At 61.0% G+C, this 137,971-nt stretch overlaps 4 protein-coding genes across 5 annotated transcripts; 2 read left to right on the top strand and 2 right to left on the bottom strand.

Annotated features, from left to right (window-relative positions):
• The first annotated feature begins 10,110 nt into the window (after positions 1-10,110).
• Positions 10,111-19,118, top strand: RHPN1 (rhophilin Rho GTPase binding protein 1). Its single transcript, XM_040261649.1, has 15 exons — positions 10,111-10,205; positions 13,035-13,150; positions 14,137-14,265; positions 14,570-14,645; positions 15,197-15,274; positions 15,561-15,685; positions 15,777-15,943; positions 16,135-16,328; positions 16,686-16,842; positions 16,923-17,027; positions 17,255-17,449; positions 17,755-17,831; positions 18,039-18,185; positions 18,270-18,431; positions 18,743-19,118. The coding sequence occupies exons 1-15, from the start codon at positions 10,128-10,130 to the stop codon at positions 18,911-18,913; spliced, it is 1,977 nt and encodes a 658-aa protein (XP_040117583.1). The 5' UTR covers positions 10,111-10,127; the 3' UTR covers positions 18,914-19,118.
• A 33,330-nt stretch (positions 19,119-52,448) lies between these two features.
• MAFA (MAF bZIP transcription factor A) lies at positions 52,449-55,105 on the bottom strand. The gene has a single exon (XM_040261639.1). It carries the CDS (start codon positions 54,750-54,752, stop codon positions 53,697-53,699), a length of 1,056 nt encoding a protein of 351 aa, XP_040117573.1. The 5' UTR covers positions 54,753-55,105; the 3' UTR covers positions 52,449-53,696.
• A 7,564-nt stretch (positions 55,106-62,669) lies between these two features.
• On the bottom strand, positions 62,670-124,061 carry ZC3H3 (zinc finger CCCH-type containing 3). Its single transcript, XM_040261626.1, has 12 exons — positions 123,984-124,061; positions 120,884-122,219; positions 119,652-119,848; positions 98,604-98,757; positions 78,696-78,880; positions 74,527-74,569; positions 74,292-74,453; positions 74,136-74,205; positions 72,307-72,438; positions 65,315-65,499; positions 64,423-64,790; positions 62,670-63,061 (listed from the first exon to the last, which is right to left on the bottom strand). Exons 1-12 carry the CDS (start codon positions 124,027-124,029, stop codon positions 63,030-63,032), a joined length of 2,910 nt encoding a protein of 969 aa, XP_040117560.1. The 5' UTR covers positions 124,030-124,061; the 3' UTR covers positions 62,670-63,029.
• Positions 124,062-130,986: 6,925 nt separating this feature from the next.
• GSDMD (gasdermin D) lies at positions 130,987-135,992 on the top strand. 2 transcript variants are annotated; one of them, XM_040261632.1, is made up of 11 exons: positions 130,987-131,169; positions 132,149-132,366; positions 132,537-132,729; positions 133,303-133,471; positions 133,612-133,714; positions 133,973-134,026; positions 134,460-134,558; positions 134,682-134,857; positions 135,195-135,336; positions 135,429-135,502; positions 135,623-135,992. In XM_040261632.1, the coding sequence occupies exons 2-11, from the start codon at positions 132,153-132,155 to the stop codon at positions 135,860-135,862; spliced, it is 1,464 nt and encodes a 487-aa protein (XP_040117566.1). In that variant the 5' UTR covers positions 130,987-131,169; positions 132,149-132,152; the 3' UTR covers positions 135,863-135,992. The 2 variants fall into 2 exon arrangements, with proteins under 2 accessions (XP_040117566.1, XP_040117565.1); XM_040261631.1 differs by having other exon boundaries at positions 130,988-131,169; positions 132,111-132,366.
• The last annotated feature ends 1,979 nt before the right edge of the window (positions 135,993-137,971 follow it).

The raw sequence follows: 137,971 nt of genomic DNA, 5'->3' as shown, positions 1-137,971 counted from the left end.
TGAGTGGGAGGTGGCAAACATATTTCATAAATTGTATCCCAAACAGCCTGACAACAGGAGGTTCAGTTGTGACGTCAGAGTTACCTCTACCCAGAAACTGAGTCTTTCTGGATTAGGTCGCAAAGGAATGAGTCTTTGGAATGAAGGGTGTTTTCCTTCTCCTAGGTGCCACAGTCTATCAGAGGCACAGTCCATCTGCAAAGCACACTCGGCTGCCCCCTCACCCATTTAAACCCTGGCTAAACCCAGTCATCTGTCTTCTGGGCAGCCACATGCCAGCGGGGACCCCCCTGCCAGGAATCCCTACTCCCTGTCCTTGGCTGTCCCCCTCCTCCCCTGCTGTGACCTCCAGCACCCCTCCCCGGCCCACTCTCATCGAAGACCTTGCTTCCTGTCACCAACACACAGCAGCAGCCCGCAGGGAGCATCTGCGTCCCCCACCCACGTGTGCCCTGCCTGTGACCCGGGCTCTGCCTCCTCCTGTACCTGCTGCTGTACCTCCTGTACCTCTTCCCGTACCTGCAGCTCCCTCTGTTAAAGGCCAGCCAGCCCCTCAGCTCTCCCCTGACCCCATAGCCACGTGTCCCACCAGTTCTCTGAGCCCCCAGAGTAGAACTCCCCACACGTGCTCACTTCCTGTCCTCTGGCTCACTTTTGATTCTCTCAGTGCAGCCTTTTGCCCCCACACCCTGCTGACAGGCCCCAGCAAGGTCTCCAACGCCCTCCACCGCCTTCCCTGGCCGTGTCCCATTGGCCGTCGGCAGCGTGGGACAAGGCCACACTCACGGGCACTCCGTGGAGCCTGCCCCTCCCGCCCCGTCCCTCTGGGTGGCTCGTGGCCCAGCCCTGCTGGCCCAGCCGATCCTCCTCTTCCTGGCGCCGCCGTGAATGGCCGAGCCACCTGTCCACGACTATCCCAGCACAGGTGGCCCTGCCTGCAGCCCGCCCCCCACCTGGCCTCCACTCCTCCAGAGCACGAGGTGGTCCTTCGGCCACAGGATCCACCGAGAGGACTGTGGGGAGACCTCAGCGGGGAAAGACCTGCAAGCACCTCCAGCCGTCTGCCCAGGATCAGACCAGTAACCGCCATGCTCTGGGCGTCCTCACCTTGTGCTGTTGTAAGGATGAAACCAGCTCCCCAGAGGGGCCAGAAAAATGTCTGTGGAGCCAGGCCACAATTCCAGACTACAAGGACCTTCCTTAGACCTCATCCCCCTAAAGAACCATTCCCCCAGAAGCACCTTCCTTGCTCAAAGAGACCTCTCCTTCCTGCCCCCCATGCACCATGTGTCCAGGAGGGAGAGAGAGCACAGGCATGGCCAAGGAGAGGTAGAGAGCGTGCTGGGCACTCGGGCCCTGGGCCAGGTGCCCCAAAGAAGAAAACTTGTCAGGAGCTCTCTCTGCTCCCAGCAGGTTTTTATAGGTGCCCTCTGCTCACTTTTCCCCCAAAAAAATGACTCTCAATCTGCCTTCAAACAAGAATAAATATGTGTGTCTGTTCCCTGCGCCTCTGACAGCCCTGAGCTGGCCCCGGGACTTGGGCAGGATTGATGGCCCTGCCTCACTGGGAGGCCCGGTGCATCTTTTACTAAAGGTGGTTTCCCAATGATGAATGGCTTTCTCAGGAACACAAAATTGTTGATTGTATTTACAAACAATTCCTTTTTCACGTCCCGTTGATTTTTCTCCAGCATCAGTCCCTCGGTGATGCCCGCACAGTGATGCATCGGTGGCTATTACCACCATTGATTAAGGCTTCCTGTGGTCCTGCGGTGCCTGGTATGCCATTTGTCACAGACAAGTGGCTCACACACAGCAGTATATCATGCTCTCTTCAGGCTTCACGGTTATTTATTCTTCAGTTTATGTTGCGTACCCTCTAAGTAGAGGCACACACCAAAACTCCAAAATCTTAGCATGCCATAACAGTGAGCAAGTATGTGAGTAATGGAATTCTTTGCCAATCCTGGGCCTCCAGAGCCTGACTCCTCTGCCCCTCATTCTGAAAAAAATGCAAATGTAAATAAACAGTGTCAGCACCGGTCCTAATTGAGACTTGGGACCAGAGAGAAAGTCAGTGAAAGTGCCACAACTTTTCATCAAGTCATCTGACATTTAGCATCAAACTGAAAGCTCCCAGACCCAAATTCTGCAGTGCCTCATGAATCAAAGTAACCGGATCCAGATTGGATGGGAATTTTCTAGAATCAGCTGCTCTCTCTGGGTTTCTCTGCCCCACCTCCTCCTCCTAGTACATTTTTGGCTCCCTTGGGCATTTCCCATGGAGCAGGATGTGTGTGGAGAAGGTGCTGGATGCCGTGAGGGTCCTGGCTCCTCCAGCTGCACGGCCCCTGGGTCTTGGGCCAGCTGGTGACTCTCCAGATGGCCAAAGGCTCAGAACAGAGCCCAGCTTTCTTCCAATTCAAAGATGGTTCACATTGAGAGCCCATCTGGTTTGCATGTGCAAAGTACCGATCAGTGTAAAATTTTGAGCCAGAGCCCATCAGGACTTGTACTGCCATGGAGAAAAATTAATTTTCTCACAGTTCTGGAGGCAAAGTCCAAGATCAAGGAGCCAGCCAATTCAGCTCCTGTAAAGACTCTCTTCCTGGTTTGCAGACGGCCACCTTCTGTGTCCTCATGTGGCTGAGAAAGCAAACTCTGGTCTCTCTCTCTTTTTATTTTCTTTGGTCCCACCATACAGCTTGTGGAATCTTAGTTCCCAACCAGGGACCAAACCTGGGCCCTTGGCAGTGAAAAGTGGAGAGTCCTAATTATGGGCCCACCAGGGAACCCCCTGGTATCTCTCTTTTTATAAACACACTAATCCCATTGTGGGGTCCCCACCCTCAGGTCAGTTCAGTTCAGACACTCAGTCACGTCTGACTTTTTGAAACACCGTAGACTGTAGCACATCAGGCTTCCCTGTCCATCACCAACTCCAGGAGCTTGCTCAAACTCAGGGTCATCAAGTCAGTGATGCCATCCAAACATCTCATCCACGGTCGCCCCCCTTGTCCTCCTGCCTTCAATCTTTCCCAGCATCAAGGTCTTTTCCAATGTCAGTTCTTTGCATCAGGTGGCCAAAGTATTGGAGTTTCAGCTTCAACATTAGTCCTTCCAATGAACACCCAGGACTGATCTCTTTTAGGATGGACTGGCTGGATCTCTTTGCAGTCCAAGGAACTCTCAAGAGTCTTCTCCAACACCACAGTTCAAAAGCATCAATTCTTTGGCACTCAGCTTTCTTTGTGGTCCAACTCTCACATCCATACATGACTCCTGGAAAAACCATAGCTTTGACTAGACGACCTTTGTTGGCAAAGTAATGTCTCTGCTTTTTAATATGCTATCTAGGTTGGTCATAGCTTTTCTTCCAAGGAGCAAGTGTCTTAAAAATTTCATGGCTGCAGTCACCATCTGCAGTGATTTTGGAGCCCCCCAAAAATAAAGTCTGTCACTGTTTCCATTGTTTACCCATCTATTTGCCATGAAGTGATGGGACCAGATGCCATGATCTTAGTTTTCTGAATGTTGAGCTTTAAGCCAACTTTTTCACTCTCCTCTTTCACTTTCATCAGGAGGCTCTTCAGTTCTTTTTCACTTTCTGCGAAAAGGATGGTGTCATCTGCATATCTGAGGTTACTGATATTTCTCCTGGCAATCTTGATCCCAGCTTGTGCTTCATCCAGCCCAGCATTTCTCATGATGTACTCTGCATATAAGTTAAATAAGCAGGGTGACGACATCCAGCTTTGATGTACATCTAACTAATCACCTCCCATAGGCCCCACCTCCAAATCCTATCACTCTAGGATTACAGCTTCAACACAGGACTTTGGAAGGGGGATAAAATCCAGCCCATAACATAGTTAGCTTAACATTAGCTACCTTACCAAATTATCTAATTAGTCCTAATAGAGGTGGTTTTTTTGGTTAAATTTCTTGCACGGACGTTTCCACCTTCTGGGGCTGACTGGCTGCCCCTCCCAGGAAGATTCTGTAACAACAGGGGCGAGGCAGGCAGACAACAGCAGGTTCTGACACTCATCTGTGTGGGCAGAGCCATGAACGGCTTCCTGCCCTCTGCTCAGTAGCCGTGGGCCTCTGACCTTTGTCCGTTCCATGGCCCTCCGTTTTCCACAGGCCAGGATCCTCTGAGGAGCGGAGGTGCGGGGGTGGGGTCCGCTCTCAGATGAGTCTAGTGCCCCTTCCAGCAGTTTGTTCTAGACAGAATGTGGTCCACTGGAGAAGGGAATGGCAAACCACTTCACTATTCTTGCCTCAAGAACCCCATGAACAGTATGAAAAGGCAAAAATATAGGACATGAAAGATGAACTCCCCAGGTCAGTAGGTGCTCAATATGCTACTGGAGATCAGCAGAGAAATAACTCCAGAAAGAATGAAGGGATGGAGCCAAAGCAAAAACAACACTCAGTTGTGGATGGGACTGGTGATAGAAGCAAGGTTCGATGCTGTAAAGAGCAATATTGCATAAGAACATGGAATGTTAGGTCCATGAATCAAGGCAAATTGGAAGTGGTCAAACAGGAGATGACATTCTAGGAATCAGCGAACTAAAATGGACTGGAATGGTTGAATTTAACTCAGATGACCATTATATCTACTACTGTGGGCAGCAATCCCTTACAAGAAATGGAGTAGCCATCATGGTCAACAAAAGAGTCTGAAATGCAGTACTTGGGTGCAATCTCAAAAACGACAGAATGATCTCTGTTCGTTTCCAAGGCAAACCATTGACTATCACGGTAATCCAAGCCTAGGCCCCAACCAGTAATGCTGAAGAAGCTAAAGTTGAACAGTTCTATGAAGACCTACAAGACCTTCTAGAACTAACACCCCCAAAAGATGTCCTTTTCATTATAGGGGACTGGAATGCAAAAGTAGGAAGTCAAGAAACACCTGGAGTAACAGGCAAATTTGGCCTTGGAATACGGAATGAAGCAGGGCAAAGGCTAATAGAATTTTGCCAAGAGAACGCACTGCTCATAGCAAACACCCTCTTCCAACAACACAAGAGAAGACTCTACACATGGACATCACCAGATGGTCAACACCAAAATCAGATTGATTATATTCTTTGCAGCCAAAGAAGGAGAAGCTCTATACAGTCAGCAAAGACGAGACTGGGAGCTGACTATGGATAAGATCATGAACTCCTTATTGCCAAATTCAGGCTGAAATTGAAGAAAGTGGAGAAAACCACTAGACCATTCAGGTATGACCTAAATCAAATCCCTTATGACTATACAGTGAAAGTTAGAAATAGATTTAAGGGCCTAGATCTGATAGAGTGCCTGATGAACTATTGAATGAGGTTCGTGACATTGTACAGGAGACAAAGATCAAGACCATCTCCAAGAAAAAGAAATGCAAAAAACCAAAACGGCTGTCTGGGGAGGCCTTACAAATAGCTGTGAAAAGAAGAGAAGTGAAAAGCAAAGGAGAAAAGGAAAGGTATACCCATTTGAATGCAGAGTTCCAAAGAATAGCAAGGAGAGATAAGAAAACCTTCCTCAATGATCAATGCAAAGAAATAGAGGAAAACAATAGAATGGGAAAGACTAGAGATCTCTTCAAGAAAATTAGAGAAAATTAGATACCAAGGGAACATTTCATGCAAAGATGGGCTCGATAAAAGACAGAAATTGTATGGACCTAACAGAAGCAGAAGATATTAAGAAAAGGTGGCAAGAATACACAGAACAGTACAAAAAAGATCTTCATGACCCAGATAATCACAATGGTGTGATCACTCACCTAGTGCCAGACATCCTGGAATGTGAAGTCAAATGGGCCTTAGGAAACATCACTACGAACAAAGCTAGTGGAGGTGATGGAATTCCAGTGGAGCTATTTCAAATCCTGAAAGATGATGCTGTGAAAGGGCTGCACTCAATATGCCAGCAAATTTGGAAAACTCAGCAGTGGCCACAGGACTGGAAAAGGTCAGTTTTCATTCCAATCCCAAAGAAAGGCAATGCCAAAGAATGCTCAAACTACTGCACAATTGCACTCATCTCACATGCTAGTAAGTGAAGTTGCTCAGTCGTGTCTGACTCTTTGCGACCCCATGGACTGCAGCCTCCCAGGCTCCTCCAGCCATGGGATTTTCCAAGCAAGAGTACTGGAGTGGATTGCCATTTCCTTCTCCAGGGGATCTTCCCGACTCAGGGATTGAACCCAAGTCTCCTGCATTGCAGGTGGACGCTTTACCCTCTAAAAGCCACCAGGGAAACCCCAAAGTGATGCTTAAAGTTCTCCAAGCAGGCTTCAGCAATACGTGAACTGTGAACTTCCAGATGTTCAAGCTGGGTTTAGAAAACGCAGAGGAACCAGAGATCAAATTGCCAACATCTGCTGGATCATCAAAAAGCAAGAGAGTTCCAGAAAAACATTTATTTCTGCTTTATTGACTATGCCAAAGCCTTTGACTGTGTGGATCACAATAAACTGTGGAAAATTCTGAAAGAGATGGGAATACCAGACCACCTGACCTGCCTCTTGAGAAACCTATATGCAGGTCAGGAAGCAACAGTTAGAACTGGACAAGGAACAACAGACTAGTTCCAAATAAGAAAAGAAGTACATCAAGTCTGTATATTGTCACCCTGCTTATTTAACTTATACGCAGAGTACATCATGAGAAACACTGGGCTGGAGGAAGCACAAGCTGGAATCAAGATTGCTGGGAGAAATATCAATAACCTCAGATATTCAGATGAAGCAGAAAGTGAAGAAGAACTAAAGACCCTCTTGATGAAAGTGAAAGAGAGTGAAAAGTTGGCTTAAAGCTCAGCACTCAGAAAACGAAGATCATGGCATCTGGTCCCATCACTTCATGGGAAATAGATGGGGAAACAGTGGCTGACTTTATTTTGGGGGGCTCCAAAATCACTGCAGATGGTGACTGCAGCCATGAAATTAAAAGACGTTTAATCCTTGGAAGGAAAGTTATGACCAACCTAGATAGCATATTAAATAGCAGAGACATTACTTTGTCAACAGAGGTCGATCTAGTCAAAGCTATGTTTTTTCCAGTGGTCATGTATGGACGTGAGAGTTGGACCATAAAGAAAGCTGAGTATCGAAGAATTGATGCTTTTGAATGTGGTGTTGGAGAAGACTCTTGAGAGTCCCTTGGACTGCAAGGAGGTCCAACTAGTCCATCCTAAAGGAGATCAGTCCTGGGTGTTCATTGGAAGGACTAATGTTGAAGCTGAAACTCCAATACTTTGGCCACCTGATGTGAAGAGCTGACTCATTTGAAAAGACCCTGATGCTGGGAAAGATTGAAGGCAGGAGGAGAAGGGGACGACAGAGGATGAGATGGTTGGATGGCATCACCGACTCAACGGACATGGGTTTGGGTAGACTCCGGGGGTTGGTGATGGACAGGGAGGCCTGGTGCACTTTGGTTCATGGGATTGCAAAGAGTCGGACACAACTGAGCGACTGAACTGAACTGAACTGAACATTGGTCTATCCTTGTTTTCCCCCTTTTCTGGGGTCAGCTTTGATCATTCACATTTGGGAACAGAATCATCCATCTTCTGCAGACCAGTTTACCGTCGTAATGCTTTCTCACAGTTTGTAATATCTCCCTGTGCCTTGGTAATTGGTCTCTTTTCCTTTCTTGATATGGTGTATTTGTGCTTTTGTGGGGATCCAAACCCATCCTGGTTGTACTGACAGACAGAACCCCAATTATTTTGGGACAGCACACAAGGACAGTGCTTCTTCCTCCCTGGAAACCAGAAATGAACCCAAGGGAAGTAACCTCGCCTCCACTTCAAGGCTCACGGTCTGTGGTGGACACCCCTGTTGATACACCCACTGCCACCACCCACCTGTGAATGGTGACCTGGGGAAAAATAATAAACATCTCACTCCCCAGGGCTAAGCAATGCACCCAATCTTATGCAGTCAGAGGCGGAGCCTAGCCAATAAAAATCTATCCCCCCCCCCCACCATTGGGCCTCTTGGGGATTAATCAACTTTTTTCCCTCAAACACTCAGTTTCTTTGCTATGCAACTGATGTCAGCTTTAAATGTTTTGTTATTTCCTCCTCCTTTTTTTAATTTGGTTAATTTGTTTCACATATACATGATATCTATATAGTAATAAAGTCATGTAAAGTTACAGAATTTCCTTTTGTTCTATAAATTTTATATAATGTTATTTACTTTCTAGTTTATTATTTTTAAGTAACATGCAGTTTGTGTTCTTTCTTCTAATTCACACCTTATTTAGAAGTATCTCCTCATTTCCAATGGTTTCCTCTTATTTTGGATGCTTTTTGTTGTCAATTACTAGACATCCATTCTTCAAAACACAAGTTTTGGGGTGACTTTGTTATAGGAGGTTTGGAGCTTTACCAGCTTCAGGTCTCTAAGACTTGCTGAACCAAGAAGGAACCTCCTCCAGCGCCCCACCGCCTCCCCAGGGGTGACCGCTTATAACTCTGAGCTGCAGATTTCGTGTTGAATCCCACAGTTCCGAAGAACAAGCATCTGCAACTGGAGGTTTTTATTTCTTTATTTATCTATTCATTTATTTTTGGCTGTGCTGGGTCTCTGTTGCTTTGTGCATGCTTTCTCTGGTTGTGCTAGTGGGGGTTATTCTTCCTTGCCAGACACGTGTTTCTCCTTGAAGTGACTTTTCTTGTAATGGAACACAGGCTCTGGATCTCGCAGGCTTCAGTAGTTGTGGTGCTTAGTTGCTTCATGGTATGGGGAATCTTCCTGGACCAGGGATCAAACCTGTGTCCTCCGCATAGGCAGACGGGTTCCTAGCCACTGCGCCACCAGGGAAGTCCCGGACCTCATGCTTCTGCATCTGGAATTCTGCTTTCTAACTGAGGCCTTATCTACTGACTTCCCCCTCAGCAGGATGAAGCTTCAGCTTCTCTCAACCACTTCTTCACCCTTCCCCTCTCCCTTCCTCCTAACAGAAACTCCTTATGGTGATCCTCTAAGGTCAAGCTGCCAGGACAACCTGAAATACACAGCTAAGTCAGGTCATATTCTGTGTTACATTTTATTTTCCTCAGAGTTAACAATTACCTTATTTTGTTGTTACTATTGTTTCAGATGGCCAGGGTTGGCCAAGGAGCTTAGCTTACAGGATTTAGCTCTGGGGAAAGACAGGATCTGGCGCAGCCATCTGGGGAGGGGCCCAGGCCTCTGCACGGAGGCATGGCAGGGACCGTGGGGAGCTGGTTGCTATGGACAAGGCTGGAACTTTATCAGAACCTGATGAAGATTTGCTACGGCTAGTGCATATGCTCTGGTGTTCCTGCCCCTGCTCTTCGGTGAGGTGAGCCCCACATGAAATGAGTGCGTTCCAGAGTTGCCATAGCTAGAGAAATTATGAAGGGCCTGGGGTAACCCTGCAGGGAGAGCAGGTTAGGGAGAGTTCGGTTCTGGAGGCAGGCTAGTCCCGGGAGGTAAGTCAGTTCTAGATGTAGGTAGTGAAAGTAAGATGATTCTGGAAGCAGGTTGCCGAGAGGGGTTCTGGAGTGTGGGCTCCAGAGGCGGGTTCCCGAGGAAGGTTCTGGAAGCGGTTTCTGGAAATGTGACAATGGACGGCACCGCACTGGGGCCACCAGGCCAGAGCCTGGGTTCCCGAGCGGAGACAGGAAAGCGGACCTTAAGGGCTGTAAGGGAGCTCGTGCCAGGAAATCTGTTAACAAGCCGTCGCGGGTGTTTTCTTCGGACTAGCCCTGCGGAGGCCCTGCCGCCCGGCGGGTGGAACCCCCGCTGCCCCTGGGCCCTGCGCGGCGCCTTGTTTCTCCCTTTTCCGCCGGCCGGCGGTTGCCAGGGGCGACCGCATTCCCCTGGGGCTCCACGGACACGAGTGGGCAGGGCCTGGCTTCGAGAACCACCTCCCTCACGCTCCGGTTGGCCAGCGCTGCTGTCCGTCGGAGTCGCCGCGGCCGCCGATTGGGCAGCGGGAAGTTTCGCACGCTCGGCGGCCTGCGCCCCGCCCCTCCTGCCGGCGGGGCCGCCACCCCCAGCAGAGGGCAGTGAGAAGTCCCTCGCTCCCGGGGTCCCTGCGCCGGCCACGGCCTCCAGGCGGACGCGGCCCGAGCAGCGGGCGGCGATGGTCCCCGAGGACAGATCGGACGGCCCGGGAGCCGGCAAGGAGAGCGCCCGGCTGCAAGCGGGCACCATCCGCAAGGTGGGAGTGCCCGGAGGCGGGGGGGCGCAGGGAGGTGGGTTCCCAAACCCGGCTGCTCCTGTTGCCCGCTGCCGCGGGCGAGCGCTGGGCTGCGGGATAGGCACTGGTTTCTCGCGCCGCTGGACTCCGGGGCGAAACGTCGCGTAAGGTGGGCTTAACGGTGGGGAACTGGGGCCCCGTGCGGAGCCAGAGCCCGGCCCCTGGGCTCCTGTCTAGTGCGTTTGGGGGACCCCTCCTGCGTCGACCGGAGCAGGTCGGAGCACAAGTCCAGCTCGTGGTTTTCTCCAACACTCCAGGACCCCCTTCTCTGGCAGGTGCTGGCCTCTGGTCAGTGACAGCCCGTGGCCTTCGTGTTTGTTCCTGGCATGTCATTCCTCCGTTCCTAGCTGTCCCCTCTCTCCTAGGGCTGTTCAGCTGTGCCCTGGCCACCCAGCTCTGTGTTTGATGGAACTTTTAGCAACAGGTGGCTGATGCACCCGGATACAGGAAATGACTGGAGGATTTCCCAGCAGGGTGGTTTCTCCCTCCTCACTTCCCCGCACCTCTGCCCCTTCCTGAAACCCCTGATCCCGCGGGGGCTGTGGACTGTGGACTATTTCCAGGAGGACTGAAAAGCTGTACAAGGGAGGAGGGTGGAGACATTTGAGTCTGTGTCTGGGGAGGAGGCGTGCTCTGGCTGCCTCACCTTGCTGCCTGGGAGCCTGGTTGTTCCCTGGGAATCACTGAAAGGCTTCCCAGTGTTTATGCCAGGCCTTGGGCATCCACATACACAAGAGTTTTCAGTCCGGTACCACCAAGCGTAGCTGCACCTGCACCAGGGTGGGTGTGAGGCCTGGCCCCACCAACCATCTTGCAGTCTGCTACCAGACCTGCGCTGGCCTAGTTCCTGGCACACTTAGCCAGTTCTGGTCACTGCCTCTGCCATTTCCTCCTGGGCTTCTGGGGGATCCATTAGACCAGTGCTGCCAGAGCTGCAGCAGGGAGGGCGTGGGAGAAGCTCGCTGCTCTTCTCCATCAGGTGGGGGTTCTTCCACACATTCACAAGCTGGCAGACCCCTTCACCACCCGGTGTGGAAATGGGGGTGAGCACCACCCAGCACTGCAAATTGGGCTGCAGTCGCACTTCCCACCAAGTCATGCAGCCAGCCTGAGTCCTGGAGGGAGCGCTGGGGTCACGAGGCCATGAGGGGTGCTGGCTGCAGGCCTCAGATGGGACTATGGTCTCCCGCCTTCAAGCACATCTCCCCGGGGGCACTTGACATCGGACACCTAATGAGCTGTGTTGACGGGACAGTCCCTCGGGGCTGGCAGCCTCTCCCCAGGACATGGAGCGCCCCTCCCCAGCCAGACAGCCTTGCTGCTCACTCAGAACCTTAGGCTGGAGCTGTGCAGTTGGACCTTCAGAGGGAGAGGAGTAGAGCTTCAGCTGTGGCCTGCCCCCTGCTCCGGATTCTCAGGCCTCCTGGAAGGGCGACTGCCCATGTCCTCTTCTCATTCCCTTCTGCACCAAGTGGGTATGGGAGGTACCATGGGGAAGAGGTGAAGGCCAGTGCGAAGACAGACACTCAACCAGCAGAGCGGAGAGAGGAGAGCCGTGTTTTGTCTTCTTCCTGCCTGATGCCACCTTGACACCAGCCCCCTTTCTGTCTACAGACGAGGACCTGTCCAGAGTCCCCCAGCAGGCAGTCATCCAAGGTGGTTACTCTCTCTCTCCCATTGTTTAATGGAGACAAGTCCCCTCTCCCCAGTTACCTCAGGACCACTTGGAAGTCCCAGAAGAATGCTTCCTCCTGCAGGAAGTCTTCCCTGATTGATCTCTCCTGAGAACACTGGGATGTGGAGGAAATGTTGGGCTGCAATCCAAGGTGGCCATGTGCCATGAGTCTTGTCTGTGCAAGAGAGTAAGGCCTTCTTTAGGGTGCCTCCTGCTTGGGGCTGGGATAATCTATAGGCCCCAGAAGGCGGGGACTGCTCTGTGTGTGGCAGTGGGGACATATTTCCTCAGATTGTGCAAGACAGCGGCCACTGCAGAGAGGCTGCATTAGCCCTGCACACCTGTGCTTTCAGGGTAGGGTCCTGGGAGGCACTATGTCCTCTTCCCTGTTCTGTTCCAGGGCCAGGAGACCACTTCAGCCTGAGGACGTGGTCCAAGGAAGAACATTCTAAGAAGTCCTTCCCAACTCTCGGGCTGGTGACTGACCAGGCCGGGAGGTCCCTAAATGGCCTCAGCGGTACCAGTCCCACTGGGGCCCTGAAAGCCCCTCCCCTCACAGAGGAAACCTCTCACCCTCTGAACCTGCCGCAGGGCTCTCTGCCTGGGGCCCGGGACACGGGCAGGCTGGCGGGATTGCCCGTGTGCAGGGCAGAAGCCACACTGAGGCACCTCAGATGGGGCTGTCAAAAGGCCTGGCCCTCTGCCTGTGAGTGGAATGACCCTTGGGGCCTGTGGTTTGGGCATTTGCCGCAATAAGCGGCCAACTGGGATGGAGCCCAGCCACAGTAAGTGTGGCCCAGAGGAGACCCAGCACCCTGCAGGCAGGCTGCTCTCCATCAGTGCCCTGGCAGGAGCTGGCTGGGCATCCCCTCCACCTAAACATGCGCAGTCTGGTATTTGTGTGGGCAGGACGGGTCGTGGAGGTTACAGAAGGAATTCAGAAGTGCAGGAGGATGTGGGGAGCAATTGACCATCTCCCGGCGGGTCTCCAGCTGGGCTGCTGAGTCCCAGAGTAGCACCCGACGGGCCCAGCGTCTTCCCAGGGCAGTCCAGCCCTGTCGCTGCCCGTGATGTCCTTGCTGGCCTGGCCCCAGTGACCTGTGACCTCTTCGTAGGGCTGTGACCTCTCGGCAGATTCACCGCACGGCCTCCTGCAGAGCCGCAGGGCCCGGATCCACCAGCAGATTGACAGGGAGCTGAGGATGCGGACAGGCGCCGAGAATCTGTACAGGTGGGCACTGGCTGCCCGGGACACCCGCCCACGGCTGGACCCCCAGGAAAGCAGAGGCATGTTCCCAGAGGCCCCCATGAGGCAGGCTCACCCAAGGCAGGGCAGTGACATGATGGGTGCCTGGTCTTTTGGTCCACGTGTGAGTCCATGACCAGGCGTCCTGTTCAGGCTCCCGAGAGGCAGGGCTGGACTTCACACCAGGGTCTGGGGCAGCCATGGTGCCCAGCTGGGACACTCACAGATGACTCAGGCCCCCACCTTGGTGGCCCTCACTGGCAGGGTCAGCTCAGGGCCAGCCAGGTTCCGTGCTAGGCTGGAGAGGATGTCCCCACCAGGATGGGCATAGCAGCTGCACTTTTTAGGCTGAGCTGTGGCAAGTGACAGATGTCCCGAGGTTGAGAACCTGAGAATGAGTCCTTGAGACAGGAATGCATCTCTACCTTGGAGCCTGTGTGTTCATGACTTCACACCCACCTGTTCTCTGGGTGCTGATCTGAGGCCCGCGAAGGGGCCCCAGCCACCACCAGTGAGCACAAAGCCAGGTGCTGGCCGGGGCTCCGCCAGGCCCTCCTTTTCCTTAACCCTGCCTCCCTGTCCACCCCGTGCCTTTCTGGGCACCCACTGGTCCCTCTGGCAGGCACAGAGGGAGTCCAACTCCATCTCTCCAGGGAAGCTGCCTTCCAGTCTCCAGAGCACAGGCGTGAGCTGTGTCCTGGGGGAGTGAGAGGTGGTGGGGGGACTTACGAGCACATGTACTCGGGCCAGAGTCATGACACGTGTACGGACAGGAAACTGCATGGCCCACAGGGAGCTTCAGAGAGGAGGGGGTCATCTGGTGGGCCCTGGACACCACCACTGCCCCCCGGGGCGGCTGGACCCCTTGGCACATCGCTGTGGAATGGGCTCCAGAGCTTGGGCTGCAAGGAAGGCCTGGGGCGTGGGTCCCCTGGCAACGCTGGGGCTTCACCTCAGCCTCCCTCCTCTAGAGCCACCAGCAATGCCCGCGTCAGGGAGACTGTGGCCCTGGAACTGAGCGACGTCAACTCCAGCCTGCAGCTGCTGAAGGAGGAGCTGGCGGGGCTCGACAGCAGCGGGGACACGGGCCAGCCCGAGAGGTGCGTGTGTGAGTGTGTGCAAGGACGTGGACTGGCCCCAGGGGCATGTGTGTGTGCGAGTGTGTGTGGGGACAGGGACTGGCCCCAGAGGCGCGTGTGCATGTGAGCGTGAGGGAGACCACCACCACCACGCCTGTGTGTGCAGCGCCGGCATCAGGCAGGGCCTGAGGGACGTGGCGTGGCATTCCAGAGCCGGGGTGGGGCTGTGTGTCCGATGTAGCAGGTGTGGTAGTGGGTGACTCCAGGGCCACCGAGGACAGCGGAGTCCAGCCCTAGAGTCTGGACTCACTGCTTCTGGTTCTAGCGAAGGCGTTACTGCCCCCATGATCCCCCTGGGGCTGAAGGAGACCAAGCCTCTGGACTGGGCCCCCTCCTTGAAGGTGAGTGCCGGCCTGGGCTCGGCTCTCAGGGCCTTCCTGGTCAGCAGTCTCACTGAGGTGAGGACTCAGAGGGAAGAAGGGTCTGACCCGGAGCCATCTGGCCTCCACAGCCAGAGGGGATTTTGATGGGGTGGGCTTTGCAGAAGAACACACCCTGGGACGGATGTCGGCAAAACTGGAGGTCCCAGGACAGCTGCCGGCTCCCCGACTCCTGCTCTGAGGGTTCCGCTGGCTGGGGGCTGCCCCTTCTAGTCAGAGCCTGTCCTGAGAAAACCCGCAGGTTCCGAGGGACCCTGGGGGGGGCTCCTAAGCCCCTGCGGCCAGGCCAGCAGGAAGGTGCCTCAGCCTCGGCCTCAGGCATCCGCTGGTAGGTGGCAGGTAGCACTTGGCTCGTGGGAGTTAATAAGGGTAAGGGATTCCAGTAGAGACATCCCTGAGTCCTTGGGCCCCGCATCTGTGGTGGGGGTCCCCTCGCTATGGGGCTTCAGCCATGTCAGGCTGGGAGGCTCCAGGGAAGTCCCGCGCCTGCCCTTCCCCCGCCCCAACCTCAGGAGCTGATCTGCAGGCACTTTGGGGAGGATGGAGCTTCCTACGAGGCTGAGATCAGGGAGCTGGAGGACCTGCGGCAGGTGGGTGTCAGCCCTCTCAGCCCCCAGGGGAGAAGACTGCTGGCCTTTGGGAATGGCTGCTCTGTGCCCGTGCCCGCCTCAGGGACCCTGCCCAGCCTCCCGCTCCAGCACCCTGCAGTCCCCTGGAGTGGCACGTGTGGTCCCCAGCAACCCCCAGGAGGGCACGTGTGACTATGTTCACCCCTAGACCCTGGAGCGCCCCCTGGAGCTGTGACATCCCAGGGGCTGCCATGTGTGCCCTGGGGTGGGCAGAGGCGATAGGACCCAGCTGACTTCCATCATGCAGGCCACGTGGACCCCCAGCCGGAGCAAGGCCGGCCTGGAGCTGCTCACGGCCTACTACAACCAGCTCTGCTTCCTGGAGGCACGCTTTGTCACCCCTGCCCGGAGCCTCGGGCTGCTCTTCCACTGGTAGGGGCTGGGGTGGGCAGGAGCCCCGGGGCCATTCCTGAGACCCCCAGCTTCTTGTGGGAACTCTTCCCAGCCTGACCCAACCCTGCAGGTACGACTCACTGACAGGGCTTCCAGCCCAGCAGCGGGCCCTGGCCTTCGAGAAGGGCAGCGTGCTGTTCAACATCGGCGCCCTGCACACCCAGATCGGGGCTTGCCAGAACCGCTCCTGCCCTGAGGGCATCAGCCGTGCCGTGGAAGCCTTTCAGATGGCTGCTGGTGAGGCCGCCAGACCCTGGCCCCACAGCTGTGCCTGCACGGTCCTTACTTCCAGGCTCGAGGGCCAGAGTCGGGGTAGGGGTTACAGGCATGGTGGCCCCCTAGCCCGAGGGGCTCGGCACACACAGGCCCTCTGTGATGGGCTTAGGGCGAGAGCTGGGCAACCCCACTGAGACCCCTCTCCCCCGCAGGGGCCTTCAGCCTCCTGAGGGAGAACTTCTCCCACGCGCCCAGCCCGGACATGAGCCCCGCCTCGCTCTCCATGCTGGAGCAGCTCATGAGTGCCCAGGCCCAGGAGTGTGTCTTCGAGGGCCTCTTGCTGCAGGCCCCCGGGGCCGCCCACGACTGCCTGGCCCAGCTGCGCCTCGCCCAGGAGGCAGCCCAGGTGAGGGCGGGGTGAGGGGCAGCAGCGGGGGGCAGCTGTCCCAGGGGATGGGCCAGGCTGTGGCTCTCGGCTCTCAGGTGCCCGCTGAGCTGGGGGCCGGGGCAGGGCGGGGAGGGGCTGGGAGGGGCGGCTGCGGAGTCTCTGGAAGCCAGCTGCCCTCATAGGCTCTGGGGGGCTGTCCAGGGTTCCGGGGCCCTGAGTCCCCACGTCTGGGGCGATGCCAATCAGGGCAGGGACTGGGGCCCCCTGACCCCTGAGCTCGTCTCAACGTGGGGCAGGGTCGCTGGACTTTGGTGGAGGCGGGGCCCAGGCCGCCGGGCTCCTGGCAGCCCCCTCCGTCCCCCTGTGTGCCAGCAGGTGGCAGCCGAGTACCGGCTGGTGCATCGGACCATGGCCCAGCCGCCTGTCCGGGACTACGTGCCCTTCCCCTGGACCACCCTGGTGCACGTGAAGGCCGAGCACTTCCACGCCCTGGCCCACTACCACGCGGCCCTGGGCCTGTGTGATGGCGCCCGTGAGTGCCCCGCCCCACGTGCCTGCTTGCCGTGCCGCCAGGGGCCCGTGCAGCGGCTCACTGCCCTCTCTGACCTCCAGCGGTGGCCGAGTCGGAGCTCCCCATCCTTGAGAAAGTGTTCCTGGCCTCGGCTGAGGCCCGGGGCCCGGTGCTGCCCCAGGAGCGCGAGGAACGCAGTAAGCTGGGTGAGGCCCTGGGCCCCTGCCGGCGTGAGCGCCCCACTCCAGCCGTCACTCCCCATGGGGCCCCAGCAGTGTGGGCGGCTTCCTGGGCAGGACAGGCACCCGTGGGAGGCAGCTCTTCCCTGGCAGACCCAGGATGAACCCGGAAGCCTTGACCTGCCCTCCTCCAGCTGCATGTAGGGTGGGGGCCTGGAGGGGCCCCAGCAGTGTGAGACAGCTTGGTCCCGCAGGCAAGGCCCACCTGAGGCGGGCCCTCCTGGGGCAGGAGGCGGCGCTGCAGCTGCATGCCGTGTGCCGGGCCCTGCGCTGGGAGGACCTGCTGCAGGCCGTGCTGGCCCGGGCACTGCAGCGTTCTCTGGCCAAGTACTCGGAGCTCGACCTGGAGGACGACTTCCACGAGGCCACCGAGGCCCCTGATGTCCAGCGTGAGCACCAGGCCCCGGGGTGGGTGTGTCTTGGCCCTAGCAGGGGAGGCAGGCAGAAGCTCCATGTGCGATAAAGCTCCGTGTGCCACACAGAGAGCCCTTGGAGGAGGAGCTGAGCCATGATGGCAGCTCCCCACTGCTCCGTGCCTGCCCCGTCCCCCCAGGGACGTCAGACGCCAGAACCACCATGCTTCTCCTGCTGGTGGTGCCCAGAGGGCCGGAGTGCACGGCTGCACCTCAGGCCACCACCCTGGGACCCTGAGCCTTGGACTCAGCCCTGCCTCCCTTCACCTTCATCCTTTCAGCTAAGACGCAGCAGAGGGCAGAGGGAAGGACACCCAGCTTCTCCCGGGTGAAGGTAGCTGATATCTTCCACCGGCTGGTGAGCACCCTCCCAGGCCTCCCCTTCCTCAGCTCTCTCCTGGCATTCAGGCAGGTCCTCGAGGGGGGCCCCACCCTGCCCAGCCCCCCTGCTGACGCCACCGGTCTCTGTCACCGAATGGAGAGATGAGGGCAAGGGTGCTCCAGGCCGGGGGGCTCCTCCAAGTGCAGCAGCCCAGCCCGGCCTCTGACCTCTGACCTCCCCCAGGGGCCCCTGTCCGTGTTCTCAGCCAAGAATCACTGGCGGCTGGTGGGGCCCATTCACCTGTCTCGAGGAGAGGGAGGCTTCGGCTTCACGCTGCGGGGAGACTCTCCTGTTCTCATTGCTGCCGTTGTTCCAGGGGGCCGGGCTGCGGTAAGCCCCTTCACCGGGGGAGCAGGGAAGGTGGGACCACCCAGAGGTGGAGGGCTGCTGTGGGATTCTCTCCGTCTGCTGCAGGAAGCCGGCCTGAAGGAGGGTGACTACATCGTGTCCGTGAATGGGCAGCCGTGCAGGTGGTGGAAGCACACGGAGGTGGTGGCCCAGCTGAAGGGCGTGGGTGACGAAGGTGTGAGCCTGCAGGTGGTCACGCTGCTGCCTGCTGCCGAGCTGCCCATCTCGGTGAGCCCCAGGACCTTGGGAAGGTGTCCCTAACTCCTTTGGCCAGGCCCCAAATACCCACGGATGCTACGAGGGTGCTGGGACGGTCCTCCGTGAGGCCCAGCCCGCCCCTCAGCTGCTCCGGGCAGAGGCTGCCTCTGGAGCGCTGCCCCCCAGCAGGGCAAACCCATGGGGGCCCCACTCCATAGCCATCCTCACATGGACCCCCCACCCCCTGAATCCCCACCGTTTCGTCCCTGGCACTCACCAGCTGGCCACAAGCAGGCCAGGCCAGGGGAGCTGACCCACATCCGTTTCCATGCTGAACACAGGGGGACCGCCGGCCAGCCCTTGGGGGGCTTCTGCGAAGCCAGAAGGAGTGTGGCCAGGAGACACCAGTGCCCTCACGAGCTAGCCCGAGGCCCAGGCCCCTCCTTGGCTGGAACCGCAAGGCCAACAGGGGCAAGACTGGAAGAAGGCTGTCCCCAGCCCCACAGCCCTGAGCTGCTTGCTGCCCTTACCCTCTGGGTTGCCCAGGGTGGCGGTGAGGGGCCGGCTCCTCCCACACAAGGGCCCCAACGAAGGCTCCAGCTGGCTGGGAGCGAAGACCCTCTGCAGACCTTCCTGATCCAGGACCCAGGAGCTTCAGCCAGTCTGCTGCCCCACCCAGTGCCCACAGCTGCCCATTAAAGACGATGTCTGATGAGATGTGTCAGAGCCCAGTGCCGGGGGGCAGGTGCAGCACCCGCACAAGAAGTGTCACAGTTACTCTGGGCACTGAGTCCCGCGTGCCAGGAGCCTGTCTCTGAGCTGCCCTGTCCTCCTGTGTCCCGACTGCCCACTAGAGGGCAGCTCCCCGGGTGGAGGTGTCCATGGACTCCTCTCGGACCGGAAGGAGCTGTCACGGGAAAAGGGGGCAGGCTAGGGGGATGTGTAGCAGCGGCCCCTGCAGCTCAGATTCCCGCTGCCCCTGTGCTGGGCTCCTGAGGTCCCTGGCTGAGCTCTCCCGTTCCCTTCCTCCCAGGATGCCACCCTCTGTCCACACCCTCCCTCAGGACCGTGGGCCCAAGCCCAGCTTCTCTTTGGCCAGCAGTGACCCCTGCCGGCCCCCCCACCCCTGCACTGGTCCACCTGGTACCCCACAGGCTGGAGAAGGACCAGCTTCCCTCCTGCCCTGCCCCTCCCTCCACAAGCAGCCCAGGTGGCCACAGCACGGCCTCCCACCCGAGTGGTGTCCTAGCAGAGGTCAACTACTGCATGCCTTCTGCTGTCCCTCCGTGCAAAGAGCAGGACTCCCTCCCTGCTTCCTTACCTCCTGTCCCGTCTCCCAACCCCGTGTGCATCGAGGGCCTCTGACCCCAGCCCAGCTCCTGCAGTCCAGTCCTTTCTGGAGCTGCCTGCCTCTTTGCAGGCCAGTCCCGACCCACAGGTCCTCTCCGGCCAAGCTCCGCCCCCGCCCTGCCTTGTGTCCGCCCCCATCCCCGTCCCTCCAGGCTCCGCTCCCCCTGCCCCCGCCCTGCAGTCGAGCCTGGGCGTCCGAGGCCGCTGTTTCGGCTCAAGGGGTGTCTATGGGGCCGTCTCAGCCTCTTTGTTCCCAGGCCCAGCACAGAGGGGTACCCCCAGCCCACCCTAACTCCCTTGGACTTCTCCCTAGCCCCTTCGGCACCAAACTGGGCTTCTCGGACCGTGAGCCTTCAGGGACCACCCCCCGACCCCACGCCACGCATACTGGGAACAGCCCCAGAGACCACGACGGCCACACTGCCCCAGGCCCCACGGTGGTGTGGCTCAGGGCCTGGCCCCAAAGGAAGGGGTGGAAAATGGGAAAGGCTGCCGTCTGCAGTTCTCGCCGGGATAGGGTGGGGGGTCCTGTGGCCACCAGGGGGCAGCCACGGCCCGCTCACAAGGCTGCAGGAGGCGGGGTCTCTGGGCCATGCAGGGTCAAGGAGGGGCGGGCAGCAGACCCCGGAGAGAAGGAAGCTCCCCTGCAGACCAAGGTCCAGCCCCTCTCAGCACGTCAGGCCTGTCTCCTCCATGGGGTCCCCAAGCAGAAGCAGCCCTTAGGGACCTGGCCCCTGCTCTCTCCCACCTTCATCAGCGTTACTGGGGCTGGGGGGTGAGTGGAGGGCATTGGCGGGGGTGAGTGTGTGAGGGTGGGTGAGTGGGTGTGATGAGCGTGCACAGTGTTCGGAGTGGGAGGGCAGGGTTCCCCCCAACTGCTGGAGCCGGCCGACAGGACATCCAGGTGCGTCCCTCCTTGACCACCTGCCCCTCCCAGGAGAATGTCCCTCTCAGCAGAACCTGCCAAGGTCACCTCAGCTCGTATTAATTTGATTAATAAAACTGTGCATCAAAGAAGCCATTACACGCTAATCAGGGACGACAGGACTGGCAGGTCCTGTCCAGAACTCAGCAGCGTCCCCGCTTCCAGCAGCCGACCTGGACCCAGGAGGGGCTGGGGCCGGGAGAGAGCCACCACCTGCTTCTCCCCCAGGCTGGTGGGGAGGGCCCGTCCCAAAGCCCACACCCTCCTAGGCTTCCCAGGTGGCCTGGCTCCGGGCCCTCGGGCAAGCCAGGGCCTTTGCTCCCCTGGGTCAGGGGTGGCCGGGTGTCGACCTCTCCAGGAAGCAAGGAAGTCTCTTTCCAGACGGGAAAGTAGGTGTTGAGCAAGGGGAACAAACCAGACGATGCCCCCAAGGAAGGTGGGGGCTCTGCCCGTGCCCTTGCAGCATCCTGTGTCCACCTTCACCCAGCACCCCGGGGTGGCCCAGCCCATCTGGTCTCCCTGGCACCTCCCTGGTGTTCCCAGACGGCTGAACCAGCAGCTGGTGGAGTCCTGGGCTGGCTCCAGGAGGCCTCAGGGATGAGGTCATGGACACAACTCTGGGCCTGGCAAAGCCCCCAGTGGTCAGCTGTGGGCCGACCCCCACCCAGAGGGCAATACTGCACCCTCCTGGGACCAGGACTCAGAACAAAAGGCTAGCCTGGCACCCAAGGGTGAGCATCACTACACTCCTGCCTCTCGGACAGCAGCCTGGGGTCACGGCAATGCCTGGCCTGGCCCAGGAGAGAAGCCCGTGGCCAAGGGGCTTCTCCGAGTGTGCTGGGAGCTGTCCAGACTGTGCCCCGAGAGCCCCCGGGTCCTCTACACTGATGGACTGGCTTGTGGGGTCCACACACGAGCAGGTGTGCCTGTGAGGAGGTATGTGCCTGCCTGATTGTCCACTCTGCTCTGATGTGTCCAGGGGTGCTGTCTCTTTCTATCTACCTGCCCCCACCAGCCTCACTCTGCACTTGGCCTGTTCTCTCTGCCTCCTCCTTGGGTTCTGGGCTGGGACTCACTCAGCCTTCCTCAGACACGGCCACATCTCAGGGCCCAGTGTTAGCTCCCCACTCTCTGGTCCAACCACATCACGGTTGTCGCTCTGCCCCAGATGGGCCATGGGCCATGGATGGGCACCATGCCTGCTCCTCCATGCTAGCGGCAGCAGGATACTGCCCTGTCTCCGTGCCCAGCACAGAGAGGGCCCACGGAGGACAGGGAGAGCTGGGGGCTGGGGGAGGGGCTGGGCAGTGAGCGAACGGATGTCCCCGCAGGGGCTGTGCCCGCGACCGGGCCCCCTCCTCGGCCCGGCCCGGCAGGGACGTCTCACCTTCCAGGGCGGTCCTCCCCCCTGCATGGGGAGGTCGAGGTGAGCGTGCACTGCGATCATTTTGCTTTGCCAACAGAAAACTGCCGAGAGGGGAAAAGGCAAACTCCGTTTCGCTTGGGTCAGCAGTGAGCCAGCACAGATTAATGTGCGGAGAGGCAGGCGGACGGACAGGAGCCCCAAGGCGGAGGCAGCAGCGAGGGAGGGGGAGGGGACAGGGATCAGAGGTGGGGCCAGGCGGCAGACCACTGCAGGGCCGCAGGCTTGGGGCCCTTCCTGGCTTCCCTCTCCCCACCAGGTCCACTCTCCCTGGGCTCCTGCCTCAGTTTCCACCTGCCCCTGATACCCCTAGAGGCAGGGTTAACCCAGGAGCCTCCAAAACAGAGCCCAGATCAGTGCTACACACCAGCCGGAACCCCGCTAACCGTGGCCACCTGGGGGTTTGCGCCCTTCACCCTGCTGGACACCGGCCCCTGGGCTGAGCCACAGGAGGCAGCACTCAGGGATCCAGGGCCAGTCTGAGAGGTGCTCACAGACAGTCACCGGCGGGGGCGGGCAGGTCGGGCCAGGGCCCCAGGGATCCGGAAGTGGGGTGTGGGAGGTGCGAAGCGAAAGAAGCAGCACTTCTGACCCTGAGCTCCTGGTGGGGCTCAGCCCCCAGGGCCCTGTGGAGGAGGCTGGGGGTTACAGGTCTGTTGGTCGTGGAGGCCGGGAGGTAGGGCTGGAGCGCTGGGGCACCTCGAGCCCAGGACACCTGGGGCACATTGTGTTGCCAGCACCCCAAGCCGGAGCCTTTGCTGGAGAGGCTGAACTTGCTGCTTGGCTGCAGGGGGCTCAGTGGTAGCCCCAGACATGCAGCCACCCAGAACTGTGAACGGGCCCCGGTTTAGGAAAAGGACCTTTACTGGTGTGACCACTTAACAGTCTTGGGATAAGACCATCCTGACTGCTGGGATGGGCCCTAAATCCACCAACGCGTTTTGCAGTAAGAGACAGAAGGGGTGAGGTCGTGTGAGGACAGGCCAGAGACTGGACTGGTGAGGCCTCTAGCCAAGGACACCTGGAGACACCAGAAGGTGGAAGGGACCACGAATGGTCCTCTCTGACCTCCAAGCAAGCACGGCCCTACTGCTCTGACAACCCTTCAGTCTCAGACTTTTGGCCTCCAGACCTGGGAGAGAACAAGTTTCTAGCACTTTAAGCCTCCAAGTTCATGGAAATACAATAAGCCAACCTTCCTCAAGTCCCTGAGTTTCTGGACCTCAGTTTATCCTTTCGTAGCGGACATGACCCGACAGGGCTCAGGCTCTGGTTTAGAGTGGTGTGCTCAGCTCCGTCGTTCATGAGAAACAACCCCCGACCCTGTTCAGGAAAGCCCATCTCACACTCAGATTCTGAAGTGTGTGGCTGGGGCGCTCAGCCACAACGGCCTGAGCACGTGCATTTCCAGACTTCCAGCCGGAGACTGACCAACTCGATGAGGCAGCCGCAGACACCCCGACCCTGCCCCTCTCCCCCAGCCTTGGCGTCCTGGGGGTGCGGAGCCTTCTGTGCTGGGCCCCAGGGGCTGTGTGCCTTCGGGGTGTCTCACAATCTCTCAGATGGGCTGTGGGCTCAACCCCAGGCAGAGAAGAGGCCGTTCTAGCTGTGGCCAGCGAGCCCCAGGACCGTGGGGTGGCTCAGAGCCTGCATGGAGCAGTGGCCAAGCCCCTGGCTGTGTGTGTTGGGGGGCTGAGGCCTGGGGGGCTCCCAGGCTTGGCCAGCAGCCCCACCCAACACACACACCCTGGCCAGGTAGCCTAGCAAGCTCTGCTCTGCAGCGGGGTCTGTGCATTCAGGCGTCCTGTGGGCAGGTTCACCTCACCGAACTCCTGTGGGAACGGTGCACTCAGATGCGGTCACCGCAGGTGAACTTGGGAGTCCTCACTGGGGATGTCTGAGGAGTCGAAGTGCAGACCTGGGCCAGGGTCTGTGTGGCTCTAGCGGGGACATTTCCCCACTCACCCCCACGAGCCTCCGTCTCCCAGCCCCAGGGGGTGAGGACTTCCCCAGGCAATGCACCCCCACCTGCAGAGTGTCGCTGGGCCTCTGCTTCCCTACCGGTGAGCTCAGAGCCCTGCTCCACGGGGCTGGGGGTCCAGCCTTGGTCCTGGAGGGGACACACCCACCGCAACCCCTTTGCTCAGGACGTTTATTGTGTCAGCCGTGCCAGCACGTGCTCACACACACAGCCACCCCCTGCCAGGCCCTGTGGACCCCAGGCTGGGTCCAGGCCCACAGGGAGCGCAGGAGGACACACCGGGCCTGGAGGGCACAGTCACCCCGGAAATGCAGGAGGGCCCTCCTCACTCCGGGGACCCCCTCCAGGCTCCTGGGCTCTCAGAAGCCTCTGCCACCTGCTGCAGCTCCCCTCCCCTCCTGCCAGGACCCGCCTTCGCCACCACCACCTGCCCCACTTGCCCTGTGGCTGCAGCCAGCGCTCAGACCAGCAGCAGCTCCACCTCTGTCTCACCAGCACCGAGGGCTCCACTGGCCAGCGCAGCGCCACCTCCCCACTCGTCCCCATGGCCACCAGCACTGTCACCAGCAGACATGTCAGCACCCCCCACATGGCCTCCGTCAGCACCCCCAAGCAGCACCATCACCTCCATGGCCTCGTGAGTGTCACCACCGACTCGATCTCAATCCCCTCAACGGCCAGGACCCTCCAGCTCTAGAAGCCCCTGTCCAGGCCCCCCTTCACCACCGTCCCTTCCTCTGGACAGAGGACCCCGGGCTGGGGCCGGCTGATGTTGGGGTGATGGCAAGGGGGACCAGAGGCAGCCACCAGGGCCCCACTCGGCTGGCCTTGCTGAGCTGGGCTCTGGGCACTAAGAGGTCAAGCTGGGCCTCCGCCTGGTACTCTGACCAACTGGGAGGCTGAGACAGGCGTCTCAGGGCAGTAGCAGGAAGAACCCAGGGAGCTCCGGGAGGCCAAGGGGCCTTGACTCCCCGCCTAGTTTCAAGGTGGTCCCTCCAGGGATGCAGGTTGAAGAGAACCTAGAGGGGGTGGGAGGCAGCAAAGAAAGGCAGCATGGAGCCAGGAGGGGCTGGGGGCCTGGGGTGGGGGGCAGTGGGGGACCGGGACTCATTCCACGAGCCAGGCCCCCCTGGGGGAGGGCACGACCTCGGGGCTGCACCCTGCTCCCGGAAGGCCCCTGGAGACCCGGACCCTGAGGACTAGGATTCGCAATTCCGGGAGGACATTTGTGAGGCCGTCCTAGCTGGGTGGGGTGGGGTGGGACTCCAGGAGGCAAGCAGGTCGGGGCAGGTCACCTCAAGGAGACCCACTGGGCTTAGGCTGTTGGGGAACGAGGGCCATGTCCCGGGAGGCTGGGCATGGTCTGGGGCTGGAGGGGAGGGCTATGGGCAGGCCCAGGAGGGCTACCTGAAGCCTGGCAGAGGGTGGTTGGGTGGGAGGGGTACAGGACAGCTTGGAAACCCCACAAGAAGATGCAAGGGGGAGAATCTCAAGGAGGAGGAGGGAGGGGAGCCCGGAGCACTGTCAGGGAGCAGAGAGAGGAGCGGCTTGGAAACCCCTCAAGAAGATGCAAGGGGGAGAATCTCAAGGAGGAGGAGGGAGGGGAGCCCGGAGCACTGTCAGGGAGCAGAGAGAGGAGCGGCCAGCCAGGGAGGAAGAGAGGGGTCAGCTCCTCCCTGCCCCCAGGCCAGCCCTGCTCAGGCTGGATGGCTGCAGCTGCAGGCCCTGCAGACCGTGAGGTCTCTGGAGGATGGAACTGGGATGAGTCCAGGAGGGGCAGGGGCCCCTGCTGATCAGCAGCACAGACCAGGCTGGGAGGCGGCCCTTCCCAGGCCGGGGTAGGAAGAGAATGGACAGAAGCCTGGGCAGGCCGTACTCGAGGTCAGCCCCTGGGGGTCAGAGGTCTAGCCTTGCCTTGACCAGGAGGAAGGCCTCCGCGGGCCTCGCTTCTGGGAGCGGGCCTCCTGCCTTGCTGCCCGCTGTCTCTCACACACCGCCTCTGCTCTCTCCTCTGCAGCCTGGGGCCTGTGGGTTGGGGGGGCGGTGCCTGAGGCCGACGCCCACCCGGGTGGGGAGCCCCGCAGGGTGCCTCCCTGGGCCCAGGCCTAATGCAGTATTTACCACCCCCAGGCTCCACGCTCCCCTCCCCCTCGGCCCCTGGACGGGTGAGCCAGACGTGCATTAAGACAAGAGTGACTTATCGAGCTGTCAGTGGGAGCGTTTTAAGACAGAATTATAGGGGAGAGGAAAAAGATTTTTACCAAATTAATGAAAAATCAATCTGGCCTCAAAAATCCATTAGCCTTCATAATGCGCCGGTTACAGGCGGAGCCGCACAATCCGATAGCAGCCGTTAAATACTGCAGCCCCTCCCCCACTCATCACCCCTCGGTGCTTACTTCTGAGAATGACACCTGCCGCCCCGCCCCCCAGGCATCCAGCCTCGGCCAGTCCACGGCTCCCACCCAGAGCCCCTCGGAGGCCTGCACCTTGGACCACTGTACAACTGGGCAGGCCCAGGGGTCCCCCAACAAGACCCAGGGCTCCCTGGGGACTGAGTGAGGTGGCAGTATGGTGAAGAGGGGGCAGACGGGATGGGGGAGGCTGGCTGGGAGTGTGGGTGATGTCAGTGTCCACACAACTGGCCGCACGGGCAGAAGGCAGGCTGTGGTGGGCCAAGGCTCAGTGTGTGTGGCCGTACGGGTCTGTGTCACCCGCGAGGGTGTTGCCAGCTGCTGAGACGGGCTGGTGCTGTGCCGGTGAGGAGGCCCCGCCAGCCCAGGTGCTGCGCTAATTGCTGAGCCCTGGGTGGGCGTGCTGGGCCCAGGAGGATGGGGTGGGCCCGCTCCTGGGAGCTGGCGCCTATGGAGGCAGGTGGCTTGCCTGGATCTCCTCCCCCAGTGGGCTCTGTCCCTGCATGGAGGCCACAGGGCCCCGGGCTTGGGGGCAGCAGGAGGCTTCTGGCTGACACCAGACCCAGGTGTGACCGAGGGGCCTCCTTCCCCAGCAAGAGAAGGTGGCCAGTGGCGGGAGGTCTGCCGTGCCCACCAGGGGCCTGCACTGGGCCAGGAGGCCAGATTGATTGACTTTCCATTAAATTGGCAAATCTCTCTCGATTTCTCCCCTCTCCTGGAACCCTGCCTTGAAACGCCGCTGGTCTAACAGCCGCATCCGTCAGCAGCCTGGCTCCCTCTGACCCTCCCAGGAGGAGCAGTCAGCACCCTCCTTTCACCGTGTCCCTAGAGGGGTGCCCTCAGGTCTGACCTCAGTCGGGCAGGACCCCCGGGAAAGCCCAGGGCCCAGAGGACAACCCCCTCCCCTGGTCCTTTTCCTCAGGACCCGCACCCAAGCTGCTCTAGTGATGGCCACATCCCCCTGCCCTGTGCTCCCCGACTCTGCTCCTGCCCAACCCAGATTGTGTCTTACAGTCTTTGCTGGAGCCTCGACTCTGAGCTATCAACCTCCTGCGTCCTCCTGGGGGTCTGCTCACCTCACTTGTTCACCATCCATTCATTTGCATGCTCTTGATCATCCTGGGGGCTTGCCCTGCCAGTCCCCGCTGCCCAGATGGGGCTCAGGCCTGGTCCCTGCCCTGGAGAGGTGAGTGGGGAGGCCAGGCAGGTGAGCAGAGGGCCCACAGGGTGGGGTAGGAGGCTGAGCTAGGGGGGACAGAGGGGACCAGGAGGGTCTGGGGGCAGACGTGGTGCTGGCTGGGGCCTCACAGCAGGTGTGGAGGACAATGGTGCATGGTCAGCTGGGCAGGGGGAGCCTGGGGTAGGGGCAGCTGGAGAAACCCCTTGGGCCCTGCACCCACCCCCCTGCCCCTGGGGCTCACTGCCGAAATGGGTCACACTCAGGGGTCTTCCCACCATGGGGAGCCCCAGGGGGTGACCTCCCCAGGACCTGAGCAGAAGGGCGGCGGGCAGCACCAGTCCCCTAGCCCCGCAGCGCCCCAGCCCCTCACCCACCGGCTGGAGCCAGACAGACGGGCAGTGGCAGGCTGTGGTCTTGTGGATCAAATCCCAATTCATTAGCGGTGCAGGTCCGGGCGGGAGGGCTGGTGTGGGCAGGGGGCCGAGACCACGTCTGCGGTTTTCCAGGTGGCCTGGCCGCCTGGCTCCAGAGGCTCCCAGACCCCATCAAGGGAGCCTGCTCCCAATAATCAATTGGGGGTGGCGCTTGCCAACATGAATCCCTCAGACCGCGGGCGGCCCAAGGTGACTTGAGCCTGGCCTGGCCTCTGGGGCGCGCAGGGCGGCGAGGGCTGGGTGCTCTGTCCTGTGGCTCCCTCTCTGTCTCGGGCGCCCTGGTTGGCGGGGGCTCTGCTCCCTTTTTTGCCCCCTCCCCCGCCTCCGGTCCCTTGGGTGCCACCTCCTGCTCTGGTTCTTGCGATCACACCCCTCCCTCGCCAGGGGGGCACCATCAGTTCTCAGGCCTGTGCCTTCTCATACCTTGGCCCAGAACCAGCCAATACAGGAGGGGGCCAGGCCCCCCAGGTCACAGGGCCCCACAGAACAGGCTGGTAGTGTGCCTACTAGGATTCAGAGGTCACAGCCGAGTTTCCACTTGGCCCGGTATCAGGAGTGTCTGTCTGGTACCCTCGCCAGGGCCAGCCCACTGGCCAGGTCTCAGCTGTGCCCATTGGGTTGATAGCAAGGCAGCCTCAAGGATGCCCTGACCTCAGGGTGGACCCAGGAGAGTGTGGTGGGCATGAGGCAGGCAGTGAGTCTGGACCTCCATGTCCCCCATAACACTGCACCCAGCCACACCTCCCCAGGGCCCAGCCCGGCCAGCATCCTCTGATCAATGGCCAGGCAGGACCTGATATCCCGAGCCGGGGCTGGATATGCTGACCCAGGCCAGCCGGCCCCGTCCTGTCCAATCAGTCAATAGTGGAACATCCCGTGCTGTGCTGCTCTCAGCCCCCCAGGGACCCTCGGCCCTCAGAGACCCTCAGCAGGATGCCAGCCAGGACTACAGCCACAGCGGGCAGGCCCTGGGAGCCAGGTGGTTGGGTGGGCTGTCAGCTGCAGGCTTCTGTGCCTCTCCACCCAACCCATCTCCCTGGTGGCCTCCAGGGCCCAACAGGGTGGCCCCCTCAAGCCACCTGGGGGCCTCTGCCAGGCCTTGCCCCCAGGCCTCCTGCAGGGCTGACCTTCCACCTCTGAGGCATTGCCTTGTGGGAAGAAGAGCCTGGCAAGAACTTAAACTCCCACCAGGGCACTGGGAGGAATTCCTGGGCTAGACCACTCAGTTTAAAGAGCTTTCTTATTTTTGGCCAGACCACATGGCACGTGGGACCGAAGATCCAACTCCACGCCCCCTGCATCGGAAGGGTGGCGTCTCAACCACTGGACTACCAGGGAAGTCCTAGAGGAGCTCCTACGAGACAGCTGTCTCAAGGGTAGGGACCGTAGAAGGACGAGTCCCCGTCACCGAGCTGCTCATGACAGGGCCAGTGAGTGGCCCCCAGCAGACAGCTGGGGCCCTGCCTGCTCAGACGGCCGCCTCCTCTGTCCCCGAGGACAGGCCTGAGCCCTCACACGGCTCGCACACCACGACCTGCACTTCCGTGAGCAGCTCGCCCGTCAGGCGGAGCTTCCTGCCCTTAGAACAGGGGCTCCAGGGGGAGATTAGCCAGCCTGGGGGCAAGCCTGGACCACCAAGGGGCTGCCAGCCGGTGAGGACTGGGTCGTAGCTGGGGCCACGGTGTGGTCGGTCAGAGGTTGTGGGGTGGGCAACCTCAGACAGCAGCCCGGGGCCCCTCAACCAGCAGGAGCACCGCCTTCCTCCCTTCAACCCACGGTGCCCCATGTGGCCTAGCGACATTTTCACTGCAGTGCTGGCCCTCCAAGCCCTGGACCCCGACACAGGTGTTCAGGTTGGGGCTGAGCCTGAGCTTCTGTTTTAGTGCCCAGAGAGGTTTCGAGACCTGTCCAGTGTCACACAGCACTTCGGCAGTCAGTGGGCCTAGACATTCACCTCTGGGTCTGTTCAGGCAGCTGGTTAGGATCTGACTCTGAGCCCCAAAGGGCAGACCCACCCTCTGTCTGCCACCACACCCCCTGCCATGGGCAATCCCCACCTCGGTACAGAGTGGAGGTGGGAGGAGGCAAGGCAAGGCCCCTTCGCTCTCTGCCCTGGAGGGAGGTTGTGTGGGGGTCGCATCCAACAGCCTCCCGTGGCTGACTTGGCATAGGGACTGGGGTTTACCTGTTCTTGGAACCAGAGTTTATGGATATTCCTGAAGCAGAAGGTCCATCAATTATCCCCGGAACATGGCCATTTCTCTAACTGGGAGAACATGCAGTTTTCTACACCTCGGAAGAGACGCCGGGGTGGATCGATCGCTGAGCGAGCATCTAAATCCTCTCTGGGCTGGCAGCCTCGCAGGCAGCTGGCCCCCTCCCCGTGGGACCCCCACACTGCCAGGTCAGCAGCCCCCACCTCCTGCTGCTCGACAGGGCAACAGCGGTGACCCCTGAGATGGCCAGTCTCAAGTGCCTCCCTCCCCCAGCCTGAGGACCCCCGACCTGCCCTGTGGACACAAGCCTGTGGGTGACATGGGGATCCAGTGAGGAGCACCTCCGGGGTCCGGCCTGCCCTGTCCCTGCCAGGCATCCAGGTGGTCTCATGCCAGGGGGAGCTGCCTGCCTGCCCTGCCCAGAATGGGGTGGGTTAACTGCAGAATTGAAAAACTCCAGTTCAGTTCAGTTGCTCAGTTGTGTCTGACTCTTTGCGACCCCATGGACTGCAGCATGCCAAGTCCATCACCAATGACCATCTAAAAGTTGGCTTGCTTTTTATCATGACTGTAGTAATCGGTGTGAACAAGAAAATGCCCGTCCCCCAGCAGACCCTCCTCTGCCCCCATCCCCAGCCCCGCTTCCTGCAGCCCCAGTGTGGATCTTAGCCTCCACCACAGGGACAGCGGGTAGTCTCCTGAGCCCGGGCCTGTCCTGGGGGAGCTTCACTCCCAGCCTGGCCTGGAATACCACCTGTCCTCCTCCCCCACCCCACTTGCATCCCCCAGGCTCCCTCGGCCACTGCCGCCCCACCCAGGACATCCTCAGAGGAGGGCCTGCTGGGCCCAGGAATAGAAGGAAGAGGTGAGGTGCACAGACCTCTTAGTAAGGACTCTGTGGCTAGGCGCTGGGCGTGGGTGTTGAGGGCATGGGACACGGTGCACTTAGATTTTTTTCAAATCACATTAAAGTATATTTCACATAAATTTCTGCATCTGAGCCGTTTTTACAAGCACAGTTCAGTGGCATTAAGCACATCCACCTTGTTGCACTATCTGCACCACCATCAGGCTCCAGAACTTTCTCACCGTCCCAAACCGAGACTCTCCCCGCCTAAAAGGCCACACTGGGCCCCAGCGAGGGGCAGGCCTCACCCTGGGAGGGTAGGGAAAGCCAGGGGGACCCCTTGGGTGGAGGCTTCAGTGGAGGCAGGGCGGGGGAGGGGAGGCGGCACAGTAACTACAGTCCAGCCGCAAACCGGTGTCTCCAGGCGGCTGGAGGCCCAGAGGGTTTTCACCATCCCTGAAGCCCTTGGTCAGCTGCAGCACTGAGCTCAGCATCCCCGTGTGAGGCTGGGAGGGGCCTCATCACTCAGCTCCCACCCTCTTCTCCCCCCAGGGCCACCGGAAGAGCTTTTGGAGATGGTGAGCTGTTGGAGACAGTGAGGCCTGTCCTGTGGGTCTTCAGACACCGGTTCCCAGCCCCGCCTGCCAGGCCGGAACTGCCTGGCTCTTGGGGGCCCTGTTGGAGGGCAGGACCAGATCGGAAGCTCCCCCAGCTTCCTCAATCGTATTTGTCAAGGGGCCCATTATCTGCTGACAACCACTTCCCCGGCTGCCTGTCTTGGGGCGGGGCCGCAGCCCCCAAACCCCCATCAATCACTGACCCTGGGGTCTGCAGCCCCCACTGCCTTGGCCTGGGCTGAGGGCCCTAAATAGGACTGTTCATCTGGGAAGGACAGGGCAGCTTGTGCAGAAGCGGCAGCTCCCAAGCCTGGAGGGGCAGCATCAATGGCCACCCCGCCCCTCAGCCCCGTGCTGGCTGGTGGACAGAGCATGTGCCCTGCCCTTGGGGAGCCAGGGTCAGGCTGACTGCAACCCCACCCCTCATGGCCCACCCTCCGGAGAGGGCCTGAGGCGGACCCTGCTGGGTCTCCAGGCCTGTTTTTGCCCATCACCCAGGCTAGAGGGTGCATGGGAGCCAGTCAGAGCCCAGGAGGGTGCAGCCGCGAGTCCTGTTGGGCTGACAGGCCAGGCATGGACACAGCAGGAGCAAGGAGCCACCGGAAACGTCTGGCCGCTGGCTCCTCCTGCAGAGGCTGGGTGCAGGCCTGGGTGCAGGTGATGGCATGGCCAGCCCAGTAGCTGCCTCCAGTTCGGGCCTGCCCGGCAGGCTGTGGTTTATTTATATGACGAGGTTTATTTATTTATAGGGCTCCCCCTGGGCGGTGCCCAGCCGTGGACTGGGAGCTCCCGGCTGCTGCAAAGCCCTGAGCCCCAAGTTCCTCAAGGCCCGGCTGCAGAGGGCCCACCGCAAAGCTGGCCGATGTCCATCCCCCACCAGGAATCGGTCCTAGAGTGGGTGGGGATGCAGGGGTCGCAGGTTGAGGGTCGCCGAGGGGTGTTGGGACACGAGGCTGACAGCAGCCCTTCAGAGCCGTGTTTCTGGAGCACCATGCCTGACCGCTGGCAGCTGCTGGGTGCCCTCCTGGTCATGACTGCAGGAGGCTGGTGGAGATGAGTGGGCCTGGGGGTGGGGCAGCCTGGACCCTGCCGGGCCTTGCGGTCACAAGACTTCCCTCCTGCCTGTCCAGGGGCTCCCCTTCCCTCCAGGGTCTTCAGGTAAAGCACAGGACGCCACCAGCATACACACTTTACAGAGGCTATGAATACTCTTTGGTATAAGTATTTCCCAAATCAGGAAGGGATATACTTATACTCAAATGAAGTTGTTGATCTGAAATCTGACTATGGCCAGGCCTCTTGGGATTTTATTTGCTGAATCTGGCTGCCCTCCAAACACTGGACGGCAGCTGCCCAGACACCCTGAGGGGAGAAGCAGCCCCACCCCGCAGAAGGGCCGCAGAAGGGCCCCAGGGCTGCCCGGCCAGACCTGCCCTGCCTGCCTCCTCCTCACATTTCAGCCTCCCATTTGCCCTGTGCCCGCCCCCTCCACCATGCCTGGATTAATTTGGGAAGGATAATGTTTATATTAACCGTTCATTTATCGATGTCTTCTTGCTAGGTCAATAGCCAAATTTATTGTCTCACAAGATGGGCCTTATTGAGCCGTGTACGCCCCTCCCCCAGCCCTGGGTGGACAGACGCTATCAATATGCAGACGGCTGACCTTGGGCCTGCCCGTCTCTGCTGGGGGCTTAGGGTCTCCCGGGAGAGGCTGCAAGAACCAGAGAAGACCACCCCTAGACCCCACCGTCGTTGTGGCCCCTTCAGCAGTCAAACCTTCCTTCCTAGGTGGTGGTGGAACTGCCGACAGGCCATGTCTGGGACCCAGGCAGGGGGAGGTCAGAAGCTCAAGGAGATGGGGGACAAGCCCACTGGGCATCTGCTGGGTGATGAAGAGGTGGGCAGGAGACAGCTGAAGGCCTCAGTGCACAGTCACACGTGGCGGCTCGAGGAAGAGCCTGTGCAGTGGGGTGGGGCGGCCAAGGCAGGGAGGGAACAGAGACGCCAGGGGTGCCTGAGAACTGGCCCCGCCCTGACACCCCTAACAGGGTCGTGTAGAAGGCTGGGTTGTGTAGACTACTGGTGAGGACCTGTGGGTCAGCACAGAGGTCCTGTGCAGACTGGGGTGTGTGCAGGTCATGCCCACTGCCAGCTGAAGGGCAGACCAGACCCCCAGGGGCCCTGAGCTTCCCCACATTCCAGGCTTTCCCTGGTCCCAGGGGTCAGGGTGGACGCTTGTCCTCCTGTCTGTAGGGTCCTGTGGGGCTTACAGACAGGAGTCTTCCAGCCGGGGAAGCTGCCAGTGCCAGGGTCCTGAGCAGGAGTGGGCAACAGGTCAGGGCCAGGGGCCAGCGGGGGAGGCTGCCCAGGTCAGGGTCAGCAGGGGTGGAGGGGTGGCAGGTGGTTCCGGTGTCTTCTGAAGGAAGACATGAGAGAGGAGCGGTCTGGTGGCTGTTGGGGAGCAGAGTTGCTGGGGAGCTGCTTCTGCTGGAGGCCCACCCCGCCCTGAGCCCCTCCCAGGTCCCTCTCCCCCCGCCCTGCACTGTGATGCCAAGGGCTCACTTGTGGGGGGCAGGTGGTCGGTGGGTCCAGGACAGTGCAGTGCTGACCAAGATGCCGCCCTGAGTTAGAGCCTCCCGGGGGGACAGGGATGATCAGCTCGTCCTTGGAGCAGGGGCTAGAGGTGGGAAGAGACAGGGGCTGGGAGGATGTATGGGTCCCCTTGGGGCAGGTGGGCCCCAGCTCCTCAGAGACCGCAGCCCTCCATCCCTTCACGCCAGGCCCCACATCATTTTGCTTTCTCCTTTGATAGCTAGCTAGCTAGACAGGTGTAAATATAGAAATAAAATTAATAGACTTTGGAGGGAATTCAGTGGTTAGGAGGTGCTTTCCCTGCTGTGGTCTGGATTCAACCCCTGGATGGGAAACCAAGTTCTCACAAACACAGAATTAATAGACCGCTTTTGAGCTTTTTTTTTTTGGCTGCACTGCACAGCATGTCGGACCCTAGTTCCTCCACCAGGGATGAAGCCTATGCCCTCTGCATGCAAGGCAGATTCTTAACCACTGAACCATCAGGGAAGTCGCTTTGAGCATTTTTATATTTATGGAAAAATGAGCAGGATTTCCGTGTACCTCCTCATCCCTCCCCACCACACCCCTGGCAAACACGGATCCTTTCACTATCTCCGTTGTTTTGCCTTTTCCAAAACTGCCATAGAGACTGAATCACACAGTAATATAATTAGGTCAGCTCTTTCATTTAGGGACACGCGTTTAGGGTCCCTCCATGTCTTCATGGCTGACTTTTTTTTTCTTTCTTTCTTTTTTGTAGCCTTGAAGAAATCTCTCTCTCTTTTTGAAATTGAAGTGTAGCTGATTTACAATAGCAGGTTAGTTTTAGGTACGTGTAAGCAAAGTCATTCTGTTTTATATATATACTTTTTCAGATTCGTTTCACTTATAGGAAATGAAGTATAAAATACTGAGCACAGTTCCCTGTGTTATACAGTAGGTCCTTGTTGGTTATCTATTTTATATATAGCATTACATGTATGTTAATCTCAACCTCCTAATTTATCCCTACTGATAGCTCATTTATTTTTCCATTAATACTCCATTGTCTGAATGGACCACAGCTTCCCCACTCACCTACTAGAGGACCACGTGATTACTTTCAAGTTTTGGCAGTTATGAAGGTGCAGATTTTGTGCAGATGTAAGTTTCCAGCTCATTTTGGGTAAATACCAAGGAGCAGGATCCCTGGATGCTGTGGTAAGAGTATATTGATTTTGTGAGACACCACGAAGCTCCTTCTAAAGCGGTTGCACCACTTTGCATCACCTCCGGCGATGGATGGGGGGGCCGTCATTGCTCCACACGGGTACCCGTGGTCAGTGTTTCCTCTTTATTTCCAAATAATCCGTGAATGTGGCTCTCTTAATTTTCCAGCGTTAGTCCTCCCAGACAGCCTTCCTCCTCAGAACAGGGCGGGTCTCCAGGCCCTTATCCTGCTCTGCCCACATCCTCAATAGTACCAGCTGTGGTTACAGCGCTCTCTGGCACGTCCTTACTGCGGCTGTGTAGACCTGTCCACAGGTGACACTGTGAGTCCCCCAGCTTCCTGGAGCCAGTTCCCCCCACCAGGGCTCCATACCCGCGGCGACTCTCAGCAGTGTGACGCTCTCACGGCCTCCCGCAGGCCAGTCCTGGACCTTCTGCCTGCAGGGCGTCCCTTGTCCCGGGATGACCTTGCTGCTCCTGTGGCTGCCCCCCTGGGCCTCTCTCCTGTGCCAGATTCCCTTCTCTGGGGACCCAGTCTTCCTCCTCACTGGTTTTCTCTCACAGCTGCTGTCTGCTCACTTCCCCAGGAAGTACCCTGAAAGGCAAACCTCCGGGGACCTGGCACACCTTAAATTGTCCTGATTCTACACCCCACTGTGCGGCGCAGCCAGCCCACACTCTGGCTGGAAGCCAGCTCTGGGGGACGCGCTCGGTCTTCTGGCTCCTCCCCTTCTTTCCTTCGTTGCCTATGACCTGGGCCACCTCTGCCTTGGTCTCTTTGGATGTTCTCTTTGTCCTAGGGTTGGGGAATTTCAGACTGTTTGGCCTCTTTCCACCAGATGTCATGGTCCAGGAGTGAGACGTCTCATTGCCCACAAGACCTGACGGGCAGCACGGGACCCCTGCGAGGATCTCACCTCTCAGGACAGAAGAGGGTGCCCCCTCCCCATGCAGCCGTGCCCCTTGCCTGCCCCCGCTGCCTCGGCCGCCCAGCGGGGGCTGAGGGAGACTGAGGAATAGGTGGGCAGCCAACTGGATGCCCAGGCAGGGCAGGGGCTGGGAACCCGATGTCCTGCTTGGCAAGGGGGAGGCTAGGGCAGGCTGGAGGCTGCGGAGATGCCCCCACCCCCGGGCTGAGGTCACCTTCCAATCTCAGCCAGCTGCATTATTCATGTCGCGGCGGAGTGACCTGAAACCCAAGCCCACGGCTCCAGTTCCCTCTGCAGAGCCCAGGGCCTGGCAGCAGGGCCGGGAGGACTGGCCCACTGAGGGGCGCCATCACTGGCCAGAGCAAGGGCGAGGGCAGGGGTGGGTGTAGGTGCTGCCCACAAGAATGTGCCCAGGCCCTGTCCTCCCCATTCCCTGGCCTCTCTGCCCTGGCTACAGGTCACCTGCAAGGTTACCTCCATGTCACCTCCCCAGGAAGCCCTCTCCGACACTGTCCCTCCACCATCCACAGCCCCTGTGATCCAGCCATGTGAACCTGGGCCCTGTGAGTTCGGCCCCAAACCCTGAAGGCAAATTCTGGGCAGGTCCTTGGCCCCTTGGGATCCCCAAGACTCCTGGTAATGGGTGGGCGCTGTGGCAGGGGCCCCCTTAACCACACGGGGCCTGGGGCCCTTACAGAACAAAGCGTCTGGGGGACAGGAGCCTGCGGCCCTTCTCAGTCTTTCAGCGCCTCCCTCCCACCAACACGTTGTGATAAATATTATATACTTCACTTTGGTCAAATAGATCTAATTAGGAAAACACTGAGCTGAATTTCGTTGCTTTGAGAAAATAAAGCAAACGCAGGCTGGAAAGAAATTCTATTTATTTTAATAAAAGTGCATCAGGCCTGGTGGTTTTTAAAAGAAGGCCACACCCTACAGCCCCTCCCAGGTCCCCACAGCAGCCATCTGCCTCCAGGGCAGGCATCCCACCCTCGAACACCACTCTCAAACCCTCCAGACCCTTCTGCAGTCTGAGCCCAGGGACCTCGCCCACTGTGCACGGTGGTCTCTGGGCTGCAGCACGCCCACGCCTGTCCTTCAGTCTCCACCTTGCCTGCCCCATTCTCCCCAAGGACCACAGCACGGTCTCCTCCAGTGCCGGAGCACCAGGCCCTCTGCAGATCCCACTGCCCACCCCTCGCGTGTGGCCACACACACACACACACACACACACACACTCCGCCGAGCCTAGCCCACCACACTCAGCACTGAGCCCACCCAGGGCAGACAGGAGGCCAGGGAGCTCCCTTCGGAGCAGGGACCCAGTCGGCTGGCCTGGGCAGAAACCGTGCCCCTCTCCAAGCAGCCCCTCACACACCTGCCTCCACCCCAGGGCGGCTTCAATTATCCACAAGCCAGCCAGTTCCTGGGACTGCCACCTCCTTCCAGAAAGCTTTCCCAGCCACCACCCACCCCTCATCCCCAGGGGACAGGGCAGGAGGCGAGGCCGCTCAGAGCAGACCTAGGCTCCAGGGCTCCAGCCCTTGCTCTGCCCTGCCTGCTGCCTGCCCCCAGGAGCCATGACCTCTTTGGTCTCCAGCGCCCCCCTCCCAACCCATCTGGGGTCCTCACAGGGGCTCACAGACAACAAGTCTGTGCTCAGACTGTGCTCGAGACAAGTGCTCAGGTGGCCGCAAGAGTCAGGGGACCTGCCTCCCCTGGAGCCCATAGGGGCAAGGCCAGTGCCCTAGGACCCCAGCCCTCTTCTGTGTTTTGAGGCTGTGTGCCCACCCCCACCCCCCCATACCCCCCATACTCATCTGGGGGCAGCCAGCCTGGAAGCAGCTAAGATGGCCCACCATCCACGTCCTGAGGGTGGGTGCCCTTTTAGCTGGATCCTTGGGGTAGGGGTCCCCATGGGACAGCCCCCAGGAAAACGGGTGTTTTTCACCTTCTGACAAGGAGACAAGGGTGGTGGGGGTGACAGTTCAGCTGGGCCTCAGAGAACTCTTTGTTGCTGTATTTCTGTCTTTAAACCTCTGTTTCCTACCTGGTCTTTGGATGTCCTGTATGTGTATGTGCAGTCTCTTCGGTCCTGTCTGACTCCTGGCGACCCCATGGACTGTGGCCCACCAGGCTCCTCTGTCCATGGGATTCTCCAGGCAAGAACACTGGAGTGGGTTGCCTTTTCCTCCTCCAGGGGGTCTTTCCCACCCAGGGATCGAACCCAGGTCTCCCGCATTGCCGGCAGATTCTTTACCGTCTGAGCCACCAGGGACGTAGTGTACATCACCTCAAATCATCATCCGGCCCCACGCCCTGCCACCCAGAGCAGGGGTGGGGAGCGAACAGCTCACCTGGGCCACAGGGGCAGCCCGGGGCAGGTGCCATGGCACAGAGGTAGGCAGAGCCCGCGGGCGGATGCGAGGAGCAGGGAGAGCCTGCTGGAGAAGGCGAGGGACAGGGAGGGCTCGAGGGAGGGGTCCCGCGGGCTGGGCCCCGGCCGCCCTGGGAGCCCCGGCCGCGCGTGCGCACTGGAGGCCCGGCCGGGTGCTGCGCAGCTGCGACTTGACAGCTGCGCCCTCTCGCGCGTTCCCACCTCGCCGCGCCCGGGCGCGTCGGGACAGCCGCGGGCACCGGCGGTGGCAGCTCGTCGTGTCACCTCCCTTGCCACCCGCGCGGCGCAGCGGGCACGCGGCCCCTCCAGATGCGCGGGGCCCGGGGCATCCTTGGCGGAGGCGGGGGTCCGCCTGGAGCAGCGCCATCTGACGCCCCCTCCATCCATCCTCCCCACCCTGTGCGCCGCCATCTGTCTGCGGTGGAGCCGAGCTAGGCCAGGGGCCAGAGCCGGGAGGGCGCCCCGGCCGCTCCCCACGGCCAGCCGTCCCCGGCCCCCCGGCTCGTCCCGGGTGACGCCCCTGCGGCTGGGGCGAAGCAGGGCAGGGAGGGTGTCGGAGCTGCGGTGTCCAAACCTCTGCGGAGCCGAAAGAGGAGTCCCTGGGACCCTCCTTCTCAGGACTCCGCTCTGGGGCCTCCTCGGGTTCAAACACGCCTGCCTGCTGTAGCCCTCAGTGTGCCCCAGGTCCTGCCCCCACAGCCCCCAAGCCGGCTCCAGCTCTCCAAGCGCTCCCTCCAGGCTCCTCGGGTTGGACCCTGAGCGCCCTTCACCTCTAGTAAGCGACCTCTGACCTCCGCCGCCCGGGAGCCGCGAGGAGCCTGAGGGGACTTCGCCGCTGGTTCACTCTGCGTGGCCCCTACTCAGGACCACTAGCGGGTCCCCCTGGCCCCCGAGGCCATGCCGCCTCTCCTCGCCTTGGAACCGGGCTGAGCAGCAAAAAACCCCGAGGGAGGCTGGCCCCACTATCCCTAGAGGGAGGGTCCCCATCACCCGCCACGTTATTTACAGATAAGGCCGCGGAGGCTTCGAGGGGGTGTGGCCATCCTCTGGCCGTCCCACCCTCTGCACCTGCCCATTGGCTCCTTCAGGGAGAGGGCGGGTATGGTCCTCCTGCCTTGGGGCAGTGGGACGGGGAATCCGCCAGGCCTGACAGTGCAGGGCAGGCCCTGTGGGCTGGAGGAGGGCCGCAGGAGATCTCTCAGTGAGACTCGATCCTTGGGCTCCCCTTTCCCCACCTCCAGCATTTCTTCTCCCCTCTCCCTGCCCCCTCCCCGTTTCTTTTTTCTTTTTGATCTTATTTGGTTGTGCCAGGCCTTAGTTGCCGGATGCAGGATCTTTGATCGTCACTGCAGTGTGTGACCTCTTAGTTGCAGCATGTGGGCTCCAGTTCCCCAATCAGGGATCAAACCTAGGGCCCCTGCATTGGGAGCTCAGAGTCTTATCACTGGACCACTGGGAAGCCCCTCTTCTGATCTCATCAGTCTTCCCACTCCCCACCCTGGGTCCAATCAACCCGATGACCTTGTGGGGAAGTGGCCACTCAGAGATGGGCTGCGAAGGTGTGGGGGTCTGGCCAAAGTCACCTGCCTGTCAGGCCACTGGGTCCCAGTCCCTGTGGGTTTGTGGCTGCTTGGAGTGAGGGAAGGGAGAGCTGGAGGGCAGAGGAGCCCAGGGGTCACAGATGGGTCAGGACCCTAGAGAGGGCAAGGGCCCTGCCATGCGGTGTGGGCGTGCTGCCCTCATGGCCAAGAGCTATGGTCAGGGCTGTGACCAGGAGCCTGAGGACATGTGTTCCCTGGGAGAGCTGTCTTCAGAGAGAGGGACTCTCTGCCACCGGGCGAGCTCAAGTCCTTTGGGCAGGGGTGCTGAGGTGGAGTGTGGCAGGGGCCCGATCTGTCCACAGTGGTTGGAGAGGGACAAGAGAAGCCCAGGGCCAGGGCCAGGGCCGACCCAGGAGACGCAGGGAGCAGAGCGCTAAGGACAGGACCTGAAGACTAGGGCTGGCTTGAGGGTGGGGCCAGCCTGGGAGAGCCAGAGAGTGGCCCAGCAGGGAGGAGCGCCCACTGCCAAGGTTGCCCTTCACCCTCCTCCAGGCTCAATCAAGCTGCTAATTAGCATCCTGACCACTCAATTAATTAGGCTGTGCGTGCTTAATTATGACAGAGTGCCTGGCGGGGTGGGGCAGCGTTATCAGCCTGGGCCCCCCAGGAGCCGAGGTTTATTGACCAGAAAAGACACACGAGGAGACCCTGGCAGCAGGGGGTTGCCGGGTGAGTGGAGGGGTAGGGGAGGCAGGAGCCCCTCAGCCCTGTGTGTTGGGGGGCAGCCCCATGTCCTTAGTCCAGTTCCCACCCAGGTCCCTGGGTGACACTTTCCACACCTCTAGTCCCTGAGTTTCTAGCTGATGTCATCTCAGGCAGGGTGGATGTGTGGCCTGGAGTTCCCAGAGTGGAGGCCACACCCATGCCCAGCCCTCTTCTCTTGGGGCCTGAAGCAGGTGTGTGCCCACGCCAGCCAGGTCACCTGGCATGCTCACCCCCAATCCGTCTGCCAAGCTGTTCAATTTATGATGGACCACCAACCACAGTGGCAAGGCTCATGGCCCTCCCAGACAAGCCCAGCCCAGAGACTACTGTTCTATGGGCTGCTGCTGCTGCTGCTAAGTCGCTTCAGTCGTGTCCAACTCTGTGCGACCCCATAGACAGCAGCCCACCAGGCTCCCCCATCCCTGGGATTCTCCAGGCAAGAACACTAGAGTGGGTTGCTATTTCCTTCTCCAATGCATGCAAGTGAAAAGTGAAAGTGAAGTCGCTCAGTCGTGTCCAACTCTTAGCGACCCCATGGACTGTAGCCTTCCAGGCTCCTCCATCCAAGGGATTTTCCAGGCAAGAGTAATGGGGTGCCATTGCTTTCTCTGGTTCTGTGGGCAACAACAGTCAATTTGGCATTAGTTTTTCTCAGAAATGACAAGAGGTTGTGTCTTATCTCCCAACTAGATGATCACGAATCTAGCAAGGTCCACAGCAGACACTGATGGTCCATGATGCCGTGGTGATGGCGGTGATGGTACTGGTGGTGGTGATGGTCACGGTCATAGTGGTGATATTGGTGACGGTGGTGGTGATATTGGTGATGATGGTGGTGATATTGGTGATGGTGGTGGTGATATTGGTGATGGTGGTGGTGATGGTCACAGTAGAGGTGATGGTGAGGTGAGGGGCCCTGCCTTGGGATGCTTCTTACAGGCTTGAATGACACATGTCTTGACATAGCCTGGCAAGGCTGAAGGAAGGTGCCCTTGTCTAGGAAAAGCAGCACAGGGTGTGGGCCCCAGGGACCTGGGCGGATGTTTGGTGGGCTCTGGGCTGCTTCTGGCTCCTGACCTCACCGTCCATGTGGGGAAACCCAGAGTAGACCTCTACCTGACCTTTAACCTCTGTCCCAGGCACACAGTAAGGCCACACTATTGAGGACCCCAGTGCCCTCTGATCAGCTAGGCCTTGGAGGTGAACGCGGAGAAGAGAGACTGGGGTGGGGTGGGGCCCAGGGCCTCTGAGGTGGGGCTGAGGGGCTGGAGGCAGCTCCCTAATGTGGGAGGCGAGGCCGGAATCCCCAGGGGTCTTCCCAGCACCAACCTGCAGTGACTGAGACTACCCCACTGTGTGCCTGCGCCCCCAGGCAGTCCCTACCGGAAGTGGTGTCTCAGCAGAGACATGGCAGGAGCAAGGAGTCCAGGCCAGACACAGAGGGAGCCTGAAGCTTCCTGGGGAGGGAGAGAGGCACAAGGCCCCGTGCTGGCTCTGGTGGGGGTGCCCTGGGCCCCTGCGCTGGCTTGGGACAGACTCCCATCAGCTCTGGGAAACTGAGAGCCTAGACTTCCCCAGAAGGCGAGGCCCAAAGAGGACCCTTGTCCCAGGGGCCACGGACTGGAGGTCGGTCCCGGGGAGAGGGTGGAGCTGACCCAGCTGAGAGGGACAAGGACTGGTACCCTCCACCCCTGCAGCCCTGGTGGGCTCTGGGAGTCAGATACAATTACTCAGTCCGTGCATCATAATTACCGCAAATAGCCCATTAAAGAGAAATTACCATCAATATGATATTAGCAGACAGCGGGGAAATGAAGAAAGAAAAGTGCTTATTCTCCCATTGTCCCCTTAATGGGGACATGGACTGGAGAGGCAGTGCCACCTCGCTTGCTGACCTAACCCCCTCCTCACCGCCTGCATCCCTGAAGGACCTGCAGGCCCAGGGGCCACGGCTTGGACTGGCGAGGCCCACCACCCTGCCCCTCGCAAACCCAGCTCCAGGGACCCCTGCCGGCTCAGGCTGGCCTCCACTGGCCACCCTGCCGTCTGGCTGGGGCCTCCTGCCCCGGGCTCTTGGGAAAAGCCCGGCGATAGGAGGAGTCTGAGCTCTGCCCATCCTGGCTCAGCATGGGAACACCCCTCAAGTCCCGGGAGCCCAGATTTCTGTTAGACGTGGCGGCAGGGGCACGGGTGTCACTTCCTGGAGTCTCCAAATTAACAGCCAGTGTGACAGAGAAGCAGAGAGAGAGATGGTCGGTGGGACCAAGAGCCGGAGAAAGGACGCCCCGTGGAGGGCACAGGAGGACCCCACGGGCAGGTGGAGGGTCTGCTGGTAGAGCCTGTCCCAGCCACAGGGCGGTGGAGGTCTGCCTCCGGGGAAGCCAGCCGAACGTGGGATCTAGAGGTGGGGGGGTGGCGGTATGTGGCGACAGCAGCTCTCTGTCCCCAGAGCACTCAGGGACCTGTCTTGGTGACTGATGGCCAGGAGGCTACCTGTACCCAGAAGGTACTTTCAGGACGAAGGACCCCGAAGGAGGACAGAGCAGAGAGCCAGGGGGTTGCCTGACCCTGCCCTATGTCCCCCGCCCCACCTGTGTGCCAGGCCCCCATCTGGACTGTCTCTGGTGGTAGCAGGTGGAGCCCAAACTTCAGCCTTGAGGAGAGAGCACCACAGGTGGGGGTCTCAGGGAGCCCTCCCGGCTCAGCTGAGGATGCGGATGGAGACAAGGGCCTCAGTACTTCTTAAGCAACCCAGGCGAGCTGGAGTGGAGCAGGAGCCAGAGACGGGCTAGGGGGCAACCATGCACGGGAAAGGTGGGCGCTCTAGGAAGGGACGAGCCAGCGGAGGGGAGCCCTCACAGGGTCAGTCCAGCTCTCCACCCCCTTTTCCTGTTTTCCCCTTTCAACAACTATTTTTTAAGCGCATAGTCTGTGCCAGGCACTGTCATAAGCTCTAGGAAACCAACAGTGAAGTCACACAGAAGCTGCCCTCCTGGAGCTGACATTGCGTGGTGAGGGGAGACAAGTGAGTGAAGAAGTAAGGTGTATTAGAAGTGATAATAGCCAAGAGAGAAGCAAGGCTGGCTGAGGGGAGCAATGGGGTCTCCAGTGGTGACCCAGGCTTCTTGAATCTGCAAGTGCAAGATTGAGGAGGTTTCTGAAAAGAGGGGAGAATGGGACAGAGGTGAGCAGGTTCTGATAGAATAATAGTTTTGGAGTTGCCCCACAGCTTTTTGCAGCATCCACTTACCTGCCCACCCACCCACATACCCACCTACCCACCCATCTATCCATCATCCAAATACCCCCATCCATCTATCAAACATCCATACCTCCTTCTATCCAGCTACCATCCTCCTGTCTTCCCACCTGTCCTAGCCCTCCATCTTCCTAGTCATCCATCCAGTTTTCTGTCTGTCCATCCATCCATCCAGCTAGCCAGCCAGCTCATATGTATCAAATGTCTTTTCACTCCACGTGGCCAGTCCTGCCCAGGTTGCAGCTGCTGCTCCATTAGTGGTCTGGACTGTGGGATAGGAGTCTGGGGTCTGGATCTGGTCCCTGGATTGGGGGCCAGTTGCCTGGGGCTGTAAATCATGCTTTCCTGGATGATAATCTCGACGTGACCCTAAATGCCCTGTCCACACCTCAGAATTTCTGAATTCAGCTTAATTCAGCTTCCCAAACTCAGTAGTATTTGCTGAGTGATGGGAATGGGACTAGCCCCCAAGAATAACCCCTGGTGCACAGGTCTGGGCAAAGGTAGTGCAGGCACAGCCCCAGACTGGAGGTGGAGGAACTCTGAGGAGTGGGGGACTGGGCAGCTGTGTACCCCTCCTGCACTTCTTCCTTCCTTGCCCGCCTCCCACTGGGGCCAGGAGCCTGGCATGAAGCTCCTGCAGGTGGTGGCTTCCACAAATGTGGTCATGGTTTGCAACCCCTTTTGCAAACCCTGCCCCAGTGCACCTGGAGAGACATGTCCTGCTCCCCTCTGTACAGAGCCTCCTCTTCCAGGAAGCCTTCCCAGACTGACAGGACTTGCCTTTTATCCTTTATCCCTCACAAAAACCCTGGTGGACACAGGTGTGGACAAGGGGAACTCAGTGTCCTTTTCACCAACGAGGTGATTGAGCCCACAGAAGTCACTCCTCCTACTTCCAGCTGGTGAGGAGCAGACTAGGAACAGAATCAGGTCTGACGCTGGCCTTGGTGTGGGTGAGGTGGTGATTGGGGTTGGGGAGCCTGGGGAGCCAGGGGAGGTGTCTCCCCAACATGACCCGGCCCCTAGGCCTGGCCTGTGCCCACCCAGACTCCCATGACCCAGTGCCCAGGCACGGGCAGCCCCGCTCTGCTCCAGGGAAGGGGCCTTGCCTGGCTCCAGGTGGAACCCTCCACACCACCCTGTGCTTCCTGTACTCGTGAGGGGTCAGGGTCTGCCAGCATCCACAAAGTGCTTGAGGGGCTGCCTTTCGGGGGCACCCAGACCAGACTCCGACCCTAGCTCTCCTGGGGGGCTGGTGGGATGGAGGGACCAGCTCTGACCACTGTAGGGGTGGAGGCTCTGGGGCCAGAGTTACTCTCACCGCAGCCGGCTCCTCCACCACAGCCCCATGGGGTGGGCCCCACCTTGGGCTCAGGCCTGGCTGGGCACCCCTGCCCCTGGTGGCTCTTCGCCTCTCCCCTCCCCACCTCTCCCCCACCCCTCCCCCATCCCCCATCCTCCACACCCCTCCCCCACCCTCCCCTACCCCCACACCCTCCACACCCCTCCCCACACCCTCCCGCCCCTTCCTCGCCCCTTCTCCCCGCCGCTGCCCCGCCCATTTTACTGTCCGCTGTGCTCACCTCACTCTGACTTACTGTATCATTTACTTAACTTGCTGACGGGCTTCTTCCTAATGGAGCAGAGCCCGCCCCCCCCCCCCCGCGCACCCCCTCCAGCGCACCAGCGCGGCCCCAGCCTTTCAGAGCTGTGCTCACACCCGACTGCCCCGGAGTAACAGGTCCCGGCGCGGTGCTTCCACGCGTGTCCTGCGGCGACCCAGCCCGAACGTCTCACACACTGAGACACACATCTGGAAGTGCCACCTCGACACCCTCTGCCACTTACACCCGCAGTCACGTGTCCCAGCCTGGGAAGGAACGCGGCCCTCCTCACCTCCACCTCCAGGGCTGAAAGAAAGCCTCCTTCGGCCCAGGGGTGAAGTCAGGGACCATCCCCCACCACCCATCAGGGCCCCTCTGGCTCCTTCCCCAGCTCTACACTCTGGGGGTGCCCTGGAATGGGGAGGGGTCAGCTGTGTTGCAGCCCCAGCCAGGGGCAGTGGAACTGGGCTGATCTGCTGGCCACATGGTGGGGCTTTCACTGCTCATGGCTGGGCGAAAAGCCCTCAGTCTACCAAGCCTGTGTCTAGGGTGGATGAGCAGGGGACGACAGGGGTCAGCAAAGGGGATACTAGGAAAGGGTCGGAGTCAGCTGAGGCGACAAGAAGGAAGAGGTGCCTGGGAGAGGAATCAGAGAGCCCTAAGCCTCAGGAGCTGGGGGTGAGGGCACTGGAGAGCCACAGGCAGCTCCTGCCTGGAGCTGAAGAGAGACCAGAAGCAGGAGGGAGAAGCTGGGGTAAGGCTCTGGGTGGACCCTAACCTCGGTGGGTGTTTAAAACCCCTTCTGTCTCAGGGGAGCAGGGGGCATCCTGCTCCTTCTGTGTCCTCAGCGCTCCCTGGGGCACCTGTGCCCTGCAGAGAGGGAGCTGTGAGGGGTCCCCATTGCTCACCCAGGTCTGTCACTAAGGAAGGGGCAGCGGGACCATCTTTAGAAGAGCAACTGGGCACCTGGGTATCATCAGCTGGCCTCTGGGGCCCCACTTGAGCCCCACTGAGCCTCCTCGAGGACAGTCCCCCCCCACGCCCAGCCCCCACGCCCAGCCCCTCATCTGCAGAACGGGCCATTGCCACCCCAGGACCATTCCCAGGAGGCCATCAGGAGATCTGGAGTCTGGTGCATGCTGGACACTACACGACATTCCTGGGCCCTCTCTGAGGACAGGGCGGGCCAGAGGGCCATCAGAGGAGGGCCATGGGAGAGAAGGGAGGCCAGTCCCCTGGGGGGCTGGGACAAGACTAGAGTGATGCAAGTGTCCAGGTGGAGCCCAAGGGGTGGGGTGAGAGGAAAGGAGAGGGGGTGGGATGGGATGGGGCTGAGGGCGGTGGTCTGGGAAGGCGGGGGCCTTTGAGCCTGGCATGGCTGATCCCAGCTGGCCTCAGCCCCCTCCCTGGGGTGTCAGCCAGCAAGGACTCCAGAGTCAGGGAAGCCAGCGTGGAGGACGTGGTGAGGCTTACGGTAGTGCAGGGCCAAGAGAGACAGGCGGAGGGCTGCTGCTGTGGGCAGCTGGAGCAGCCCTCCCCCTTGGCTCCTGCCAACACTGGGCTGATGTCCCACACCCACCGCCTGCTTCTTTCAGCACCACCCCCTGACTTTTGGGGGGGTCTCCCTGCAGGCCTCTGTACCCCCTACACTTGCCTTCTCCTGCGACCAACTCGGGCCCCAAAGAAAACCTGGTCTCTGCCCCCTGCTCTGTGACTTCAGTCTGAGCGTCCTAGAAATGCAAGTCAGGCACCTGCATTTTAGCATGGTTCTAGCCGAGTCGTGAGAATGTTCCGACCCGGTTCTCCTCCCTCGGTGAGGACGCAGGGTCCACCTGGAAGCTTCCTGAAGGAGGGGGCCGAGGATGAAGAGGAGCCGGGGAGGCCCCGCACCCGCCCGGTGCCCCTGGCTGGCCCCGCGCCGGCGGTCGCCGCCCCATCCTGGCCTCCCCTCCCGCCCCCAGCCTCCTTTCCTGCCGGGTCGCGGGTAATCGGCTGTGACAGCTCGAGCCCTCCGCAGCTGAGCGGTGTCACCGCGCATTAGCAGGCGCTGAGCCCGCCAACCGCAAATTACTCGTCGCTGCGGCGCCGGCGGCGACAGCCTCGTGAACAGCCCGGGGCACGTGTGCCGTGGGCTCGGTCCGAGTGAGGGTGTGGGGGGCGCGCCCCGCGGCCCACCGTTCCCGGCCGTCCCCTCAGCCCACCCCTCCCAGTACGGCAGCCCCAGCCTCTCTGCCGCCCCCAGCCTTGCCGGCGCCCACCGCAGCCTGGCCCCCACCGCCGGTCCTCGCCCGCCTCCGCTGATCTGCTCCTTCGGAACTTGGCCCGCAGGGATGGGAGCGCGCCTCCGCCCCCGGGCCGGCGTTCCTCTGCCGGCGACCAGGAGCCAGCGCCGGCGGCCTCCGCGCTCCTCCGCCCCGCACTTGCCCAGTTCAGACCCTGGCTCCTCGGCCCTCCTCGGCTGGCCTCCAGCGAAGTGTCCTCTGGGCCCTCTGGTGCTGGGGGCTCCGGCTCTAAACTCTGCCGCCTGGGGACGCTGCAGCCCGGGCCCGGCCCCCCACCCCCCAACTCGAGGGGCCATCACCCTCCGCTCCCTACGCAGCGCCCCTCCCGGAGGGTCTCTCAGGCAGCCTGACCCTCAAAGAGTTCCTCTCGTCTGCACGTCTCACCTCACCTCTCCCGGCTACATTCTCCTCCCCCAGATCCCTCTTCCAGGAAAGTTCTCTCCCAGGTCTTGGGGCCCCAGGTGTCAGCGGCCCCGCCCGGTGTCAGTCCCTACAGCTCGTCTGCCCCCCTGGCTGGAGGGCGGCCTCCCACCAGAATAGGGTAAGGCGGTGGGCTCCCTGCTCCCAGGTCTGACCTCACCTCCAAGAGTAGGCTTGGCAGGCAGTAGTGCCTAGTGGATAGTTCTGAGTGAATGATCGAGCCCCCTCCCCTGGAGAAAAGGAGGCCTTCTTTTCCAGGCTGGCCCTTCTCCACCGGGGCCAGTGTCCCCGGGGGTGGCAAGGAGGGCTGGGCTTGTATCTGGGCAGGCGGGCAGGGCCGAAGCCGAGTTCCCAGCACCCTAACAGGGCCTCCCCAGCGAGTGGGTGGGGGTGACTCTGGCCTGGGGAACTGCTGACCCAGGGAAGGCCCAGGGAGGTGAGTGGGCTGGTCCTGTGCTCAGAGCCGCAGGCAGGGTGAGGTGCTCGGCAAGGGGACAGCTTTGGACTCCCGCAGGACTGACTGGTGTCCCTTCCCTGTCCCTCAACTGTCCCCTCCAAGTGCTGGGGACGACACAGCCTGTTATTACTGTGGCCAGCTCAAACCTCCTGCTTGTCTGCTCCTTGGAGCACCTAGAGGTAAGGAGACCCAGGCCCGTGTGGCTGAGTGTACGCCCATCCTGGGGAGGGGGAGGCCAGGGAGGAGGACACCTTGGCCTTGGCTGACCCCACCCCGAGCAGCTATAAATAGGCGGCCCAGGAGGGGCCTGCAGACAGTCCCCTCCAGAGGGCAGGGCTGCTGTGGAAATGGAGAGGGGTGGGAGGGCTACAAATGGAAGTGGGGTGCCCCCAGTATAGAGCCCCCTCTGTAGGGCCAGCAGCTGGGGAAGGGGGCCAGAGCCTCTCTCGGTCTCTTGGAATCCCAGCTCAGGGATTTTGCTGGAGCCCTTAACCAGCTGCAGAGGGCAGGCAGCTGTGGCATGTGTGAATGTGTGTTTGGGGTGTAGGGACCCCTGCACCAGTGGAGGGGGGAGGCCCAGCTGGGTGCTCTGCATGTGGGGCAGGGCCTGAAATGCTGCAGCCCCCAGAGGCCGGGGCAGGCCCTGCGCGGTGGGCAGGCTGGGGTGGGGTGCGGGTAACTAGTTCTCAGCTCAGGCAGCCTCCCTGGGCTGGAAGCTGGGGCTGTCGGGGCAGGTAGCCCTGGGGATCCCAGCAGGCAGGGAGGGACTCCCGGCAGTGGGGCAGCCTAGGGGAGTGTGTGCGGGCCACAGGTGTGCAGCTGTCTACGTGTGGATCGTATGTGTCACACGTGTAATGAGTCGACACGTGTTGTGTCCAGCGTGTTTGTGTGAGTGTGCCTCACCGTCCTATCCAGGGTTGCACTCTTGGCCCCCAGGCCTCAGGAGGGCGACTCTGGCCCCTGGGAACACTGCCTGCACGCTGCCCTCCAGGCTGTCCCAGATCTGCTCTAATGTCCCAGGCACCCGCAAATTGCCACCCCTCCTTTCCTCCAGGCGCTTAAGCCGTCTCTCCCTGCTCTGGGCAGGGCTGTCATCTTGGTCTGGCCTCTGGTCTTCAGTGGACGAGGCAGAGCTGGGAGTCACACTGAATGAAGTCACAAAGGAGTGAAAACCGAATCCCCCCCAGAGGCGGGGGCAGGGTGGGGGGTCGGGGGTGGGCCCAAGGCTGCGAGGTGCAGCTTCTGTCCGCAGGATGGTTCAGGGAGCTTCCTCCCAGAGCACAGAGGGTGGTGGTGTGAGCTGGCATCCCTGTCCCGCCCGAGGCGCTGGGTTAGGCTGAGCTGGGAGGTGAGGGGCCACTACGGCCCCTGAACATCCGATGGGCATGACAGCCCAGGGACCTGGGCATGCCGCCTGGATGGGTAGCGCCCTCCATCCCAGGCCAGGGCCCTTGCTGCCCCACTGAGGTCCCTCTCAGCCCGGTCCAGGTGGCTCCAGGGTCTCGGTGCAGTCACTGCCCCTTGCACCTACTGGACGCGAGTCTCATCACAGGCACACACGTGGGCACAGACACCCCGAGCACTGAGCGCACCCAAGGTCCCCAGGTGTGGTGAGGTGGCGGCCCTCCATCAGGCACCTCCCTCCTGGGCCCCCACGGGCTGCAGCGATCCTTCCGGGGAGGGCAGAGGTTCAGCCCCCAGCACTTATGAGGGTGGTGTCCCGCTAGAAGGGGGCACCCTGAGGGGGCACGTGGGAGCCTCCACGCTACTCTTCACAGGCTGCCTGCTTTCCTGCAGGAGGTCTGCATCCCCTCAAAAGCTTTCGGGAAAACATTTGAGCGCTCCTCCTGTCTCCCCGAATAATTTCCACGTCTTGTATGTTCATTTGTCTTCTCCATTTATCTTAGAGGGAAAACTGGAGGAAAGAAGTGGGTGGGGAGGAAGGAAAGAGGGAAGGAGGGAGGAAAAGGAAACAGAAGAGAAAAGTGAGACCAGCCTGGCCCGCAGCCTTGCTCGGCAGCCGGCAGACAAGCCCGAGCTGCGCTTGCTTTGCGGTGGGGGTGGCCCCTTTCCCAGGCCTCCCCAGCCCCCACGCTGGATCCAGGCCCTGAGAACTGGGCTCTAGGAGGCCTGGGGTGCTGGAGGGAGCCTGGCCCCCTCCCCGTAAAGAATACTGTCAGGCCCTGCTTTCTCTGCCAGGAGGACTCCCCAGTGGTTCCTTAGGCAACAGAGGTGAAAACTAAGGTGCCCTCACCCACACCAGCCAGCGGCTGGCCCTCCCAAGCACGCAGACTCTGGGCCCCTCCTTGGCCAGGCTGGCAGGGACCCTCCTGGCACCCCCTGGCCATGCTGCAGCCTCCCCAGCTACCCTTAATTCATCCCCATCCCTGCATTTCTACTTCCTCTGCAGCAGCAGTTTTGCCCACCGAGAGAAGCCTGTTCCCTCCCAGGTGGTTAGGGTGCTCAGCCTGTGTTTGGGGATTTTGCTCCATTCCTCCCAGAGACCCAGCCTCCTGGTTCCAAGTTTCATTCTAAAGCGAAGAGGCAGGGGGTGGCCCTCGGTTTTGCTCTGTCTCTTGGATTGAGACTCTGAGACCAGCTCAGGTGACGTCCTCTCGGGAACCGCAACTCTCCCAGCCCAGAGGAGGAGCTGGTGCCCCCAGACAGAATAGCGGGGTGCTCTGCTGAGGCCAGCAGGCTCCAAACATGCAAACCACAGGATTCACCGGACCCTGCCCCCATCCCAGTGTGAACCGAGGTAATGGCCAAGCATCCTGCACTGACCCCGGGCCCCTGCGCTGACTCCAGCCTCCCAGGGCAAAGTTTCCAGGGTGCTGCCCTGCCCGTTGGTCCCGCAGTCCAGGCCTTGGTCCTGCAGGTGGGAGACCGCGGGCTCAGAAGAGCTGAAGACAGCGCTTGCCCTGCCCAGGACACATCATGCTACCAAGGGTAGCCTTGAGCCCGGGGTTGCGCTGGGCTGTCATGGGGGTCGGGGCCTCACTGTGTGGCCTCCTTCCTGCGGGGCAGCTCGGGGGGCAGGTTCCTACCGGTCGGGCCCTGGCAGCAGCCTTTTTAAACAACTCCGGCCACTCCCCGCTTCAGCAGGGGTGGGTCACCTGGAGCTAAGGCAGGGCTTAGTTCGGGAAACTCCTTTTCTATCCAGGAAAAAATATGGCAGAAAAGAAAACCACAGAAAAACCAGCCAGGCTCCAATGACTTTTGGATCTAAATGAATTTATTCTTTTTTTTTTTTCTTTCCTCAGTTTCGTAGCAAATGAAAAAAGAACCCAACAAAACCCCACAGCACAACAAAACTTGCAAGGAGCTGGTATCTCCCGGGCTCCCCACGAGCAGGCGCGGAAGGAGCCCAGGCCGGGGTGCAGTCCGGGGCTGGGGGCTTTCAGGGGCCGGAGTGTGGCCTCCCCTCCCTCTCTTCCAGCCACTCCAAAAGTGATCAGGTTGTTTAAAAAAGAATCCACAAACAAAACGAAACACATTTTAAATTAAAATAAAATTATACACTTTCTCCATCGGACTCCATGCCAGGAGATTCAGGCGAAACCTCCTCTCAAAAAAAAAATTTTTTTTCTGCTAGAAATACTGTGCGTTTTTTTTTTTTTCACTTCTCTTGAGGGTTAAAATAAGATATATTTCCCCAGGAGCCATAAATACGATCTGGTGCATAGAGAAATAGCAGCTCGGGAGTCCCGACCAGCTCCCACCCCCCTCCCCCCCGTGGAGCACAGTAGGGCAGCAAGACTGAACACAGCATAGATAAGGCTCCTCCGCGTCAATCTCTAGGGGACGCCAGTGGCAGGGTGGGGGGCAGGCGGGAAAGTGGGCAGGCAGGGGCCAGGGCCCTCCGAGCGAGCGACACATGCTGGGACACGCGGACATCCGAGGGCAACCCCGGCGGGAAGAAGGGAGCTTTCTCTGGGGTTTCCTTTTCTGATCACCGAGCAAAATAAATATAAATACTTCGAAAGTAAGACCGCTTCAAAAAGGAGTACAAAAGGCCTGGGTAGGGAGGCCGAAAGAAAGGAGACCAAGGGTGCAGGGCGGCGCGGTCTGCCCGCGGCGGTCCGGGTGAGGTCGGGCGCACAACCGCGCTCCACGTATGTACAAGCGGACGCCAGGAAAGACTTCGACCCCGTCCAGCCTCCTGGGAGTCGCCGTGCTCCGAGCAGAGGAGTTGGAGCAGCGTCGGGATGGCGACCCGGGAAGGTGCGCAGGACGGGAGCGAGGAGGCCGCGCCGAGGAACGGGCCTCTGTCCGGCGCCTGCAGAGAAGGCGCGCGGGGCCGGCTGGGCCGGAGGCGGTGGCAGTCACATGGGGGCCGGCGCGCTGGGGAGGCTCGGCGCGGCCGTGCGTCCTCGCCCTGAGCTGCGGAGTCCAAGTCCAGGCCCCCGGCCGCACGCGCGAGCCTCTTCTCGGCGATGGCGCGGGCTCCGGGCCCCGCGCTCACAGGAAGAAGTCGGGCGCGCTCTTGGCCCCGCCCGGCCCGGCCTGCGGCGGCGAGGACTCCCGCGGGAAGCCGGCCCCGCCCGCGCCCCCGGGGCCGCCCCGGCCGGCCAGCTTCTCGTATTTCTCCTTGTACAGGTCCCGCTCCTTGGCCAGGCGCCCCACCTCCAGCTTCAGCTGCTCCACCTGGCTCTGGAGCTGGCACTTCTCGCTCTCCAGAATGTGCCGCTGCTGCACCCGCTTGAAGCGGCACGACTGCGCGTAGCCGCGGTTCTTAAGCGTGCGCCGCTTCTGCTTCAGCCGGATGACCTCCTCCTTGCTGAAGCCGCGGAGCTGCCTGTTCAGCTCGCGCACGGACATGGACACCAGCTGGTCGTCGGAGAAGCGCTCCTCCAAGCGCACGTGGTGGGTCGTGCCGCCGCCACCGTGGCCGGCGCCGCCGTGGTGGTGGTGGTGATGGTGGTGGGCGGCGTGGTGGTGGTGGTGGGCGGCGTGGTGGGTGCCGTGGTGGTGGCCGGCGCCCATGTCGTCCGCGCCGCCGCCGCCCGCGAAGCCCTGGCCCCGGAAGGCCTCGTAGGCCGCAGCGGCCGCTGGATGGTGCGCGCCGTGGTGCCCAGCGTGGTGGCCACTTCCGATGAGCGCCTCCACCGCGTCCTCGGGCGTCAGGTTGAGCGCCTCGGGGTTAAGGTGGTGCTGATAGCCACTCATCCAGTACAGATCCTCCAGCGCCGGCTTCCCCGAGGCGCCCCCGACGGCGCCGGGGCCCCCACTCGCCTGCCCCGGGGTGGCCCCGGCCTGCGCCGCGCCTCCGCCGCCCCCCGCGCCGCCGCTGGTGCCGGGGCTGGGCGCGCAGAAGCTGGGCGAAGAGGGCACGGAGGAACACGGTGTGCTGAGCGGCGTCGAGGACAGCGAGCCGGGTGGCAGTCGGTGGCAAAAGCGCTCGGCCTCGGGCGGCTCCTTCTTCACCTCGAACTTCATCAGGTCGAAATCGTTCACGTACTCGATGGCCAGCGGGCTGCTGGGCAGCTCGGCGCCCATCGCCAGCTCCGCGGCCATCGCCTGGGGGGCCCCGCCGCCTCGCCCGGCTGAGCCCAGACGGGAGGCGGGGCCGGGGGGGCGGCGAGCCGCGGGCCTGTCCCCCCCCCTTCGCTTCCCACGGGCGGTGGGTCCGGGCAGCGAGAGGCGCGGGCTCCGAGCCGAAGCGCGAAGGGAAAAGTTTCACTCGGCCAACTCTGGGGTGGCCAATGGGGACGCCGCCGGTAGGGCCTCTCGCGCAACCCTGGGTCGCTCCCCGGCGGATGCAGGCCGGCCGCGGTCCCCTGGGCTCCCCCCCCCGCCAGCGGCCTGGCAATGGCCGGGCGGGCGGCGGTGCAGCCACCGCCTCGGGCTGCTCGGGTTCCCCGCGCTCCGCCCGCACACGGCCGGCCCCGCCTCTACCGCCAAGCTCCGCGCCGCGCGCTTCCCTTTATAGGGCCGGGCGCCTGGGCCCGCCTCTCTGGGAGGAGTACGCGCCTCCGGGCCAATAAGAGCCCCAGACCCGTCGTTCTCATTTGCATATCCCCATGGCAACCCGGAGCGCAGCTGTCAATCTCCGGCAGGGAACAGCTGTGGGAAGGGGTGGTGACCCGCTGCCCGGGAGAGAAGGGGCAGGGCCCTCTGGTGGCCGCCTCGGGGGGCTGCACGGGCATGGCCTGGGGCGCCGGGGGCGCGCAGGGGGCGCGGGGCCAGGCCTGCGGCTTCCGAGGCCTCGCGTCCTCCACGGAGTGGCCAGAGCCTCGGGGAGCAGGGCGGGGGGCGGTGCTCCTTGGTGACCTCGTCCCCCCGCCACCGGCTGGCCGTGACCCCGCAGCTCCTTCCCAAGATTTTTTTCCGTCGGTCCATCGGGGGGAGCCCGCTTTCAGCCTGCTAGCGTAGTGGCGCCGGGACGTTCCGGCCTCTCGACACGGGTGACGCTGCGCGGCCTGGCTGGGCGCTGCGCGGGAGCGCTGGTTATTTTTAGCTTGGCGGTTCAAGCGGGTTCAGGAATTTAGTCAACAAAGTTGCTGGCACCTCGGTGCAGCGGGATTCACCGCCGGGCGCCCGGTGCCCCCGCTCTGCGGTGCAGGTGGAGAGGGAGTGGCGCGCGGAGCAGCGAAGGTGGGGCCAGGGACACGAGCGTCGGGGCCAGAGCCTGAGCGGCTGGTGGGACTTGGGGCTCAGGGGCTGGACCGACCCGGCACGGGCGGGGCGCTGGGGCTGTCCCAGGGACGAAGGGCTGCCAGGCCGACACCAAGTTAGGAATCGGCCCCCAACTGCCCATCTGCCCAGATCTGGCCTCCTGGCGGAGAATGGGGCTCAGAGCTAGGTGGGGGTTGGGGAGGAGGGCGGGCGGAGGTGGGAGGCCGCCAGCGTGAGAAGCCTTGAGAGCTGGACTCGGGGGAGCAGAGGTGGCCGGTTACCCAGGGCTTGGTGACTGGGTAGTGATCTTTGGAGCCACGGGTGTGCCCAGAGCAGGGGCCCTCTAGGATCAACTGAGATGGGGCCATGACCCAGAGAGCCCTCCCCTCATTCTCTATACTGTTATATGACTTCTACAGTTTAACTCATTCTTAAATGCAACCATTCATCTCTGCACAGAAGGAAAAGTCTGGAGGGACTATGGGCAGGATGTCACCAGGGGCAACCTAGCCATGTGCTGGGGGCATTTATCTATCAGGGCTTCTACTCTGTTCCTCACAAGTGTCTAGTGTTTTATAAGAAGGAAACTGTCACAATGGCAAGTGAAACTTTTTAATGTACCATGAGGGTGACCCGGCTCCTCTCTCCTCTCCCCTCCCACAGGGATGGCCCTGGCCTGGGTGCTCAGGGACATGTGTTGCCGGGTTTGGGGCTCCCTTTAAAGCCCTCTTGAAAGAGATGGGAATACCAGACCACCTGATCTGCTCTTCAGAAACCTGTATGCAGGTCAGGAAGCAACAGTTAGAACTGGACATGGAACAACAGACTGGTTCCAAATAGAAGGAGTACATCAAGGCTGTATATTGTCACCCTGCTTATTTAACTTACACGCAGAGTACATCATGAGAAACACTGGGCTGGATGAAGCACAAGCTGGAATCAAGATTGTCGGGAAAGATATCAATAACCTCAGATATGCAGATGATACCACCCTTATGGCAGAAAGTGAAGAAGAACTTAAGAGCCTCTTGATGAAAGTAAAAGAGGAGAGTGAAAAAGTTGACTTAAAGCTCAACATTCAGAAAGCTAAGATCATGGCATCCAGTCCCAGCACATCATGGCAAATAGATGGGGAAACAGTGGCTGACTTTATTTTTCTGGGCTCCAAAATCACTGTGGATGATGATGGTGATTGCAGCCATGAAATTAAAAGATGCTTGCTCCTTGGAAGGAAAGTTATGACCAACCTAGACAGCATATTAAAAAGCAGAGACATTGCTTTGTCAACAAAGGTCTGTCTAGTCAAAGCTATGGTTTTTCCAGTGGTTGTGTATGGATGTGAGAGTTGGATTATAAAGAAAGCTGAGCGCCGAAGAATTGATGCTTTTGAACTGTGGTGTTGGAGAAGACTCTTGAGAATCCCTTGGACCGCAAGGAGATCCAACCAGTCCATCCTAAAGGAGATCAGTCTTGGGTGTTCCCTGGAAGGACTGATGTTGAAGCTGAAACTTTGGCCACCTGATGTGATGAGATGACTCGTTTGAAAAGACTCTGATGCTGGGAAAGATTGAGGGCAGGAGGAGAAGGGGACGACAGAGGATGAGATGGTTGGATGGCATCACCAACTCAATGGACATGGGTTTGGGTGGACTCTGGGAGTTGGTGATGGACAGGGAGGCCTGGCGCGCAGCGATTCATGGGGTTGCAGAGTCGGACACGACTGAGCGACTCAACTGAACTGAACACAAAGCTCTTGGGGTTCAGAGGGAAGCCACAGCTCAGAGGGGAGACACTGCATGGCAAGCTGGTGGTCCATCTGCCCGTCTGAGATGGAGTGAGCCCTTGCATTAGCCACCTGGCCTCTGCTCCTTATGGTGTGGCTTCAGCCAGGCCGCTGGACCAGGCAAGGGTGTGGTCCCAAGCTCGGGAAGGTGCTGGGTGGAGCCAGGCTGGTGCAGGTGCGGGTCTTCCTCACAGCTCCTGGCCCCAGGCCAAGGGCCACCGACCGCAGCAATTCCCAAGCTCTGCGGCACCCCCAGTCCCACCCAGTCGCCATGCCTTGTCCTGAGGTGTGCAGTAAGGCTGCTAAAGCCAGGGAGGCCTTGCAGAACAGCCCCTCCCCACCCCAAATCTCCTCGAGGCCCACGCTCAGCCACACTAAGTCAGGGACAGCTGCCCCACATCTGGCCCCAAAATGTGGTGCTCAAGGGTGCTGGGCCACAGCCAGCCAGCCCCTTGCCCAGTCACATTCACAGGCCTTTCATTGTCTGTGCCCAGGGGAGAGGGACCCAGTGCAGGACCGGCTGCAGAAACTGCACTCAGAACTGGGAACAGGCACAGCGGCCTTCAGGCAGCCTGGGACCAAGCAAGGCACCCATGTCCCTGACTGCCTCGGGCCCTCGGTAAGTTCTCCAGTCCTGGGCTTGACCTCGAGTCAGACTGGCTTCCCAGAAGGTGTCTGGGCCTGCAGGCCTGGCCTAAGCTCTCTTGAGCAGGAGCCCTGGAGGGTGGAGGGACCCTGAGTCTGCTCCCTGGCTTCTCGTGGTGGCAGCTGAGCCCTCCTCTGTCCTGAGTCACTGCCAGGGGGCTGGGAAAGGGGCTGAGCGCCCCTGTACACAGGCCCCGACCCCCTGGCGCCCCACACTACAGGCGAGACGGGCTCTCCCAGCCCAGGTAAAGTCTGTCCCTTCCTGACTTGGGTTGCGGGCTTCAGGCTTGCTCCTTTCTCTTCAGAAACCTCTTCGCCACTTGCTGGCCTGGGACCCGGGAAGTTCAAGGAGGGGCTCTCAGCTGGGTCTCAGAGGCAGAGGTCATGAGAGCCCAGAGCCACCTCCTCTCTGCCATGAAAGGCTCGCAGGCCCCAGAGATGGCACTCAGGAGTGCTGCAGGCCCAGCCACGGCTCTCTCTCAGCTCTCTCGACCAGCAGTGGAGCCGGCAGAGGAGGTACCGATTCCACATGGTGCATCTGCTTTACTGAGCAGTTCTGTGTGCCAGGAGGCCTGTCCAGGGGCAGTTTCCAGCACCTTCCACCAGGGAGGTGGCCCAGGGGTCCCTAGTAGGAAACAGGCACTCGTGCACTCTGCAGTGGACAGGTCATCCTGGGTGCAGCTGGACCGTGGCGGCTGGGAGGACTTGAAGGCTGAGGGACTGGTAGTCGGCAGACTATGGGGCTGTAACTGGACCAGCATCCGCACACAGCAGCTAACTGGTTGGGCTTCCTCGCAGCATGGTGGCTGGCTCTCAGAGCGAGCGTCCAAGGGAGCCAGGCCAACATGCCTGGCATTTTTGTGAGGGGTGGCAGTGCTCATATCCAAGGGGCACAGACACCATCCTCCATGGAGTCTATAGGAAAAACTACACAGTCACAGCATCTCTGGAAAATACAATCTACCAGAGAGGAGGTGAGAGAGCAGGAAATAAACCATAAAATAGAAAGTGAACTACATAGCACGTCTGTGGAGGAAGTCAGCACAAGCCCAGTGCCGTCGTCCGGAATCCTGTGGGGCTACGGTCTCAAGGTCGTTGGGGGGGCGCTGTTGTCTGGAGGCTCCTCTGGGGAAGATGCTCCCAAGCTCTCTCAGGTTTTCGGGACCATTTCTTGGTGTCTGAGGAGCCAAGACCCCGGGCTCAGGGGGCTGGAGGCCGCCCTGGCTTCCCATACCTGATGACTGCCCTAGAGAATCCAGGCAGATGGAGGGGGCCCTACAGAATGGGAGACGGGAAAGGCCGAGGGACCTGGCCTGATGCGAGGGGATCGGAGCCTGGGGGGGGGCGGCCCCTCTGGGGACCCCAGGCCCACCCTCGGGCAGTAGCACGGTGCCAAGGTCCCAGCTCAGTGCCCTAGGCTCTCGGCAAGTCCAGGTGCAGGGTGCATGCACCATCATTCAGCACTGCGCTGCAGGGTCTGCCCAGGCCCAACAGTCACCCAGCTGCCCAGCCTCACGGGAGTCACAAAGCGAGGCCGCAGGAGTCCCTGTCGGGATCGGAGGCCCCTGCTCTCCAGGCGGGGCTCAGAGGTGCCATGCAGGCTTGGGCCCGGCCCAGCTCTAGACCCAGCAGCCCCACTGTCCTGCCAGGGGCTCCTTCCTGGACTCAAGACAGTGAGGGGCATGGTCAGTCAGGCTGCAGAGGAGCCGGGAGAGGCAGGCCCCTCCCAAGTGGCCCCTCCCCAAGACCCCACACTTTTGGGCCCCCATGTCAGATGCCTCCCCCGAGCCCAGCAGCCCAGATCCCAAGGCCCTGCTGGCCACATGACCTCGGGGCTCACCTGAGGGCCCGCCCTGCCGCAGGAGGGGCGCTTCACCATCACTGTGCGCACCCCGCAGCCCTCACAAGCGGCTCCCTGTCCTTGGGGCCATCACCTGAGAGTCTGCACCAGGGCAAAGGGCAGTCCACGGGGGTGCAGGCCTGGGGCGGCAGCGGGCCCCTGTGAAGGGGACAAAGGTACAGGGCCTGCCTGGACTCCACGGCCCTCACGCAGTCGGGGCTGGTGGGGAAGGGCCCAGCTTATCTGCCCTTAGCACAGGGAGCCCAGAGTGATGGCGACCCCCTCCCCTGCTGGGAGCAGGGAGTCTGACCAGGCTGAGCCTGGTCCTCAGGGGGTCACGGGGTGCGGGCCTGCAGGGGAGGGGCCCAGGAGCACAGGGCAGCCGTTGGCAGGGCTCCCTCCGTGTCCTGGGGCACCCAGCCCTTCCTAAGCCTTCTCCTCAGGCCCACAGCTCTCAGGCTGGCTGCCTCAGGGTGGTGGGCTATGCCGTGCGCAGTGGGCCCGGGTACAGAAAGTACACCTGAGGAGGCGGAGTGGCCGGGGAGGCCCTGGAGCACAGCGCTGGTCCTGGCCAGGTGGTGGCGGCCAACAGGAGGGGCCCTCCACCCACTGGTCTGTCAGGAGTGCCCCACGCAATAGATACACCTGCCCACCTCCTGTCCAGCTGGTGTCTGCCTCACGGTCTGGGGTCCCCTCCTTTACTATGGAGGGAAGCACAGGGAGGTCAATTGGATGGGAGGAACAAGCACCTGAGTCTCCCTCAGTCTCCTGTCTGTCCAGGCGGGGGAGGGAGAATCGAACCTTGGTCCTCCCGTCGTCAGAGGACCCTCTGCCGTTCTGTGGTGGAACCGACCGTGGGAGTTAAGGACAGCCTAGGAAGGAGGTGGGGGATGCCTTGGTGGCCCCCAGGCTGTGCCCTGGTGCCTGCTCCTCCTGCCAGCCTTGGCTAGGAGGAGCTGGGCAGGGGCCTCAGCCCTGGCCCAGGGCGCCCGGCCATGCAGGCTGCTAACCCTGCTCTGCGGGCTCCTATCAGCACTCACCCCAGGGACTCCCCCGCGCCAACCCACGGGGCTCCTCCAAGGCGTGGCTGAGGCCAGCACTGAGTCCCAAGGGGCCAGCAGGAGGAAGCAAGCGGGCCCACAGCAGGGTCCCCTCAGCTCCCTGCCAGGCTGCGGGCCCATTCTTCACAGTCAGGTCTGGGTCCGGTCCTCCGGCAGCCTGCTGAACTAGAACAGGTCAGGCCCCAGAGACAGGGCTCGGGGCCCCGGGGCAGAGGTGCCAGCAATTGGCGCAGGACGGCGGGAGCCCTGCTCTGCTGGACAGCGGGCCACCACACGCTGAGGCCGGGAGCCCTGCTCTGCTGGACAGCGGGCCACCGCATGCTGAGGCCGGGAGCCCTGCTCTGCTGGACAGCGGGCCACCGTACGCTGAGGCCGGGAGCCCTGCTCTGCTGGACAGTGGGCTACTACATGCTGAGGCCGGGTGGGGCCCTCTCCATGGCTCCGCCTGGCTCTCGTCATCTGTGGGACCTCGCCTCATCCTGAGCCAGGGAGGGTTAAGGGGCCTTCTTCGGTCAGAGGAACCTTCAAGGAGGCAGTGTGTGCAGAGGCCCGGGCTGCCCCTGTCAGCCAGTGCTGGACAGTGCTCTTCCCACCAGGGCCAGAAGAAGCAGCGGGACTATGAGCAGCTATGCAGCCAACTCCCCTGTGATCAACTGCAGCAGTCGTGTGGGGCTTCAGGCAGGGGAGCCTGAGGGTGCCCCGCCTACAGGGTGGTTTGTGGCACAGGTCCCAGTGGCAGCCGACTGACTGGCAGGGATGGAGGCAGGCCGGGGCAGGGGCACCCTAGGAGCGAGGCTGCGAGCAGGTGCTCGAGGGGAGCACGTGCTCGAGGGGAGCACACCTCACTTGCCCGGGGGTGAGGGGCAGATACCCTGAGTGGCCCGGCTCCGCTCCAGGCCTTGGCAGTTGGGGGGGCTAGCAGCTGGGGCTGCATTCTGTCAGGGCCCAGGGCTGAGGCCATCACTATCAGCCTGCTTGCCCAGGTGCCCTGGGACTGGAGACAGCTCAGGGGGCGATGAGCTGTCCCCTCTGTCTGGTGGTCCTGGCCTGTCCCCTGGCCCTACTCTGGCCCAGCTGCTTTCCCGAGTGGCCCCGGGGGAGGGGCTCTGGAAGAGAGTTCTGCTTGGGGGAGGCCCTCTGGCCCCAGCCTATTGCCTCCAGTCCCCAGGGCCCGCCTGGGCCTCTCCCAGCCACAAAGCACACTGGCCTGGCCACGGGGGACAGGTGGCCTCAGCCCTGAGCCACCCTAGGGCGGCAGGGAAGGGGCCCACGTCCCTACCCAGAGGCCAGGCCAGGTGGGCAGGTCGGTGAGGGGGTCCTGCAAGAGGCTCTGGGGCGTACCCCTCACCTTCCCCTCAACCTCAGGCCTCTAGGTCCCCCTGGAGTGGCATCCCGGGGGAGGCTCTGGGACCCCTGGGCCCTGTGCGTCCACCTGCGCTGTGCTCAGCAGGCCAGGCAGCAGCAGTGACGGTCAGGACAGCCAAGCAGACACAGGACAGAACCTTTATTGCTGAACACAAAGTACCTGCCAGGGAGGCCCGCCCGGCAGTCTCTCCTGCAGGAGGCCTGCGGGAGGACAGGGCAGGCGTCGCGTGGGGGAGCCCTGTCGGGCACCCCTCGGGGCAAGGCTGAAGGCCCAGGGGTGGGGAAGTGGTGCGGCCCAGCCTGAGGGGGGCCAGGCGTGGGAACTGGTCACACAGGGCTGAGAGCCAGGCAGGCAGGGGGACAGCCCTGCCGCCCCTGGGGGTGCTCCGTGGCAGGCGGCCCCTCGTCTGGGGCGGTGGCGGGCGGAGCCTCCTTCCTCTCGGGACGGGGCTGAGGTAGGCGCGGGCTGGCCCCCTGGGCCCTCACAGACGCGGCTTGATGTGCAGCGACTTTCCTGTTCCAAGAAGGCCAAAGGTCAGGCACAGGAGGCCCCCCTCAAGACCTCTGGCTCAGGGGTTGCTCGAAACTGGAAGGGGGCTGGGATACCACCCAATGGCCCGAGGTCCCACGTGGAGCAGGTTCAAGCATGGCTCTGAGCAGTGGGCAGCCCCGCGGGAGCCCCGGAGCCTGCAGCTGAGCCCTGAGCACCAGGTGCCCGCGGCTCGCACACACCGCTCGGGCTCACACGGGGACGGGTGTCTGGTGCTGCCAGACGGCGCCTTCCACACGGAAAGCCTGGGTGTGTGCGAGCAGCTGCTGGGGGCCCCGAGGCCCCGGGGACCGGCTGGGGCTGTAGGAATGGGGTGGGAGAGGCTTCCCAGGGCCGAGCAGGCTGCCGCCCTGGGCCCCATGCCCACTGGGCACCCCCGTGCCTCTCCCGACCGAGGACACTCCTGGCGGCCTCATAGGCCGGCAAACCAGCTGCCCACAGGCCGGCACTGTCTACGTGCCCCCTGCAAGCTCATGACAACTCCTGGGACCCCACTGCAAGGCCAAGGACCCCAGTCACCTGCTCAGCCAGCCAGAGCCCCGGGCCCCTCAGGCTCCCAGGAAGCCAGCAAGGCCTGAGCAGGGAAGGACAGTTGCTGGGCTCCGACTGTGGAGGTCAACAAGTCACCCCTCCCTCGCCCCTGCTTCCTCTGACTCTAGGGCTGGTTGCAGGGTTTCTCATTGTAATTAAAAAATGAAAATTAAAACGCTGGTGTCTTGGGGCTATCTGCTCCTTCCTCCCGTCCTCAGGGCGTCTTGCCCACGGAGGGCCTGGCCGCAGCTTGGCGCCCCTGGCTCGGGGGCTGAGCAGGCAGCGTGCGAGCTCGCTCAGCAGAGCTGGGAGAGGAGGCTGCGGCAAGCATCTCCCATTAACGTTACGACCGTGAAATATGACAATAAAATGATAGCCGTATGGTCGCAAATTTGCAGCCCGCCGAGCTGCGTGGGGTTTATCGTCACTCAAACGCGCAGAGAGCTGTAAAATGTTTACAGAAAGGGTCGTTTGCAGCCATAAAATCCTCTTTTCTCTCCTAAACAAGGCTGAGTGGAGCCATTTACCAAGCCCCAAATGTTCATCGGGGGAGAGGAAACATCTGTTCTCTCCAGGAGTGTGCGGTGATCTTCCAGAACAAATTAACAGAAATGGGTGCTTTCTAATTAAATCAGCCCTCGGCTGGGCGGTCTGTGAGCGGTGCTCTGTGCCCGCACCTCATGCCCGCCCTGTGGGCCTGCAGGCGCACACCTGCCGCGCCAGAGACTGCACTGCAGGCTCCCCAGGCTGACCCAGGGGCCCGAGGTGCGTGCAGCCAGAGCTGGGCTGCCTACCTGAGTCCTTGGAGGAGGCGCTCCTGGGGGCCCGGGCCCTGGGCTGGCCTCCAGAGCTGGGCGAGGACTGCAGAGCGATGAAGGAGGGCAGCTTGGAGAGGCCTCCGGAGCCAGCTCCCGCTGAGACCGCAGCCGCCTGCAGACACAGCTCCTCTGGCTCCAAGGACAGGGACGCGGAGGAGGGGCAGGGAGAGGAGCAGGAGCAGGAGGGGGAGGGGGAAGAGGAGGGAGAGGAGGAAGGGGAGGAGGGGGAGGGGGGGGCCGCAGCTAACACCTGTGGAGAGGAGGGGGGCGAGGTCGAGCCAGCAACCTTGGAGCTGGTGGGGCTGGACATCCGTCTGGCCGGGCGCAGGGCAGCCGAGGGCTTCCTGCAGGTAAGGGAGGGGAGCGGGGTATGAGGCAGGCGGCGTGGGGCAGGCGGGGTCCAGAGGGTGCTGGCCCACCACCTGTATACCGCCAGTCCACCCCTCACCCATCCCTGCCCAGCAGCTATCAGGCATTGCCACGCAGGTTCAAGGTGGGCCTGTGGGCCCAAGGACAGGCTGGCGACACTTCAGGGCCTCCAGCAGCTGCACACTGACGCCGTCCTCACCTCCTGGAGCCTTCCCCGTCCACACGGGCTCCCACACGCGCAGGCAGGGGAGCACACTGTGGGGCCCAGCCACGAGCATTGCTTAGGACCTCCCCCGCCCCTGGGGAGTGGGGTGGGTCAGGGATGCTCTCCGCTCATCCAGCCTGAGGACCGGGAGTAGGGCACCTCTGGAGGTCACTTCACCAACTTTGGACAGAGGTTTTTTGGGGGGTGTGAAGCCCCCAGAGCTGGGCAGGGGTGCAGGGCTCCCACCTGCCCCCACCCCAAGCTTACACATGCCACACCCACAGTCCCCGTCACCTGGGCCCATGGCTGGTGGAAGCCCTGCTCCTGGGGGGCGTGTTGCTGGGCTCTGGGGCCGTGGGGGTGGCTGCTCGCCGGCCCAGGCGCTTCGGGTTGCGGTGGAGCAGCTGGCACTGGGCACCACGGGGGCACACGCCCCTGCGGGAGAAGTCGGGGCACAGCAGCGTGTGCTTCTTCTTGCACTGCAGAAGAAGGGGCATGGCTGGGCGAGCCGGTGGAGACCTCGGCACCAAGTGGGGGGCCCTGCCTGCTCTGCCCAGGGTTCCTGTTGGGGGTCTGAGGTCCTCAGGCCAGAGAGACCCCAGGGCGCTCACCCCTATGGGTAGGGTCAGTTTGAGGGTCAAGGGCACTTCCCTGGTTGTACCAGCACCACCCAGCCTGGCCCTGGGCCTGGACTGAGGCTGGGGTGGGGATTCCCAGGGAGCTACCTCCTCCTCCTGACTGCAGCCCACCTGTCCTGGCAGAGGACCAGGGTGGGGGGCACCCCATGGAAGCTGCAGTGTCAGGCAGGCTGGAGCAACAAGTGGCCTCAGCTCTGCCCACCAGGCCCACAGGGAGCAGAGAGCCTGGACCCAAGGCCTGCCTCTCCATGGCCCCTCCGCCCCCAGGCAGGAACTGCAGCCCTGCCATGTGCCTGCTTCTTGCCTGGTCCTCCTAGAGGAGAGGGCCTATTCTCCAACTCCTAATAGCTGGCTCAGTGTGCACCACCCAGGAGGAGGAAGCCACCCTCATGCTGACCAGGTGACAAGTGACGTGCTAGAAAGAGACCCAGATGGAAACCCCTGCAAGCAGAGCCCCAAAGCCACTCGTGTACACCCAGTCAGCTCCATCATGTCCGACTCTGTGCGACCCCATGGACTGTAGCCCACCAGGCTCCTCTGTCCATGGGATCTCCAGGCAAGAACACCCAGAGTCAAGTTTAAAACCAGCTCTGGTGCCTGAGGGTGCCCCCTGGCACAGCCACTGGAAGTGTCATGGCAACAGCCTTGAGACCACTTCCTTCTGGACCCGTCACCCCCACTGGGCACGTGTCCTCAGAGCCCCAGATGTTGGCCTGGCTCCCAGCACTCAGGACAAGGCTGGCCGAGGACCCCACGGAGCCTGTGCCCATTCTGTGAGCAGGATCTGGGCACTGACCCCATTCTTGTCCCCACACCTGGCCCTTGGCTGCCACCCAGGAACTAGAGGCCCTTCACACTGGTGCTGGGGTTGGTGTGAAGACAGGCAGGTAGCACCCCTGCACCCAGACGGCTACCCCTCCCTGTGCTGGGCAGCCCCAGCCCTGCCCCCCAGTGCCTGCTCCCCCAGCCCCAGAGTCAACGGCCCTCTGCCCTGAATCCCAGTGGTCCCCTCAGGGGGACATGCTGCAGCGGGGTCTCCTGGGCAGGCAGAGGGATGGGCAGGGCCTCTGGGCTGAGAGCCCACGCTGGGCTGGGTGCAGAGAGGTGGCTGGGGGGTGCTGTCTCTGTGCCGCCCTGTGGTGGCCATGAGCCCCGCCGCTGCCCTGAGCCCAGCTGGCTGAGCAGGAGCAACACACGGGAGGCGGGACCCAGCACAGAGGGGCCCGGGGAAAGGCAGCACCTCGGTCTCCTCCCTGACTGCACGGTGACACCTGTGAGCTACTGGGTCACGCACACGCATTCCAGCTGTTTCTGTCTCACTTTCCTATGGTGGCACTAGAAACTGTGAAATCCCAAATGCAGTTCACATCCGGTTGACTGTGGGACTAGAGATGGCTGGTCTGAACTGACCATCCTCCCAGAACAACACAATCTAGGCTCAAATGTAAAGAACTTTCTGAAACCATCCAAGAACTACTGAGCAGGTGAAATGATGGAGGAAAATCTACTGGGCGCAGGGCTGGTCTCAGACCTCAGAGCCCCTTGCCATCCTTAAAGCAAGGTTGCCATTGAAAAAGCAAACCCAACACCCCTGCCCCTGCCCCACGCGCCCCGCAGAGCTGGAAGTAAGGAAAATTCCTGGGATTATAGACTGCCAGGCTCCTCTGTTCATGGAATTCCCCAGGCAAGAATACTGGAGTGGATTGCCTTTTCCTTCTCCAGGGTACCTTCCCGACTCAGGGATCGAACCCGGGTCTCCTGCATTGCAGGCAGATGCTTTACCATCTGAGCTACTAGGGAAGGCAGGAAATAAAGTCACTGCTAAATAATGCGTCAGTCAGTCAAGAAGCAACAGAAGTTAGGTGATATTTAAAACCAAATGACAACACTAAAACAGCTCATCAAAGTCGATGGAGCTAAAGGAGTGCTCGGAGCAAAGCCCTCAGCCTCAGAGCCTTACATTAGCAAAGAGGAAACACCTCAGAGTCAGAGGAAACAGGAAAATAGAGAAAGCAGAGAGAAGCACATATGGGGAAAAGGAACATATAAACAATATTAGGAATGACAAAAGTGCCGTTGACTGCTGGCGCTGCAGAAGGTGATACAATGAACAAATTTTATGCCAATAAATTTGAAAACACAGACAAAATCTACAAATTCTAGAAAACCTGCCAAAATCTGACATTAAATCTGAATGAATATTCCTATGACCATAAAGGAATTGAATCAGTAGTTAAAAAAATAAGGCAAGCGCCAGCCCAAGGTTTCATGGTGGTTCTACCAGATATTCAAGAATGCGCTACCCAACCTCTCATGAACCAGCCCACAGAAGAGGACAGCAGAGAACACTCAGCTCAGTCTACCCAGCCAAAGGGGTCTTAAAACTGGAACCTGACCGCAGCGAGATGATCAAACAACCTTTAGGCCAACTGCATGAACAATGATTCACGTTCTACACAAATCATAAATAAACTGGAATGTGTAAAAAATGAGTCCTGAAATGTGTAAAAAGACCATGTTAAGACCAAGCTGAGTTTATCTCAGGAATGCAAGGTTAGTTTAACATTAGAAAATCAGGGAATAGAAATCAGCACATTAGCAACCTAAGAGAAAGGAACTACGTGGTCACCTCGAGAGGCAAGAAACAAGAGTGTCATGAAAGTCAGAATCAACTCAAAGTTTAGCAGATTAGCGAAGAAGGGAGCTTTCTTAGCTTAATATAGAACCTTCAAGAAATCATCATCATCACTCACCAAGGGGTGCAGCTGGAAGCCCACGGCCATGAGTTACTATCTCACTGGGCTTATAGGCAGGGCAGAAAAAGAAAAGGCATTTAAACTCAAAGGAAGAAAATACGGTCATTATTTGCAAAAGATATGATTGTTTATGTAGAAAAACCCAAAAGACTAAGTCTCATGGATGAATTACTATAATTACTAATATAATTTAGCAAGACAAAATCAATATTAAAAATCGTATGTCCATAACCAATGAACAGTAAGAAAATAACATTTAAAAACAAGCTCTTTATAATAAGTGTGAGAGAAATAAACTTAACAGAGGTAAGACAAGCAAGAATTTTATCAAACGACATCAAAGGAGAGTCTGTGTCACTAGAGACAGCGCCTTGATCATACACAGGAGACTCACTGTAGAGACCGGTGGGTGAGACCAGTTCTCACCAAACTAAGGCACAGATTCAAGACAACCTGAATCCAAATTCCAACTCTAAAAACCTTACCTGGAATTTAAAATACATTTCTGGAAGGATAAAGGGGCAAGAACAGCTAAAATAGCCACAAGGAAGAAAAAAGTGAAGGAATCTGCTTCCTTGTTATGACTTATCCCAAAGCTCAAATAACCGACAAAGATCCCTGTAGTCAAAGCCGTGGTTTTTCCAGGAGTCATGTATGGATGTGAGAGTTGGACCACAAGGCTGAGTACTGAAGAACTGATGCTTTTGAACTGTGGTGCTGGAAAAGACTCTTGAGAGTCCCTTGGACTGCAGGGCAATCAAACCAATCAATAATTAAGGACATCAAGCCTGAATATTCATTGAAGGACTCATGTTGAAACTGAAGTTCCAGTACTTAGGCCACCTGATGCCAAGAGCCGACTCACTGGAAAAGGCCCTGATGCTGGGAAAGATGGAAGGCAGGAGGAGAAGGAGGTGACAGAGGATGAGTTGGTTGGACGGCATCACTGACTCAACGCACATCAATTTGAACAATCTCCAGGAGATAGTGATGGACAAGGAAGCCTGGCGTGCTGTAGTCCATGGGGTCACAAAGAGTCAGTCACGACTGAGTGACTGAACAACTGAACAACAACCTGGGACTGTTTAAATAAGACCTAGACTAGTGTAACAGCCAAGAAGCCAGGTTGCAATAGGAACTGACTGTATACCAAGAGCTGCTGGTATGGGAACAGTGTATGTGGTGGGTGGATTGCAAAGTTACAGGCAGATTTTTTACTGTGTTGGGAGTGGGGTGGTATTCAAGGGTCAGCTGTATAGTACAGAGACTGAATCAGGTCATCATAAAACCTCCCAATCAAGAAAAGCCCAAGATAGATGGTTTCAACAGGTGAATCCTACTAAACATGTAAAGAATTAACACCTCTTTTTTTCAAATTCCTCCAGAAACAAAGAAGATGAGAGGATACTTCCTAACATACAACAGCCAAAACAATCCATAAGGTTAGCCTTATCTTGGTTCCAAAAGCATACAGAGATACAAGAAAAGGAGATTACAGATCAATATTATTATGGATACAGATGTCAAAATCCTCAACAAAATACTACAAACCTGGACTAGTGGCATATTAAAAAGATTATAGACTATGATCCAGTGGGATTTATTCTCAGAATGCAAAGATGGTTCAACATCCAAAAATCAATCAATATACTTGTAATTGATCGATGTGGTTAGTATGTCTGATTGACTAGCTTAATAGAATGAAGGGAAAAGAACCCACATGATCATCTCAACTGATACAAAAAAGATCTGGGCAAATAGCTGTAAGATTCCACCTATGTTAAATACCTAGAATAGGCACATTCATGGAGACAAAATGTTGATTTGTGGCTGCCAGGAGGTGGGCGGGGGGGTGGGGAATAGGGAGTCATTGCCAACTGTTTAGAGATTCTGTATGGGGCAATGAAAAAGTTTTAGAAACAGATAGTGGCGGTTGTATAATATTGTCAGTGTAATTAATACCACTGAACTATACACTTAAAAATGGCAAATTCTGCTAAAATTAAAGAATTTAAAATGTAATACACCAAAACGCATAGTACTGTGCACTTAAATGGGTGATTTGTACAGGATATGAATTCTATCTCAGTAAAGCTGTGAAGATTAGAAAAGACTCTGATGCTGGGAAAAATCGAAGGCCTGGGGGAGAAGGGGACAACAGAGGATGAGATGGTTGGATGGCATCACTGACTCGATGGACATGAGTTTGAGTAAGCCCCAGGAGTTGGTGATGAACAGGGAAGCATGTCATGCTGCATTCCACGGGGTTGCAAAGAGTCAGACACGATTCAGCGACTGAATTGAACTGACACGGAGACACTGTGATTTCCAAGAAAGATGTCCAGAGGACAAGGAGCTTCTGCAGGGCAGGAGGTGGCGGGGGTGGGCCGCTGACAGGCGGGGGACAGAGAGATAAGGAAGTCATGGAGAGCGGGCCAGGGACCACGAGGGCCAGGGAGTCGCTGTTGATACAGAGGTGGCTGCGGATGATACCCACGCTCGGGTCTGCTCTGCGCCAGGAGGGGCTGGAGGCGCAGTGCTCCAGGCCCAGGCAGGGCTGGACCTCTGGCCAGAAAGCACCCTGGGGATGTGTGAGCAGCATGAGTCTGGTGGGCGTGCCGAGCCACAGCGCCACAGATGCCAGAGCAGTCTGGCCAGGGCGGAGGGCCGCACTGGAACACCCGCCCTCGGTGTCTCCCCCAACACGCGCGGATTCGATAGCAAGCCATCAGGGGAGCCCAGCACCAGCACCAGGAGTGGCGGAGCAAGCGTGAGGCGGCCGCTGTGACCTTCAGTGGGTCACGGGGGGCTGGCCGTGTCCCCAAGTGTCCTGAGAGTCCAGAGGGACAAACTGAGGAGATGGGAGAGGCTGACCAGGGAGCCCCAGACCCAGGAGCAGCACGTGGCCCTGAAAAGGTGAAGGACATGCGTCTACTCCAGCTTAAATTATTCACAAGGAAAGGGGACGTGTGTCTTTAACAAGCAAGCGCTTTATGAAGCAAGGTTAACAATTTCACTCGATTCAGTGGAATATTATAAACTCTCTGGGGCCCATCTGAGGACTTCCACTTCAGAAGCAAGGTGACGACTCAGCACTTTTTATATTATTTAGAGAATAAAATTAACCCTTGCCAGCCCAGGCTGCTGCCTCCGCCCCCACTGGATCTGGCCTGCTCAGCGCTTTTCCCATCTATAATTACAAGCCGCTATCCATCATGTGGCAGGCACGCAGCGCCCACACGCTGAAACGCACGCAGTAAGCACTTCCACTAATAGAAGCAGAACTTAAATATCGCCTTGATATTTTCATTTACATTGGAATCTTTTACAATAATCACCCACAGCCTCTGTGGGGATCCTGTGCCTCCACCTCACCCCACCTGGGCTGCTCTGGAGCCACCAGCCAGGCCCTACCTCTGCAGGAGGGGCCTCCGCAGGGGGGCCCCGAGGGCTGTGCACAGGCAGGCAGGGGAGCGGCTATGCTCCCACCGTGCTCCCCACAGGGTGAAGCCCAGCCCGGAATAAGGAGCTGGACTGCAGAGACACGCGATCCCCGGGCTCAGAGCCCGGCCTGCCCCCTAGGGCAGCCCACAGGCCCCGAGGCAGGGTGGTCACTCACAGCATCTTTGGACAAGGAGGCAGTGGGCCTTGCTGAGGCCCCTGGGCGGGTGAGGAGGCTCCCTCCAGGGCCCTGGGACCCGCTGCCCAGGGGCCCCACCCAGGCCCACAGGGTGGGTGGGGCCTTCCCTGGAGGAGCGGGGGAGAAGCGGGCGTGCTTCTCAGCTGTCAGCTGTCGATGGGCAGGTGGGGAGGACAGGCTCGCGAAGCAGGGTGGGCCTGACCCCCGGGCCAGCTCCTCACCCCCAGTGCCCCTCCGCCTCATGCGCCTTACCTTGGCGCCCAGAGGGCAGTAGCCTTTCAGGAAGTCGGTGCAGACCTCCGCCTTGCGGGACACGTACACGTGGCTGTAGGGGCAGCTGCTGTGGCTGCAGATGCCCTTCAGGAAATAGGAGCAGACAGGCATCTGCGGGGCGGGAGGCAGTGAGGCCCAGGGCAGCCCCCTGCCTCCCTCCTCGCCCCACCTCACAGGCAGGGGCACCAGGACCCCAGGGGCCCACCCAAGGCTCCATCACCAGGCGTGAGCCACACCCCAAAGGGAGACCCCCAGCCTCTCCGGGGGCGACGCCGCCCGGGCCTGCGGTCACGTGAGGACAGAGACGGGGACCCGGCCAGCGGGACAGCTCAGGCCCAAATGTGCTGTCCCCACATCCGCCGCCTGCCCCGAGCCTGCCTGGTCTGGGCTGCAGGGCGGGCCTGGAGGCGCTGGCACCAAGAAGAGCAGAGCAGGGGAGAAGGGGGCAGTATGCGGGTGCCCCAGCGGGGTGGCGGCCTACAGGGCCTGACAGCCAGCAGGCTTCCCAGCTGCCCGATGCGTGGGCACCGCAGCGTCCGTGAGCTGGAGGCCTGACTCGGAGCAGCCCTTGCAGGGGCTCTGCTGGCACTGACTGTGGGTGGGCACCACAGGGGCCTGGCAGAGGGCAGGCCGGCTCAGGGGAGACCTGGTGGGGGACACAGGCTGGCAGTCTGCTGCGCCCTGCAGGGGGAAGCGAGGCCTGAGAGCCAGTGGAGGTGGAGAGGCAAGGGTGTGTGTGTCTCCCACCCACACCAACCTCTGCAGCTGGGGCCCTTGGGGTGAGGCCTGCCCCCTGCAGGCCAGCTTCCTGGGGGGGGGAACCTGCCAGGAGCTCACACAGCTGCGGCCCTGTGGGTCTCACGCCGCCTGCCTCTCCCGGGCCCTCCCTGCGCTGTCAGCCCTGCCTGCCCTGTCCATGTGGTGCCCACTGCACCCACTGGCGCTCTCCTGTCTCCAGAGAACACACAGGGGCTTCACTTTTCTGGGAGAAGGTGGCGGGGGTGGGTGGGGTAGTATGACTGTAGCCGAGGAGGGAAGGAGGGAGGAAGCAGAGAAACAAAGGGTGATTTAGCGAGGAGAGTTTATTTTTAATTGTCTTTTAACTGCAGCGCAGAGGGGAGCGGCCGGCCTGGGGCTGGTGGAGCTGCGGCTGCAGACAATTCCCTTAATGTGCGTTTTGATACAGGGCCCAAATTAGCGCTAATAAAAAGGGATAATAACGCCAACTCTTGCACCAAACGGAACTCCTCCTAGCTGTCAGCGCCGCTATCAAGAGGAAACTGCATTCTCATTTCAATTAACCTTGTTTGCACCCAGCACGTCCACACAAATAACAATAACATTAATTCAGGGCGCTGGTGCGGGGCATCCGCCTCAGACAGCTCAGAGCCTGTGCCGGCTCCAAAGCCGGAGCTAATGAACCCGAAATTCGACGTGAATTTCCAAATTGCTCACAACAGAGTTTCGAAGCTCTATTAGGGAGAAAAATGCTGATTCTTCCCAAGTTCCTCAAGGGGAAAAGCTGTAGCAGTAGCAGCGCCTCCCCGGGCCCGCAGCGACCCCCCCCTTGGGGCCAGCAGGACACCCGCAGCCAGCCTGGACCCCTGACCTCAGCTGCCCGCAATGGGGGGCCGGCCCAGCTGTGCGCCTCCCTCTCCCAATCCCGGGCCCCCACTGGTGCATGGGCGGGGGGGGGGGGGCGGGGGGGCACTGGGCATGTGGGGGATGGGAGAGGGGCCCAGGTGGGCCTAGCAGGGTGGAGGGGTGGAGCCTTGGGGCCGCTCCAGCCTGGGCGCGGGGACGCTCACCTTCTCCTTGGAGACGTGGTGGGAGAAGGGGCAGGTTCCGTCTGTCTTCTTGCAGGTGCCCCGGACAAACCTGCGCACATAGGGCGGGTCTGAGGGGGGCAGGAGCCCAGGGCGGCCCTGGCCCCCCCACACACCCACCTGGGGGTGGGGGCGCACCTGGTGCACACGGCCACCTTCTCGGGGTCGTGCACGTAGGGGCAGCGTTCGCCGCGGTTGCACCGGCCAAAGCGGTTGTAGTACATGCAGTACTCCTCCTGCCGCCGCCGCCGCCGCTGCCGCGCCTGCCGCACGATGGCCAGGCTGCGCTGCACGGCCCGGCTGGGGGCAGGGAGAGAACCGTGAGCTCCAGCAGGCAGGGAGGCCGGGGAGCCCCCAACCCCGAGGCACCTACCTGGCCAGGGAGCGGCTGCAGCTGCTGGCAGGGTCCAAGCGGCCTGTGGGGGGAGGGCACGGGTCACACCAGGCCCACAGCCCGCCGGGGGCTCTGCCTGCCCCCTGCTCGCCAGCCAGACCACCCTGGCCAGGGCAGGGGGGAAGCCAAGAGGAGCCGGCAGAGGCCACCCTGGTGTCTGGCCAGTGGTCCTGCCTCAAAGCGGGTGGTCACAGGAACAGGGGGTGGCAGGACCCCCCTGCCACCTCCCTCTGCTCGGAGCAGAGCCCAGGGACACTCAGTTTTGCAGCAGCTAAGAATGGCTTGTTTAAAGCACTGTAAAATAGAAGCTAAGAAGTGTATGGCCACAAATGCTGAAATCCTCCACAAATGCTGAAACCCACCAGAAGATGGGTGTTCCCTGCCTGGAAACCAGACTTCCAGATGGCCTGAGGAGCAGGCTGCAGGCTGGCCTGCCTCACGCGGCTCCAAGGCCCAGGCAGGCACCCGGCTCCTAAAACTGTGGAGGCATCCCGTAAGACACTCCTCAAAACCCCAAGTGTGCAGACGAAGCAGGGCCTCTCTGAGGTCACTGACTGTGACCCCAAGGGGAGTCTGTGGTGACAGGAAGACAGGTGGACACGTGGCCAGGCTCGCCTGCAGAGGGGGCGTCCAGCCTGACACGCAGCTCCCACCTGCCATTTACATACCCGGGCAGTCCCCAGGACCAAGGCGGGCAGGCAGGGTGAGACAGCCACAGTTCCTCAACACACACGTGACCCTCCCCAGACCAGATCAGGTTTCCCACAGGCGGCTGCTGAAATGGAGTCACGGCAGGAGGCACAAGTGACATCACTCAGAAATTCTAGGGACCTGAGGCGATGACAAAGCATTCCTGGTTTAAAAAGGGACGTCACCAAGATGCCAGGCCTGGAGGCGGCCATGGAACAGGCGGCCCCCTCGCCACCTGGGGGCCCTCCCCCTGGCTTGCTGCAGGGCGCCCAGCGCCAACCCAGACACGCGCCGACTGAGCCCTCTGGGCAGCGCCTGTACTGCCGCGCTGGGGCGCTCCTCCGAGCCCGTCTCCTCCGGTTAGAAGGCGGCTCCAGGCTGTGCAGCGGAACCCCTGGGAGGGAGGCTGCTCCTGTGGGGATCCAGGCCCAGGGGGCCGAGTTACAGGGTTGAATGGTGGGAGGGGCACTACACGGAAAGGAGAGGGGGGCCTAGAGCTGGGGGGCCGGCGGGGAGGGGTCTTAGGGCAGCTCTAGGCCGTACTGGAATCTGGTTTCCAGGCAGAGGACACCCATGGTCCAGTGGCAGCGGAGGTCAGTCCAGACGGCACGTGGTGGCCCCCACTTGCTAGCCCGAGGATGACAGTGCAGTCTGATAGCGGTCAGTGAGCACGGCTTCCCGGCTGTCAGCCAGGCTGCCAGTGACGCTGGGGCAAGCACCTGCCCTCCAGGGACGCCTTCGTCAGAGTCCATCAGAACAGCCCCAGGTCTGGCCTCTGGGGGGTGCTCAGGTTTAGTCCTCTTTCCACTGTGGCTCTTAAAAAAATGCCAGTGTAGGCCTCGGTAGGAATTTTTACAGGAACAGGAGGAGGCACCTTTTCAAATGCTTTGCAGTGTTAAAAAATGCACATAAAGTAGCTGGCTTGAGAGGTGCTAAAAAGTTCAGCTGAAAACCCTGGCAACCTCGAAGCAGGAGGGCTGAGCCTTCTGGAGAACTCGCACTTCCTAGGGGTCTTCCCGAAATAGAGCAGCAAGGCCGCCCCACCCCTCTCCTGCCCAGGCAGGGGCTCACCCTCCCCCAGTTGAGGGCCCTGGGGTCCGAGGGCACAGAGGGGCAAGCACCACCAGCTCCCATACCCCCTGCCCACCCACGCTGCCCTGGAATGTGCCACCCTGGGGAAGAGGCGTCCACGAGCGGCAGAGGCCGTGGGGCAGGGCCTTGGATGCGCAGGGGCAGACTGACCAACCAGGGGGACCCTCTCTCATATGCAGCTCTGCGTGACCCTGCAGCACCCAGGGAGGGGGCGACAGGTCACAGGTTACAGGTGAGGTGCAGAGACCCCCCACCTGCCCAGGGCCCACAGACACAGGCTGGCAGCAGAGAGACTGCCCCCTCACAGCCTACGCCTGGGGCCTGGGGCTTAGAACAAGCCTGGGAGCCAGTCCTGCAGCGCAGGCTGATCAAGGGGGCTGGGGCAGGCAGACTCGGGGTCTGCTCTACCGCAGGGCCCTGCGGGGTCTGCTCTACCGCAGGGCCCTGCAGGCTCTTAGGGCTGACCCATGTGGGCCGAAGCCTATGGGGAGGGGCCCCTGGCTGGGTCCTGCGTGCAGGCAGACATAGACCAGGAGGAAGTGCTTGGTTCCGGTTCCAGGGAAGTGAGGTGTGCCTACTAGAACGCCCTACCCCTGGAGCTGAAAGATGGGTAGGGCACGGCTCTTCCCCACAAAGCCTGGGATGGCCGGCTCCCCAACGGGGCTGAGGCTGTGCTGAGAGGCCTGCAGCCAGGAAGTGGGGGTGGAGCCCCTGCACCCCCCAAGGAAGGCTGCACTTTCTTGCTGAAGTCACAGTTCTGTTGACACCAGAGAAGAAAATTTATTTCTTTAATTATTACTCATCTAAGTGAGCTGCTAGTCTGTGAGCATTCCCACAGCTGGGAGCAATCCACTCTCCTTAAAGCCAGGAGCTGGCCACCGGGCAGGGGTCCAGGTGGCTGGTGCTGTCTGGCCAGCCTTGTGTCCCCAGGACAGGCTCCCCTGTGGTCCATACACCAAATCCCACTTCCTTGCCCCCGCGCGGAGGTGGGGGGCTACCCCAGCTGACTGGTTAGCAGGGCGTGGGCAGCGGCGGCCCGCAGGAGCAGGTGGGCAGGGAGGCGGCCTCTGTCCTCACCGTAGGCCAGCGGCTGGGGGGCCAGGGGAGAAGGCTGGGGAAAGCCAAGACACCCCGGCAGCTCTGCAGGGGAGGTGGGTTCTGTGGAGCTTGGCACTCAGTGTGGTGAGCCCCCAGAAAGAGTGTGGCCACTCCTCTGGCTGCTGCCAGCCCAGGTGGAGGGGCCCCCAGGGGAAGGGGGACGCACCCCCACCCCCCGAAGGCGGCCCTCCGCCTGCCCTGACCAGACAGGGCTGCTGGACTGTGAGGGGGCAAACCCGCGTCTTCCTTCCGCCAGCGGGCGCCCTGCAGGGAGGAGCAGCCCAGGTCACGGGTGCCACCCAGAGCCCACCAGTCCCTTCAGGATAGGCCTCGTGTGCAGCCTGAGATCCCGTCAGAGTCAGGATAGCCCCCAGCGCCCAGCCCGAGGGGGCAGAGAGCAAGGCCCACAGAGAGACCTGGTCGCTCCACAGCCCTCGTGGGCTCGTGTGGAAGGGCCCCGGGCACACCGCCTGGCTGAGCCCTGTGCGGGCCCCAGGTCTCGGGAGGACAGAGTGGGGCCCTGAGACATCCAGAGCGGTTTGTGAGGCCCACAGACCACATGCGCCGGGGAGGGTGTCAGAGACAGGCCTGTACCTGTGGCTCCACCGGGCAGAGGGCGGAGGCAGGGCGCATGGGGGAGCAGAGCCCTGGGCCCCAGCCCTCTGCAGCTGTCCTGGCAGAGAGGAGGTTCCGGGGGCCCCTCCACTGTCTCCTGCGCCAGCTGGCCCTGCGCTCCACCTACTTCCTGAGCTGGGTTCTTCTCCCTTCTGCCCTTCTGGGGTGGTCAGGCTAAGGACTGAGGGTAGCTGGGCCTGTGCAATCCCCACAGCCCCTGCAAATCCCACCTTTTTTTTTGAAAGAAAAGGAAAGCAGTAAAATTGGACTGAAACCAAAATACTTTTCTAGTTAATTTGTACAATAAGCAAATCTGAAGCATTTCCTTCTCCGTGGCCTGTCTCCCCGGGCCCGCAGGAGTGCCCGTGGGGGTGTCGGCGCCTCTGAGCACAGTTGGGAGGCATTGCCAATGCGATCAGGCACCACAGCCCCAGGTGTTCACTCGCTGGGCTGTGTTTACCATACCTGGCTCATCTCCTTTGTCCAGGAGCAAAACACGGAAAATCAGAGGAGGCTCAGCCAAGCGAGAGGCGGGTGCAGCCTGCGTGCCCTGGGGGCCTCCCTGCTGCTGCCGCCTCGGCGGGGGCAGCTCCAGGACGCTGTCAGGGCGCCCTCGCAAGAGCACAGGCATAGCATCCCCCCAGGGGCCTCACCTGTGCGCAGCAGGGGCCTGCTGCCCCCATCCCCGCCGGGCCGGCTGTAGGTCTTGGAGAGCTTGTTGGCTGACACCTTGTAGAGGACGCCTCCAATGCAGCGGTAGCCTTTGCTCCGCCACCGAGGGGAGCCGGTCTGGGCTCTCCCACCTGCGGCGGGACGCAGGGTGTTCAACGCCAGGGACCTGCAGAGACAGGAAGGACCGTCAGCTCAGCCCTGGGGTGGTCAGAAGACCGCTGTCCCCCACCGTTCACGGGCCCAGGAGGTGGCACCCTCAACCCCACCTCTGAGGCTGGGGGACTTTTGTGGGGGAAAGCCCTCAGTGCCAGCACTAAGGCAGCCCTGAGGGTCACCGGTATCCGGGACGCCTCCTGGACGCCACCCCGTGGTGCGCCCTGGCTCTGGAACGGCCATGCTGTGAGGTCAGCAAGGACCTCTGCCCACCCTCCGCTCCTCTGTCCTCTGCACGGAGCGCTTGGCATTGCGACCGGGAAGGGACAGCCTCACGGACCTCCAACCCAGGGAAGCTATCTGGGGGCCAAACTGGAGTCCCCTCAAGGTCAAGGGCTGATAAAGTCCTTGGGGGTCACCTGAGTGCAGGCCCAGGCCAACCCAAGGGCAGATGGGTCAGAAGTCATACCCCCCAACTCAGGTCCCACAGAGGTGGGCCTGCAGCTGCCCTGGTGGGCTGCTCCTTGAGCTGCCACAGGAGGGGCTCAGGACTCCAGAGCGACTTGGCCTTGACCTTCCGCGCGTCTTAGCAGAAACCTACTTATGCAAATTGAGCTCAGTTCTCTCTTAGCTCAAGGCAAGTCTGGGCCACTGGCAGAGCTGAGCAGGAGTGTCGCCTCTGCCGTGGCAGGCCGGACCATCAGCCGCAGCTCCCGGTTGTCCGGGGGTCCTGGGCTCCCGAGCACCTCCTGCTGAGGCTCCCATGCCCTGAAGCCCCTTCCACGGGAGCCTACGAACCCCAGCTCCACTGGGGTAGCAGAACATGCTCTTCTGGCAACCCAGGGGCCACAGGGCGGGGAGGCCCCGATCTGGGTCTGGAGTGCAGAGCAGGCCCCACAGGTGGCCCACCACTGGCCTGACTCCCCACCTGCAGGCTGTTCTCAGTAGCCAGGCGCACTGAGACCTGAAGCTGCAGCGTCAGGCAGGAAGCGCCGAGCAGGCCTCCAGAAAGTACTTGACCCAGTTTCCCTTAATTAAAATTCAAGTTCACAAACACCAATCTTGGAGGGAGCGACCCCCACCAAGGGTCCTTGGCAGCCCTGCCCACCCTGGCTGCGCCAGAGGAGCTCCCGCTGCCCGCTCCCTGGCCTAGCCAGACCCCAGACCCTCCCCAGACCCCAGGACCCAAGTCTCACGCCTTGGGCTCGGGGCATCTGTGTGCCCAGTGGGCGCCTGATGTGTCTCCTGGGCTCCTCCAAGGCGGGGAGGGGCTGAGGAGGGGAGAGGATGGGGGTCCCACCTTCACTGAAGAAGCCCATCAGTCTTGGGAGCTCTGGAGCCCCTGCAGGCATCCTGGACACCGCCCAAAGGCTCAGCCTGGCCTGAGCCCCGACCCCCGCGGTGAGCAGAGCCTAGCCAGTGGTCACCACAGCCCCCAGCTCGAGGCCAAGAGGTGCCCGCAGCACCAGCCCCGCACTGCCCGGAGCCCTCAGGGGCCTCCTGCCCACAAAGCAGCTGCCCTTCCGTCAATGTGCCCTGGGCGGGGGGGCGGATGGGGGTTCACCATCAGGGCACCACCCCAGCACCCCCCCAACAGGCTGTGCTCCCAGATGCCAGAACACACTTGCCGGAACAGGGCCCTCTCAGCCGTCCTCGCCTCGCTGGGGCACCCCCTCCCCCACCTTCCCTCTTCCCTCAGTCCACGGCGCTGGCCCCCATGAAATGTGAGACACAGGCTGTACGATGCCCCTGAGACAGTGGAGGGGAGGAAGCAGAGCCCCTGAGACCAGCCCTCCAGGGGGTGAGGAAGCGCCCCCTACTTGGGCACGTGGGACAACACCCCCAGAGACAGTCACGCAGGCGAAGCTATGGATCCCAGCAATGAGCATGACCAACCAACCCAGCCCCTTTTTCTAGAGAGAAGACCTGCTCCTGAGCTCTGCCACGGGCCTTGGGGCAGGGAGGGGGTGCAGCAGGGCTCCGCTCTGTGCTCATGGCCCAAGTGTACACCTGGGCCTGAGGACCCACGCGCCTGGGTGCAGCACTGTGGCAGGGCTGGAGCCTGGGAGCCAGGCTGGGAGGAGCCACGTCCTCAGATGGCGCCCTGGGGCCACCGGGGGGAGGTGGGCGCCCTCAAGAACTCGGGGAGGACCCTGCGCCCGTGGGCCCCGGCCCAGCCGGCAGCCGCGCAGTCCCCTCTGCCTGTCCTCACCCACTGGGCCCACTGACTCTGGGCCTGTGGCCAGCAGACACCGGGGTAGGCGGGGGCTGGAACACTGGGTGGGGGTGCTTGCCCCAAACGCCTCACAGCCTTTCACTGCTGTGGGTGTCACGGCACTCCAGTAAATTGTTACCCTAATGGAGAGGACAGCCTTTGGAAACGAGCTGTATTGAGAAGAGGGGATAAAATTAATGAGATAATAGCAGGGCCAAGGACCCAGGGAGCGCTCCTGCCCTCGCGGCAAGGGCCTGTAATTCCTTTTCTACAACAGGAGCCTCAGACCTAAAGCCTTCTCCCATCCGTCCGGCAGGCCCACGCCGCCAGGAAATTTCATTAACGCTGGAAAATAGGAAAGGTATTAAGCGTGGATAATGAAGGCCAGGGAGGGAACCGTGCCTTAAGATAGTCCTCTTTCTCGCCTTTGTAATGGGAGGCATGAACTTTCCCTTCAAATCCATTTCTAATCCATTTGAAATACTACAGCAAATTATCTTTCCTTCAGCCCGAAAGCGGCCAGCCAATTTACTCCGAATAGAAGTGACAATGCCCCAGGATTTATCACCATAACCTTGACTACACTGGGGTGAGGGCTGGGCTTCTCCTGCCCCCCCCCGGGGGGGGGGCCACGAAGGACGGGGTTGGGGGGAGATAACATTTTAAATGAAAAGAGCTGGTAATGGGGAGAAAGACACACACACCGCAAAAGTAGGTTTAAAAAGAAAAGCGATCCATATGTCCACTGCCCAGGGAGCAGCTGAAACGTTCCAGGCCCGAGGCCGTCCAGGAGCTCCCAGGGGCTCTGCCCTCCAAGGTACCCTCAGCTGCTGTGCCCAGGAAGCAAGAGGACAGTCCCATGAAAGCAGGACCCTGAGAGCCAGGGCATCAGTCTGGGCAGGACAGGAAGGCTCTCCCAAGAGCCGGGACGACTGTGGCATGTCCTCTGCTGGGTCTGCAGGACCCCCCACCAAGCAGTGCCGAGCCCCCCTGCAGGGCGGCCCCCCCAGTAGCGCCGAGCCCACCCTGCAGGGCACCCCCCCAAGCAGTGCCGAGCCCACCCTGCCAGAGTCCCCCTGGGCTCCCTGCACGCTCCCTGGCCACTGCCCAAGCAGGCTGGTGCAGGCCCAATACTGCGTGCAGGGCACCTGCCCCAGTCTGCTTCTCGAGCTGCACGGCTGAGATGGGCCCACCCAGGGATCCTCGCTAAGTGGCCTGGCAGCCTGGGGTACAGGTGTGCACCCAAAGAACCGCAGGCAGATGGGCCCACAAACATGCGTGCACATGTAGCTCGCCGGCCCACTGACAGGACCTGATGCACAGTGAGCACACCCCATGCCCTGGGCTGGGGACAGGCAGCTGTGGGGCTGTGTCGCCTGAAGGCCGCAGAGTGGCTCCCCCTGAGGGTGCAGAGAGGCAAAGGGCAGAAAGCCGACCTGGCCCTGGAGACTCTGGAAGTGGCCCCAGCCTCCAGGATGCCCGAGGCAGGACAAACTCCACCCTGGAGCTGTGCCCACCTCCAGCACTGACACAGACACTGCCTTGGCTGCCGCTGCCTGGCCAGAACCACAGGAGCACACGGGAGCTGAAGGGGCCCGGCTCCAGCAAACCCAGTGCTGAGGGTGCCATGGCCTCTCAGCGCCCAGTCCTAAGGCAGCCTGGCAAGGGCGGGTCCTGTGCACCCAGGGAGGGTGGGAAGCCCCTGGGGACAGGGACAGGGCCAGGCCAAGGGGCCCACACGTGGACAGGGAGCTGCTGGTGGAAATAAGGGCTGCCTTCCCACAGGAAGGCCTCTCAGCACAGAGCCATCTTGTTGGCACGTTCTTCCCAGTCCCCACAGTCTGCGTCCCCTGCTTCCTCCTGGAGACTCTCATCTCTCTGGGGACCACAGGCCCAGACCCCAGTCACCGAGGACCCTGCCCCCCGAGCCAGCCTCCTCTCTCGCCCCAGAGGCAGTCTGGGGCCCTGCATTCACTGACACTCCCTGGCGGGGTCCCTGCCGTACCCTGTCCAGTCAGTTCATCTGAACACCTCGCATCTGATCCAGTTCTTGTCACCCCCCCCACCCCAGCAGTGCTCCCTGCTCTGCTGCGGGCCCCCCCCAACTGCTCCCACCGCCTGCTGTCCATCCTTGCGCAGGGCCTGTGCATATGCTGGGCCTCTGCCATCACCTGAGTTCTGCCCTGAGCCCAAGCTCGGATGTCGGGGCCTTGGGAAGCCTCCCCTGACCCTATACAGGACCCAGTCACACCTGGGAGCAAGCACCTGGGACAGGGGCCGTGCTGGCGAGTTGCGGGCTCCAGGGACTCGTGCAGGGTGAGCGCACACCAGGAGGGAGGCTTGGGGACCACCTGAGTCTCCCACCTTGGGGTCTGCCAGGGGGCCCATCAGAGAAACGTGGGGCGGCCTTGGTGGGCGGGAGCCGGGACGTGTGGGCACTCAAACCAAGAAAGGCCTTTGACTCAGCGTGGCAGGCCAGGAGGTGGGCAGCCGGCCTGGAGCAGAGAAAACAAGCGGGGAAGCAGTTTTCAGGACGTGGAGCAGGTTCCACGCAGCTTCAGCAAGCGAGGAGTGCGCCGTCAGCAGAAGGGCGCCAGGCGGCCGCGCAGCGAATCCCAAGTAGGTCAGGCTTGGCGCTGCCACCGTGACGGCTGCAAACTGCTTAAGCGGGCTTTCCGTGGAAACGCTGACGCCCAGCGCCCCACAGGCTGGTCCCACAGGTGCTGACAGAACACGCTGGGGACAAGGGCCCAGGCGGGGTGGCAGGGCAGGAGGGCCAGGAACTCAGCGGACGGACAGACGGACGGACGGATGGACGGCGCAGGTCTCGGTGACTGGGGCCACCTGGCCTCCTAGGACCCTCCTCCCGAGTGTGCGCACCTGCCCGCTGAGCTCCAGCCACCTTGTGGCAGGGCCGAGGCGATGGCTGGGCTTCCCAGGACGCACCTGCTCACAGTGGCTGGGGGCTGCGGCCTGGGTGGGAGCTGAGGCCTGAGGACCCTGGTGGGTCACAGCAAGGACAGAACGGCCCCCAAGAAGGCTGGCGGGCCAGGCTGAGCGCTTGGGGGGGACTGGGGGTGGGGGTGCGGACACACCTGAAGGCCCTGCTCCTTCCCCAGGGATCGCTGCCCGGTCTCTCCCCAGCCACAAGCAGAAGTGACTCAGGGGCGCCGTGGCCAGCGGCATCGGGAGGTGGGGGGACACTAACTGCCCCAGTGTGAGCGCGGCAGCTGCTTAAGGAGCGGGGGCTGTTTTATGTGCTCTCATCTATTCAGTCGGCTCTGCGATCAATGGATGCATTACAAGCTTTCCCTTTAAGAGCCTAATAAACAACAAGATAGAAAGTAAAATTCTCCATAAAATGACACTTTTAAAAATCCATTTTAGCTGAAGATATTGGTGTTTTGTGTGTTAGCTACAAAAAGCAGGTATCACTGGGCCTTAGTGGCCCCCCTCTGAGTGAAGAGCTCGGCGTGCCAGGCACAGGCCAGGGGGCCGGCTTAGCCGCCCCGATCCTTGCTCCCTGGTGTCATCCTGCAGGCCGGGCTGTCGCTCAGGCCCTGGGCCTGACACTGGGGAGGGTGGGGAGGGCCTGGCCCCGCCGCAGCCACCCCTCCAGCACCCCTCGCTCCGGGCGTCCTTCTCCTCTCTCTGGCCCACTGACAACCTAGCCCCAGCCCGCTGTGCATATGAAGTCCAGTTCGCCCATCCCTGTCCTCTCCCCACACGGGCAAGAGGGGAGGGAAGGAAGCTGGGGTAGCAGAACCTGCACCCTGAGTCCTCTGGGAGGAACTCAGCAAGTTGAGGCCCCACCTGGCTCACTGGCTCCCGGAGAACACCCCGGGGGGCACCTCCTGGGGCTCCCTCCTCCACTCTGGGCCTGCCGTCAGCCCCGCTGCCCGCACAGCCCCCTCACAGCAATCCCTCCTCTGTGCCCTGGTGTCTGTGGCTCAAACCCCATCACCAAGGGTGTGAAGGCCAGCCCAAAGCACACCCCACCACCACACCCCCAGGAGCCCTGGCAGCTGCTGCCTGTCGCTATCCTCTGGGCAGGACAGGTCTCACCGAAGCCCCGATCAAAAGCCTGCCTGCTTGGCCTCTGGCGGCAGAGGGCTGCACGCCTTCGCAAGGCCTCCCATTACATCCTGCCTGGTGATCTCACTTGGGGTCTCTGCCCTCACCCTCCTTGGAAGCACTTGCTGGCTGGCACTTGGCTCTCTGCACGCTAGAGCCGGCCCTTCCCAGGACACCGCTCACAGCCCATCCCTCGCTAAGCCCCGCACAAGGCCTACTGCTCAGAGTGGGAGGGCGCTGGCCACCTGGACCCCACACTGTCTCTCCAGCTCCCCCTGCCACCATGCAGACCCATCACTGGCCCCAGGACTTAGCGCCACTGTCCGCCTCGCTCGAGCCTCCCTGTCCCTGCAGCTACAGCCCCTCTTCACCTCTGGATCTCACACCAGTTGCCTGCGCCCCTCTGGAGAGCCCTAGGACACTCACGCTCACACGCATGTCATGAAGGGGCCCCAGTACCTGGACACGGCCGAGCTGAGAGACACTGGAGGGAAGCCCAAGCCAGGGACACGTGACACAGTGGAAACATCACAACACCCCCAGACACCACAAGCCCCGGCCATCAGGGACCCTTGTGTCACGGCTACCTAAAGATACTCGGGAAGAGGGGAGATGGGGGAGGCAGGCGACCTGCCCCACAGGCCCCAGCAGGAGGGCTCCTCTCAGAATCGTGTGAGCACAGCACAGCTCCTGGGAGAAGCCGCGGTGGGCCTGCAGACCCCAGGGACAGGCCCCTGAGCTCAGCGTAAAAGCTCCTGGGGGTCAGAGGGTGAGCAGGGAGCCAACTACAAGTGAAGCTCGCCCATCGAAGCCGCCAGGCCACCAGTGGGGCCAGCTGGACCACCAGGAAAATCCGAACAAGCACCGCAGGTGACGCTGTGGCAGGTGTCCACTGGGGAAGGCCGAGACTGAGCCAGTGTTCCTATGGCTGACCTGAGGGATACGGAGGCCAGACAGGCGGGGGGTGGTAAGGACACACAGCCCAGCAAGAGCACAGTCTCTGGCTCTGCACTTCTGGGGGTGGGGGTGAGGGGGGGCGTCGGCTCAGTAAATGTTTTGCTGTAAGGAGACCAAGAAACCTTGACCCCCCAACCTCAGACCCCAAGTAAAAGTTAACTCATAAGGGACCTCAGACTTAATACAAACACTGAAATAGCCAAGCTTCTAGAAGAAAATGTGACCTTGGCAAATATTTCTCAAACAGGACACTCATAAAAGAAGACTGATAAACTAGACAGCACTGAAGGCAAGCCCCACACTGTAAGATCTCTGAGACAAAAATATAGCCATAATATATAAAGAGTACTAGCAAATCAATAAAAAGACCAACTAATACAAACGTGGGTGAAAGACTGCACAGGGCACTGCACACTACCTCGTGTGTGCAGCCTGGGGGTCCTCCCCAGCTGCCCGCTGCCCAGCATCCACCTGCCCACTGAGGCTGCAGCTCCTCGTCACTCAGCAGCATGCCCCACAGGACAGAGCAGCAGAGACAAGTGGCCCCCAGACGTCCACCGAGAGCACACGGAGAGCAGCGTGGGCACACCTGGGGAGGAGCAGGACAAGCTGGCTCAGGCTGCTGTATCACCCCGTCTCCCCACAGTCCTGGAGGCCAGCAGCCTGGATCAAGGCGCCTGCAGAGGTGACTGGAGAGCAGGCCCTGTCAGCTCTTCCTCCTCATATAAAGACACCAATTCTATCAGATCAAGGCCCCACCCTGACGACCTCATTCAGCCTTGATCACCTCTCATCTCCAAAAAGCCACACTGGGATTCAGACTTCAGCCTATGAGTCTGTTTGGATAACAAATGGTAAGCAAAAGGAGTTACACAAAACAGCACCTATTATAAGAACCTACTTACATGAACTTCAAGAGTTTTGAGACATAGCTTTTCCAGACATAGGCGAGGGACCACAGGGTAGGTGGGGACATATCGGGGGAGCACCCTGCACGGGGTAGGTAATGGGCATACCCTGTGGTAGGTACACAAGATAAAAATCCACAGAACTGATCCCTGAAAACAAACAAACCACACGTTTTGCCTATGGAAATCGAAGGTCTGTTCAGAAGGCCAAGTTCAGGAACAAGATTTTACATAATAAAGGTGACATTTTTAAACAATGGGAAAAAGTCTGAATGTTTAATAAATGTTCCGAAGACAACTAGATAAGTGTTAAACAAAATTAAATTTGACCTTTAATCTCACACCAAGTCTCCAAATAAATTCCAGGTAGATTACAATTTTAAATGTAAAACTAGAAAGTACAGCACTAGAAGAGAATAACTGAACTCATGTAACCATGGGACAAGGAAAGTGGTTCTAAGCAAATCAGTGTGTTATACTAAGTCTTAAGAGACCGACAGATCTAAGAACACAGAAAACATAAAAGTTCCATTAAAAATTCACACAAACAAAAGGCAAAACAGAAATTGAGGAAAAATGTGTAGTCTGCCAAAAAGGTTTCCCCCCCCAATATTTAGATTCTTGAAAACCTGTAAGAAACAGGCTAGAGGCAAATGATCAGTGAACAAAAAAAATGCTGAACTTAACAAAGAGCATGAATGCAACTGACATTAGAGGAGCTCCCTGGTGGGTCTAGCGGTCTGGCTCTTCCACCGCCAAGGCGGGTGTTCAATCCCTGCTGGGGGAACTGTGATCCCACAGGCCAGGGGGCGTGGCAGCAACAAAAACCACCAAAGTCTGAATGAACACTGGATTGCAATCTCTTCTAGAGCACAGGCAAAGTTTCTGGCAGAGGCAGCTAACACCTGGAAGGACAGAAAACGCATACCAGCGTGGCAGAAGGTGCGTACCTGACTCTCCCTACAGCCCAGGGGCCGAGGCCCGACCTGGATGGACCCACCTCAGCGAGGCGGACAGAAGGTCGCCGCCGAGCAGGGCAGCCCCTTGCTGCGGCACAAGGGCAGACTAGGGCAGCCGCCGTGGAGACCGGCCTGGCGGCTGCAGTCCAGCATCCACCACCCTAGGAGGCTGCGGTTCAGGCCGCATCCATCTCCACCTCCAGCCCTGGGAGGCCTCCGGAAGGCTTCCCCTGGAGGCAGAACCCTGGGGGAAGCCTTCTGCGGGAGGTGGAGGCAGTGCAATCCGCACAGGGTCTCACACGGCAGAGTCCTTGCCAGCACCTATTGGCAGACGACCGTCCAGGTGCAAAGCACTCGGCCCCTACGACCCCGACTAGGGCAAGGGGCAGGTTGCGGGGAGCCATGAAGGGCAGGGGGGCGAAGCCCACCCTTCCAGGACCGGAACCCAGCAGGGTGGGGCGCTGCAGCCAGCAGGCCTCGCCCCAAAGCAAACCCCGCCCTGGACACGCCCACCAGGCCCCCAGAGGAGCCCCACCGAGGGACAGAGCCTGGGCCATAATTTATGCTCCCCCGCCTATGCTTTATGGCTTTCTTAATTCGGCTCCTGCTACTATTAATGTAGTTAATGCTGAGATTATATCTATTTTCTGGCGTCAGGCGGTGATTTATTCAAGCCATTTTTCCGGTGGAGGCTCCCACGCTGTTAAATCAAGCGCCTTGCCAATTAAGTGCTGACTTGGGAAGTGGACGCAATCTTAACAGACATCTAACCGCAAATTAAACCGGGGCTCCTTACTCTGGGGAGTGGGCGGGGCAGCCACAGAAACCTTGCTGACTTCGAGGAAAGTCAGAGAAAAATAAACCAGCTCGCTCGCCGGCTGCCCTGACTCCAGGAGGCAGGCTGCCAGTCAGGCTCGCAGCAGTGGGGGTCAGGGTCCCGCCCTGCGGGGAGCGCGGGTGGAGGGGGAGGGCAGCAGTCGCTGGACCTGTCCCAGCACAGAGACTCTGCACCCGCAGTCCCTCCCACCTGGAGCAAACGCTGCCGGCGTCTGGCTCAGCAGATGCTGGGTGGAGCCCTAAATGGCAAGCGGTGGCTGAGGGGTTACCAAAGGCCCCCCTCTGAGGACCCGCAGGGCACACAGTGGTGGGGGCAGGCAAGCACAGGAGGGAAGAGGGAGGTTAACTGGAGCTCTGGCAGGGGTAGCACGTGCCCAGCCCACCTGAGGGTGCCCGTGCCTGCTGGGAGCTGCCTGCCCAGAGAGCCTGAGAGCTGCACATGGGGCTTTGGGGACAGGCAGCAGCCAGGCGGTCTGAGGCCCAGCAGGGCCTTTAGGGCATGGTCCGCAGCACAGTGAGCCCCCACAGCCAACGCAGGGAGCCTGTTTTCCTGTCCAGGGAAACCGCTGGAACAGCGCCTTCCCTCACCCATCTCCAGAGGCCCTGAGAGGGGAACTGTGTTTTGGGGTATGACCAGGCTGGAGGTTGATATATGCAAAGAGTTAAATGTGGTATTGATTATCTGAACGCTGCTTTACTACCACCTCTAAAACCAAGATAAAAGTGGTGTTTAAAACGATGTTTGATTGTGTAAGGCACCCAGGAACCGCTGGGTGACAAGGACATTTTATTTCTTCCTGTCAGGAGCAGTATTTTCAGCTTCCCTGTTTCTCATCCCCAGGAACCCCTGGGGGCACCGTCATAGACGCACAAAGGCTTGGTGCAAGGTGTGGCTGGGGCCTGGGCATGACTGAGGGAAGCCCCACGGGGCTCCACGGGGAGGGGCCTCAAGGGACCCTCCCAGCGTCCTTCTGACTGTCCTGCTGCCTGCAGAGCAAAGCTCTCAGGCGAATGAAAAGGTTCCCTCTAGGTTTACTCTGAAGCACTCTGGCCTATCCGCTGTTGCCAAGCATGTGGGGCGGCCACGTGGTGGCCAGTCACACGGGGCCCTGTAGGGCTGGCCTGGGTGACGCGTCACCTGTCCGACTCTTTTCTTCTGCTGGTCTGAAGGCTGCCTGGCAGGCCCTGGACATTTGAGCCAGCTCCCGAAAAGCAGAGACGCCAGCTGCACGTCCACAATTGAGACGCAGTGCACTGTGGATGGCCTGGGTCCACGTGGCAGGGGGGCCACGATTGAGACGCAGTGAGCTGTGGATGGCCTGGGGTCCACGCGGGGGGGGCGGGGCAGGCGGGGGGTTCACGTGCAGCAAGGACAAGGGTGACCTGGGGCAGCGTTGCCCTGCCAGGCTGCGCAAGGGAGGCTCGAGGGTCACTGCCAGAGGGGCCAGGGACAAGGGCGGCCTCCTCGCCTCCCTGCTCCAGGCACCCGCAAGCAGCCAAGGTGCCAGGGGGCAGGACAGAGGGAGGGGTGCACGTGTCTGTGCGTGGAGAAAAGGGACAGAAAGGGAGAAAGCCACCGACGTGAGGAGGTAGTGACAGAAAAGCAGGACAGAAAGACTGAAGACAGAAGGCCAAAGGCTGGAGGGCCCGCGAGTCACACACAGACGGGAGATCAGCAGCGCAGGCGGGCAACCGGGGGCTGCAGACGACAGACACCGTCCCAGAGGGGCCTGTGGCAGAGCCTGGGCGGGAGCAGAACACGGGCCAAGCCAGGAGCCACCATGCCCGACCAGCCCTCCACAGCAGCTCCTGCCAACCGGCATGGCCTCAGGGACACCGGCCCAGAGAGACGCCCTGGCCCATGGGCTCCAGGCCAGCTCGTGGTGAGCCTGGAGAAGGAAGGGCCCAGCACCGTGTGCCGGCAGCTCCAGCCTGAGATGCAGAACAGGTGAGTCCGGTATGTGCCACTTCCCACACCCTCCACAGATGGAACCCAGGTGCCACCTGTCATGAAGGCTAGCCACAAACACTGTGGCAACAATGCCCGTGACCCAGGCCCACACCAGCAGCCCCACAGCCGAGGAGGAAGGGGGGCACAGAGCTGCCTCAGGGGTGACTGTCACAGCACCGTGTGGACGCTGAGGAGGGTGGACCAGAGGCTTGGACGGAGCCCCACACAGGTACCTGCACGCCCGTCAGTGTCTGCCCAGAGCTGGCCAAGGAGGACGGCCCAGCTTCGCCCCTGCCCGGGGGCCGTGTAGCACCAGTGGCCCTGCCGAGCACACCGTCTCCTTGGTGCTGGGCCCCGGCAGTGCTGGCCGCTGCCCCCGACCTCACACGGCCCACCCTGGAGCTGCCGGCGCTAGGGAGGATGGGGACAGACTGGGCCCAGATGACCAGCTGGTTTGAAGTCAGGGGAGCCCTGGGCGGGGGCTCCATGTGCCAGCCCACCCAGGGTGGCGCGCTGACAGAGCACGGACAGAAGAGGGAAGAGGGCGGCCGGCCTTGGCCCCTCAGGGTCCTGTGTCCCATGCCTGGCCTACCAGCCAGGAACTGGGCTCTAACGAGGCCAAGCAAGGCCCCTCTGGACCAGGTTCTGGAGGGAGAGCAGTCACCCATGGCGCCCCAGCCCCTGTGCCCACTGGGGCAGCTGTGACCTGGCAAGGCTGGCCTCCCTCACCTCCCCGAAACCACCAAGGGGGCGAGAAGCCAAGGCCCCAGGCCCTCCCAAGCCCCACCGAGGAGGCAGGCAGGCTGCCGAAAGGCCTGCTAGACTCAGAAATGAATAAACCACCTAGGCTCGCTCTGAAGTGACTTCCAAATTAAGAGTTGCATCCTTGCTGTCAGGCCCCCGCCAGCAGTTTCCGTGGCACCTCCTGTGCAGAAACGCACCTCAGACCATCTATTAGAATGATGGAGGCAAAGGGACCCACAACTGCACTCCTTCCTTAATGAGCAGCCGAAGGGATCGGTAAGCATAATTTCAGAGGCCAGTAATATTTTATATAATCGCCAAGCGGTTTAAATTGAAAACCCCCAACTGAATCAATATTTACTGCATTGAAACGAAATGAATAGTAATAAGTCACTAAGCTCTCTGTCCTGTTTCATAAAATAAAAAATTATAAAAATGAGCACAGGCACAGGGAGGCCATCACATTAACTTTTACAGCACTCGGGGAGCCGTAACCGCCTGTTCTCATAAAATAAAATCCTAAAAAACCTGCCAGAGGAGACCTGCTTCAGCATCATGCAGGGAGACAGGCGGGTTGGAGGCAGGAGAGGAGGGGATGGGGTCACCCCAGGGCCCGTCCTGACCCCTGCCAGTCCCACCGAGTCCCCAAGAAGGCCCAGAGGAGACACCCCAACCCCTCTGAAGCTCAGCACCAAGAGCTCTGGTCTCGCAACCCCTCTGCGCCCCTGCTGTCACCCGCAGGCTGAACTTCCTGCTGTGATTTCTTTCCTCTCTCTTCAAATCCCACATGGCGTGCTCTCGGTGGCTCCCATGGGCGCAGGAGAGTCTGTTCTTGGAGCACACAGGTGTCTGTTGTGAGGGCAGAGGCCAGGCTCCAGCACAAAGGTGCAGGGAGAGACAGGCGATGCCGCAGAGCGCCGCCAGGCCAGGCAAGAGCCCTCGGGAGGGGTCCGTGACCTCACGCTGAACGGGGGGCCAAGGCTGGTGGCACAAGCCCCCAGAGGGCTGAGAGCCCTGGTGGGCCCTACCCCAGGCTCCGAGGCGGGAAAAGCTGGACACAGAGCCCTACACAAGTGGATGAATCCCGTGGCTCAGGAGCAGAAGACAAACCAGCCATTAAAAACGGACCCAGGCTGTGAGCACGAAAGACACAGGGGACAGGAAGAGCCTCGAGTGTCTATGCCTAAGTGTCCAACACCCCTGGTGACCAGGAGACTGCAAGTTAGAGCACCAGAGAGCCATACACGTTGAGAGCATGCCACGATGGGAACCCAGAAGGCCTGCGAGGAGGAAGCACACCCCTGCCCAGACCCCTCGACAAGCTCCCATCACCCGTCAGCACTGTCGAGAGACCCCTCCCCACGGCTGAGAACCACCAGGAGCTACTTGGCTCCCAAGAGTCGGGCCCGCAGAGCCAAAGTCCCAGGTGAGCCTGGAAGCTTCTGCTGTGTGGGCGAAGGAGGCTCGGTGAGGGGCGGTGCCACGTGGAGGGAGCCGGAGCAGCCCAGAGGGGCCTCCACAGGCCAGTGCGAAGGCAAATGGACGGTTAGAACGGAGCAAACGGTAACAGCTCACAGTCTGTCAAGTGAGGACCTCGAGTGCATGCGAGAAGGACATACACGGCAATGGGGAGGAGGGGCAGCAGCTCCTTGCAGGACGCTGCACCCCCGGGGCAGGAGGCCCAGCAGGGACAGGCCGCTCACACGGCTGGGCACGACAAACACCCTGAGGGACCTACAGGGCTCCTGCCGAAGGGCGTCCCCACAGAGGGGACGGAGCAGAGGGGACAGCGCAGCAGATGGAGCAGGGTGCACAGAATCGGGGTGCCCAGGCAAAGAACACACTGTGGTTCCACGTACCATTATTGCAACTCTTCTGTGCTTCTATGTAGGTGAGAATAAAGTTACCCAAAACACTGCATGCTAGAAACTGACTAGGAAAGGGACCAAGAGTGAGACCACGAGCCCATGGCGACTGCCTGCCACCCCACCCAGCCCACCGGCCCAGCCCCACCCAGCCTGCCGACGCACCCCTCTCCCCGACAGCCCCTGGCTCACGGCTCCCCTGGGGTGGATGGGGAATCAGCCGCAACAGGGCACTGTCCCCAACATGCTGACATAAAGCGGCCACTCAGGGCACGAGCCACAGAGCAGGGCTGCAGCCCGGCAGTGACCGTCTACAGAGCTGCACCTGGCCCCCTCCACTCAGCACAGCCAGGCCTGGCGGAGACCTCGGCGGCAGTCACGCCCAGGTGGGGCCCAACAGTCTGTTCACCACTGGGCCACAGCTCCCAGACAAGCAGGGGCCTGACACAGGGCAGGCCCTCCACGAGCACCTGGGGACTGAGTGGACAAGAGAAAGGCATGGACTGGCTCCTCTTCCAGAGACCCAGGGGCAGCGAGGCATCACCAGAGCCACCTGCCTGGGGACCAGACCCTGTGCCTGCTCTGTTTGGCCAGGACTGAGCTGCGGCACTGATGACCCAGGAGAGAAAACACTCAGCCAGGGCTCATGTGCAAACACCCGCGATCTCCAGCCCAAGTGGAAGGCCTGTCTCCAGAGGGAGCAGCCCGTGGGGGCCACGGCAGGCCCTGCAGAGTGTGAGGGACCCTCCTGTCCCACTCAAACGCCCCAAGGAAGTGCTCTCACCTGGCGTCTCATGCACCCGGTGAGGGAGCAGATCCTGCCTCTGACACGGAACCAGGACCACCTCGATGGCCCACTGCCCACGGAGCCACCAGCCCCGCCCCCACCCCCATCATTATCCTCGCTTGAAACGGACACATGCCTTTGTAGCAAGACCAGTTCAAAACTGCATTCCACTCGCACGGCCCCTTCAGAGCCCCTACGGGAGCTGCCTGAGTGGCACTTGGCCCAAGGCCCTCCTCCGCTGTCCGACAGGCCATTCACTGGTGGCAGGGCAGCCAGAGCCACAGCTGGTTGGAGCCAGGCTCTGCCCCAGGGCAAGTGGGCGCCCTCACAGCACAAGGCACCCCGTGTGTGAACCAGGGCTGCACACAGCAGTCTCCTGGGGAGGGGGCCATCTGGAGGAAGGCTGCGGCCCTTGCAGGTGCAGCAGCAGGCCTATCCCACCCCCAGGACCTCCCGTGGCCACTGCCCTCTGAGCAGACACCCTGGGCTACGTCCCCGCCCTGGGAAGCCCCCGCCACATGGCCCTCACCGACCCCACAGCCCCTGCCCAGAGAAGGCTTCTGCCCAGAGAAGCCTTCTCTGGGCCCACAATCTCCGTCCGAGAGTGAGGGCAGGCCCATGACAGGATCAGTGTCCTCCTAAGACCTGAGCTTCTCTCTCCCTCTCAGGTGAGGACACATCGGGCAGGCGGCCGTGTGCCACAGGAGGAGGGGTGGCCCTGGCCGGCTCCCTGACCTCAGACGTCCAGCTCCAGACCGAGCAGTCAACATCTGTGTGAGTGGCCCCGCGTGCAGCGTCTGCTCATGGCAGCCCAGGCCGCCCAGCACCCTGGTGAGGCAGGTGGGGGGAGGCTGGGTGGGGCGAGGGGGCTGCCTGCCCCCCAGAAGGGCGGCTGAGGGGACGGCGCGGAGCTGAGTGTCACTTTGGAGAAGCGCTTTAGAGCCTTCAAAGTCACGGCCCAAACCTCGTCAACCATCTGAGATTACTTAAGATTTACTGCACAGACACAAAAATAAAATAAAAGAGGGCAGCCCGGCGGGCGGCAGGCCCAGTGACAGCACCATTTGTAGTCAGGATAGCACGGCCCGCAGACGCAGCTGCTTAAGCACAGCGGCTTCTGTTTATTCCGCACTTTCCCGTCAGATGAATTCGGAGAGAAAACAAGTGACAGGCCGTTTAGGGACATAAGTCACATCTCAGCTTCAGTTCAGATTCATGAACTTGCTGGAAACCAGTGAGGGCATGGCAAATCCACAAATCTTAGAATAAAAAAATTAAGCCCTCTCTCAGCGTGAGCCCCTCTGGAGCAAGCACCAGCCTGGGCCCGCAGGGCCAGTCTCTGTGGCCCCCACAGCCAGGCAGCCCCCAAGTGGGGCGTCTGCCAGCCTGGACAGCAGCATGGAACAGCGCCAAGGGTAACTCAGGCCAGCATCGCTCCCAGGAGGGGCAGACGCCACTGTGTCCCGCCTGCTCGGGCCTCTGCACGCTCTCCTGGCCAGGGCAGTCGGGGGCTTTCGATGGGATGACGGACACATGTCTAGGGAGCCTGGCGGGCAGTGTCCGGCTCAGGAGGGCATGTGTCCAGGAGCTGCTGTTCAGGGCCTTTCCACCTTCCATCTGCCCCAATGGGATGAAGGCTGACCAGCAGATGGACCTGATGGGCTAGCGGCCCTGCTTCCAGCGGACCTTCCTCTCAGGTGTTTCTGGAGTCAGAGCCTCACCACCGCAGCACCAGAACCTCCTCCACCTCCAGAGCAGACAACAGGGGTGGGCGGGGACCCCAGCCTCCTGCTGCAAATGTGGGCTACCAGGTGGGCCTCAGCCCCCACAACATGAGGCCAAAACTGACTGGGGGCTCAGAGTAGGTAGGTTTCCATCTAAATCAGAGGGAAAGCCATCTCGTGAGGCAGACGTGCGCCCTGGCGCTCGGGACAGCACTAACAGCGGTGGCCGCACTGGCACACGGGTCAGGCCACAGTGAGGCTCACAGGCCTCGAGGGGCAGAAGCCAAGGACGCTGCCGTCTCTGTCACTTCCTGGACACCAGGAGCCAGGCCTGGGGACACCCACCCCGCTGGCTCCCGCAGGGCAGGGGTCAGGCAGAGGGACCGCTGCCTCCCGAGGATGAGCGGGTGGGGTGAGAGCCGGCTACAGCGCTCGGAGGCCACATGCCCTCCTGAGACCTCAGGACGGCAGGGCCTGCCAGCCAGCCCGCCGCTGGTGTCCTCTCTCCCTGGGGCACCAATCAGGAGCCCGAGAAAAGCTCTTGGTCCCTGGGCTCAGCCTGGTGCCTGGTGGACAGCCCTGCTTTGTGGTCACTCAGTGGGCAGGAGCCCATCCTGGCCTCGGCCCAGTCGCCATCCCAACTCCTCCTTCTGCCAGAGAGAGCTGGGGAAGCTGCTGCTGCAGAACAGAGGTCAGGGTCAAGGCCAGCAGGCCCTGGGGCCTCTCCACCACCTGCCGGCCACACACAGAGGCAGCCCCAACTCTGAGAGACTGAAGGAGCAGCGTGGACAGGCATCAAGGTGGCCGCCGGTTCCAGGGACAGGCCCATCCTGCTGCCTTGACAAGCTGAGCCGGGCGCGAGCAGCTGACGGCGGGCTGGGCAGTGGTGGGCGGCAACTCTGCCGAGGAGGAGGCCCTGCCAGGCACCGGTGACCTTGGGCACAGGAACCCATCCACTGGCAGCCACACTTCCTGGGCCTCCCGGCTACTCAGCTCCCCCACCCCCAGACCACATTCAGGGGCCTCCCAGGCGCCTGGCGAGGGTCAGAAAGTCCTTCAGGGAAGCAGCACCCGAGCAGGCCCCACATCTGCCCTCAGCTATCACGTGTCTTGGCCACACCTCTGCACCGGGCTGCTGAGAGCTGGAGCAGCTGCAGCCACCAAGCACGGCCAGGGCTGCGGGGCTGGCACCCCAGGCACCTGGCAGGGCTCCTGGGCGGCCAGCCAGCTTCCCCACCAGGCCCGGACCACCTTCACGGGGACGCGGAGCTTCAGGCAGGCAGCGGCCGAGAGGGGCTGGCGGCCAGGCTGGTTGGGCCTGTCCCAGCAGCCCGTGCTGTGCACCCGACCCAAATGTGGATCCCACCACCTGTCCACGCAGCAGCCCCGCTGGTCCCCAGAGCTGAAGGGGAGGCAAAGCCCAGGCTCTGCTGCTGACTGCGCCATCCTCCGCCTGAGGGGCTGGACACTTGGCTGAAACTGAGGCAGTGGCTGCCTCGGGGGCGCGCCCGGCCACCTCCGCCCTCAAGAACCCTGCCCCTTAAGCCTGGTGCTCATTTCTGATCAGTGACCCCATCACAGCCTGGCACACTCAGCACTCAATACTGGCCCAGCTGGATCCACACCTGGGCTCCCGTGGTCCCAGGAGCCAGAAGGAGAGGCCCGTTGGCGCCTCCTGACAAAAGTCACACAGCCCCAGCAGAGGCGGGGCCAGGCCTGGGCTGCCGAGGTGGCCGGACGCCGACTGCAGGGGGGGAGGCGGGAGCAAGAATCAATAAATCTGAACCTCATTCACGATGATCTGGGGCTCTTATTAAGTAAATTAATTTAAGTTAATTTAGCTCGATCATGACTCCCGATCACAGTGATTTAGTGAGGGGGAAATTGCATTAGGAAAGGCCATGCTCACCAGATAGGAGAACGGAAGAAAATTAGACCCACTTAGCACTGTGAATTAATATGGAAATAGCAGGTGTAAATTTAACCTTATCGAGAGAGTGAAAATTATCTTCATAAATTTGTAGAAATAGCCCCTAAGATGCTTATAAATCTATTTAAAACAAAAATATTACAAAAAGTACAGTAAAATTAATTTAAAATATACTTCCAGCTATCGCCTCCAGAAAAGCCAGCAGCAGGGCCAAGTTTCGTCTGGCCTAGCAGGAGGGAGGAGGGTGGTGGGCACTGCTGACCGCCTGGGCAGGCTGACCTCCTTGCACACCTACCGCGGGCCAACAGGTCCCCAGCTTCTCTCCCACAGCCGCCCAGCCTGCACATGCCCTCAGCCAAAGGCTGCCCGGAGCCAGGCCACAGCCCTTTCGAGCAGCAGGCCCCTGGGGCCAGCAGGTGGAGCAGGCTGCAGCCTCGCCTCCTGCCCCTGACGATCACCGTAGGACAGAGAGCTGGCCCAGCCTCTCTCACCAGAAGCTTCTCCCTGAGGGACACCCAGTGTGGTGTGGCCTCAACAGTCCGGGCCGTGGCTGCTCCCAGACCAGCTCCAGCAGCTTGCTAATAACAGGACAGGGAGCGTGAGAATGCACGAGTGCGTGGCACACACAGGTTGGCCACACGACTTGTGCAGAAATTGCTGGGTGAAAAAATTAGCACATTCCCCTGCCAACAACTACAGACCAAGCACTTGAGGAGGTGTGCTCAGGCCCTGAGGCCTTCCGGCCCACCCCGGCCTCTGGAGCCCACTAGGCGCAGGCCTCTTACCTGGACAGGGAGAGCCGCCGTGCCCGCCAGGCCTGGGGAGCCGGGGGGCCGGGGGCGGTGCTGAGAGGTGAGGTCGGGGTCTTCTTGACGATGCGGTAGCGCGTCTTGATCACTTTGCTGGTGGGAGGGGGCCGCTGGCCATGCAGGCTGGAGGCTGCAGGGAGACCCAGACACAGTGGTCAGGGGAGGCGGGGGAGCTACCCACTGCTCGATCCACCCTGCCCACACCCACCCCGCTCCGGGGAGCCCAGCAGCTCCTGCAGCCAGAGCCGGCAGCAGGGCAGGCCCAGCTCCCGTGGGCAGTGAGGAGGGGCCGCGGGTGGGCCGTGGAGGCTGGGGTGCAAGGCGCTCATCTCTCTGGCCACCCTCACCCGCCCCCTGCATCCACGCAGATTTATGTCCTTAATCACTTCCGTTTCCATAACATTTTGCAGAGTGATATACACCACAGCTTTCCTCCTTGCTGAAGGTTTCATGCAATTAACAGGGATCTGTTTTGCCCCAGTTCCCTCAACTTGATAACCAGCAATTTCTCCATGGCTTCAAGGAACGCATCTAATTCCCGCCTTTCGTAACGCACGGCTCTAACTGCCCAGATAATTAAAGCTAACACAGCGCTGCCGCCCCTCGTGGCTCAGCCAGCACCCAGGCCCTCAGGCCAGGCGGCTTGGGCCCAGGCTCCCAAAGGCGCCTCTCCTGGGGCCCACTTCCACATGCCTGCACGCAGCCTAGGGCTCTGCCTGGAAGGGGGCCACAACCACCACCCCCACAGCGGGTGACTTCTGGGCAGCACAGCTAGGGGGGATGGACACACGGGGGCGCCAGAAAAATGCACTGGTCTCACCACCAGAACTCTGGCACAAGGAAGGGCAAAGATCAGCTAACCCTCAGCTGAAGGCCGCCTGGGCCCGGCATGGCCCAGGAGCGGGCGCGGCCCCACAGGGCCCCACGTACCTCGCTGCTTTACGCCAGTCCCGGCGGTGCCCAGCCACCCCACTGTCTAGTGGCACAAACCAGTGCGTCCTGACCTGAACCTACTCCCCTGGGCCAAGGACACATCTTCCCAGCACCTGCAAACCCCACAGGAAGCAGTTACTGCTCTGTGAATGGTGACGGTAACTAACTAAAAACCATCTCCCAGAGCTGGGAACACAACAGCCCACCAAATCACAGCCAGGCTCTCCCCTGTCAGCAATCAGCACCTCGGCCTGGACCTCCTCTCCAGGCCCACCCGGCCCAGCGGGCGGTGGGGTGGGGGCCTGCCTGGGGGCATTCAGGACCAGCCCACCCAGCAAAGTGACTGTACCTGCACAGCCATTGGAACGGGCACTGTGCCTCCCTGTCCCAATGCTGGAAGGGCCCCGCCTTCCCATGTGAGACGGCCAGGACGCAGCACGGACTCCAGGCCCTCCTAGCAGCCTCCACAACAGAGGAAAGTGCAGGCTCCACGCACCCAGTTGGGTCAGGTTAGGTGTGGGCTGCAAGGCCCAGGGAATGCTGAGGGCAGGGGAAGCCTCTGCTCCCCGGGACTGATGGCAGGGACCCACAACCACTGCCCACCAAGGGGGTCCACAGAAGTGGGGGCAAGGCCGGGCGGGCATCCCGCCCCACCTGTCTCCATCTGTCTGTCCCCTCGCAAGGGCGGAAGCTCAGGAGGGGTCATGGAGAACGAGGGGAGCTCAGCAAAAGTACAGGCTCACCTGGGGGCTCAGTCCTGGTGAGTGACCGAGCGGGCGGGTCTGCAGCCTCGGGAACCCCCACACCACACACAGCCCAACATACCCTGGGTATCAATAAATAAATGTTTGTTGAATTGAATTTTCAAGGTCTTACAAACAAGGAGAGACCAACGAAAATCAATAATAGCTTGTTCCAACTATGAGCTCAGAAACATGACAATTCCTCTAAGTTATCACCAAGCCCCACACTGACCTCATGGCCTCCAAACCCACCCTAGCCCCCTGCTCACAGAGCCTCTGCACCTGGACAGACCCCTGCCTGTCCCCTCCAGCAGGGCCGCCCACCCCCAACCCCATTCTGACCCCCACAGCGCCCACCACCCACCAGCTGGGGCTGTGACACGCACCGCAGAGCCCAGGGGTGCCCTGCTCTGCGGCCCGGGGCACGGCTGTGTAAGGTGGGAATGGGCTCTGGGCCGTGAGCAAGCCCCCGCCCCAGCCTGGCTGCTTCCATCCCACACTCCGCCCCCTCGACCAGATGCACGCCCCCTTCTCCCATCCCCTCCCTGCTCCACCAGGTGCCACCTCCTTCAGGAAGCCCCCAGTCCACATCGCCCAAGGGACTGAGACACAGCCTCTCCCGCCTGCAAAGAGCACTGATATTCACATCTCTTTGCAATGCAGCCCTACTATGGGAGCAACTTTATCATGAACTTACTGCATTTTCCTTATTGGTGCCCCATTACCACTTCCAAAAATACACAAACTAATAAAGTAGATCCTCCCTCTTAAGAGGCTCATTGTCACTCTCCAGACATCTCCCACGTCACACCTCCGCCCTCCAGATCCAAGAGGCAGGGGGAGAGCACAGAGCCCGTGCCCTGCCCCCACAGCGTGCTACGGCCCCACCCCCGGCCTGGGCCTGCAGACCCTCCTGCTCTCCCATGGGAAGCATGGGCCCAGGGGTGGACGTGCCTGACAACGGCCCCAGAGAGGACTGTCCAGGGCGCCCCTGTCCAGGGCAGGAGCTCAGCAAGGCAGAGAGATGGGTGGCGTGCCACCCTCGTCCTAGGGGTGGTAGGACCGGGGGCTCCTAAGACCACACATGGCACACAGGGGCCAGAAAGCTGGGGCGGGAGGCCCGGTAGCCCAAAGCCTGTGCGAAGGCAGAACGGCGGGTGTGGTCTCCAGGAGGCAGCATGCTCCTTGCGCAGGCAGGGCCACCTGAGCCCAGCCCAGCAAAGCCCCGCCAGGCAGCAGGCTCTTCCCCTTCCTCCTGGCTGGCTGAGGTCTGTGTAGATAATCATGTTATTTAGATAGGATGTTGGTTTAATTCCCTTCATTACAGACTCCCAGGGCTGTAATTTTTTTCTCCGCATGATGTATTCCCCGTGGCACATTTCACTCAAATCAAACCCTTCGCGCCTTTATTGCCAACGACGCCCGGGCGCCGCGTTATCAGGCCCACACACACAGCCCTCTCCGCCCCACTGTGCAGAGGTCACTTCTAATGACTAATCGATCTCATTAGCTTCCCTAATTAAAAACTTTACTACCACAGTGGAAGACAAACTACAAAAAAACTGCTGGCATCATATCTGAATGGGTATGAGCCCATCCATCAGCTGGGCCCTGGCCCCACACGCCGAGCTCGCGGCTGGGGTCGGGGGGTGCTGCCAGGGAGGCCAGCCGCGGGGTCTGGCCGTCTGGGAACGGGGGAGAACCAACCCTTGGGGTGGCCGTCCAGCAGCACCGTCCGCAGCAGCCCGGCCTCCAGCTGACCCTGGCCCCCACCCCCCCTCAACGAGCACCACAGACAGCAGAGCCACCGCAGACCCTCGCTCTGTCACTGCGGACTGGGGTTGACAGGGAGTTCAGGTTTTTATGGAACTTCAAAGGGCGAGAACTAGGAGGAAAAGAGCTGATTTCACGACTGTTTAACGAGTGAAGAGGAGCTGGAACCGGAGCGCCTCTGAGCAGAGGCTGCCTGGGGCTGCTGATGGGAGCACGAGGCGGCAGGGGAAGCCCCCGACAGCCCGCTGGCCAGTCAGCTCCGGACATCCCGACAAGGCTTGGTGGGCACCGTCAGGAAAGGCGGGGTGCGGGCGGCAAGGCGGATCTGGGACTTTGAGGAGCGTGGACCAGAGGCCTGTCGCCAGACTCCCGCTGACTGGGCCCCAGGCCCCGTGGCCCATCGTACACCAGCTTCCAGGTCCACACGGCACTGGAGCCTCTGGAATGGGCAGACTGAGCAACAGGCCGTGGAGGAGACCCGAGAAAGCAGACAGTCAAGGCTGGGCTTCCCACGCAGTCCAAGGGTGCCACCCTCGCACCTGAGGGCCAGCAGAGCGAGGAGACAGCTCAGCACCACCAGGGAAGGCCGAGCCGGAGAGCACGGCTGCCTCCAGCCCTCCCACATGGCGGGGTGCAGAACAGGACAGCTGGGCCACAGCCACCACCTGGCGTCCAGGCGGGGGATTCACCAGAACCAGATGCACGAGGCGCCTGGGCCAGGCACAGCCTGAGGACCGAGAACCCCACCCGCCTGTCAGGCACCCCAGAAACCAAGCTCTGCTCCTGAAGGGGGCCCCAGGCCCCGCCAGTGAACGGAGTGGACAGGGTCAGTCGAGCACCTGGCCTCCCAGGGTCTTGCAGCACGGCCGGCGGGCTGTGGGGTGAGCCTCCTACCAGCCTGGGTGTCCCGTGCCCAGTCCTGTGTGACTCAAAGTCCCCCTGTCACCGAACCTGCTCTTCCTCAGCAGCTGCCCTGACGCTTCCTCACACCCCCAACTCCAGGGTAAGACAGCCAAGAGGCCACGTCTTGGCTCAGGCTTTCAGGAGCCCCGGGAGCTGCCCTCCACTCCAATAATGCAGGTCCCACTGGCCTGTCGCCTTACCAGCAGCCCGCACTGCACCCCGCTCCCTAAGGCTGCTCAAGGGCCCCACATCAGGGGAGGCCTCCACCTGACTGGGGCAGTGGGTGCCAACAACCGAAGCAGCTTCCGAGCACCCAAACCTGCTCCTCCTGGGTTCCAAGGTCTGAAAGAGCTTTCAAGCCCACAGTTTCCAAGAGGGCTCCCCCATGGCGCCTCTTCCTAGGGCGCCCCCCAGACCACCCCCAGCCTCCACGAGAACAGGCCCCTCCAGCTAACTGCCTGCTTAGGAATCACAAGGCAGGGAACTCAGGGAGCGCGCCCACAATGACACCGCTGGCCGGGTGGGGGGGGTTGTCTAGACAGAGGGGACGGCATGGCCACGGCTCCTGGGACAGGGGGAAGCAGGGAGGCCTGCAGGCAGGTGGAGAGTCTGGGACTGCCCTGTGCTGCCTCGAGGCTGGTGGAAGGCTCACACCTGGCCAGCATAAAAGAGCCTGCCAGATCGCCAACGACGGACCTGTCGTCTCTGGACACCACCTTTTCTGAACATCAGCCTATCTGAGCTGTTCCCTTGGTGACGCCTATGGTCCTGGAGATGGTGAGACCACAACAGCATCAGGAGGACTGAGGAGGGGCGCGCAGACCCCAAGGGCCACCAGGAGAAGCTCCACCACCTGCAGGAAGCAGGGGGACGGCTGCGAGGCCAGAGGTGCTCCCAGAGGGGTGCTCCCAGCAGACGCCAGGGGCAGGGCAGCTCCCACACTGGCCCCCACACCCTGCAGAAGGTCCGAGACCTAAAGCAGAGCCGGCGAGATGCTGCCTGCAAAGAGGCGGATGAAAGCAAGCATCATGGCAGGAGGCTGGGCCCCCTCACCCCGCCCAGACCTCAGTTCTCAGGGGAAAACCCAGGGAGGGCTGGCTCTGGCCAGCTCAGGGGGTGCCTCCTTGTCAAGAGAAGTGGGGACCCTCTGCCCTCCACAGAGGATCCACAGTGCCTACCGTGCAGCAGAGCCGCCAGGCACATCAGCCCTAAGGACGAGAAGGAAAATGACCTGCCCACCTTGCCCCGCAGGAAGGTACCCAGGCTGGGCCAGGCGGGCACCAGGCCCAGGGGCCTCTGTGTAGGAGTCTCTCAGGAAGGACCAAAAAGGGGCTCAACTCTTGACATCCGCCTAGAAGACACACGGCTCCAACCATAAAGACAGCCAGAGACACACTGCGACCTGCCCCTGCACCCACACCTCCCCCAGCACCCCAGATCTCCACCTCGCCCTGCAGGCTCCCTGCACCCCCAGACCTGTGTCTCCCTCCTCACCAGACAGCGCTCACGTGGTGCCACCCTGGGCCCACTGCAGTCAGTGCTCTGGCCGGTCCCAGCCCAGGACCTGCAGGTGCAGGGTGCGTGCGGTGACGAGGCCTGGCCCTCCCGCTCCCACCACAGGAGGACAGGCAAAGCCTCAGGACAAACCGCACTGGCGAGGGCCTTCTCCTGGAGGAGGCAGACGCCCCGCCCCCGTACTTGCTCAGTGGGAGCTGCCAGGGACCGCAGCCCCCCGCGCTCTAACAAGCTTCAAACGGGGGATGACGGGGATCGCAAAGTATGAATTTTTATGAGTCTAATAAATCACTCCATTTTTCCTGTGCCTGATGGCTGCCGGCTCTTCAAACGGTGGACAAGCCCTGCTGCAGTCAGTGGCTCGGCCGCATCCCCGCAGGCAGCCACACCGGGGCCTGGGTGGGTGGGGGCGGTGGGGAGGTGGAGGGTGGGGGGAGGGGACGGGGCCACCGAGGCCCCTCCCAGCTCCCACGGCACCCAGCTCTGCCCTCAGGGCCAGCCCTCCTGCAGGCCCCCAGGAACGGTTCAGGCAGCCTGAGGAGAGGCTCTGCCAGACTCCGACACGCAGGGGACCCACCCCTGCCTTCCAGGCCAGAGTCCTCACAGGGGTCCCTGGGGAGAGGGGTGGATGCGTGGACACGTGCTCGCTCACACACGCCCTTGCTCACACACGCACTCACACGCAGGCACAGGAGGCCCTGGGGAGGGAGTGGACGCGTGGACACGTGCTCGCTCACACACGCGCTCACTCACACGCAGGCCGCAGGCACACGTCAGCAAGGGGCAGGGACGCCTGTCCCTGAGAGGGGAGAGGCGGGCCTGGGTCTTGCCCTGCGAGGCTTCCTGTCTCCCGCTCCAGGGACCAGCCTCGGCGAACAACTACCATCACCAAGTCACAGCAGCAGCCGGACTGGGCCGCACGTCACCTGCCCAGAGGAGCGTGGGCAGCAGTGAGGTGACAGACAGCCCTGTCGCCGCCTGGCCCCGCGCGCTGCCATCCCACGCTACCTGGTGTTTAATGACGACACTGTCAGCCAGAGACGCACAGCTCCGGGACTGTCAGGGCCCTATTAGAGGGAAGATTGAGACCCTACTCTTCTCAAACTCACTCAAGCAACACAAGCCGCCAGTTCCTGTAATTATCGTGCACGAGCCATCGATCGCACGATGACACCACCCCGTCTCTGTGAAATGGGGGTAGTTTGCTCCCTGGCAGTTGCTGTACATTATGGGGGGTGGATCTTCTCACCCCTTTAGGCGTCACTCTAGGCTGGTGGAGGATGGAGGAGGGGAAGAGAGCACCTCCTGGCTCCCGCCCCACCTGCAGGCCCTGGGCACAGGGGGCAGGGAGCCCGAGCACATTCCAGGGAGGCGCGCCCCAGAAGGTGGAGGAGACAGCACGGCGTGTGGCTGGGGATCGGCACGGGGGCAAACTCAGGGAGCAGGGCCCACAGGTGCAAGAGACAGCCACACCCCAAGGCCAGGTGCCCCAAATAAAGGCAGGGAAGGCAGGATCTGGGCCAGGCAGACAGCCCACCCTCCCCCTACTCCCCCAGAGACAGGGCCAGGCCCGAGCGGGCAGAGAGCAGTGTCCAGACACGGATGGGCTCCCCCCTACAGGAGACCAGGCAGCCCCTGCCCAGGCTGAACCAGACTGTCTGGGCTGACGTGCCCACCTGCAGAGGTCCAAGGCCTGACTGCCCAGGGGACCAGGGGCCAGCCAACACCTAGCCCCGCACTGGGTCTGTGCACACATGGTCTCCGTCCTCACAGGACGGCGGTCCTTTCTCACGCCTGTGTCCGTCCATCTGGGAACCTGGGTCAGGCAAGCCAGGAGGACAGGGAGATGGCCTGGGGGGGAACCCACTGCCCCACAGGCTGCGACCCCAGAAGGCCAGAGCCCTAGGGAGCATCAGGGACTCTCAGGTCCACCAAGGGAGTGGAGGGGCCTTGTCCACACCCCACTGACAGCACCAGGGCCCCCAACAAGCCAGGTCAGTTGAAGGGACAAAGCTGATCCTGGGAGGTGAAGGCCCACCCCACCTTGGCAGTTTCTGCTGAGGTTTCTGGTGGCAGGAAAGTGCCCATGAGTCCCAGGTGGACAGAGGCCCACATTCCAAGTGTGAGCGACGGGGGACGTGGTGCAGAACACGCCTGCCCTCCAGTCAGTGGCTGGCCACACGGGGCTGGCCCAGACACTAAGCGCAGCGCCAGGGGACAGGCACCAACCAACATGCCCACCTTCACCCTCTCACTCTCAGGGACACCATCCTCACCCACAAGAGGTGGGAGGTACCCAGCAGACACGGGGTGTGCCCCTAGACGTGTGACAGATACTGGGCCTCAGTCGTCCCCAGGAATCTCAGTCCCACTACATGGCCCAGAGCCGGTGGCCCGTGCGAGGACAGAGTTCCTCCTGGCCACAGCCTGGCCCCTTGGGCGCCCAGCCCAGCTTCCTCAGAGGTGGGGCCAGAGACAGACGCTTCTGAGAGAGCCTGGAAATAACCTCGCTATAAAAAGCAGTGACCACGGAGAGAAAACCACATGTGCCCTCACAAGTGCCAGGCTACCCGGATTCTCCTGGCCACTCACCTGTCCTATCTGGTGGCCAGAGGAGCAGAGCTGCAGCCCAGGGGCAGCAAGCAGGCCTGAGGGCACCTAGGTGCAGGGCAGATCTGGCCTCACTCAGCCCTGGAGCCAGCCGGCCCGGCCACAGACGAGCCAGAGACACGGCGCCGTGGCGGAGGCGGGAAGGCAGCAGAGCCACTGGGGCTCATGGGCCAGAGGAGGCCCGCTGCCATGTGCTGCCCTGCCAACCGTGGAGGCGGCGGGAGGGCAGCACGGGCTGGCCAAGAAGTAGACCAGGGGACCCCCACCCTCAGCTCTGAACCCTCAGGGAGGAGCCTGGGCCTGGGCCCCTTCAGGGTCCTCTGGCCCAGCAGCCCTGCTCAGGGACAGCTCCCAGGATCCACCCGCAGAAAGCACGCTGCTGGGGCCAGGGTAAGGCTGTGGGAGGCTGTAGCCCCACACACCTCTGAAGACAGGGCCTTGGGCCTCTGTGGCTGGCAAGGGGGGAGGAGGGGTGGGAGGGGGCTGGGCAGGCAGAGGCCCAGAGCAGAGGCCTCCCAATCTCAGGTGGTAGGTGCCCCAGGCCGGTCTGCCTGAGGCTGGTGGGCTCTCCAGAAGAGGGCGCTGCCTGACGTGAGGCTCAGCCCTGCCATCTGGAGGCGGAGGCAAAGGTGCCCGGAGGGAGGGAAGGCCACCCCTCACTGTTGATGCCCAAGTCACAGGGCCTGCCAGTATCGCATGCTGCAGGGCACTCGGGGTGCCCGAGCTCAGGAGGGCAGGTCCTGAGGGTGAGCCTGCCCCCATTCCAACGTTCCAGACTCCACACGGGTGCAGACGAGCAGAGATGGGAACACGTGGTGCTGGTGACTCGCTGCACAGCGTGGCTTCAGCAAGGCTCACCCCAGACACGCTGGGAGCCGTGGGCCCGGCCTGCTCCTCCCCACCCTCCCGCCTGGGCTCCCCACTCTCCCGCCGTCCCCCCAGGCTCCATGGCGGCACTGGGGCTGGGAGTGTGGGTCTGCTCACAGGGCCAGAGCCTGCCTTCTGTCTCCTGCACACAGTGAGGTATGCCGTACGCTGTCTCTCCCCCGAAACACCAGACCCTACTGCCCACCCCACATACCTCTACCGTCCGCAACGACTGAGCCGCTGCTGGCATGTGGGGAGCAAGCGGCTCTGAAGGCACCCGACCCTGCACCCTGGAACAGCTGGATGGACAGACAGACGGGCTCAGCCACGCCGCCCCAGCACGTGCTGCCTCACAGGACGCCCCCTGCTGGGTGGCGAGGCCATCTGCTGCCAGCCGCTGGGGCCCACCTGTGCCAGCGCTTAGAGCAGCAGCCACTGTCACACCCAGCACCACGGAGAACAGGCTCCGCACAGGCCGCCGATGCGCAAAGGCAGTCAGGCGGACAGCGGCCAGAACCTGGGACTCTGCACGGCCTGGGGCATACCATGAGGAGAAAATAGCTCCGAACTGGCTCAGAAAGCGCCACGCTCCAGAGGAGGACAGCAAGCAGCCCGCAAGTGTGGGGGGCTGGGCCCTGCCTCAGGCCCATGGCACCCAGAGGCCCTGTCTGGACCCCCAGAGGCCCTGCCGGATGTGCGCCTCTCCAGGGCGGAGCGATCGGGGCCAGGTTGATGGCCCAGGCATTGGTCCCCCAGACTCTCAGACTCTCTTCAGCCAGGTGGGCAGGAGCACCAGGAGGAGCACCATGCCCCCAGGTCCCCGCCACCCAAAACCAACACAGAGGGAGTGAGTGAGCACACCACGAACCAGAGCCCAGTCCAGCCCCACCCCGTGGACGCCCGGGAGCACGCTGGCTCCCTCAGTGCACCTGGTTGGGGGTGGGGGCGTACAGCTGTAGCAGGTGAGGCCAGGCCCCCAGAGACCCTGGCCCAGAACCCCCGGGGCCTGCCCGAGCACGTACCTGAGGGTCAGCTGCCAGGGGGCACAGGAGGTGGGGAGGACAGCGGCTCGCTTCCACGCATGCAACCCCACAGGAGGGACCTGCCACTGCCCTGGGCTGGACCCTGTCCTGACGCCGCCCAGACCGCCAGCGGCGGGACTGCAGACTCCTGAGGACTGCCAGGCGAGAGATGCCATGGGGCCGGGCCTGGGAGAAGACACAGGGGCAGAGCAACAAGCACCTGCACGTCTCATGGTCAGAAGCTGATGGATTTGCAGTCGTTGTGCACAACTATAGACTTTCTTTGCAAATCCCATCAATTTTATGCATTAGGACCAAACCTGCGAACCGGGAGCACTGAGGGCCCCAGGCCACACAGGTGATGCTCAAGTGCCACCAGAGGTCCCGCTGGGCTGGAAGGCCGTCTCAGCCTGGGATCAGCCTGGCAACGGTTAGTCTGGGGAGCCCAGGCTCACCTCCCACAGACACCAGAGGAGACAGGAAAGCAGGAGGGCCACCAAGAGTAGAGGGCCCCTAGGACACCGGTGCCCGCCCAGGGTCACGTGGTCTGTGCAAATGCTCCGACGGTGCAGGCCCCCTGCAGAGGGATGCCAGGCCCCGCCTTGCCAGGACAGCTGAGGCCTCAGCCCGAGTCCCTCCCGCGGCGGAGTAACCCGTGGGGCACCAGAGCATGGGAAGCAGAGGGTCTCAGGTCAGACCCAGGGGAGGCCCACACTTGGGGCCTGTCCTGAGCGGGCTCCATTTGTGCCAATACGGCCCCAGGGCTGGGGTAGGTGACACGGGCACAGTCCTGGGGGCTCCAAGCAAGCACACCAGTGGCCACCGCCCGCCGGCTCCGGGGTGGCAGCGCCTCCTGCCCAGGGCCCCTTCCCCACCCCACGGGGAGAGACAGGGCCTCGCGCGCATGGAGCTGGGGGCCGCATGGCACCAGGTCCTGCTCCTCCCCACGAGCTACAGGAGCGAGCTGCCCAGAAGCCTGAGCCCCACCGGCCCAGCCCCCAGGCGCCGTGGAGCAGAGACCCCTGCCCTCCAGGGGCGAGTGCCAGCAGAGGCCTTGCCACACTCGGGCGGCCCAGAGGAGTGTGCACTGAGGCGCTCAGCTCTCAGCTAGACCAAAACTGATGAAAACCATCAAGCCGCGACTCACCTAAGCATGATAAACAAAACGCGCGGGAAGCACACCGTCATATACCTGCTGAAAACCAGAGATGGAGAAAGCTCCGCAGCCAGAAGGGGACAGCGGACCCCATAGGAGAGCAGGGCCAGCCGGCAATGGCCAGGCCTCCCCCCGGAGCCCCACAGCCTCCCACGCAAAATCGCTCTCCAGAGAGGAAGCCTTCAGAGAGCATCCACTGAGAGCAGCGGCCCCCAGCACGGCTGCAACATCACAGGAAATCTCAAGGTGTTTCTCAACGGAAGGCAAGGAAGGAGTGAAACGAAATGGGAAAATGAATAGGTAGGTGAGTCTGGGTCAAGGCTGACCACATACAACGTTTTCTAGGGTCTAAAACACATGGACAATTAAAATCATGGTAGTTCCAGCACGTCTGATGGAAGAGAAGAAAAAAGGGGGCAGGTGCTCTAAGCTTCTTATGCTGTCTGGGGAGGGGTCAGACGGCAATTTCCAAGACCCGATAACAGACTCAAAAACTTGTATAATGTGACTGAAAGAAAAATAAAAGGAGATATAACAAGCTAATGGAGGGAAAAATGGAATTTAAACATATACATCCAAAAGAAGAAAAAAAAAGAAAAGAAAATACAGAATAAGTACAACAAAGAAAAAGCACATAGGAAGAGACTGGATTAAAACCCAAATACACAAAATACACCAAACTGTGGTTTATTGTGAACAGACGAAATCTCTTCTTACAAGGACAATTTCAGGTTGCACTTTTCTAAAAGCAACTATTTGCTGGATACAAAAAAAAAATCTAACCATAATACAAAATGGCTTTTTTTGGACTGTTTACAATGCTTTCTGTTTATTTATAAAAGTAAACATGTTTGCATATATCATGCACCAATATTTGCAGAGTACGTGTGTGTTTGTGTGTGTGTTAGTTGCTTAGTCATGTCTGACTCTGTGCAACCCCATAGACTGTAGCCCACCAGGCCCCTCCATCCATGGGATTCTCCAGGCAAGAACACTGGAGTGGGTTGCCATTTCCTTCTCCAAAAGGAACCACAGAAAGAAAGTAAAGTCACTCAGTTGTGTCCAACTCTTTGAGACCCCATGGACTGTAGTCTACCAGGCTCCTCCATCCATGGAATTTTCCAGGCAAGAGTACTGGAGTGGGTTGCCATTTCCTTCTCAATGTATGTATGTACACAAGCGTATATGTACACACTTTGCGACATTAACTAAAAGAAAATCGGCCTACACATACCTACTTTAGAGAAAGTAGACTTTAAGGCAAAAAGCTGGAAATTAAAAAAAAAAAATTTCATAACAGTAAAGATTCATTCCAGCAGGGAGATGTGGGAGATGTAACAACTCTAAATGCTTTGCACTCAGTAAAATAACCTTAAAATAAATATTAATGCAAAAGTGACAACTGGAGACACGAGCACATCCACAGGCACAGTGGAGAGTCTCCACACCCTCTCAGAGACTGGCAAAAACAAGTCTTTCCTGCCCCTCAAAATCGGGAAGTTCACCACAGGTTTGAAAAACACAACGAATACAACTCTCCTTACAGCCCCAAACTCACCAAGTGGACTCATTCCTTCTAAGCACACTCAAGAGCTTAACCAAAGTGGACCCTAAACCCCCCCAGTGAAGGTGGGGAGTGATCATTTTACAAAGAACCTCAAAAGCCTCAGAGGTTTAGAAATGAAGCAATCCCTTCTGAATAAGCCTGGATCAAAGAAAAAATTACAACAAAAGTTAGAAAAAGTTTTAGAGGAACACAAAAATAGTTAACTTGCAGAAGACACCTAAGGCTACGCTCAGGGGGAAGTTTACAACCTTACATCAGCATATTTCAGAAAAGAGAGGCTGAAGGCAAATGTCCAGCCATCTGACCCTGGTGTGCTGCGTCCAAACTCGGTGCACTGGCCCGACCAGGTGGCTCTGACAGCAGCCCCCGCCCAGGCTCCTGCCTCCACTGCTGGCACTGCCAGAGCCGGCCAGGGACACCTCCAGCCAGGCCCACCGTCAAGGCAGAACAGCCTCGCAGCCTGGCACCTGCTCCCTGCCTTCACAGCACAGTGTGGAGGCAGCAGCCTGAGCCAGATTCAACCAGGCCCCAACCCCTCCTGGCACCCTTCCCCGTGAAAGCACACGGGGTCACGAGAGCCAGGAACAGAGCGCTCCCCGGGAGAGGCGTCTGCCGAGGTCTATCTGAAACATCATCTGGGCCCAAGATCAGCTCCCCACCCCAGTGGCCCCAGCTCCACCCCGAGAGGGACAGGAGAGCAGCTCCAGCCCAGAGCCTGGCTCTGAGTCTCAGAGGGAGGGTCCACTGCATCACTGCCTGCCCTGCACAGGGCCCGGCCAGGGTGTCCAGGGGAGTCTGGGGGTGTTGTGTGGAGGAGTCCGGGGCAGGCTCCTGGACTGGGAGCCATGGTGGTCTCTCCTGCTCCTCCCACTAACACTGGAACCTCAGGGCAGGACCACTCCAAGCTTAGTGACTATCCCTCTCCTGAGGCCGGCTCCACAAGGTCCACTCTGGGGACACCCCCACCACGGCCTGGGGGGTCTCCCTCCTCCTCACGGCTAGCCCTGGCAGGAAAGAAATCCGCCCAGAGGACTCAGGCTGACGTGGCCCTGCCTCCCAGGCAGCTCCCACCACCAATCCCCGAGCCACGGCCAGGCGGGCCGCCCCAGCATACCATCCACATTCGTCAAGACGCCTGGGGACCCTGCCCACAAGCCGCCAGGGCCGCAGTAGGAACACCGCCCCTCCTTCCCAGGCAGGAGCGGTCCCAGGGCTTCAGCTAGAGTCACGGCGGTGCCCTGGCTCCTGGAGCCCACAGCACCCCAGGAGGCCCAAGCCTGCGAGCACCACACAGCACTGTGTGCACATGCACACGCTCCCGGGCCAGCTCTGCCCGAATAATTAATTAGCACCGCCACGACAGACATAAACCGGGAAGCCTCCGACACGCCTGATAATTTATGCAAGGCTCAGGATCGCTGCGACTGCCTTCCACAGGGCCTGCTTCAGCGTTTTCCTTTTCTCTTAGGAAGCAGGACTCCGGATGGAACTGCTCTTGCGCCCTTTGCGGTGTTGCAGCAGTAAAACTGACAACCCGTCTGCACCCCAGCGGGAGAGACTGGACCACAGATTACTCCAAGGTGGGAATATCCAGCAGCCAGCCAGTCTAGCATCCACCAAACCTGCCCTCAGCACCTGACCGCCCTGTCCCCTCAACCGGCTCAGAAACGCCCAGGACGCGGGGACAGAGCAAAGCCCGGTCAGTGCCAGCCTGGAGGCTCAGGGTAGGGGCTTTCCACGCCTTGGGGAGGCCCCAGGATCGGAGCACAGGCCAGCATGGGGATGCCTCAGGAAGCCCCCAGGCCTGTGTCCCCTCTGTGCCACGGCAAGCCTGCATCATGGCCCTCCCAAAGCGCTCCCAGAGGGCACTAGTGATGAAAATGCTACTGATGAGTGTGGAGGCCCAGGGCAGGCTTCGCTCTGCCCCTCTGACCACTGACCGCGGCCCGGACACCAGCGAGGCCAGGCACGGGGCTGCCCGGCGCCAAGCAGCGGGTTCTGGGCTGCCTCCAAGAGCCATGCTGCAGGGCCACTACCTGGCCCACTGCCTGCCCCTGCCCACTGGACACACCTGGTCAGAGGCGGGGGTGGGGTGGGGCCCTGTCAGGAGGGGTGGGGGCCTGGTGAGACGGGAGGGGGCAGGGAGGGTGTGGAGAGGGGTGGCATAGGCAGAGTGGTTAGAGCAGGGCTGCTGTGCACCTGGAACCTTCAGGCCACGGAGGAGGTTAAGTGAGGATGGCTGAGCACACAGCAGGCGGGCGAAGCACTCCCTGTAGGTGTCCACCCCAAGTCCCCGAGCTGGTGCTGTTCGAGGAGAGCCCTGCCGAGGGCCAACAAACTGAGCCCCACCGGCTGGTTTTGGCACCCAGGCAGCTGAGGGCCTGCTCGGACCTCCACTGGCTCAGAAGGGCACCCCAGGGACCTGGGGACAGCCCCAACGCGGGCCCTTCAAGCCCAAACAACTGAGCAGAGGGGGAGGCAGCCCCAGGATGTCCCCTCAGTCTGCCAGCAGAGGGCCCACCAGGGGACTGTGTGTCTCAGGGACCCTTGGTCCGCACAGGCCCCTGTTCTGGGCTGGGGGAGGGCAGAACAGTCACCTGGGGCCTTGGTGAGGAGCCCAGGCACCGGCAGGGAAGGGCAGCCGGGGCAGGAGCCCATGCGGGACTTACATGGGAGAGACTCCCTGACAGCTTCCTGGACAAACTCCAGGGATCGGAGTTGCAAGGTGAAGACTGGGCAAGCCCCCCCCCCACCGCCCTCTCTGCTGGTGACCAAGGATGCGTGCCCACCCCAAACAGGTGCACCCACAAACAGGTGACAGCAGACCTTCCAGACCGTGTGGCTGGCACGGCAGACTGAGGGGCGTGTGGGGAGCACCCGCCACGAGCTTGGCAAGCTCTCGGCCAGAGGCAGGCGCTGCGTGAGGCCAGCAGGCCTGAGGGAAGGCCCTGGCGGCCCTCAGACCCACACCTGGCTCCCCCAGGAAACCTGGGCCCTTCCTGTCAAACACGGCCCACACGCACAGCCCCGCCACATCCGGAGCTCCTGACAGGCGGGCGAGTGGTGGGGGCTATGGCCGTGTGCCCACTGTCCTGGGCAGGTGAGGCGGAGGAGGCCCTGCCCCAGCAAGTCCAGGGAGATGAGGACGCCACTGCCCATGCAGTCGCCTGCGGCTTTTCCTTGGCCCAAGAAGCAAACATTTGCTGCTCCCAGGAAGCCCCCTTGCAGGACGGGGGCAGGAAGCCAGCCTGGAGCCACATGGCAAGTGCAGTGCGGGGCTCCTGTGGCGCCCACTGCACTCTCTTTGCACACAGGGTGTCAGGGTCCGCGCTACACTTGGAGCCTGTCACCTCAGGACCCCCGAGTCACAGTGGTGGGTCCAGTGTGGTGGGGAGGGGAACCCCAGAGTGGGCCCTGAAGCCCCAGGCGCTGGAAAGTGCCCGCCCTCAACACACTCCCTAGAAGCTCTCTACTAAAGGTTCTCTTCTCTGTAGCCTTCTCTTGGGTCTGTTTGCCCTGAGGCAGATTAACTGAGGTCTCTGGCAACCAAGGTGCAGGTACTCCCCAGGGAGCCTGGGGGGCGCTGTCACATGGTCACCCCCAGGGACCACCTACCCCTTCCCCAGCCAGAGCTGGCCTCTAAGCCCAGGGACTGGGGGGGGGGGGGGGGAGCTTGGCCGGGAGCCAGGAAAGCAGGGGAGAGGCAGGGAAGGGAAAGAAAGTAAGAGGCGGAGTCAGGCTGAACCTCCAGCTCAGTCCCCAGGCACAGTGTCCACGTGCCTGCTGAACAATGCAGTTTTGAATTCAATTAAAGTGATTATCTGTTGTGCCAAATAAATTGTGTACAGCATACATCCTGCGGCACTTTACACCTCCGGGCTCATTATTCCCTAACTGTTTCCTCCTGTTTATGCGCTCTCAAATTAAATTGCTGATAATATGCGCCAAAATAAAAAATGAGCGCACCTTGTCCCAAGAAAATTGATTCTCCCTTTTCCTGAGCCGGCGATTGCCAGGTTTTATATACTCTGTTCCTGGTGATCATTAGTAATTCAATTTTCTTTTTATTAGCCCTCTTATCTGCTGAGCAATATAGTGGCAGAGCTGACCTCTTTTGCACGGGTAAATGTTTAAAATCTTTTCCCTGATTAATTTTGCCAGTTAAGAAAAAGAGGAGAAATGGCCCGGCTCTTAGCCATCACAATGAATAAAGCTTAATGTTGATTGTGATGGAATTTCTAATGCCAGGGAAATTGATTGAACGCGGCAATTACACTGCAATAGTAACTCAAGGGAGATGGGATCGCTTTCTCCTGGCCGCAGCCTTTTGGTTATTTAAAACAATCCAATTTGCAAGGATAATTATGTATTAGTGTTTTATCTGCCACTTGAAATGAACAGGGGAGTTTCGATACTGGCCCAGCATTAGCAGGTTATTGCTGCAAATTACTTGATATCTGCTTTCTTTCACATAAAGAGAAAATTAGGCAATCAATTACCAGAAAAAGGTGGATGAGTGATAAGAAGGGCGAGCGCGCCCTCTTCTGGCCACCGGGCTGCACAGCAGGCCTAGAGGGGACCCCAGGGCTCTCCCTCCCCATCCTCAGCCCACAGCCAGCTCAGAGAGAAGGGCTGCACCTGGCACTAAGGTCTGTGTGGGGAAACAGAGCAGAGAAGCTGAAATAAGCAGATGAAGGGGCCGCCCCCGCGGCGATATGGACACACGGACACACACAGCTGCTCAGGCCCACCAAGGGGGCCAGGAGGGGCTCACCTGCTCACCCCAAGCACCCACAACATTAGATAAAAGCCCAAGTCCTGCACAGAGCTGAAAGGGAGGGAGCCGGGAGGGGCGGGGAGCCAGGGAAATGCTGCCCCTTCCCCCGGTCCCCACCCCAGGCCTCCCCCCTCCCCCTCCCCCAGGCCTCACCCCTACCTTCACCCCTGCCCAGTCTCTACACAAGCCTCTCCCATGAGCTCCCTGCCATCAAGTCTGGGGATAAGGACCCCTGCCCTGGGCCTGGAGGTCAACCCTCACCCACAGGTCCACCCTGGCTCCTGCCCCTCCGGCCCGGTCACTCCTCGGGCCTGGACTTGGCTGCCTTCTGTCCCCGAGCATGCTTCCATAGGACCCCTGCGCCTCCACCGTCCCTCAGCGGCTTCCCAACAGGACCCCCTTTCCTTACTGCGGCACAGCGCCCCTTCCCACCCTCCAGGCCCACCTGCCTCTGGCCTGAGCCTCTCCCGCCCTCCGGGACGCTGCGCAGAGGGGTCTCCGCTCCCAGACAAGCGGAGTTCAGCCCCGCCGCAACCTCGCCTGCACAGGTGTGTCCCCTCGCTCTCACCTCTCCTCACACAGGTGGGTTCAGGGCTCAGAGGGGGCTCCTCAGAGATGCCCCAGACTGCCTGCCTAGCTAAAGCTGCCCCCCACTCCCCATAGCTCCTGAGACACCACTGCCCATTTCCTTTTCCACAGAGGCTGAAAGCAGTTTTTCGACCTGTTTACAAGCACCCAAGGAGCTTTCTGCTTCTACTGTCCACCGACGCCCCGGCCCCGGCACGTGCAGACCACGGGAGCCAGGGCAGAGCCCAGAGGTGTGGCACGTGGAAGGCTGACAGGTGGAGGACACGTGGGGGTAAGAAGAGTGGCCAAGCAAGTGGAAGCCTTCTCCAAGCCCCCCAAGAGGAGCCTCTTCCCAGCTCCCCCTCCATCTCCCCTGCAGGCTGATCTGTCCGCCTCCGAGTGGGAGAGCGCAAGGCGCTGCGGTCCGCACCCCACACCCTGTCGTGCCCAGAGCCTTGCTCCCGCCTCCCTCCGAGTAGCAGAGCACCCTGCCAGCAGGAACAGCCTCCACCATCCCCAGCCTGCACCCCACTCTGCCCGAGGCCTAAAACGGGACCACGCGGTTCCCAAGTGCAGGTGCAGCTCCAGGGAAGACACAAGCCACCTCCCCCTTGTGGCCTGGCACCAGATCCGTGGCCCCGTCAACCCGTCACCCTGTCCACCCTACAACAGGGTGAGCATCCTAGAGCGTCCCCAGCCCACGGCCCTGGGACGCTGCCCACGGGCCCCTGTCCTGCTCTCTAGCTCCCCGGCAGCCCCTTGGCCCGTGGCGCCTACAGCACGGCCGCAGCCAGGCTGTTCCCGGGCCTGGGGCAGCCCTCACCTCAACCCCCAAACCACCAGAGCCCTCCAGCTTGGAGCAGGGAGAGTGGGCCCCCAGGACTCTGCATGGACAGTCCACAGTGCTAACCTCCCCACCATCTGGAGAGCGCTCCCAGCCCACGGCACAGAATGACCTCTTTGACCTCACGGTGCTCCTTCCACAGGGGCCCAGGACACAGGATGGCAACTGTCTGCCTTGGGCCCATAGGCCTGCAGCCCAGGCTCCATGGGGCAGGGGCAGCACAGGGCTGGCAGAGACACAGTCGAGGCCAGCATCAGTCCTTACATCAGGACCTAGCACTCCGGGCAGCAGGAAGGCAGCCAAGAGGCCCAGGGCCCTGTCTGCCATGACCATGCTGCCCTTAACGCCTGCCCAGCAGCTGCTCCACACACATACTGGCTTCCACGGGAGCCCAGCACCCGGCAGACACCCACCAGCTCCCCCAAGGGCTCTGCTGGCAGGAGCACGCCGCCCCTGCTGGGACACCGTCCCCAGCTCCCTCCTACCACGTCCCTCACTCAAGACCCTCTGAAACACAACCTCCATGCGAGACCCCTCCTGGACACCCCCACTCCCTGCTCGTAGCCGGTTACTATGCAAACACCTCAGCACCTGGCCGGCTCGCATGCAGGCACCGGAAGGGCAGGAGGGAACACCCCTGCCTCGGGGTTCCGGGACCCCGAAATCCGGGGCAGCCGCCTCCCGCTCCCGGCCCCTGAGCACCACCACCTTGGGGACAGCTCCGCCTGCAGCTTCTCTGCCAACAGAGACAGCACTGTGACCGAGAGCACCCGGACAGGGGCCGCACGGCCCTGCAGATGCCCAGCCTCCAGAGAGCACCCTGGCCCCTCTCCCGGCTGTCCCAAAGAAGCCCCAGCTGGCCTCAGGCTCCCAGCGGGCTCCCCAGCCCCTGCCAGCCTCTTAAAACACGTGACTTCTCCACTGGTTCTCTCCAGTCAGTCCCACAGCCAAGGCCGAACCCCCAACCCAGCCTCCTTGCAGCCCCCAGGGGCCGCTGACAGGCTCCCTCTGCTGCCACCGGGGTGAAATCCACGCTTGCCAGGACCCAGGGACATGCAGCCAAAGGCGACTGGGTGAGAGGGAGGCTGGTGCCCTCTCCACCCCGCACAGGCCTCCGCCTGGGCCCCAGGGCCCACACTCTCTGGCCAGCTCTGTGTAGGTGCTGCACGCGGTCCTGGACCCCAGCTGGGCCCTGAGCACCGAGGCAGCACAGTCCCTGGAGCACAAGCCCCAGTGGCAGCGCCCAGGACCAGATCCCTGGTGTGTCTGTGAGGAAGTCCCAGCTGCTCCGAGGAGACACCCAGGACCAGCCCCCCGGAGCACTGCCATCGCCACAGCAGGGGGCGCCAGGGACTCACTGAGAGGGCAGAGCGACGCCTCCCGGGCCCGCTCAGGCCTTGAGAGGAGGCAGCAGCCCGAGGACAGGGCAGCGAGAACAAGAGGGAGGGGCCCTGGGCGGCACCATCCAGGCCAACACCCCCTTCAGGGCTATCTGCTTTCCCACCTCTGCCAAGACGATGCGGCTGTGCAGGCACAGAGGGATGTGCTCAAGAGGCTGCACGTGCCTGCCTGACAACCTTATCACGGCCCCGAGTGCAGCGCACAGCACCGCAGCCCGGGCCGCCCACTGCCGCCAGGCCCAGCGGCTCTTGGGCCAGGGCCTGACAGCACTAGGTGGACGGGGAACATGGGTCCCAGAGGGGAGCAGAGCCAGCGCAGGCCCAGGGAGCTCCTCTTCCCAGCATACCTTCCTTGGAGGGGAGGTAGGTGCGGCCGGGAGGCAGGCAGCATGGCCGGGGCTTGGTGACCGGCATCAGCCCCTTGTTGGGCGTCTTCTTCGTAACGGGGCTGCTCTTTCCCCGGAGGGCCTGCTTCCGCCGCAGGCTGAACTGACTCTTAGCCATGGCAGCAGGTGGGGGGCTGCTCTTCTTGTCCCCAGGAAGGCTGCAGAGACAGAGTAGGTAGCTCTAGCAGGCACCCTCCCCGCCTTGCCCACCCAGATCCCAGAACCAATGGATCAGCCCTGGCAGGCAGTTAAGCCCCAGCAGCGTCTGGCCCCCCAACTTCACTTTCCCACCTGATCCACCTCAGTGGCTCCCTGCCCGTCCATCCCCCCCACCCCACCCCATCCGGCTTCCAGCCACAGCCCTGGAGGACCCCAGAGCCAGGGCAGGTGGAGGGCAGAGGAGCACAGCCCTTGACCCCCACCAGGTGTTTCCACGACCACCTCCTGCACTTCCCCGGCAGGATGAGATGAGCCCCCACGTGGAACTGGGGGAGAAGCAGAGGAGGCAGGTGTCGTCCCAAGGAGGGACCACCACCAGCCCCATGGCTCCCTTCCTCACACTCACTGACACAGAGGCCGCTAGAGAGAAACAGCGAGGAAAGCACGGAGCCCAGCAGCCCAGACATCGCCTGTCCAGGGGAGCAGGGTCCAAGGGCAAGGTCAGCGGTGGGAAGGACCTGAGTGGGACTCCCTGGCAGACGGCATGTGTCGCCATGCCTGATGGCAGAGCCATCTGGCAGCTTCCACAATTAAGTCCCTGACCCTGAAGCCCTGGGCCACCATGCCATCTTCCAAACTCCTCTGGATCCAAGTGGGTAGAGGGCGGGAAGCTGATGTGCCTTCAGTGAGGGAGGGAGTCACTGTCACCTGGCTACCTTTCTCCTGCAGAGACCCTGCCCCTGGCCTGGGCACAAAGCTGTCCATCCACCATGCCACAGGCCCAGAATGGAAGCCATCCCAGCAGCCTCTGGTCTCTCACCAACAAGGGAAAGGGAGGGCTTGCTGGCGCCATCTCCGCTCATCCCCTCCCCATTAACTGAAAAGGACAGTAGTAACCGCGGCCTCATTCCTGCCGGACTTGCTGACGCACCACAGGCAAAGCTCCGTCCTCAGGCCCCATCAGCGGCGATGCTTCCTCCCTGCCTCCCACAGCCCTGCCCAGACAAGACCCAGGGAGGGGCAGCGGCCTGCACCTGGCACTGCCCCGCCTCCGGATGATCTTGGTGCGGCTCTTCACTTTGTAAGCCGAGAGCGGAGTCTCACTGAAGACAGGCTGCAAGCTGCTGGGTTCCACTGCCCGTCTGTCCACTGGGGGGGACCTAGACGGGACGGGGGAGAGCTGGGAGGCACAGTCCTTGCTGCCAACCTCTGACTGCCAACGGAAGGAGGAGGCCGAGGAAGCCGAGGGGCTGGAGGCCTTCCACTTGTACTTGCTGGGGGAGGCCCCAGGCACAGAGGACACGGCAGACCTCCTGGGCCTGGCGTCTGGGTCAGCTTTGAGCTGCGGCTTCTCTGTTCGTTCTGCTGCAGCAAAGGGGGCCTTGCACACGTTCTCCGCCGCTGCCCTGGGACTGAGGGCCCGCCGAGAGGCCCGAGGACTCTTCGCCGAGGCGGCCACCCACTTGTAGTTGTTCTTCCGGAACTTGTTGGTTCGACAAGACACCAGCATCGAGGGCTCCCTGGTCTGCCTGGGTCCAACAGCAGGTCGAGCTGGGCCTACCACCAGGCCAGAGGTGGCGGAGGGGCCTGAGAGGCTGGTGTTCGTGGCCCCGCCCCCACGGAGCTGTGCAGCACAGCTGGCCACAGAGTGCGAGCCCGCCTTCCGGCCTGGGGCCATGCCGCTTCGCTGGGGCAGACTAGAGGGCAGGAAGCGGGCCTTGACCGCAACTGCACTCTCACTGACCGTCCGCCGGGGCTCCGAGGGGTTCTCGCTCATGCTGCTCACTGACTTCACCACCCGGGGCTTGCCAGGCTCCTTCTGGCAGACCAGAAGGGGGTCCTCCGCGCTGCAGCTCCCCTTGGCTCTTCCTTGCCTCGAAGGCTGCCGCTGCCCACCAGGGGACTCACCCTCACCTTCCCGAGGCCTGTGGTCGTTCCAGGGGGGGTCCTCGTATTCTTCCAAGGAGGTCTGCAGGACCCCCGCAGTGCTGGCCGAGCCCGGCTTGGATGGTGGTTTGATCTTGATGACCATGTTCTGGTCTGGACTGAGCTGTACCTGCCTCTCCAGGATGTACTGCTGTGGTTCAGGACCCTGGCTGCCCTCAGCCCTGAGCGGTAGCTGCGCAGCACCATCACCGGGCGGGTCCGAGGAGCCCAAGGGCCGATTCACGAGGGAGTATTTCTTGCGCCACGCAGGCCCATGGTTCAGGGAAAAGCCCCTCCGGCTCGGACGAGGGTAGCGAGCACTGAAGGTCCTGCTGCTGTTGTAAGTGGGCGGCTGCCACTGGCAAGTGGTGGAGGTGCCCACAGCGGCGGAGGTACCTGGGGCAGAGGCACTGCCGTGGAGGCTTTTGTAGTCATCAATCAGACCTGAGGAGGCAGGAGCATAGACTCTGTCAACCGGAGGGTGAGGAAAATCAGGGAGAATCCCCTGGAGGGGCATCAGCTGACCAGACACCCTGTAGACCCCACTGGACCCTGCCAAGTCCCCGTACAGGACGGGCAGCCCCAGGGCCTGAGAACCACTGACAGTCAGCCTAAATCCCCTAGGCCAATCTTTCCCATGAGCCTCTTCCCATCAATCCTACTTCAATCCTATTTCTGGCTGCTTATCCTTAAAATGCACTCTTGTGGCATGATATTCCCTATTCACCAGGGATATTACGCTGGGTTCCCAATCCTCTGAGGCGAAGTGTCACCCAGCATGAAGAGACCAGCAGGGCCCATGCTGCAGCGCCTCAAGAGAGACACGGAAGGCCTCCAAACAAGGGGCAGGGCTGCACCATCACGACCTCCCTGCCTGGCACATACAACAGCGAGTGTAAGATAACTGACACCCCGAGTACTCCACACGTGACAAGAATGTCACATCATCCTCCCATAAGAAGAGAAAAGGCCTAACATTTGGAGTTCTAGTACAGGGGACCACCAGGTGCCTTTCCAAGGAAGTCCCTGGACCGCGTGGCTGTGCAGGCAGACACAGGCCTCAGCTGGAACCACCCAAGCTGTCACAACTCAGCCAACAAGCCCTCCAGTTACAGCACCCCCCCACCATATGTCCCACCTTCAGGCCCAAAGAGAGTCACGTCCAGACCTGGTGACACCTCAGAGCAGGTATGATGGAGGGCCAGGAAGTGGCTGGTAGATGGGCTCAGCCCAACTGAACTCTTCCCAATACACACTTCCCAAGTTCTTAAGTCTTCTCTTTGTGGGAATAATATTTAAAACGATTAAAAAAAAAAATGCAGCAAGCCATCTCTCATGACTCAGTGGTAAAGAATCCATCTGCCAATGCAGGAGACACAAGAGATGCAGGTTCAATCCCTGGGTCAAGAAGACCCCCTGGAGAAGGAAATGGCAGCCCATTTCCTTCAAAGCCCTGGCAGACTGCAGTCCACATGTGCTCAGTCACCTCACTGACCATAGCCCGCCAGGCTCCTCTGTCCATGGGGCTCTCCAGGCAAGAATACTGGAGTGGGTTGCCATGCCCTCCTCCAGGGGATCTTCCCTATCCAGGGATCGAACCCGCGTCTCCTGTGCCTCCTGCACCGCAGGCGGGTTCTTCACCGCATGAGGGATGGGGCAGCCCCGGGCTACGGTCACTGAGGTAGCAAAAGAGTCAGACACGACTTAATGACTGAACAACATGCCGTCTTAGGTCTAAAAATGGAAAAGTTTGGAAAACCCTGAAGGCCGGGGATTCTGGGCCAGGAATATCAAGGAGAATGTGGCTGTAAGGAGGGACAAAGGCGTCAGAACCGGGCGTCCAGGGAAGAAATACACACCACTGGCCCCGAGCAAGGGAGCGCGCCGGGGGGGCCGAGGCCGCGCACCCCCGCGGCGGCGGGGAGGGTCGCTTCCCGCCTGTTACTAAGCGACAGCCCCGCCGCCAGCGGCCGCAGCGCCGGTAACGCCTGCACCCGCCGCGGAAACCCGAGCGGGGCTGAGCTGGGCCAGCCGGGAACGCCCCCTCAGGGTCCCCAGGACCCGGCCCGACCCCACCCACCTCCCCACCGACCCGACCCGGCCTCCGACCCGCGGGCGGGAGCGGCCCCCTTCGGGGAGGCGGGCAGAGTCCCGCTGTGAAGCAAGGGGAAAGAAGGGGACGCGCGACCCGGGCCCGGCGCGACCCACCCTGCAGGAGGCGGATCTGCCGCCGTAATTGCTCCTTTTCCTCCATCTCCGGAGTCCGCGACGCCCGGCCAGGCCCCCGCGACGTCATCGCCGGGCGACCGTTTTACTGAAGGCAGGGCGGAGCGCTGGGAGGCACCGCGACTGCGCACTGCGGCTGGGCCCGGGCGACCACCGGCCGGAAGTGGGGCCTCGGGAGACGTGCGCCCACGCTCTGGCTGCGCCTAGAGGGGCGGGGTCACTCATGCGCAGTGCTGGGGGCGGAGGCCACGTCACTATGGAGCGCCAGGAGTCCCCTCTCGGCGCCTGCGGAGAGGACGCTGCGGCGGACAGTCCGCGCCCTGAGGAGTTCTGGCCGGGTTCTTCGCCTAGAGTGTTCCTTCCCTGTGGGCCCGGGGCGAGGGGCAGAGCCGGGGACTCCACGCTATCCACGGCGCAGGTCCTCCCGCGTCGAGCTGGAGGGGGCCTCTGCGGGAGTGAGCCGCCGCGAAGAGGGCCCGTGCGGCTCTGTTGTTGGGCGGCCGGGCACAGGGGAAGGGACGTCCGGGATCGGGGAGGCACTGCAGGGACGCGTTAAACCTCTGAAAGCGTGAAGGACTGTGCCGTTTCGGTAGAAACAAGTTTGAAAACAGGTGTGTACATCCCTGTATACAGCTGGGTATGGTCGCTGTGGTAAACTAATGTTTCCTCAGAAAGTTAAAAATGGACGCTTTGAGCCAGCAGTCAAATACTTCGGGGTATATACCCTGAAGAAGTGAGAACAGGGACTCGAAATACTCGTGCGCCAACGTTGGGTGAAGCATTATTTGCCATAACAAAATGTAGAAATAGCCCAAGTGCCCATGAGGGTGAATGGGTAGCGGTGTTTATCTGTACGATGGAATAGGATTTAGTCCTAAAAAGGAATGTAGGACTGGTTCGTGATACAGCGTAAACGAATCTCAAAAACATTAAATGAAATAAGCCAGCCACAAAAGGACAAATACGGTAAGATCTCACTTGCATGACATCTTGAATAGGCACATTTGTAGAAACAGTGCATCAGAAGTTAGGGAGGGTTCAGGGGAGGAGAAACAGGGAATTAATGCTTTTTGGCTAGAGAGTTTGCAGTGATGAGAAAGTTTTGGAAACATATAGTGGTGATAGTTGCACAACCTTATGAATCTACTTGATCCACCGAATTGGACACTTCAAAATGATTATATGAGGACTCCCCGATGGGCCAGTGCCTGAGACTCCAACCTTCCGACGCAGGGTGCCCAGCTGCGGTCTCCGGTCAGGGAACTAGATCCTGTATGCCACAACTAACACCTGGTGCAGCCAAATAAAATAAAAATTTAAAATAATTATATGACAACTTATATATTTTGTTATTCAATCGCTAAGTTGTCTCCAACACTAGGACCCCATGGGCTGCAGCATGCCAGGCTTCCCATCCTTCATTATCTGCCAGAGTTTGCTCAAATTCATGCCTGTTGAGTTGGTGATGCCATCCAACCATCCCATCCTCTGCGACCCCCTTCTCCTGCCTTCAGTCTTTCCCAGCATCAGGGTCTTTTCCAATGAGTCAGCTCTTTGCATCAGGTGGCTAAAGTATTAGCTTCAGCATCAGTCCTTCCAATGAATATTCAAGGTTGATTTCCTTTAGGGTTGACTGATTTGCTATCCTTGCAGTGCAAGGAATTCTGAAGAGTCTTCAACGCCACAATTCAAAAGCGTCCATTGCTCCTGCTGTTAGTATATATTTTACCACAATAATAAAAAGCGGACACAGTATGTCTGCAGCAGACCTGAACAATAGGAAATGTTAAAGGAAATTCTTCTAACTGAAGGGGAATGATACAATACGGAAACAGATCTTTATGTAGAAAGAGAACAGAAAACAGTATTAATAACTTTAAATTTTTTAATTTTCTCCAAAAGATAGATACAGCAAAAATAATAAAAACGTGTTGTGCGTTTGTAATGTAGGTAGAGGTAAAATATGCCAACAGGGATGCAAGGGGTCACATGCACTGTGTCTCCTGCAGGTGAGGACGCAACCCCCAGCCTGCCTCCTAGGCCAGCACCTGAGCCCGCCCCAGGGTGTTAGTGTTACTCTGCTTAACGCAGCAGTGAGCACCCTGGAGTTTCTTAGCGGTGGCAGCGGCTCCAGGCTGGGAATACCAGGCAATAGAATGGGCCCCTGCACTCACGCTGTGGGACAAGGTGAGCCACGGGTCATGCTGAACACTGTATGAGACCCTTAGGCCTTGGCAAAAGTGAGAGCAGGGTATGGGAGTTCCCAGAGAATGAAATGGAATTTCCCACCAGGGATCGTGAAAAGCACTTTGGGCTGGTGCTGTCTTGGCTCTTGAGAATCCTGCAGCCATCACCTCCTGAATGTGCCAGGACTGGCCTGCGGGAGGACGGGCAGCACATGCCCACTTAACACCACTGACCCTCATGACGGCCTGCTGTCTGCCATCCGTTGCTAGCTAGCCACAAACTTGATAAACCCAGGTGATGCTGCGTGGAGCAGAGATGAGCCTAAATGTCATGATTTAGGGCACCTCATAATTTTGGGCTTCGCTGGTAGCTCAGCTGGTAAAAGGAATCTGCCAGCAATGCAGGAGACCTGGGTTCTATCCCTGGGTTGGGAAGATCCCCTGAAGAAGGAAATGGCAACCCACTGCAGTATCCTTGCCTGGAGAACCACGCACAGAGGAGCCTGGCAGGTTACAGTCCATGGAATTAAGAGTTGGACACGACTGAGCGACTAACCACAACCACAGGCCCTCATAGGAACAGGTGTTGACTGGCTGGGACCACTACCCCATGGATTCCCCCTTGCCTTCCGTCCCAGTGGGGAGGAGCAGGAAGTGGCTGTAGAAGAGACCAACCATTGAGGAGTCTGTGGGTTCCCCCATCCCAGCCGCTAACCCCCACTCCACCCTCCACCCTTGCTGCAAAGCATGACCCTCAGAACCAGATCCTTTGGGAAGAAAAGTTGACTAGTTGCTGTTTCCTAGATAGCAGCCTTTCCACAAGGCTCTCAGGGGCCACAGAGGATCGATGGTTGGACATCACCACAATGTCCCACATGCCCTAGCCCTGGACAAGCCCAGACAGGGACCTTGCCAGGTGCAAAAGACACCCCTCCCCAGCCAAGGGTTGCCTGGAGACGGACGGTCAGGCTAGCGGTCCTGCTAGGGCAAAGTGAAGTGAGGCTCAGAGCAGTAGAGCCCCATCCCCTGCAGGGTCACTCGGGGTGGGGCCGGGCTCTGCCGCTTCCCCAAGCCCCTCCTGGCAGAAAATCCAAGGAGCCAGGCAGGCATCAGGGCTGGGAGGGCCGTGCGGGAGCCGGGCAGGGCGACGGGAACCGCTCCTCACCCTCGGCGCGGAGACCGGCTGTGAGCCACCGCTGATACCGCCGCACCCTTTCCTGATTCTGCCCGGCCTTCCTGCGGCCTCCGCCCCTCCTGACTCCGGAGCTCCCTTGGGCCCGAGGCCGCCCCGTCGCCCAGCGATCCGCTGAGCGTGGACCGCGGGCCTGCTGGACAGGCGCTGCTGCCCGGCGGTCCGAGCCACGGCCGAGGGCCGGGGCCAGCAAGGGGGGCGGGGGAGGCGAGCGGGAGGCGGCCCCACGGGGACTCAACCCCAGAGGAAAGGACTCCTGGACTTCGGTGCGCTCCGCACCCGCTCGGCCCCGCAGCGCCGCGCTCGTTCCCTCCGGGCCGCCGCGTGCCGGCGCGGGTTCCAGAGCCGGAGGCGCGGGGCAGCGGCCGACATCGCGGCGCCCCGGGAACTCCTGTGTCACTGGGTGGAGGGCCCAGGGTGGAGCCGCTGCTTGCCGCTCCCCACGCACCTCCCCGGTCCTGCGCTGAGGCCCCGCAACCCTGACCCGGGGTGCCCTGAAGCCGAATGGTCCGGGGCTGGGTGGGCCCGGTGGGGCGGGAGCGCGGGTGGGTTCCTCGGGACCACTGCCCCTCCCCTCACCCCACACCGTCGCCCGCCCGTCTCCCTGTCTCTCCCGGTTCGGCCTCTGCTGTTGCAGCCTGGACACCACCCTCCCTCAGCCCGCTCCCCCATCTCCTCTGAGGGTCTCCCAGCCGCTGCATCCTACAGCTGGTCCTGGTTATCTCCCAGTCTTAGGACCTGATCTGTTCCTCCCAGGGGCTGGGCATTTCCAGGACAGGGACCGGCCCCCACTGCCCAGCTCCCTGCAGGGTCTGGCCCCACTCTGGGTGGTAGAGGCCTGCGGCTGCAGTGAGCTTCTTCCTTCCAACTCTCTCGGAGGTGCCACAGCCTCCCTGTACGCAGCCCAGAGCCCCTCCTGGCCCTGGTCACAGTACTCCATCAGGCACGGTGTCCTCCCTGGCTCTGGACCCCAGGGCCTGCCCGGAGCTTGCGCAGGGAGGCCTCCGCACCCTCATGTCGCCTGATGTTGCCCCAGACTTCCTGAGGCTCCCTAGGCCTGCCATGGGGGAGGGGGTGCAGGGCCAGCCCCTCCCACCTTCCTTCTGCTTCTTGCTCCAGTGGATTCACTTCCTGCCCTTTCAGACTGACCTCTGCGTTCAGGAGCCTAGTGACACCACCACTCACCAGCCCAGTGCCTCTTGTGTAGGCTGTTGCTAAACAACTGAACCCTGGACTTCCTGGCCCTCCAGCAGTTAAGATTCCTCACTTCCACTGCAGGGGCACTGGTTCCATGATCCCTAATCAGGTCAGGGAACTAAGATTCCCCATGAACATGCAGCAACAACACCCTTCCATGGTTCATTCAGCCCCAGGTCACTGCCTGAGGCAGAGGGGCACAGTGTAGCACGGCACCCCCTGTTACCACGGCCACTGCGGCCACCTCACTGCTCCTCCGTGTGGATGGCACCTGCCTCCACCGGTCCACCCACATGGCAGCAAGGCCTTCTAGAAAAATATACCTGGGGCCAGTCATACCTCAGCTAGACGCCCACAATAGATTCACCACATCCTGAAGAGGCTGCTACCCCCACCCTTGGCCTGGAACCTGACCAACTGGAGAGGTGGAAGTTAGGGGCCACTAGGAGGCTACACAGCTTTCCAGAAGCTTTGCTGTGGGAACAGGGAGAAGCAGGAGAATGCCCGGTGGGCCCAGCACACACCATACAGGATACAGGACTGCACATAGGAGCGCACACACACAGACCCAGGTACAAGCACATAACATGCAAAACACAGCCATACGAAAATACACACGCATTCGTGCGTAGACCTACATCACGCACGGATACCCATACTTGCGGACATGTGCATGCATGCTTACGTTACATACACACGGGAACATGGACACACACTCAGCCTCCTGGAGCATCCTGCCATCACCAGCAGGATGCCCTGCTCGTACTGGCAAATGGGCTCCAGCGACTGGGTCGGAGGTGGGAGCCCCACACTGAGCTGGGTGGGGACCCACTGCCCCAGAGGCCCTCAGCCAGCAGAGTTCGCTGGCCTGCACTCTGGTCCCCTGATGTGGAGAGAGAAAGGGCCTCAGAGACCCCAGTGAGGCACCGAAGCCACCCTGCTCCCCACCCCACCCCCTCCAATGGCCGGTGCCTGTCTGTGTCTGCCCAGAGTTCACAGCGGCAACCAAACTTCTGCTTTCACAAGATTGCTTCCTTTCCGTTTGAATCAGCATTTCCACTTATTTGCAGCTGCAACGTTCCAAAACACACAACCACTGCATTGGCATCGGGGCCGATGCCAGCAGCTCTACCTGGCGGGGCCCTCGTCCAGTCCACTTCAGAGCCCTCATCTGCAGGAGCACGCGGTGCCGGGTGCTGACATGAAACCACCCCGCGAGTGAGTGTGCACGGCGGAGCCTATAGGCTGAGTCTCGGGCCAGCCAGCCGGCAGGGGCCCTGGCGTGAGCTCCAGAGGGTCAGGAGACCTAGAGGCAGGATGTGGCAGTGGAGAAGTGGGGTATGGGGTTCCTGGGCGCCTTGCCCTGGACACGATCCACACACAGCCCAGGAAGGGAGGACATCGAGAGCCTGCGCCAGGCCTGGATGTCATCACTTGGCTTCAGGTTTTCACAGTAACAGCTCTGAATGTTACTGTGGTATGTGAGTTACAATCCACAAACCATACAATTCACCCATTAAAAGTGTAAAACTCTGGGGGTTTAGCATATCCAGACTTGGGCAACCACGAGCACAACCAATCTGAGAACATTCCCGTCACCCCAAAGACACTGTGTCATGCCCCTGCCCCTGCCAGCTGTAACTCTGCTTTCTGTCCCTGCAGATCTCCCTGTTCTCATTTCATACGCCTAGATCCTGAGAGCTATCGTCCTGCGGGCCTGACATCTTGTCTTGGTGTAACGCTCTTGAGGTCCATCTACACTGTGCTATGTGTCAAAACTTCCTCTTTGTGGCTGAACACCGACCGCTCCATTGTGTGTGTTGACCACATTTTGTTTGTTCGTGCTTCCATAGGTGGACATTTTCCACAGATGGACATTTGCAGTGCATATTGGCTGTTAAGAATAACGTTGTGAGAGCATTCACGTGCAGGTTTCTGCATGAACATGTTTTCATTTCTCTTGAATGCACACCTAGCCTTGGAATGGACGAGCCTATAGTAGTTCTCTGTTTAACTTTTTGAGGAACTGCCAGACTGTTTTCCATGGGCGCCTGCACCCTTTTACAAGTCCAACGCTGTGTGCTGCCAGATTCTCCCAGGTCTTCTCCCACACTTGTTACTCCCCCTTTTATATTACAGTTAACCTATGAGTGTGAGGCAGCCTCTAACCTTGCTTTGATTCGCATTTCCCTGACACTAATGACATGAGCCTCTTCTTCTGAGCTCACTGGCCATTTGTAAACTTTCCCTGAAGAAATGTTTTTTCAGACCCTTTGCCCTGTCCTAGGGTTTTAGGAGAGAAGGATCAAAGAAGCTCGGTGTGGTTGGAGGCTATGGGGGGTGGGGTGAGAGCCTCCCAGGCCCCCGCCCCTGCACTCCCACTCCCAGCTGGCCTGCGGGGCGGGCTCACCAGGGGCGTTTCCGGCTCCTCTCAGCGCCTCCGGTTGCCTCGTGGAGGTTTCACTTTTGGGTCTGGGAACCTTCAGGCTGTGTGTGCGCTGGGCAACTCCAGGGCAGAGGCTTCCAATCCCGGCCCGCAGGGCAGCCTGGCTTCGGCTTAGTGGGCACAGGCACGCGACAGTCACGGTCACTGGTGAGCTGCCCCCGTCCATGCCCTTCGCCCCTGCGCCTCGCAGGGGGCTGCCTGCCCTGGCTCCCAGGGTCGGCCCTTACTTCTCCTGGGTGGGGAGACCAGAACCTCTGGGTGGAGACCAGGTCCTGTCACCTTCCTTGGGCCTCCCCAAGCCCCCCAGGACTCCCCGCATCCCAGACCAGCTGGGGAAGCCCCAGGCCTTTGGGAAGGGGGCTCCCTCCAAAGTCTGACTGGTTTGGGCTTAGCTCCAGGCAGGCACCTCCAGGTGCCCCTAGGCCCACTCTGGGATCTCAGGCCAGCACCAAGGCTTAGAGGCTTCCCACAGCCCAGATGTCCTGGGTCCTGAGTCAGGTCCGCAATGGCTCCTGACTCCTGAAGACAGACGAGTGACTCACAGAGCTCTGGGCACTGAGGAAACCCTGGAGGACAGGCCTCAGGGCTGGGGATGCTTGGGCCGGGCCTTGCCTGGGCCTTCGCACCAACTGCCCAGGAGGCAATGGCTTCTGCCTGCTCCCTGCTCTCTGAACACCTCGGCCACGAAGGCAGCTGCTAAGGCAAACAGAGCCCCAGCCTTGCCCTGCCCTTCCTCAGTGGCTACTTTTCATGAGCCACCCAAAGCCTTGTTGAAGTAGCCAAGTGATGGAGGGCTTGGTGGGCGGCCAGGGCTGCCCCCTTCCCGACAAGTGCTGAGTCCCAGGGCTTTCTTGGGCTTCCTGTGGGCACTCTGGTCACAGGACAGATGGTGTGCGTGACTGGCCCAAGTCCCATGGAGGGCTGCAAGTGACATCCAGCCTGGAGGCGCTCAGGGCCCCTTGCAGAGATGGACAGTGGGTGACAGGGTAAACTTGGGGGCCAGCATCGCAGGCCTGGCCAGGCAGGACTGCCTTGGAGACACCCGAGCGGCTACCTCTCTGCTCTTCCCCTCCCCTGCCCTCTTCCAGCCCTGAGGGTGGAAGGCCTGACCAGCTGCCCTCCTCAGGAGCATGGCATCGGCCTTTGAGAAGGTGGTCAGGAGCGTGGTCCGGGAGCTGGACCACAAGGAGCTCACCCCCGTGGATAGCCTGTGGAGCTCCGCCAGATTCCAGCCCTACAGCCTTTTGAGCAGGAAGCCCTTGAGCTCATGGTTCTGGAGACCGCGCTACATGTGTGTCAACTTGTCCATCAGGGACATCCTGGAGCCCGATGCGCCGGAGCCAGGTACCCGACCGGTGCTGAGTCTGAGTCGTGGGTGGGCGGGGGGTGGGCCAGCTGGCTCCCGCTCGGGCCGCTGGGCTGTCTCCAGAGGGCAGGCACTTTCCAGAGGCCCCTCCACCAGGCGGGACGGGCAGCAGCTGGCGGGTGGGTCCTCAGCTGCGCTCTCGCTCCAGCGCTGGAGTGTGGCGACACCTTCCAGTTCCACGACGCAATGGATGGGCAGCTGCAGGGCAGCGTGAAGCTGGCGGCCCCGGGACAGGGCACGCTCTCAGGCGGGGCCGCGGTGTCTGGCAGCTCCAGCGCCTCAATGGACCTGTGCACTCTGAGAGTGGCCCCCAACACCTGGGAAGCCATGCACCATGAGAGGTGAGCCCAGGGCCGCGGGCCCACTGACCCTGGGCAGCTGACCCTGGTCAGGCCCTCGGGGCCGCAGCAGTCACAGGGTGTCTGTGCAGGCTGAGGGACATCCCAGAGTCAGGGGCTGTGCGGGGACCAGTGGCTGGGAAGGAGGCTGCCTAGGTCCTGGGGGCCTGCATCCTGCAGGTCAGGGGGCCAGGGGTCAGACTGAGCCCTGCTGCAAAGAGGCTGGGGTGGAACACACACAGGGACCCTGGTGAGAAGGACGGTTAGCTCAGCACACATACGTGAGATCTGAACCCAGGGAGTGGAGAGAGACAGCAGACAGGTGAGCAGCCAGCTACAGGGTGGGCCCCTCCAGAGGCCCGCAGGCTTCCTCGTCCCTTCTTCCTGCCCCCCGTCTGCCCACAGGCACTGGAGCACCCAGGGGATGGGGTGATAGGGGTCCCGTGCCCAGGCATCCACATCACCCCATCCATGGCTGCAGACACTGAGGTCCAGGGAAGGGAAGGCCATCCCAGGGCAGGGGGAGGGGAGGGCAAGTCTCAACCTGCAAGCTTCCCACTGGCCCACTCACCGCAGGCGCCTGCGGCAGCCTGAGCCCAAAACCCTGCAGCAGCTGCGGAGTCGGGGGGATGACGTGTTCGTAGTGACCGAGGTGCTGCAGACACAGAAGGAGGTGGAGGTCACCCGGACGCACAAGCAGGAGGGCTCAGGCCAGTTTGCACTTCCGGGAGCCCTCTGCTTGCAGGTGGGCAGCGAGGACCCTGCAGTGGGCACAGCGAGGGAGGCAGGAGGGCAGTGTCCCCACGCAGACCCCCGCCACCAGCACCCGGCTGCCCCCAGCCCCACCACCCGGAACCCAGTCCTGAGCCCACATCCGTCCCTCAGGGCAAAGGCGAGGGCCACCTGAGCCGGAAGAAGACGGTCACCATCCCCTCGGGCAGCACCCTCGCATTTCGGGCGGCCCAGCTGGTTATTGGCTCTGACTGGGGTGAGCTGGGGTCCGAGTGACTTCTGGGGAGCAGGCTCCATCGCAGGGGCGGGGAGGCCTGGAAGAATCACCAGCTGCCTGGGGGTGCTGGGGACATCTGGTGGCATGACTGTGGGCTGGGGTGGCCGAGAGCCTCTTGTTCAGGCAGGTGGGAGGTCAGGGCACAAAGCAGGGCTGCACAGGGAGCCCAGTGGGCCAGGGAGAGGCCAGGTGTTCCGCCAACCTACCTCCCTCATCTCTGCCCCTCCTGGCTTCCAGACATCCTCTTCTTCCCAGACAAGAAGCAAAGGACCTTCCTGTCGCTGCAGGCAGGTGAGGCCCATGCACCTGGGAAGTGGGACAGGCTGATAAGGAGAGGCCCAGAACAGTACATCTGGGAGACACACACACACACACTTGCACACACACATGCACACACTAGTGCAAATGCACACACACCTCCATGCAAACATGCATGCACACTCACATATACACACATGCAACACGCATACTTGTGTGTACAAATGCACACACTCGCACATATATACACATGTAATACACATGAACACATGCACACTCGTGCACATACACACATGTGTAAACACACACACACACACACACGAGTAGCATGGCGCCAGGCAGGTTTGGTCTTGCTCCTTGCCCCAGGCTGCCAGGACTGGGATGACAAGCTATGAGGGCCCAGGGGAGGCAGCCCTCTCTGGCTCGGGCCCCTGCCCCCAGCACTGACCAGCCCCACCTTGCCCAGGCCACAGGCCCTCCAGCAGTGCAGACGGCCATCCACGTTCGTGCTTCAGCTTTGCCTCCATAAGGGGCTACTCTTACTCCTCCTGCCAGTTCCAGTCGGGTCAGTACCTTCTGGGCCACCCTGGGGCCCTTGCTCCCCTTTGGCCCCCAGCATCTGCCCTCCCTTACCAGGGCTCCCTGGGGCCACATGGGCACCTGGGCAATTGCAGACCTGTCCCCACAGATGGGTCCATGGAGCACTGGCTGGCGACCACTGACGACTTCCAGGGCCTCCGGGCAGAGGTGAAGGCCTGGGCCGTGGGCCTGGAGGGCTTGTCCAAGGGGCCGTGTGGGCGGCTGCTGGGTGGCCTGGGGCAGGTGCTACGGGACGAGCCAGCTCTGCAAGCCCTGGAGGAGTCGGTGAGTTAGCTGGGCTGTGCGTGTGGGGTGTTGGGGGTGGGGTAGCACGAGAGCTGAGTGGGGCGGTGGAGCAGGTGCCTGCCCGCCCTGCTCAGCCCCACTCCCCCAGGTGCCCCCACCTGGAACAGGGCCTGCCCACCCTGCTCATCCCCAGTCCCCTGGGTGCCCCCACCTGGAGCAGGGCATGTCCTGCCCTGCTCACCCCTACTCCCCCCCGGTGCCCCCACCTGGAGCAGGTGCCTGTCCTGCCCTGCTCACCCCCAGTCCCCTGGGCACCCCCACCTGGAGCAGGGCTTGTCCCTCCCTGCTCACCCCAACTCCCCCGGGGTGCCTCCAGCTGGAGCAGGGCCTGTGTGGTGGGCAGATGGAGCCTCGGGACGGTCCGGTGGGCGCCATTCTTGAATCCCTGGTGCTGCCCTCTGGACAGCTGGAAATGGAGCTTGCGGGCCCCGTCTTCTACCTGCTGCAAGCACTAGCAGGTAAGGGGCTTGGGGCGGGGCAGGGAAAAAGCAGGGACGCGAGCTCCTCTGGCTGGTCCCTGGAAGCCCTTTCACTCGAGGTCTCTCCGCAGCGCTGAGCGAAGCCCAGCACGTGCTGCTGGCTGAGGTGCTGGAGACGGGGTCCCTGTCAGGGACGTTTTGGCTGGTGAGAAGGCCTGGGTGTAGGGGAGGGGTGGGCCGGTGTGGGACCTGGTGCCCTGCGATGGGGTGGCGTGGGCGGATGCCCGGTGCTGGGCCCTCTGACTGCCCCCACCCTGTCTGCCAGGTGGAGCGCCTTGTGGAGCAGAGCAGCCCGTGGCAGGAGCACCGGGCTGTGTCCCTGCCGCCAGAGTGCCTGGGTGACAACTGGGGCTCAGAGGCACCCGCCTGGGCTCTGCTGGAGGTGTGCGGCTTGGAGCCCCAGGTGGGCACCCCCCAGGTGTGCTGGGAGCCTGGAGCCCGCAGCTGCATGTGCGCGCTTTATGCCTGCCTGGCACTGCTGCTCAGGCTGAGCCAGCTCTGCTAGTCTGCGGCCCTCCTGCCACAGGCACAGCTAGCGCCCACCGGCTGCCAGGAGCCACACCAGTCGTGTGGGCGGCTCTCCACAAGACCTAGGGGGTGGGGCAGCCAATAAATGTGACGGATGACAAACACAGGAAAAATGACGCACGAGCTTTTGAGGAGCCCTCTATCAGGGGTCGGGGCCCCAGTGGGGGTTGCCCACACAGGACAGGGAGGGACCTGAGGGCCAGGAGCAGGCACCAGGGGCCTTCCCTGTGCCGGACCCGGCCACTCCGGAGCGACCGGCCACGTGGCCAGGCTCCTCCCTGCCCCTGCCCCCCCCAACAGCAGGCTGGCCTGGAAAGAACAGGGTATGGTGATGCCAACCCCCAGGACTGTTCTCTGTCCACCTCAGGGAGCCTGAGACCATTCTGACGTTCTGATGCAGGCAGCGGGCCGCCCTCCCTCTGCAGAGCTGCACGGGGGGCAAGAATAGGGTGCTAACAGACAGAGAGCTCTGCACTCCTGGGGCTGGGGGCCTGGGGGAAATGACCTAAACCAGAGAAACTGGGCTTTGGGGTGTGTCTCATCCAAATTCATTCACTCAAAGCTAAGAGTCTGTCGAGAGGAGAGGAGACCTCCTGGCCCTGAGCTGTGGTTCCTGGGCCTTGCCAGGCACAGAGAGGGGGTGACTGACTCAGCCAGGCAGTTACTCTCACCTTGGAGTTGTCACAGCCAGGAGAAACTTGCCTCTCCCTACGGGAGCCAGTCTGCACTCCTCCACTTGGTGGAAGGCGAGGGAAGCCATGTTCCCTTCCTGTCCGGCTTGCCGCTGCCCTGCAGCCCCAGGACTGGCTAAACAGAAGGAATGGAGAATCCCTGGTGGTCCGGTGGTTAAGGACTCAGCACTTCTGCCGCTGGGGCCCGGGATTGATTCTTGGTTGGGGAACAAAGATCCCACAAGAAATGTGGCCCAAAAAAATAAAAATAAAGAGAAGAGGTGGTTGGCCCAGCTGTGACCAACCTGAGAAAACTCAGGATCGAGGTTGACAGTAAAATTAATATTAAAAGAGTACTCCCTAAACATCCCAGATCCCAGTACAGAAACGCCAGCAATTGTCCCCTCACCCAGGGCAAAGGAGAAGTTGGACACCTCCCAGGCCTGTTTGTGTTCCCCGGAGCCCAAGCTCCTCTTTTGGGAACCTTGCTAGGGCACTGAAAGGCACCACCAAGGCAAACGGGACTGGACCAGCACAGGTCTTAGAAAGCAGCAAGCGAGTGGGCCCACCGGCGCTTCTTCTGGCGCCCCGAGACGCTCCCCACAGGATCAGGTGGTGAACAGTCTGCTGAGCCCTGCACAGGCGCCCTTTGGAGGGTCTCACTGTTGGCCCTCAGGCTCCAGGGTCGCCAGTGCCCGGAGGTCTCCAGTGACAGCTCATTTGAGAGCATCTAAGCATCAAGATCAAGGCATGGCAGGGGGACCTCTACGTAAAGCAACGTAGCCCGACCCTAGACCCTGGGGGGAGGTGAGCGCTCTGTGGGCGGCTCTGCTGGGCCTGGTCACCTGGATGCCCACCAACCAACAGCGCTCTCCCGGGAGCGGGGCTCACCCAGGAGCAAAGCTGCGGTGTCGCTGCCCTGACTGGAGCCTCCTTGGGGACTGCAGCAGAGAAATCTCTGAGAAGCGTCCCACTCACTCCCAGGACAAATCGGCAAGTGGGGTGTCTGGCGGGGGCCCAGCTACAGGGCAAGGGACGCCCTCACGGCGGGGCGGGGGAGACAGGTTCACTCCAGATGGCCTGTGGAGTGGAGGGGAGTGGGCTCCCAGGCCAGAGAGGCCCAGGCCCTGCGGGGAGGCATGGAAGAGGCGGGGTGCTGCCTGCCGAGCCCCTCATGAGGCTGGACCCCACTTCCCAGCGAGCCTTGCTGGGGGCTTTGCCCCTCGCCTGTGCAGCCACATCCTGTGGTTGGACAGGCTCATGGTTGGACAGGCTCGTGCCTGGTCGAGGCAGTGGGCCTCAGACGTTCCCCTAGCTTCTGGCTCCAGGCTGCAAGACCCTGAGGGGCCCGACCATCAGGCGATTGAGGGAGGTCCTCCCGCCACCCTGCCGGCAGCAGTGGAGGGGCCGCAGGA

Source organism: Oryx dammah, unplaced genomic scaffold, assembly GCF_014754425.2.
Source record: "Oryx dammah isolate SB20612 unplaced genomic scaffold, SCBI_Odam_1.1 HiC_scaffold_19, whole genome shotgun sequence".
NCBI classification, from domain to species: Eukaryota; Metazoa; Chordata; class Mammalia; order Artiodactyla; family Bovidae; genus Oryx; species Oryx dammah.
This window is presented reverse-complemented; position numbering and strand designations above follow the sequence as displayed.

Excerpts from the sequence above, each read along its gene's own strand:
- RHPN1 (XM_040261649.1), top strand. The coding sequence starts at position 10,128 with ATGGTCCCCGAGGACAGATCGGACGGCCCGGGAGCCGGCAAGGAGAGC. Across the intron at positions 15,944-16,134 it reads AGCCTTTCAGATGGCTGCTG|GGGCCTTCAGCCTCCTGAGG; the intron begins GTGAGGCCGCCA and ends TCTCCCCCGCAG. Across the intron at positions 18,186-18,269 it reads TTCCAGGGGGCCGGGCTGCG|GAAGCCGGCCTGAAGGAGGG; the intron begins GTAAGCCCCTTC and ends CGTCTGCTGCAG.
- MAFA (XM_040261639.1), bottom strand. The coding sequence starts at position 54,752 with ATGGCCGCGGAGCTGGCGATGGGCGCCGAGCTGCCCAGCAGCCCGCTG.
- ZC3H3 (XM_040261626.1), bottom strand. The coding sequence starts at position 124,029 with ATGGAGGAAAAGGAGCAATTACGGCGGCAGATCCGCCTCCTGCAGG. Across the intron at positions 74,206-74,291 it reads AAGGTGGCCGTGTGCACCAG|GTTTGTCCGGGGCACCTGCA; the intron begins GTGCGCCCCCAC and ends CTATGTGCGCAG. Across the intron at positions 65,500-72,306 it reads ACTGCCCTCTGGGCGCCAAG|TGCAAGAAGAAGCACACGCT; the intron begins GTAAGGCGCATG and ends CTTCTTCTGCAG.
- GSDMD (XM_040261632.1), top strand. The coding sequence starts at position 132,153 with ATGGCATCGGCCTTTGAGAAGGTGGTCAGGAGCGTGGTCCGGGAGCTG. Across the intron at positions 133,472-133,611 it reads CGGGAGCCCTCTGCTTGCAG|GGCAAAGGCGAGGGCCACCT; the intron begins GTGGGCAGCGAG and ends TCCGTCCCTCAG. Across the intron at positions 134,027-134,459 it reads CTTCCTGTCGCTGCAGGCAG|GCCACAGGCCCTCCAGCAGT; the intron begins GTGAGGCCCATG and ends CACCTTGCCCAG.